General features: G+C 44.0%; 1 protein-coding gene across 2 annotated transcripts; it reads right to left on the reverse strand.

Annotated features, from left to right (window-relative positions):
- Positions 1-5,522: 5,522 nt before the first annotated feature.
- LOC138472724 (pulmonary surfactant-associated protein D-like) lies at positions 5,523-73,086 on the reverse strand. Of its 2 annotated transcripts, none has more exons than XM_069611043.1 (5): positions 72,980-73,086; positions 22,948-23,167; positions 15,540-16,286; positions 12,095-12,178; positions 5,523-7,555 (listed from the first exon to the last, which is right to left on the reverse strand). In XM_069611043.1, the coding sequence occupies exons 2-5, from the start codon at positions 23,144-23,146 to the stop codon at positions 7,179-7,181; spliced, it is 1,407 nt and encodes a 468-aa protein (XP_069467144.1). In that variant the 5' UTR covers positions 23,147-23,167; positions 72,980-73,086; the 3' UTR covers positions 5,523-7,178. The 2 variants fall into 2 exon arrangements, with proteins under 2 accessions (XP_069467144.1, XP_069467143.1); XM_069611042.1 differs by lacking the exon at positions 72,980-73,086 and adding an exon at positions 31,057-31,166.
- Positions 73,087-144,179: the final 71,093 nt, after the last annotated feature.

The raw sequence follows: 144,179 nt of genomic DNA on the forward strand, positions 1-144,179 counted from the left end.
ATCCCCCTCTGGACCCTGTTCCGTTTCTGTGTACCCTCCACCCCCCCTCTGGTCCCTCTTCTGTTTTTGTCTGCCCCCCACCCCCTATGGTCCCCCGTTCCGTTTATGTGTACCCTGACCCCCCTCTGGCCCCTTGTTCTATTTTTGTGTACCCCCCACCATTCCCCTGTTCCGTTTATGTGTACCTCCCACCCCCCTCTGGTCCCTCATTCCGTTTTTGTCTGCCCCCACCCCCCTCTGGTCCCTTGTTCCGTTTTTGTGTACCCCCCACACCCCTCTGTTCCTCTGTTCCATTTCTGTGTAACCCACCCCCCCCGATCCCCGTTCCGTTTTTGAGTTCTCCCCTTCCCCCCTCTATCCCCATTTCCTTTTCTGTCTGCCCGCCACCCCCGTCTGGTCCCTCTGTCTGTTTTTGTGTACCCCCCATACCCCCACTGGTCCCCCGTTCCATTTATGTATACCCTACCCCATCTGGTCCCCTGTTCTGTTTCTGTGTACCCCCAAACCCCCTCTGGTCCCCCGTTCTGTTTATGTGTACCCCCTCTGGTCCCCCATTCCCTTTCTGTCTTCCCCCCACACCCCTCTTGTCCCTCGTTCAGTTTTTGTGTACCTCCACACCCCTCTGATCCCCTGTTCAGTTTCTGTGAACCCCCACCCCTCCCTGGTCCCCAGTTCCATTTTTGTGTACCCCAACCCCCTCTGTTCCCCCATTCAATTTCTGTCTGCCCCCACGCCCCTCTGGTCCCTTGTTCCGTTTTTGTGATCCCCCAACCCCCTCTGTGCCCCTGTTCCATGTATGTGTACTCCCCACCCCCCTCTGGTCCCCTGTTCCATGTCTGTGTACTACCCACCCCCCTCTGGTTCCCATCCCGTGTATGTGTACCCCCCACACCCCTATGGTACCCCATTCCATTTCTGTCTGCCCCCACCCTACTCTGGTCCCTCGTTCCATTGTTTTGTACCCCCCACCCCCGTCTGGTCCCTCGTTCTGTTTCTGTGTACCCCCTCCCCCCTCTGGTCCCCCATTCTGTTTCTTTGTACCCTCCACCCCCCTCTGATTTCCTGTTCCATTTTTGAGTACCCCAACCCCCCTCTGGTCCCCTGTTCCGTTTCTGTCTGCTCCTGACTCCCCTCTGGTCCCTCATTCTGTTTTCGTGTAACCCCTACCCCCTCTGGTCCCTGTTCCGTTTCGGTGTACCCCCCAGCACCCTCTGGTCCTCTGTTCCGTTTATGTGTACCCTCCACCCCCCACTGGCCCCCATTCAGTTTCTGTCTGTCCCCCATCCCCCACTGTTGCCCTGTTCCATTTCTGTGTACCCCCACCCCTCTGGTCCCCCATTTCCGTATATGTGTACCCAATCTGTTTCTGTCTGCCCCTCACCCCCCTCTGGTACATCGTTCTGTTTTTGTGACCCCCCCACCCCCTCTGCTCCCCTGGTCCATGTATGTGTACTCCCCACCCTCTCTGGTCCTCTGTTCTGTTTCTGTGTACTACCCACCCCCCTCTGGTTCCCCTCCGGTGTATGTGTGCCCCCCACACACCTATGGTCCCCCATTCCATTTCTGTCTGCCCCCACCTCACTCTGGTCCCTCGGTCTGTTTTTGTGTACCCCCCACTTCCCCTCTGGTCCCCCGTTCCATTTATGTGTACCCCAACCCATCTGGTCCCCTGTTCTGTTTCTGTGTACCCTCAAACTCCCGCTGGTCCCCCGTTCTGTTTATGTGTACCCCCACCCCCCTCTGGTCCCCCATTCCATTTCTGTCTGCCCCCCACCCCCTCTGGTCCCTCGTTCAGTTTTTGTGTACCTCCACCCCTCTCTGATACCCTGTTCAGTTTCTGTGAACCCCCACCCCTCTCTGGTCCCCAGTTCCATTTTTGTGTACACCAACCCCCTCTGTCCCCCCATTCAATTTCTGTCTGCCCCCAAGCCCCTCTGGTCGCTTGTTCCATTTTTGTGATCCCCCCACCTCCCTCTGTGCCCCTGTTCCATGTCTGTGTACTACCCACCCCCCTCTGGTTCCCCTCCCGTGTATGTGTACCCCCCACACCCCTATGGTCCCCCATTCCATTTCTGTCTGCCTCCACCCTACTCTGGTCCCTCGTTCCATTGTTTTGTACCTCCCACCCCCCTCTGGTCCCTCGTTCTGTTTCTGTGTACCACCTCCCCCCTCTGGTCCCCCATTCTGTTTCTTTGTACCCTCCACCCCCTCTGATTTCCTGTTCCATTTTTGTGTACCCCAACCCCCCCTCTGGTCCCCCGTTCCATTTCTGTCTGCTCCTGACTCCCCTCTGGTCCCTCATTCTGTTTTTGTGTAACTCCTACCCCCTCTGGTCCCTGTTCCGTTTCGGTGTACCCCCCAGCCCCCTCTGGTCCTCTGTTCCGTTTATGTGTACCCTCCACCCCCCACTGGCCCCCGTTCAGTTTCTGTCTGTCCCCCATCCCCCTCTGGTCCCCTGTTCCATTTCTGTGTACCCCCACCCCCTCTGGTCCCCCATTTCCGTATATGTGTACCCAATCTGTTTCTGTCTGCCCCTCACCCCCCTCTGGTCCATCATTCCGTTTTTGTGGCCCCCCACCCCCCTCTGTTCCCCTGTTCCATGTATGTGTACTCCCCACCCTCTCTGGTCCTCTGTTCTGTTTCTGCGTACTACCCACCCCCCTCTGGTTCCCCTCCGGTGTATGTGTGCCCCCCACACACCTATGGCCCCCCATTCCATTTCTGTCTGCCCCCACCCCACTCTGGTCCCTCATTCCATTTTTGTGTACACCCACTCCCCTCTGGTTCCTCGTTCTGTTTCTATGTACCCCCCTCCCCCCTTTGGTCCCCGTTCTGTTTCTGTGTTACCCCCACTCCCTCTGGTCCCCGTTCCGTCTCTGTGTTTCCTCCACCCCCCTTTGTTCCCCTGTTCCGTGTATGTGTACCCTTCACCCCCCTCTGGTCTTCCGTTCAGTTTCTGGCTGTCCCCCACTCCCCTCTGGTCCCCTGTTCCATTTCGGTGTACCCTCCACCCTCTCTGGTCCCCCATTTCCGTTTATGTGTACCCAATATGTTTCTGTCTGCCCCTCACACCCCTCTGGTCCATCGTTCCATTTTTGTGCACCCCCCACCCCTCTCTGGTACCCCGTTCGGTTCTGTGTACCCCCCCATCGCCCTCCTGTCCCCCGTTCCATTTCTGTGTGCCCCCAACCCCCTCTGGTCCCTTGTTCTGTTTCTGTCTGCCACCCAACCACCTCTGGCCCCCCGTTTTGTTTATGTGTGCCGCCCACCCTCCTCTGGTCTCCCGTTTCATTTCAATGTGTGCCCTCACCCCCCTTCTGGTCCCCCACTTCTTGCCGCCCTTAATGTACTTCTCCCCCCCTCTGCTTTCCCCGATCTCTTCTCCCGCCTTCCACCCTTATCCCTTCTTCCACCCCCCCATTAATTGCAGGAGTTGTCATGATTCACTAAGGGTTCACCATCAATTACTTTTCCCAACGCTTGGATTTGATTTTTGACACTTTGAATCTTGGTGCTTCACCCCCTCAACTCTCATGCTGGACCTCCCCTGGATCTCATTCTCAGGTTTGCCCTGAATCATGCTGTGCCCATCGTCACTGTGAATCCTTGCCCTCATTTTCTGTTCCCTTCCAACATTATGTGTTTTAATGACCTCTGCAATTGCATTCGCTCTCCCCTCTGCTTCTCTGCTCTTTTTCACTGTTTTATTCTCTGTTCTTTTCTCCTCTCACTTTCCCCTCTCTACTCCCCCGTTCCTTACTTTTTCTATGCACTTACTCTATCAGAATTGTTCCTGGACCTAGTATGATAGTAACAAATGTTTGTCCCCCCCCTTTCTTGTCATTCCCCACCTCCAGCACTATCTGAAATGTCATCAGGCCTAGTACTATAGTCGCTTGTTTTGTTCCTCTCCCTCCTTTCTCCTCCCCTCTCCCTCACCTCTCATAATTCTCCGGTTCTACCAGAATTGTCGTCAGACCTAGTACGGTAGTCGCCTGTCTTTTTCCCATTTCCTTCCTATCTGTGTTTTAGCACTTGCACTTTGTGAAATGTCGCCAGGCGGCAGGGGAGTTGCTAGGTCTGGAAAAGACCCGGGGCTAAACTGATGTTGGTACTGTTGGGACTGGGGGCTAGCTAGTCTTTCGGCTGTAGCTCCTGAGATTCTATCCGGGGCTACAACCAAAAGATCAGGGGCTATAGCCCCATTAGCCCCCCCCCCTAGCAACGCCCCTGCCAGGCGGACTATGATAGTTAATTTCACATTCTTTTTGTTCATGGCCTGTAGAATGTTTTGTATTTTCCCTTGTCATGAAGCACTTTGAAACACATTGTGTATAGGCGCTATATAAATAAAATATCATATCATATATCATGCTGCAGCTCAAAGTTGTCACACAAAATGATAATGATCTCTTAATAGAAAGGAGATCAAGAAGCTGCCACATACAAGTAACTGATAACATTGCCAGGCGTGTTCGTTTTTTTTTTCTCTATCCTATTGCATCCTTGAAAATATTTTTTAGTTCAGATGCACAGGTCCAATGAAAGACCGTCTCCAAACCATGGATACGATGAATGTTAGGGATTATGATGCTAATTAGCAAGTTCCAATACCAGCAATAAGAGCAATTTACATGTAGTACAGCACGCATGTGGGTAACAGAACAACGTTCTAACCTGCCATTGAACTGAAACGAAGAAGATGCTCAAAGCAACATTGGAAAGTTCTTCCCCCAACTTACTGACATGAAGGCCCCGGTGGCCGGCCCAGCGAGGGTGTTGCTTTGACTCTGGGGGATTGGGGAAGCCACCACTGTGCAATGCACTCTGCAGAGGTGCTAAAAAGAGACCCCGTCCCTGATAACTCGCGTGGCCTGTTTGAGCAGAAACAAAACCCTGTGCAGATCTGAAGTCAGAGTATATGCCACCCCTTGTGCACTTATCAGCAATTTCACAACCTACTGGTGTTCCACTCACTCTTTACACTGCACATTTACCTAAACTGTATACACATCGCAGTGTGCCTTTCCCTCTTGACACTGCACACGAACCCACTGTTGCGAACTAATCGCATTGTATCCCACACTAGCTGTACTCTTTTTATGTTCATTGTGGGTATTCGCAAACTGGAATACTTACATAACTGTATACACGTCTCATTACATTCAGAAACACGCCCAGAGATGTACAAATCATTGCACAGAAAAATAATCAAATCCACATTTTTAAAGTTCACGGTACCTCAGTTAACTAGGCGTTATGCAAAAATAAAAAGCATGGGCAAAAGCAATAGTTTTGATTTTTTGCATATGGAACAGGAATACTGCACCCGATTCATCAACGAGGCAGCCTGCCAAGCCAAAGGATAGTCTCATGCAAAAGCCAAAATTGATGGCTTTGTCAGTGGTTTGTCTTTTGTGTCAAAACAGTTCTGTTTCTGGAACTATATGTGTTTAATTTTGCACTGCAATTTATGCTCACAAGAATCCGCTCTAAATGATACAAAGTAAAGTAGGTCAGCCTTAGAAAGAACAATTATTTATTAGTATATAAATAAATACTATACATAAAGTAATCGGCAAAATATGTTCATGTCACATAACTTTCATTTATTTGCTCCCGTTCCCGTTACAGGACTTGTTCGGTTATAGGACCGCATTTGGGGTTTTCGCATTAGGGCATTGGTAAGTTAGATTTCCAGGATACATTTTGATAGGGAAAGTTTGGGTTAAATGTTGCGAGATGGCAGATACGTTTGAGTAGTGGTTGCCATGGAGTAGTTAGGGATACTAGAAGGGTTTCATTTGGAGTTGAGAGGTAATGCAAAATAAGCATATTTGCCATTAACCTCTGATTTTGCCATCTGCCTAATTTAGAGTTTGGTGAAATACCACAAATGGCATTCTAGGGTGACTTTCTCCTGAAAATCCACCTATTTTTACATCACTGAGGTGGAGGTAAAAATTCCAAATTGGCCCCAAAAGTGAGTCCCTTCAAAACCTAAACAAGTTTTGTTTTTTAAAGTGGGCCATGATTTAGGGGTAATAAGATGGCATCTCTAATTCCCTCTCTCACCACGATTCTCAGGTACTGCCTAAAAGGGTCAAAATTAACTCTTTTCGGCATTGACAAAAGGTACAACAGTGGTATGAGCCACTACCGTGCACAACCCATTTCCACCTTAACAACGACGTTGGGAATGAATGTGTAAAAAAGTAAATCACCTTTTAGGTTACTATTGGAAATGGTGCTTTTTCTGGAATTCCTTTGGCGGTATTCCAGAAATACCACCTTCACCCCTGGCAAGCTCTGCATAGTGGAAACTTCAAATGGGTGTATTTTGTTTTCAAAATCCCCCCAACTTTAAATGAGGCCCTTGGTGAAGAATTTGAAAGTCAGGTGACCTGAAAGATGAAGATGGTCTTGAGGGCTCTCAGGCACCTGGAAATCGGGTTGCCTGTAGTACACCTGAATGATGAGGAGAGGGGACATTAAGGGGATGAGGTGGAGCATGAGGCTATTGAGGTAAACGTTAAGAGACGTTATGTTGCAATTTTATTATAGTCAATGGGCCTCACTACGAGTATGGAGGCAGCCATGGAGCTATTAGCTCCATGGCTGCCTCCGTACCGGACTCCATTACCGGGTTCCTGCAATGGGGACTTATCGGGTTACTCCGACATAGGAGGACCCGGTAAGTCCTCCTTGCAGTAACCCATCCCCATTTCCATTTGATCCCCCATAGGGCTCAATGGGAATGGGGAGGGAGGGAATAACGGGCAGATTACATCTGGCCAGTTATTACCTCCCTCTTCCCCTCGCGGGACCCGGAATGGACGCCTGGTTTTACGAGGCGTCTGATCCGGGGCCTGCAAAGGGAAGCTCGTAATCGGCGCTGCCGTAATAAAGGGGGCCGGTCCCGTACCGGCCCCCTCCATTACGGGAGCGCCAGCCTTATAATGAGGCCCAATGAGTATTGAGTAGGACACTTAGGTATGGGAAAGATGAAAAATTATGCTTTGTGTAATTGGACTTGCCTCAAAATATAGGGCTTTTTAAGGATCAATGCTATGTATTCAACCCTTTCGCTCAATCTGAATGAACAAGTTATTTTGTCAGCAGAGCAATGGTATTATTGTCCTCCAGGAAGATGACTCCAAAATCAAAAACAATGGAATTTAAAATTCACAGACAGTTAAACGCTTATCCGTGCAAGGCATGTCATTCCATCGCCCATCTGAAAGCATGTGCGCGCAGTCCTCGATCCCTTTGTTGTTATTCGGCTCTCCTCGCAGCCAGTTGGTGTAACCGACTTTCTCTCCGGTGAGGTACTTGAAGGTGCCTTCCACCTGAATGTCGTTTATGCCGAGGAAGGCTGACTTCCCTGTCGTGACTAGAATTTCCTGGATGGCGGCATTCTCTGCCGCATTCTTTGGTGTGGCCATTTGACCTCCCGCTTTCACACACGCCACCCTCGCGGCCTCATAGTTCACTTCCAGGTAATTGGTCACAAAGAGTTTGTCGCCAACGCTCCTGGCGTTCTGAAGGATGGAAGCTGAAACAACGAAGATGAGAGTCACATAAATACTCTACTGCTTAATAATGGAACCAGACTTCTTTGAGAGTCTTGAACAAGAAATGTGTGGACATTCTAGAAAGAGAGACATTATTATGCATGCTCACCTAAAAAAAAAAAACAACAGATGGGCAAAAAACTGGTGAATCATGCACAATGAAAAACACAAATAAGGGAACATAAGTTAATATTGAACTGGCACAATGCCTGCGAATCGTTGGAAAATGTGATATCATTATTCCATCAATTCCCAGTTTGTTTTGGACTCTGACAGGGCTAAACATCTATTCCAAATCTGCCCTTTTAGGACATAAAGCAATGTATTTTTAGTCACATATCCTTTGCTAATCCTTTGCTAAACCTTTGCTTATCCTTTTGCTAATCATTCAGGCGATACCCCCAGCAAATCTGACTACACCCTAATGTCTCAGGAAGTATCCCCTAGACCAGTTCCGAACTGCCCTTGCCCTACAGCTACCAGGAATATCAGACTGGGCACTAGACTACGCAAATCTTATACTATACCACCTGGTCTACCCTCCACTAGTAACCTACCACAGGGGCAAACTAAAACTCCCCCCAAAACTCACAAATCCTGCACCAAAGTAAAACCACTAATCCCCACCATTGTCATCAAGGACCTGAACAAGACCCGTGCATCCATCAGTGGGGCACTAATCAAGCCAGATCCTTGGTTGCTCAAGCAGCAGACATTGCCAACCTAATTATTGACAAGAAATTAGATTTGATAGCAATAACGGTGTGGCTGCACACTGCTGCAAGTCCTGCTCTCCTTATTGCTACTCCTGACAACTACACAGTCATAAGATCCGACAGAGAATCTCTAAAGGCGGCGGAATTGCAATTATCGCCAAATCGAAATTAGGACTACAAATAATCCCACACTCGCCCACTATCTCATGTGAAATGATGTCAGTGAAACTTCCCCTCACTAACTCGTGTACTATAACAATGCTCTTGATCGACAGAGCCCCTGGACCCAGAGGCTCCTTTGAAGAAGACATCATCACTCTACTCTCCACCAACACCAAACCCCCCTCACAAATCATAATATTAGGTGATTTCAACCTAGGTCTTAATGACCCTAACAACCAACCCACCATGTCTCTGGCTAACTCCTTGACCAAGCTAGACTTCACACAAAAAGTGCTCCACCCCACGCATGAAAAAGGAAGAACCTTAGATTGTGTCTCTGACCTTAATTGTGCAACCTCCATTACCTCTTTTGAACCATACCTGTGGACTGACCACTCACTACTTACCTTTACTATCCTAGACTACACATCTATGATCATACAAAACCTTATCGCCCCGCCTATCCAGACCCACAATAAAAGAAATATCACAGTGGACAATGTCGTACCTCTCATCCAACCAATGCATAATCCATTACCTGCGTCATCTGATCCAGCAGAACTTGTGGATCTCTACAACAACACTATCACCTCTGCTCTAGAGAAAATAGCACCTCTTAAACTGCGGAATGTCAAACCTAAATCACATTTAAATACCTGGTTTACACCCAAACTCAAATCTATATGTAATGAAAAAAAACATGTGAAACTTCATGGAAAAACAACTCCACTCCAGCCAATAAAGATAAACTTCTCAAAATCACAGCCAACTACAAAACTGAAATGCTCTCAGCTAATTGAGTTGCCCATCGCTCCTATAGATAACTGCATCAAAGAGAAAACCTGGTGCACCAAGATCCAAGATGCATTACCTAATAAGATCACCTAACTCCAAAACAAAATAGCCGCCAAAAAAACTAACCTCCTACCTCAAGAAACTCAAAATAACACCTCGAAACCCTGCCTTCACCTCCCCAAACCCTTAAAACGATTCAAATTCACCCAAGTGTCCACCCTAGAAGTGGAAAACATCATAGCCTCACTAAAACCTTCTAATTGCCAGGGAGACTCATGCCCGGCTTCTACTATTAAAGAAGCCACCAGCGAACTAGCTCCATTTGTCACCACACTGATTAACTCCTCCTTCCGCAGCTGCACTGTCCCCACTAATCTAAAAAACTCATGGGCTCCCGCTTTTAAAGAAACCTACTCTAGACTCAAGTATCCCCACCAATTTTAGACCAATAACCACAGTCTGCTTTCTGTTAAAAATCATCGATAAAGAAGCCTATATCCAGATTCAATCTTATTTAAAATCTAACAATCTATTAGGACTCCGACAATCTAGCTTCAGACCCCAACATGGCACCAAAACAGCTTTGATTGACCTGAAGATCCAGATCGATGACTTGAAAGACAAAGGAAAACCTGCCCTCTTGCTTCTGCTGGATTTTTCAGCCGCTCTTGACTTAGTCGACCACAAGGAGCTCTGCAAACATTTATCATCAGCGGACCATTTCCAAGTTGAAGCAACAGCATGGATCCAATCTTTCCTAAGTAACAGACTGATGAGAGTTTTCTCATCTGCGGCAGCAGCTGATCCTATCCCCATAACCTGTGGAGTCCCGCAAGGATCTTGTGTTTCACCCACCATGTATAATGTATTCACCAAACCATTGTTTGATGACCTAGACTATCTTGGTTTCACCTACACTAACAACGCAGATGACACCCAGCTACTCATACCTCTGACTGGTGACTATGAGAAGGACTTAGCTTTGGTCAACAAAATCTATCTCATCATCCAGGCTTGTCTGAATGATGAGAAGACCAAACTGCTACTCCTAGTCTCTCCTTCCAACATAAGAAACTGGGCAACCAATACCTCTCTTTCAACATTGATGGCAATGACATCAGGGTGGCTAAAAAGGTAAAGACCCTGTATTTCTATTTAGACTCCTCCATGAGCTTGCGCAAACACGTTAGCGCCATGTCCTCGGCAAGAGCTTACACCTGTAAGCTGATCCACACATGCAAACCATTTCTCTCGGTAGAAAGTGGCACTATGATGGCTAGAGCCCTAATTCTCTCTAAAATCGACTACTGCAATGCATTGTACATAGGAGCCAAGAAATATATCATCAATAAACTCCAGATTCTTCAAAGCAACGCACTCAGAACTGCCCATAGCATATCTAGAAGACAGCACATCTCAATGATCAGATGAGACAACCATAGGTTATCCATCAAGGACAAAATCCAACTCAAAACAGCCTCCCTTACGTACAAATGCCTCAATAATGCAGCCTGTCAGTAGCTTACCGAAAAATTCATCAGGGATAATCCCTCTCAAACCACTAGATCTTCTAACTCAGGCTGCCTTAGAATCCCTAGGTTCAGAATGAAGAAAGCAAGTGGTAGTAGCTTCCCTGTCATGGCTGTCCAACTTTGGAACTCCCTACCCACCTCCTTAAGTCCGACCAATCCTTGCACAAATTTAGGAAAAACCTCAAACTCTGGCTCTCTTCCAAAGACCTCCCATCCTGCTGGTCATCCACAACCAGAATTTATTCCAGCACCTCCGTTGTATCTCAGCATACTATTGAATCCCTATTATTAACACTCACTTAATCCTGCCATACACCCTACTGTACTGTACTATAATCCTGCATATATCTGTACTATGTCGTATTGTATATTATCCCTTATTCCTGTATATTTGTGTACTATACTGTATTGTGTCATATATTGTAATCCTTTGTGTTGCAACTAAGAAACCGCATATTCTTGTAATACCCCCAGATACATACGGGTGGGGAGCGCTTTCTAAATAAATAAATAAACAAACAAGCAAACAAACAAATATATCCGTCCGTCAGTTGCCCAACTATGGAGGTTGCATATTGAGTCTTTATAACTCTGGCCCAAACAATCTTACATCCTAGAACGCACTACCTTCTTGTACGAGCAATATCCTATGACTAATACGGAACTCACATAAATTGGAGCAGAAGTGGATAAAACCCGGCCCTCCTTCATTGCTCCTCAAGCAAATTCGCAGTCTCCTCTGGATAGAGGGAAATCAATTAAGTTGGGTCCCAATCAACCATTTCGATTTGTTCAAGACACGAAAGATCCCAGGGGATTTTTTAAAAAAAGGCAAAGATCCACCCTTTCTGAAATAAATGGAGCATTGAGGAGTAGAAGGGCACTTCTCTTGTACATCATCCTCAGGCTGCTATGGAGTTGGTGACTTTCAAACTCCCATCACAGTGATTCTTAGAAAGACGTGCATTTTGTCAAACAAAGCTGATTTCACAATGTCCTGTGAAGTCAAAATTCAGAACAACTGTGAACTATTTCCTGTAGGACTCTGTAGTGTTGGAACTAGGAAACCACATGATACAAGGTTCACTATCCCAGTGGTCCCACAGCCTTAGCAGGCAGTCTGTGGTGATCTAAATGGGAAAGACTGGCAAACTCTTCTCTTGCACATTGGTTGGGCACAGGATGGGGAAGATGAATTGCAAGGACTGTGCAGAAGTGGTAAACATGTTCAATACACAGAAAATGTGTGACTGCAGGAGATTCCAGATACAATCTTCATATGCATGATCCGCATGCATAGTCCATAACTCTTTACCTTTCCTTTGCTTGCTTGAAGCAGCCTGCAGCGTCTTCAGCTGAAGATCCAAAGCACTCATCTGCCTCTTGAGAAGCTCAAGTTCTAAGGAAAGAAAGAAGCCTTATGGTCACTGGCATGTTCTTTGTGTTCCTTATATTGGCAAAAACCCAGTCAGTGGTTTATCCATTGATGGTTTAGGAAAATATGCTTTTATCTGGTGAGTGTTTCATCTCAAGTTTAGAATCCTGAGGCTCTGTATTCTTGCCCCTATAGCCCAAACCTGCTTTGTTAGAGGCTTCTGAAAATGGAAACATCTACTACTGGACACTGAAGTTATCGCATTTGGCTGCACTTCTTCAGGACCTCAAATTTCAGAAACAGACACTTCCAGACTCAGAAACCAGGCACATTTAAGGTTTACTGAAAAAAACATTACTGTCAATCTGAACGTCCCTACTGGCTCACAATCTGGAAAAATGTATCCACTTAACCTTTTTAAGGATACACTGTCACTCACATACAAAAAACTCAAATCAAGAGAGTCCAGGCAACATAGCTATTGAAAAAGGCTTACAATGCTTAGGCAGAAATCATTACGTACTTCAATATCCCAGAATCTGCCAACACTCAGCAAAGTCAATGCTTTACCACTCAGGTGATAAAGAGCTGAATGAAAGTCCTAGATAACATGGGGACCCAAGCTGTTCCTGTACCAAATGAACATGTGTCATTCTGCCATCAGTGAACAGCTTCACCACATGTTCAGCTGAGCTGGAACCCTATGGGTTACATTTTCCAGCCAATATATGCACGGTTTGCAGAGTCATACATAACGTTTACTATGTTTGGATCCAAAACTGTCTACTGTCATTTACCAGATCTCCAAAAGCCTATTCTTTTTTTTATGTATTATTAATGTGTCTTAGTTCTTACAAACTTTTCAGATCCATGCAATAATCAATACATCCTTAAAAACATATATTTCCCATCTCCAATATAATTCCTATGATTCCAAAGCATACACTCCTTTGCAATTTATAAATAAATAATACACATTTTAACTACAATCACATATTAAATATTAAACATCAAATATTTCCAATTTCTTAATAAAATTCATACCTTAAACACATTTTTAGAATCAAATAATTAGGAATATGGAATTACCCTACCATACTTAATCAATGTACAAGGTTTAGATCACAGATAATAATTCACAAATGCATCATAATTTATAATTTAAAAGACTCTCCAACAGCTACCATATCCTATCAAGTGCAACCTGCCCTATAACCGGTCTGAGAAGGCTCCAACAAGCGAGATGTCTCCACTCAATGAAGCTCCCTTAGAGAAAAAGGGTCGCAAAATTCTTGCCTGCCTAATTAGATGGCTGTGAACATAACTACAGATTGTCTCCACGTATCAGGTATGTCTCCTTCAATTCATACCTTTTTAAACAGGGTCCTCAATATAGTGGCCCAATACGCAGGATCTTTCTTCAACACCACCTTTGCAGGGCTGTCAGGGCCAGGGACCCTTGATCATTTAAGCTTTATAATCAACCCCTGGATGTTTTCCCTTTCAATATCCAGCTCAGTGGTTTTTTTTTGTTTATAGTTTACACAATAATTGTGCTTCCTCTCAGAACTAAAATTATCCACTACATACGTTCTCCAATCAGCCTCGCCAACAGTCTTATTTCCTCTAACAGCCTGTAGCACTTGCCACATATATTTAGTCTTACCGTCAGTTATCCCTGCTATCATTTTTTGCCGCCGCCCATTTTTGTGGGAATGTCTCCACCACTTTACCCAATTTGTGTACCTATTTTTGATTCTACGGGTAATCCTTACTAGCTTTTATTAAAAGCTAAACCCCATATTTGTACTTTTGTGTTACTTTTCTAACTGCTCTTGTTGCCTCTTGTGTTTCCTTGTCAAATATCTTTCCCTGCTTCCTTCCCTCTTTCGGAGCATTCACACCACCTAGAACAGCAACTTGTTCAGTAAACTGCTTATCCACCCCTCAATTTTAGCTGCCATCATCTTTTCCAAAAATAGAACCCATTTTGTTTCCACATCCTCTAAATACTTACTAGCGTTGGACAAATTCCTCTAAGCCCAGCAAATCCTATTCCCACCTTGGTTAACATTTACAATCCCTATTATTGTAAATGCAGCAGAATGTCTGTCACTGCCCTCTTGATCTCATTTGGTTATATTAAATTAAACACCCCCAAATTTGACAATTGAAGATAGAAATCATGTTAGTATAAGTTTGATGATCCAACGTATTTCATATGTATTTTTTAAGTCTTTTTCGACCGTTTTTTTGTTGATACATTGGTTAAACTTCTTACCATGAGTTGAGGTTCTCTCATGCTGCTCTTTGTCTGATCTATTTTCTTGCAATTGCTTTCCTTTCCTTAGTTAGACAGATTTGCCTTGTACTCCAGCCCTAGCCCCAATCCTGGAACCCCAAGCTTCCTTTATGTCCTTGATTTCCTTCTCTTCTCTTCCCCTATACCCTACACTACAACTCACCAGCCTAATCCTTCCTTCATTTTATATTACATTCATGTTCCTTTTATTTCCTCCGTGCACATCAAATTCGTCAAAATATTTTTCTTTAATGAAGGTTGGAATTTATAATTATTTTATCAAGGAAACAGGAGACAGATCCTGTCCTAACCTGTTCACATACACAGTCCAAGTCTCCCATCCAATAACTACAGGACATCAATGATTTTGTTCATACAGTCAATCTATGAGAGTCGTTTTCTACAGCTAAAGCCTGTTCATGGATTGTTACCAGTCATCCTTGAAAGGAACTTCCATGCAGATGATTTTAATTCAAAATGCACTGTATCTCTGCATCATGTCAGATATCGGTTATCAAAAATTGGTAGAGGTTATATCTTTAAGCCATACAGGCATCCAATTTATACAGTAGATATTATTAGCTCATTGTAATTTGAAGGTCTTTGCATAGACCCACTGCATACATCAACTACATGCAATGGAACATTTTACAAATTATTTTCCAATTGGACAACCATGTCTTTACTCCTCAAACATAAAGACAACTACCCGCACTCTCCTAGAGAAAGAAATCTAACCCTAAGTGTTCGAAAAGTAATCACAGGACCTTTCCTACCAAAACAAAATTACCCTGGACAATAGTTAGCTGCTGAAACTCCTGCCTCTCGAAGCGTCTTGTAAAACAAATAGTCTTCTCCCCGTGGACATTGTTGTGCTAAGAAGAATCTTCACTGGAAATCTCATGGATTCAAATGCAATTTTGCTGGGAATCTGGTTCCATTAAAACACAAACATATTTGAAATCTTAACAAAGCCTGTTGATAGACTTCCACTGAAACATACACATCGACATTGAACTTCTCTTAGAGAAATACAACTATCGGCATGCCATTTTTCCACGAAACCATAAAACTGCTACTTACCAGAACCCCCACTTTCTCCTTTCTGTCCCTTTTGGCCCAGCTGTCCTTGGTCTCCTTTTGGGCCTGGTGAGCCATTACCGCCTTTTGGGCCTGTTGGTCCAGCTGGTCCTGTTGCTCCTGTTGACCCTTTAGGACCCACGGATCCCAGTGGCCCTGGAGGCCCTGCTGTGCCCTTTGGACCAGCTGCTCCCGTTGGTCCTATTGAGCCTTTCGGTCCTGCTGCCCCTGTTGGTCCTGGAGGTCCTGCTGAACCTTTTGGTCCTGTTGGCCCTGCAGGCCCTGCTGCACCCTTAGGACCTGCTATTCCTGTAGCTCCATTTGGTCCTGTTGGTCCTGGGGCACCTGTTGAGCCTTTTGGGCCTGCTGGCCCTGTTGATCCTGCTGATCCCTTTGCTCCTGCAGGGCCCACTGGGCCTGCTGCTCCTATTGGTCCATTTGAACCTGGTGGTCCAGTTGATCCTTTTGCACCTGCAGCTCCTGTTGGTCCTGCTGGTCCCATTTGGCCAATTGATCCTTTTGGGCCCATAGGTCCTGTTGTTCCAGGTGGCCCAGATGAACCTTTTGCCCCCATTGGTCCAATTGGCCCCGTTGGTCCTGCTGGCCCAGCGGGGCCTGGTGGCCCAATTGATCCTTTTGGTCCAATCAATCCCTGTGCTCCTTTAAGACCAGTTGGTCCTGTTGAACCAGTTGCTCCAATAGGTCCTGCCTTTCCTGGTGGTCCTTGCAGTCCCCTTAGTCCTTGTAATCCTGGAAATAAATCAAGCACACAGAACACATCAATATGTATTGCTGCCTCTCCTCACTTACATTATCATTTCTTCAGCTCTTCTCTTGTTTGCTTTGTAAATGTAGGCATGCACAATTGTATAATACAAAAATAATCAGGATGGAGAGATCCAACAAGAAACAAAGTGATTCTGTGTACGTATATTTATTTTGCATTAACACAGAAGGTTTTGGATGACTTGACAATTTACTTTACAATCCTTTCGATAAGCACGAAAGTTTAGGAAGTACAAACGGACAAGGCTGGTTGTGGATAGTGGTAACACGGATGAGTGTCGACCTCTGGGGTTATTGAGGTCAAAACTTCATTAAAATGCACATTTCCCAAAATGGATGAGGTAGGAAAACCCTATGTGCAGGGAAATATGCGCCTGAGACTTAAACTGGTCCAAAGCATGGTTTACACATGGTGCACACAACATATAACATACACGAGGGGGGATGGTACAGTTGTGTCATGGGGATCAAATGCTTAATCTAATGTTTGGACACCCCTCAGTTCAATGATGCTCAACTGTGTGGTCAGAAACATGTTTTTTTTCAGTGAGTTTTATAATGCATAACAGTATTATCCTATCATTGGCTGCCCTACAATTTGCATATATGTTCAGCATAATATAAAATGTATGACCACCTATTCATTAAATCATGTATCTTTTCTAAGACATAAGCGACTGCAACAACACAGTAAAAACTTAAATATAATATGTCCTTTATTATGCTCAAGACAGCAACAGGTTGCAGCATTGTTCAAAGGTTGGCTTTACATGTAATGAAGTTAATGCCAATTTAAGCATTCGTTGTTACATATCCAGATCTTAAAAGGATCCACATTGTATAGTGTACAGGTGGCATTGAGTTTGTAGGACAGGAGAAAGGCATGTGTTTTGCTGTATTTGATGGAAGGAAACAATGTACGCTTGTGTATGGGAGTAACAAAGAAGCAGTGACAAAGTCAATGGATGTGACTTGATTTTGTGCTACTTGCCGTCTGCAAGTGTCAGTCTCAGATCCCACGCCAAGGTTATAAGGCCAGACATATCCTCACATGCATAAGGATAAGCACTGCCATTGAATACCAGGTAAGCTTCACCGGGAGACCTCATCAACCTCGAATCTCAATGCGCAAACTGGAAGATTCTGATTACCCAGGCCAAAGCGGCTTACTACTGCACCACCATTGTGGCAGCCTCTAACAGGAGCAAATCCCTCTTTGAGGTACTAAAGCATTGTACCAAACACTCACCCGAGCCCTAGACACCAGCAACTAAAATGCAACATAATCAACACATTTCTTTATAAAAAATAGAGAAAATCCGAGAGACCGTTGAATCAACCTCTCACAGAGTTAGTGCCTTCTGCACCATGGCACACATACTGCCACTCTGGACCCCATGTATGTCTTACTCTGATGATGTAATCTCAACCTCCATCATTAAACGATTGACAGGCCCAGCACTCAATGCGCTCCTCAGCATTATTAATACCTCCCTAACAAAACGGTAATTCCTGGAAACCCGCAAAACTAGTCTCATACAACCTCTTTTGAAAAAAACAAACCAGGATCTTGATGGCCTAGCCAACTACTGGCCCATTACAAACCTCCCAATCTTCAAAAAGGTAGTTTGTACACAACTACTCATCAGAATCAAACAACTCCACCTACTGAATGACTATCAGTCAAGTTTCTTCCCCAAGTGTCGCATTGAGACAACCACCATCCACATGCTGGATGATGCCCTCTAAATAATGGATAAGGTTGACGCATGCATCCTGGCCATCCTTGACCTCTCGGTTGACCACCACATCCTTCTCCCCCTCCTTGCTGACAGGATCGGAGTCTCTGGCACTGTCCTGAATTGGCTTACCACCTACCTCTCAGGCAGTCACCAGGCATCCAAATGAACTTGTTGCATTCTAGCCAACTCCAGGTCTCCTGAAGAGTCCCCCAAAGCTCCATCCTCTCACCAATACTTTTTCACCTTTATATAGAGCCTCTGGGCACACTCCTCAAAGACCCCAATATAGCCATTCACCAATACAGGGATGATTCTCAGTTGTGCATGAGAGTAAATAGCATGCAGGATATCATTTTTCTCTGTGATTGACTATCATCCAGTCCTGGATGTCGACTGCCTACCTCAAACTAAAACCATCCAAGACTAATTTCATCCTCATTGCTCCGTACACTAAAAAACAACACATCCAACAATGGCTCAATTAGAAGCGCCTAGAAGATTTGATCCACAACTCTCAGACTCAGCAGAATATGTAGGCTTCACCATTGACAGCAGCCTGTCTTTCCTGAAACACATAGCCTAGAAGGCCCAAACAGCCTGGCTCTGAATCTCTACCCTTTGAAAAATAAAACCATTCATTCTGCGAGACTTCCACACTGTAGTGCAGGTCCTTGTGGTCTTCCACACTGATGTGTAAATGCTCTTCTGACAGGGCTCCCAGCTGCTCACTTGGCTCCCCTAAAACCAATCCACCATGCTGCAGCACATCTTATTACGGGAGCATGGAAATTCGACCGATTAACTCAATCCTACGCAAACTACATGGGCTTCCTTTCCAGGCCAAGTTACCTTTTAAGACTACATATATCATCTACAAAGCAGTCACGAGTCGCAGACAAGCGTACCTGGTGGCTAAACTCCACATATCTGGTGTCACACGCTACTCGTGCAGTAAATTGACCAACAGGCTTCAATCATAACTCTCCCGTAAAGAGGGAATCGGCAAACAAACCTTCTCTTGTCATGCACCCACCCTCTGGAACTCAATGCCAGTGTTGGCTTGGAATGCCTCCACAATTCTCCAATTTCGCAAATCTCTCAAAACATGGCTCTTCAACAACACCTGACAAAGGACTAATTCCAATGGACACACATACTGACGCAAAGACCACAGCTCACAGCACTGTGCTACTGTCAAAAGGTGCCAACCCAAATTCTGGCTACCCACACTCTACTGCGGTCCGCTGCACTCAAGCTAGGACCATGCTTTAAACAATAAAGTGCATTAAAAAAAATACAACCTCATATGTATGTCCAGGGACTGCAGCCGGAATTATCTTGTTTAGGGTACTGCTAAGACTCTAAACCGGCTATTGACAAGTGTTCTGTTTTGATTCATTGTCCCTGTAATCCATGCAATATTCACTCTAGTGTAGGAGTGAGTTAGTGTGATTGTTTATATAGCATGCGCTGTGGCATGCCCGCTTCTTGGCATTGCTGGGCACAAACTGGAGGATAGAAAGAGATAATATATGCTGAAAAGATGGGTTTTATGGTGTTTGTAAATGACTGGCAGTTAGGTTCAGCTCTAAGGAAGAGCAGCAGTTTTCTTCCCTTTGGTTGATTCTCCAATACTGAACAGTCCGTGTGACGGGATGCCATCTAAGAGGATGTAAAAGCCAGGAGTCATAATTTCAAGTTGCAAGCTACTATCCAGACATATAAAGTCACTTTCTACCTTTAATTCTCCATACACACAGCACCCTAGATCTTACTCCACAAGAGTCAATTACAATTAGCCTATGGCTAGTGCAGATTTTGAGCCCTAAGCTTTTTTAGAATTTTAGCAATAATAATTATGCAGGAAATTTCATCTATGAAAGCCAGCTCCACTAATCCAACTCTTTCATAAATGCTCTGTGCCAAAAAGCATAGGGTGATGTGTGCTGTAACTGTCTGTTAACATCTCCTAGCAGCGTCTCTGCAGTAGCAGCAGGGCAGGTACAAAGGCCACACGGATGTTCCTGAACACAACTGTTGGAACTCAAGGTTTGACCAGGCGGAGGTGGCTTATTAACTGGAAGCACCCCTGATTAAAAATATAAAAGTGTACCCCTAGGCAGTCTGGTGACAGGAGATTCATAATTAAATCTATGCCACATCTGGTTTGACATTGTGCCTTCGCTCCAACAGGAGAGTTGTAGCCCCTCAGCAGGCTTTCGGCTACCCCTGTCGCTGGCTGTCTGGTCTCATGTTCTCTCTGGATTGCCAACCTGACTGTTCCATTTCCTGCCTTCCTCTGAACTTTTGAATACACTCTAAACTTGTTGGCTCAACTAAATTCTCTGCATTGTTCTCTCATTGCCTACGCATTGTCTCTGAAATGGGTGTTTCTTTCCTCTCTCTGTTGATTCTTTTCCCTTCATCCAGAAACTCTGGTGTTGTGCCTCAGTTGTGTCCTCTGTCTTATTTGATTAATCAACTTTCAATTACAGTGTTCACCGTGTATTAAGAAGCCTGGTCTGCCATCTCCTAACACATGATGATGGTGATGATGATGGTATTTATTGAGTGCAGACCCAGCTCTGGGAAGCAAAGGAGCGCTTTACAAACATATGGTGGGGAACAAGGTTAGGGAGCAGAGAAACAAGGGAGTGGAGATCTAACAGGTGAGGGAGGGCAATTAGTCTACAAGCGACCAGGGAAAGTCGCAGAGGGGATCAGATCACTGACTCTCAGGTATGTATTTATTTATTTAGAATTCTTATAAAGCACTACATGCCCACAGGCCTCAGAGCGCTACAAAGGAAACAACAATTACAAACGACAACTTACATAAATATCAAAAAAATACACAAGAAGGAGAAGACAAGGGAGCAGATCAGTCTGGGGTAATGATAAAAACAAAAACATCAATGTAACATTTCCAAATAAAGATTAGGTGTCAAACTACTAGTCCTAAATTAGAGGAGCCCTTAGGGAGATATTTACACAAGTTTAGACAGTGGGGCAGGTTACTGTTTCCACACCCCACGAGCACGCAGTCCCTATTCCTCTGAGAACACCAATCATCAAGTTCTATTCTGCTCAGGAACTTTAGATCAGAGCATCAAACTACCCCAGGCCCAGATCTTGCGCGAAGCCAAGCAAGTACTTTATTACGTAAGGCTTCTCGTGGTTCTCTCCATAAGGTAGGGGCAACAGTTGTTCAGCCCAGATACTGAGATAAAATGGCAAATGTGGTCATCATATGGTTAGATATCCACAGTCTGAACAGGACTACATTTGCTGGAAACCACTCTGCTCATTTCAGAGAAGAATTTAAAACCTACCTTTTGTATCACTCAGAACTGATTTTGAGTAAAGACAACATGTCCCAGCATGCATTATGTTCCACTCATTACTCATGCCACCGGAGCCATTCATTCTGACTCCTTCTCACATGGGTGCCTGGAGCCAGGGAAACATTAGTGTTGGAATGTATGGAAAGGAGCTGGCCAGTGCATTTGGGCTGCTGTGTCACCTTTGAGAATAAAGTACCCTGAGTCATTTGAACACTATTGCAAATGAATAAAGTGCATCCTATACACTTTTTTGGTTTGCATTACATTTTGCTAAGGGCAGAATATGATACCCGGATATATTGGGCACAGATATTAAGCACCCGCATGTAGCTCACACAATAGAATCTGTGCACCAGACATTAACAGAATGTAAGTTTAAATCCTACATCATTGGGCAATATTTGACCTCTACTATACTTCTGAAAAGCTATACTAATGACGTAAACATTCTGAATCACTCTTGCCCAGATTATTGCAGAGTAGCTGATATATGGCCTAAGGTATTTACCTGGGCTTGCTTGGCATGTGAGTCTAGCATCTGCTGAGAGCAGCAGACCATCCTTCCTGGATTATGATAAAGATGGAGGGGAACCTGAAGGCCTGCTTCCTGCCTCCCTGGCTCTTGCTGAACTATTAATGTGCAGTGGGTAGAAAGAGGTCATTCACCTGAATCCTCAGTGCATTGAAAAGAGAACTGTTGGAAAAATATGTACAAGGAATAAAAAACGGCTCCAATAGTCTGGACAAGAGTGCACCTTTCACAAAATGGAGGGACAATCACATTGGCACGCCTCAGAGCTCTGAACTGCTTGTTGGTCTGATGGACACTTTCTTACAAATTCCAATGTAATGTTTTGGATTCCAAAAAGGTTTCTGTCATTACTAGGTCACTCTTTCTACCTTTTCACCATTTTGACTGCTGACTGATTAATGTGTGCATCTGGGATCCAACCTATACACAAAATGTGGGTGCCTGACCAGTGACTAGTGGTCACCTCTGCCATGAAACATTGTGGCGTGGCTCTAAGAGGGAACTCATTGGTGGAGTTTAGGATATTGCATGGGTGGGCACGCCTTTGGCTTTTCCTAGCAAGTGGTAGGGAGAGGTAGTTAGTTGTAAGTCAGATACAGGGGTTTGAGATGAGTCTCTGCCTTCAGTGGGAATAGTTGAAGTTGATACTTTTTTGTTTTGATGCCTGAAGTGTTCTGGATTTTTCTGGACGCAGTCCCGCTCAAACTGTGATAGACCTGCGCGGTGGGAATAGGCATGGTCCATGACTCAATATGGCCGCAAAAATATGGCGATATTTTTATATCACAATATTTTCGCGGGGATATTAGCACATGGAACCATTTAGTGGCTGAAGAAAGCGAGGAATCCTCAACACTAACACCAGGCCTTCAGTACAAAGCCTTGCACCATCTGTGGAATCAAATGGTTTGCATTACCACTTCATTGCAGATGCAGTAAATAAATAAATATACCCGAGAGTCTACCAAGACCAGCATGGAAAAGGCTTAACGAATCTGGGACTGTACCTGGATCTCCTTTCTCTCCTTTTGGCCCTTCTTTTCCGTCCCGCCCATCTCTGCCGTTCAGGCCATTGTTCCCTGGGACACCACATGTAACCACTGGACAGGTGTTGGGGGTCTGCATGTCCTTTTTTGGTTCGACACTGGCTGCCACCGCCAACGAAGTTCCCAAGATGAAGACACTAACATATCGAAGAAGGTCCATGATGTATGCACTCAATTAGTCCTGCAAAGAATCACAGATATCTTACTTGACATAAACGTCTGTTTCAAGTGTGTCTTCATGACATTCGCATTGGCATGGCAACGGAAAGGGAAGAAGACACAAGACAACATTACAGATTTCACATGTGGGACCTGTGTGCACATCCAACCCTCCAAATGACCTAATATATATACATGCACCTACTCTAGCCATCTGTCCAGTTGAGCTGCCACCCACTCACACAAACAATTCATGCCCCTAACCCATTCACCATCTCACCCACTCAATCAATTAACTCTTCACATTCCTATCCAAGCTCTTAAACATCCGACTACCAACATGGAACATTTGATGGACTGATATTCCTCAGTTGTATGACTGATACATAAAGGCTTAAATGGTCAGGCTTTGTTTTTTTAATTTTTTTATTTTTTGTATTTAATTGATAGACAATTTTTACAAAAGAAGAAAAGGAAAACTTGATCCTTTCAATCGCTCATTTTGATCAATTCATTACTAGTCCAAGTCCACTGTCAATACCTATCCCTTGAACCTGAGCTTACGGCCAGTTCCCTAAGTCTCTCTTTGCTGTATGGCCATTGTTTTTGCCTAGTCTGGCTCTTGATAATGTAGGTGTGTCCTGCAGGTTTAATTGTTCGTTCTCTGTTTTACTTTACTTCCCGTGAATAGTAATCCTCAGTCCCGAGGGGGCCTATGATCTAGGCCTAATGATTTAGGCCTAGAGGCTTAAATGGTCAGGCTTTATGGTTCTGCTATCTGGTATTTATAACGTGGTATTCATTTCTTATCAACGGCTGGAGTAGTCAAAGCCGGCCACCTCTGAATGTTGCTACGCCCACTCAGAAGAGAACAGCTACAAAACGTCACTTCCAGGAACACAATGTAATCGCCGCTGTCTGAAGAGTAAGCCAGACTCTGGGCCCATTATGACAAGGACGTAGAAGCACTCCAAGACTCCAAGCGGGTGGATCAAACTTCCCCGTCCTAGCTTCCAAGCTTTGGAATTCCCTCCCCTTCACCATCAGATCTGAAGAATGCTTTAGTGCCTTTAAGTCCAAAACGAAATCCTGGCTATTCAACAAGCCTTGAAACTCGGATTTCTTAGGTACCTGGGAGCCATGTCCCAGTAAAACGCCTGCCCTAATCTCTACTCGGTAAATGATGTATATCTCTGTATGCTCTGAATACTTTGCATGGTATCTAAATTTGAATATATGTATGCTTGTTATGTAACCATGTCCTAAATTGCGCCCTGATGCCTCCGGGCCTGACGGTGCAAGTTACAAATAAAACAAATACAAATACAAATCTTAATGCCAGGACTCACTACACAAGAAGGTGTGCATAAAAAAGATATGTGTCTGAATCAATACAACTTTAACATATTGATTCAGCCATCCATGCGCCCAGACTAGACCATCAATCCATGCATTCAGTCATCACAAATAACCATCCAAGCTAACTCTCAATAAATATACTCCTGTTTATGCATCAAAACAACTAATTGGCAAATCAGCTATGAGCTTGCACATGCTGACAATGGACCCACTAGCGCACTCATATATTTATCCTAAGGGATCTCAAAGGGTTAATCATTAACCTTTGATTGACTTAAAGAAATTAAACATTCTGTGGGAGGAGGCCAGCAGGTGCTTGCAACATCACTTAATACACGTGTCGCGTTAGGAGTTATTAACCATACTTTATAAACAAAGTGGGCTTGGAGTGACATCAAGTTATAGAATAAGAATCAAAAGGGGCATGTTCGTCCCTCTCAGAATTAGGCTGGACTAGAATCAAGTCAAGCATATGGCAGGTGCTACTGACACTGCCTTTAGTCCTTCTATGTCAATGCATCATACTATAAAATAAAAGGCCAGAAGCATGTTTTCCCGAGCCACTCAGTTGTCTGCTAGAGGGAGGTGTTGCTTATGCATACAATAAGAAGACTTCAAGTTCAACTTCCAGGAAAACAAAATGTATATTCTACCACTAGACGGAGCTATTGCCTTACCCATACAATAATGAGACTTCAAGCTCATTTTCCAGGCGGACAAAATGTGTGTTTCAACAACAGAAAGTGCATTTCAATGTGCATTCCAACAACAATGTGTATTTCAACAATGATAACATACAATTAGCTGCAAAATCAAGCCCAAGACAGGGATACCACTTTAAGAAGCATACTTCAAGTTGCATGGAGAGTTTCATGCTGCATGTGAATTGTATTACTCCCACATCCGTCAACATTATGTATTTAAGTCCAGAACCCGTAAGTGGAATACAAGACAATGAGGAGCAGATACAATGATTGGCCATCTGTTATGTTGAACTTTCAATGTATTCTGAGAGATTTGGTTTGCGGTTACTACTTCTACAGGTAAAAGGAGCAAGATATTTTACAATTTTTTTTCTATTAACATACATTATGTGAAATTACACCTCATAATATAGTTGCACTCTGAAAATATCTTCCTTTACGCACATTAGCCTGTGTAGACAGGCTTTTCCACTAGTACGATTATAATTGAGGTGGGGTCTGTCATGGGCCTGACTCTGCCTTTCATCCACCTGGTTAGTAAAATGAGCATCATCGTAAATCATTATTTTACGCAGGTGTGGGGTGGTCATGACAGCCTATAGTCATGGCAGTCGATTAAGTCTCGAGCAGTCATGTGCTTGACTTGACCTGTCACCCTTCTGGGGAAGATGAGTACAACTGAGGTGAGAAATGTGTAATGTGGAGATGGAAAGGCATTCGAAAGTAGGGGTATTCCTTGAATACATGTTGGGCTCCTTGCTGTATCTCTACAGGTAGCCCGCCAGGCTACTCTGCATTTCGAAATAATACGATTTTGCTTGTAGTGAGCTTAATGCTTGAGGGTATATTAACCTTCTCTTTTTCCTCTGACCACTTGTGAGAGCATGTGCCCAGAGGTCTGCTGGGCAGCTGGCTCTGTCCCTGGGATAATCATCTGTGCTGCATGAAAAAGTGTATGCCAGTAGCTACTAGGGCACATCTTTATGCTCAAAACACAGCAATGTTATCCCTATTGACTTTTTCCCTACCTGTTGAGAAAATGAGCTGATCTTAATGTGCTGGTCAGTTTGCTCTTTTTGCTCCCTTTTAAATTGGCATTTTAGTGCAAAAAAGTACAGTGCTGACCATTCACATTGTATGAACCTGCATTTATGGAAGGAGGGGGGCCTTGCACTTCGGGTTTGTTTTCGGTGAAGGCCTGTGGGTAGTGTGTCTGGGGACAGGTCACCTTTGCCACTGTTCTATGTGGGCATAAAGGAACCTGGAGTTAATGTCCCAATTGGGCGTAAAGGAATCTTACAATGCTATGTTAACTGGTCATAAAGGATGCTGCTACATTTTTCTAACGGGTACCTGCCACTACTGTGGTGACTGGGGATAGTGGACATTCTTGACCACAGTGTGAGTGCCTCCTCATGAAATGGTAGCAGTGCTGACACCCGGCATAACCAGATCAATACCTGGCGATGGTTGTAGTAACTGGGATTTTGATAATAAAAACTTGAAAAAAGTGTGAGAACCCAGGCTTTTGTGTGCAATATCTGGCACATGATTGCAATACCTGGCTCATTTATTTATGTGTTCATTTATTGGTGATGTGCAAGGTGCCTTGTGTAAGAATGTGTTCAGCTGCATTTTTCAAAGCGTTAGGAAAAAGGTGGATGAAAAGAAGACACACATCAATGGCGTTTGAAAAAATGCCTAAAGTTCTATCCGGTTTCAGGCTATTATTCTCAAATATTATCATTAGTTATTAGGATTGCTGCTTAAAAGAGAGTGAATGATTTATTGGAACTGTCCATAAGAATGTAATTCAAATAAATGTCCAGCAGAGGGCAGTGGAACACAATATTACTTACATGTGCAGCTCCTACCATACGGCCAGTGAAAGTTCTTCACATAAGACGAACTTTGGTTAAACATCTGTATGGACAGTCAAGTACGAACTGAACCATTGGGGAAATATAGTTCACGTAACTGATAAACCATTGATCGAGTGTCAGAGAAGTCTAAAATCGGAGTGAATCCGTCCAAGCCCTGCATGCCTTGCAGACAGAGCCGTCTTTATGGGAGGGCAAAAGGACCTTGTGTCGTGGTCCCCACTTTGGGGGGAGAGGGGCACATGGCTGCCTGATTCAAAGAAGTCAGTGCCCATTATTTACAAAAGATGGTGCGCAGAAAAACAAAGAAACCTGCTGCCTGAATGTTCTTCACAGCTATATTCTGTTCAGACCAATGTATCCTGTAAACCTTGCTGCGTCCACTGTAGAACACACAGTGGGACGGATTCTCAGACTTTTTATTTTGCACAAGTGAGGAAATGTGTTAAGCCATTTTATGATTTGGGCCCAAAAAAAGTGCACCCAAATTCACAGAGGGCCTACGAATGTGCGTATCATAGATGCGCACATTCAGATGCTCTTTTTCACTCCCTTTGCTCATTTGCACAAATAAGGGGGCATTTTTGCAAATTTCAATGAGCATGCCGAATCCACAAATGGGATACGCTTGCAAATCACAATAATACAAGACCTTTCCCTGTGCCTGTTTGGGCTAGGTGCAGGCGAAGCAGAATGCACAGTATATTAATTTCGGAACCTTTTATGCATTTTCTTTAAAGTGTGAGAGCAGCGGCATTAACCGCCAGTCTCCCACTTGCATTACTGTCTTCCAAACAAGGACATGAATACATTTTTATTTTTTACTGCATTTAACAGTGGCATACCCTTTAAATACGCTCCAGGTACGCGAGTGGGTGTAGGGAGCCTGTGATACATTAGGGTCCAGAGAACACTACCAACATTAATGTCTTTAAGGAGGCTGGGTAGCACATTACTGTTCTACTGTGCAGCCACCCCTGAAATGTGCAGGTCACCATTAAGAAAAAGGGTAACTGTGCATCTCTGAAATGAGAACAAATGTAAAAAGTGCAAGCCCTGCGCTTTTTTCATTTGCACTAAATTATGGGAATCTGCATCAGTTTGTCTGTTCACTATAACACTATAACACAACTCCTGTTGCATTCTCAGCCTTCTATGGGGAATATATTGATTATGTGTAATCCTGAACGTTGAAATGCATATGGATATATTTGAGTGCCACACACTTTTAGAAGATATGAGGAAAATGCTCCTTACTGAGATTTGCATTCTTATGCAGATCACAGTACCAAATTCTAGCAAGGTAGACTTAGGGCCTCATTACACGGATGGCGGTAAAATACCGGTACCGGTAAATCCTTACCGCCTTACTACGAGGTCCCTTTGCGGGTTGGGGGATTTAACGCCTGCTATTGCAGGCGTTAAAAACCAACCCGCAAAGGGACCCAGGGAGCTCATTACGGTACCGCAATTTGCGGTACCGTAATTAGCGCCTTCCCCATTCCCATTGAGCCCTATGGGTCAAAAATGGGAATGGGGAAGGGCAATGGTGGAAGGGGGAATTACCGCACAGCCAACCTTGGAATGGGGAGGTAATTCCCCTTTCCGCCAAGGCGGTGCCGGTATTTTACATCCGTGTAATGAGGCCCTTAGTCTTTTTCAATGTCTCAGATTGGTAAACGTGTGTGTGCACATACCTGTGTGATAATGCTACTGCACTACAAAACAATGTACCTCACCAGACAGCTCAAGCTATCAAAATTAACATACCATCACTGTGATGCGGGACTCATGCTTCATTGGCCCAAACAAGGGTTGTAAAATTTAGCAGCCACCCCAATAAAAAACATAAAGTGTTAGTTGGGAGAAGTGATTCGGTAGTCAAATTCAAGAGTGTTTAACAACAGTGTTGAGGCTTGCACCGTGACTTTGCCAGCGGATGATACAGTGTTCCTGGACAAATCCTATTATCTCACCCGAAGGTACTCTGCTGCTTCCATGAGAAGGCTTACCTTCTGTCATAGTGGTGCCATTGTTTAGTCATTGCCTGATCTTTCTTTTTATGTAGGCCATTGAGTGAAGGGGGCACAGATATAAGAGAGCTGACCGTATTTCACAGACCGCTGGCTAGAATATTTTCAAGTTTGCTTATTTAGTAAACAAATTGAGTTGCTTTTTTTATACAATTTCAAATGTAAATCTGCACATCATACAAAATAGTCAACAAGTCAGTGTTTCAGGTGTATGTTAAGCTTTAAAATACAATAGAAAACCCAAGATTACATTGTTTAAGTTCACACCAATTGATATTCTTAAACTTGTATACTTGCCTCAATGATGGAGATCATAAAGCCAGAATCATGTGTCTTTTTCACATTAAGTTAAAATAAAGTTTTGTTTTTAAATATTGTCAATTTGGGTCATTATGTGATTTGTGTGCTTTGCAAGTCAGCTCTACATAGTTCATGAAAGTCAAACATAAACAAATAATTGTACCTTACTCTATGATAAGAACTGGGAAACAATGTGTCAAGTGCATAAATTGCAGATTGGCTCACATTTCTGCTTTCTCCCTTAACCAATTTGGGTGATCCTGGGCAATTTATTTAATCTTGTGGTGCCTAAGCTGTCGAATATGCCATTCTCTAAACATTCAAGTTGTCAGTCAGGGTAAACTCTTCAAATATGCTTCACTCAAGGAGATTTAACTAGCTATGGCATTGCTTCATGTATAATACTAGTGGCATGATATATTGCACAGCACAAAGTCATTTGTTTTTTAACGGACTATTATCAATACTGTTGGAAAACCACAGTTATTTTCTAATCTCAGTCTTTGTTAGCATGCATGCACCTTTCTGGTAGATTATAAAGCATACCCACTATCTCTTCTATGCAATGATATGTGATCCATTCTCATTGGTTCCAGTCTGTCTCCATGCTTGAGCACATGGGATGTAAGGAGGTGCACACATCCTCTGGGTGTTGCTTGGTCACTTACCCACCCATTAATTGCCCTTAGCCATGCTAATCTGTATGCTCATTCCCACCCACTACTGGCCCTTCACCAGTCAGAACACATCCTCATAGGATTTATTTGAGCAATCTTTAACAAGCAGTAGCATCAAATATTGGCCTGGCAGTGGTCTTTTTAAACAGCCTTCTCATAGTTAATGGCTTAATTGTATTTGTAAATGTGCTACTGGTGCAAAAAGCATGTCTTAACAAGTGGGCTTTCAGATACTTCATTTATAAGCAGTACACATAGACAATAGAAATAACACATTTTAGATAGAACAAACATTAGTAAAGCCAATTGTTTTGGCATTTGTGTAAGCAGGGGAATGGCATGTGCCAGGCACTGTCATAATGTTCATAACGGCACAACCTGGCTGTAAAATGGCAGTGTCTGGAAAATGGCATGAGTGCCTGGCAAATGAGCATCTAATACATGCCAAAACAGTGGCTTTGCCCATGCAAGCTTGTACATACCGCTTATAAATGAAGTGGCACACGGTACACTTAATTAAGACATTTTTATTGCAGAAGTAGGCATTTACTGTTGAAAGCGTGCCATTAACTCTAAAAACAAGGCTTTGGAAAACAAAAGGCATGCCCTGTACAGCACAATCGTTGATGTTACTGTTTGATAGAGCTAGCTCAAAGAGATCCTAGAAGGGGATGGTTTGAGCAGCGAGGAGCAGGTTATTGGTCATAATGGCCTTGGGCACTCACATGGCCATCGACAGTCAATGGGTGGATACATAATCAAACAACACTCATGAGCTGTGTGTCTGTCCTCACATCCCATCTTACTCCGAGGTGAACTGCAATGGAATAGCTTTGTTTATATGTAACACCTAAGCACCGACTTACAGCGAAAAGTAAAGGGTTACCTGCCCTGCACGTTATGCCACATGTAGCCCATCACAAAGCGACATATTGGATGTAAGAATGAAGTCACTTACTGCGTCTGCTGCTTCAGCCGGCAGGATGCTTCAATCACCCAGCAGCATCGACTAGTAAGGACCCTAGGCGCTGTTTATATAATGCATGTCTTGCCCTATCAGTGAATGACACTGCCTGCTTGATTTCGCTATAGGTGTTCTCTGGGAATTGCCAAGATTGCTTATTTTCAGCCCATTGAGGTCAACCCTTGAGAAAGTCTGATAAGAGAATGTGTGCACATTGCATTGCCAGGAAACATGGGAAAGTCCCAGCTCGCCCTGCTGCTTCTGCTTTTACAAATGTTGCAAGAACAGAAATATTAGAAAAGCACAAACTGGTAAAATTGCAGCTTTAAACATTTGATATTTGATATTTGCCTAATGCTGGGGCTATGTGCGTCTGTGCTTTGCACTTGTTTGGGATACATAACCACATGTATTTTGATAATTAAGTATATGATTTAGAAATGGTGTCCTTGTTTTTTAAATGTCTTTAACTTCACAATTTCGCCCCAGTTCTTTTCCCCAACAATCCTACATGTATTTAGCCAGCAGGTATGGTATCCCAGGCACATCAAGATAGCACACTTTCTAAGGTGTCCCGAAGCACTATTCTACAGGCTGTCTTGCTGAACGCTTGCACTTATTCACAAAACAAGCAGACACAGGATGTCTACAGGGGGCCCCATGCAAGCTATGGGAGATGTTTCACTGCAACCCAGTCACCTTTTAAATGACAGCACGCAGAATGTGATAGTAGTGTGCGATGGAATGAGGTGTGATCATATCTATTCTTTGGTCCAGAAGCACAACTTTTCCAGGCACGTATCTTCCAGTCATTGATGCTGAAGTGACAGGAATGGCTGTGGCATCTAACCCAGCATACTGGTCTCCTTGAACATGTAAGGTAAGTGTGCCAAGAGCGCTGGTTACGTCTGGGGATGTCTAGATGGTAGCCAGAGAGCAGGGTGTGGTTGTGCTCACATACCCCCCGACCCCTGGAAAAAAAATCACATCTATTTCCACTTTTTATTGTTGGCTATTAGGTGACACGTTAGCGCCCCCAATAAGCCGAATCTATTGCATTACAGTGCAGCTAGGCAGAAGTGGCAGATGAGTAGGGATACAAAGATTGCAGGCGGTGTTTGGTTGTCTATCCACTCATTGACTGCCAGTGGCCAAGTTAATCTCTATGGCCATGCCCACCCACTTCCTGACCCTGACCTCCCAAAACACATCCTTCTAGGATCTCTTTGACCTAGTTTGATCAAACTGTATGATCCAACCTTGAGCTATAAGTGCCTGCCGGTGTTTTCTTTTCTAAGCAGTCTACTGAAAGTTAATGACTTAATCAGAGCTGTACAAGCTCTATCAGTGTAATAACAATATCTTAACAATGTCTGCCTTCAGCCACTCAATTTATAAGAACAATTTTTTCATGTATCATATTTTTTATTTCATTTATAAAGCGCACTGAACCTGCGGGCATCAAGATGCTGTTTTCACAGGTTGCAACCACGTAAGAAGCAATATAATAGTTCATTATCAAGTGGCAGTTTCATTGGGAACAAAATACTGCGAGCGGACTGTAGGATAGATCATCTACAAATAAGACTTTCATTGAGGTAGGAGTCCCGCCAATGTCTAAGGTGATTATGGCAGACCCAATAAGATTGTTCCGCTCTTAATACCGGCAGTAAGGCATTCCAGTTCCTAGTGACTACGACTGGGAAGCTGAACTCCCCCTCATCCCCCAATCGTTTCAGTCTAAATCTGGGGTTGATGAGGCAATCAGTGTTCATGGATCAGGTAGGTCTTGTTGAGTTTGATTTTCTGAACTTTTGCAATAGATATCTTGGGGAGGCATTCAAGGGGCATTTATGTGTAATCGCTAATGTTTTAAACATAATGCACTCGCAAACTGGTAGCCAATGCACATTTCTTCTAGCGGCAGAGCTATGCTCTCATCTGTGGATACTCAGGACCGCCCTTTGTGCATTGTCCTGGATCACTTGCAACTTACTGACATGTTGAGAGGAAGTCCCAGCAAATGAGGTGCTGCAGTATTCCAGTCTAGAGTGTGCAGGCAATGGTGAGGCAATAGCGAGGTAGCTGTCTATGGAATGTGTGTCCTTCACTGAAGTCCTGTTAAAAACAAGCATTGGCAAAGCCAAACATGTTGGCTTGTATATATGTATTAGACATTTGCGAGACACTGCTTTTATATGCACGGTTGCTCGTATCATTTTGGGAAAGGTTGATTAAGGAGTGACATCAATTCAAAGACAAAATAAATTCGAATATTGGTTATTATTAATAACATAACTCCTTCCCAATGAACACAGGTGTGTTGATTGTATTGTGACCCCAGCATCCACCAACAAACGCATCTATGCATTTGTTATCCAACTGTCAACTGGCACGTGACAGAATTCAAATAAGTCATTCAATGACGTCACGCACCATCACAAGTTACACCATATGCTCCTTCTCTACTTGATGCAATTACAATACACATATTTAGTGCACATCTAGGAAATGAGTACAAGAAATGAACTAACGCAACATAACTGTAATGGAAAGAACTTATGGAATGAGTGCATTTGAGTACCCTAATACATTATATAGTCATGGAATATCACTGGTGTTTTGGTTGCTCGACCCCAATCTTGTGACTTATTCTCATCACCCTGATCACATATCTGTTCATTGGGAACAACCTCTTCCCCAACTCAAACTTTATCCGTTGTATTGTTTGGAGTGTCTTGGTATGCTACCATTCCTGCACAATTTGTTTCCACTCCATTACATTTGCATGTTGAATCTGTTTGGAATCTTTAAGTATTCTGTTTATCCTTTCTATTAATCTATTTGCCTTTGGATTGTATGATGCCATTCTGCTATTCACCATCTCATGCTCCTTCAAATATCTTTGTATTTCATGCAACACCAATTGCACACCATTGTCTGATATAATTGTCTTGGGATATCCCGCTCTCCCAAAGTCACCCTCCATTAGCTCAATCACTTGCTGTAGATTTGTTGTTCAGGAAACTCCCTTCAAACCATACTGATGCATAATCCACTCATATATTAGCAAACCAACCTAATATTCCTATTGGCCCCAAACAATGTATTGATAATTTTTCCCACACTATCTCAGAAACCTACACCCTCACAGCCTCTTCCATTTGCACCTTCAATGATGTATTGCTCAGTTTACATGGTACATACCCTCCGACCTCCTCTTCCATCACTGTGTCCATTCAGGGCTACCAGCATCTTGCCTGCAATCTCCCTTTGTTTAAACGTTTGCTCAAATGTTCGTTATGAGCTCTATGGTGACCAAGAAGAAGGAAGCAAACTAAATAAAAAGAAAAAATGCCTATCTAACCCTATTGCTATCAGGGATTTTGCTGCCTAGCAAACAAATATAAGGGTGCTCATCAAATGTCCAAATTAATATAGTCCTCTTTTCACAACTTACTTGCTATCTGGTCATACCACTTAGAAAAACCTTGAAAAAAATAGAGCACAGCAATAGCCTCTCACCTCAGGCTTGGCTTGACCAAACTCCTTGGGTTTCCTCCCAAAGAAGGAGTTTTCAAATGGTCAAAGTTCACACTACCATTCTCCAGCCTCATTTCAGGGTTGTGATGGTAAGACTTCACAGACATCTTAGTGCAATCCCACCATTTTGTATCTTTTATTTAATAGTGTCCTTGTTAAGGGTTTGAGCAATGGAACCCTCCAGGTTCTATATGGTCTCAGTCTTTTGCCCCGTCAATTGCAGTTCTAGGGCTCCCCGAATCCCTGTTGCCTTTGATTTGCTTACTTCAGCAGGGTCTTGATTGGGCATCTGCCCGTGTTTAGCTTACAGGTTTCTCGGGCTCCCGTTAACCTTTTGGCTTCCCCATTGCATAGGTCAAAGTCACTTAGTTATCTAAAGCTCCACAAAGCCCTCTGGCATTGTGATCTGCTTAATGCAGCTTGACATCTGTTGGACGTCTGCCAGTTTTCAGCATTGTGGTTTCTTCGGCTCATGTAACCCTTTTGGCTTCTCCAGCCCTGAAAGTAAGTAGCACTTAGTTCACTAGGGCTTCCCAAAGCACTCTCGCCCTCTGACATATTTAATGTACAGGTCCTCAGTTTGGGCGTCTGCCCATGTTCAGCATTCAGGTTTTCCAGGCTCCCGTAACCATCTTGGTTCTCGAACAATTGGGGACTCAGTCGCTCACCCTTCTCCCCGGTCTTACCTTCTCCGGAGAGTCGGTTTCCTTTTTTCTGCCAAGTTCAGCAGTTAGCACACTCCTCATATGGAGGTCGGTGATCCAATCTCTCTGCGGTGGTCTGGTCTCAGTGGCAGTTAATGGGCCCCAGGACCAGCACAGCTCACGTGTGTTTGTGCCACCAGGCAAGACGGTCTCTCTACCGCCTCCTTATCTTTCTCGGCTTAGGCCTCAATGCCGTTCAGTATGCCAGCCTTGCAGTGTCTAGCTAGTGATCGTCTCGCTCTCCATGCTACCGCTGGCTCCACGGTCAAGCATGGCTCTGCCCCTACTGGACGTCTTGCCATCAGAGGATTGCCTCTGCATAGGATTCTCTTGCCTTCATTCAAGGCACCTTGTCTTTTTCTGTTTGTTACCAATAATGAAAGGGGTGTGTCGTTCCTCTTTGACTGTTGGGTTTGCAGTGAATCTAGCATTAACTGAAGCCAATGAGTCTTTTTGATTACAATATATGCAGACAGTGTATTCTTGCTAGGGATTTCCTCACTGGAATGGGAGTCCTTGTACCATAGAGAGGAGTCACTCTTAGGGAGGATCTTTCTTAGCCGGCTCACCTCCCTAGCCTGATTTTTGGTGATTGGAATGTCTCTGGTAAAGATTTTGTAATTATTTTTTGCATTTTGGAACTGTTATTAACTGGTAGTATATCTCTACTAGTGCCGAAGATTACTACCCAGATTACCTCACAGCGTGCAGTGCAGTTCTTGCAACGGTACATGGATGTGGGTTTGTTTCCATAGCTATACCACAAGATATGCTGTGCAAGGTAGCAGTTAAATGAATGCACAATGACATAACACATGGAGCATTCCTAGATAGTAGCAGGAATGCTCACATGGGGGATAACGCAGACGAATTGATTAGAGAAGGATTCAGTCATGTGAGTAAGGAGATATGTGAAGTTTCTTTACTTAGAGACCTAGGTGATGAGCCATTACCTATAAAGAATGGGATAGATATAATGCTTGATTAAAATGGTAATACAGTGAACAAGTTAGATGCTGAGAGGAACCTGGAATGTGCAGTAGTAAACAAATGATCGCTATCAAAGGTTGTCGTTGAAGTTGCTGAATATATTCAAGAGCAGATTATTGACATGCTCGCCATCAAAGAAACATGGCTGGACAAGGCAACTGTTTCATTATTGTCCTTGTCTGTACCTATGGGATTTCAAAAATGTTCGTATGGATAGACAGTAAGGGAGAGGGGAGGTGTAGCCCTAATTTCTAGATCAAATTTAGATATTTGGAAGATGGACATTTTTGCACCTCTTGTGTGTGATGTCTCATTTGAAGGGGTGTACCAAATAGTAGATGAGTATTTGGCCGAATACCAAATAGTTGTACAAGTATTTGGCCGAGGCCGAATATGCAGCCGAATAGTTACCTTTTTAATAAATAGAATTATATAGACAAAAAAAAACTTTGTAAATTAAAAACAAACTTTAAAATATGTGCATCAATTCTCTTCTTTGTTGTGTACAGAAGATGTTTGTGTAAACCATGAAAGGAAGACATTATCAGAAATGAGCACACTGAGCGGGGGAGCCAGCCAATCAGGTGGCTAGGAACACAGGATTGAACCGCTGATGCAAGCCCTCATTGCAGCCAGACTGATGGTCGGCTCGCCCCACCGCCATTTCCCCTCAGCAGCCCTTCTTCCTGGCTCCAGCTGGCCACCATGGAAAGGGAAGAGTGGCCCCATTCTAAGTGCTGGAATGGGGGTTAACAATCCAGAGCCCTCATTACCAGCCCTTGCTTCGGTCGGGCCGATATCTTGGGCAGCCGGGCCATTAACCCCCATTTCAGCCCTTGGAACGGGGGCATAATGCCATAATAAACAGTTCTATAACAGCGCAGTTTGGCTTTTGTGCATTTATAGGTGGTGCTTGTTGGGCAAGACACAAGTAAGTAACACTAGCCCAAAAGTATAACATGTATGTATGAAATAACTTTGAGCGGAGACTGTGATGTGTACACATATACTTTCAAATGTTCCTTTTGGGCTTGCCTATCTTTAGCCATCTGGCTCCAGCAAGGCACTGAAACACAAAAGGAGTGAATACATCACTTAGCTGACTGCTGAAGTGCTACTGAAAACAAACCTTTGGGATGCTAAAGCAATGCTTTATGCCTGGGGTACTGATAGGAGATGAAAGATATTTTAATTAATGAATAGTATTAGATAGTATTTTTCTTTGTTTTTCAGGTGGGGTATCCTTGTGATGTTTTGAGGCAGGGTAAAAGACAACAGCTGAAAATATATAGGGAATGCTGACTCCTCAAAGGTTCTCGGCTAACCCTATCAGGAAGGGACAGTTCTGATTTTCAGATCTTTAATTTTCCTTATTTGCTTTACTTGTACATCCATTTGATTCAATGTTTCTAATTTTAAACCTGTATCTCCTCATCTTTATTACACAAATATGCCTCTTTTTTAATTTTCTAATGGTGGGAGGAATATCTCTTCTGCATGTAAACTGGGGCATTTTGGTTAAACATTCTTTTTGTAAAACGCCAAGTCTATTGGATAGCCACATCATTCTTTAGTAACATCTGTCACGTTTACCCATTTCAAAGGGACTCATTTTGACAACATGAGAAAGTTGCAGGTCAGCAATTGTAACACATGTTTCAATAAATACTGCAAGCACATCTCTGCACAGGCACATTTCCCAGTGAGCCATTTTACTTGCTCTGTTGAGACTTTTGCTTTAACTCACCCCCCTCCCCAGCACACCACCAGAAGGTCTGCCTGTCCAGCACATAAAACTTTGTTTGCACTTTCACACCTCTGCTCTGTCCGTACTCAATCAAAAAAGTGACTGCAGCATTTGTTTAATGTTCCTGAGTGATTCCAGGAACAATCAAAGTAGTGCTTAATATATTTGAAGGGGAAACTATTTGGCCTCGTCTGAAAATTAATTAAGTATTTAGCCAAATATGTCATTTTCAGCCGGAATTCGGGCGAATACTTACTTGAAGCCGAATATTCAGTACACCCCTACTTATTTGTGAAATGAACAGTGGATTTTAATAACACATTTGGCTGGATAATATTATATCACCCGCCTACTGGAATGTTCGAATTCCTAACACACATTTTAGATATGCTGCTTCCGCTGCTTAAGCAGAACATCAAAATGCTGATCTGTGGGTATTTTAACTTATGGAAAAATAACGTGAAATACCATAATGCTACTGCAGTGGAAGTCTTGTTGCAGAATATGGGCTTCCCCCATCATGTTTCTGAGCCGACACATGTGAAAGGGAACAGCTTAGACTGACTAGATAGCTTAAATGTACAAGTAACAGAAGTAGGTATATATCCTTGTTCGTGGTCAGACCACTACAACATTGACTTTCTCATGAAGTTGCCTGGAGGGCACAAGAAGAACAAAAATCAGAAATGATGGTAATCCTCTCTATGAATATACATAAACTGTCATTAGAAGCCTTGAATCCATAACTCACTCCCTTAACAGAGCATTTAGATAAGTGGGAGTCAGCAAAGGACATAGGCCAAACATATAGGACTCACTGGCAAGAGCAGTAGATACTATTGCTCGGTGTCGGATATATATTGGGGTTATACCTATCTTTGTGTTATATTTTATTATGGTGGCAAAGAGTGGTAGTTTATAGTGATAGTATCTGTTGTGGTAACTCGTTGGGGTATTTCTTTTTTTTTTACAGTGGTGAGACTAACTTCAGAATATTGCCTAGCAATATTTTTTACCATGGTCACTCACTGCAGCAAGGTACTGGACTTGATACACTCAGAATAAATCACTTATGCTGTCATGATCTCTGCTTCCAAAAGATCAGGACTTGCCCAACTCCCTTGGAAGCAGACCCATAACCCCGGTTCCGAGTGCCAGCCAGTCCCGATTGGGACCTTTTGGACCCTGTCCTGGCGCCAGTGGCACCAGGCTCATAAAGATGCCCAGTCCCAGCGCTGGAAGCGCCGGGCTCATAATGCTTGGGTGGACTTACCTGCAGCAGACCATGCTGCTTACTTACCTGCCAGTTGAGCCCCTGATCCTCTTCTGTTTGGGACTACTTTTCCTGTTGGGTGGGGCAGGAGCCACTCCCTAGGTTCAGAACACTGGAACTCTTCTGGAAGGCAGGAACTCTTTTCTTACCTAGGCGAGGCTGTGGAAGGAGACACCTAAGCACTACAGGAGGCTATTTAAACCACACCCGATGGATGAATCCTGCTTTGCGTTATTCTGCATTCTCTGCAGCAGAACGCTCATCGTGTCTTCAGCTTCTGATCCTGGGCCTAAGGGAACAAAGGCTTATCATCCTGGAATCCAGTCTTCAGCAGCACCTGTAAAGACAAAGAAAGAACAGGTTAGCACTACGGTCTTCAGTGGCAGCGCATCTCTTACCTGGTCCATCGGCTGTAACCAACGCCTCGCGCTGCATTCCGGCATCTGAAAGACAAAGGCTTACCTACTCTTCGCATGCTCCGGAGGTCTTCGCACTGCATTCCGGCATCTGAAAGACAAAGGCTTACCTACTCTTCGCATGCTCCGGAGGTCTTCGCACTGCATTCCGGCATCTGAAAGACAAAAGCTTACCAGCTCTTCGCACGCTCCGGAGGTCTTCGGCGCTGCATCCCGCATCTGAAAGACAAAGGAAGGTGCGTTTAAAGACATTGGGCAACTTTATTACTCATGTGCCATTACTCCTTCCCACGCCGAATCCAGTGGGTATTCCAGCACTCTTCAGCTTCTCTAAAGCTCCGAACTTGTACCTGCAAGATAAAAGGGACAGTTAATGCGCATCGTGAAGCAGGCTACAAGCGCTTACTTACGTGCTTCCAGGCGCTTCTATTCCTCACGCGGGTTCGATCCTCAATTCTCTTCAGCCCACCATCCGCCATCGCCGGAACCCTGCAAAACAAGAGATATCATTACAAAAGACTTTTAAGACATTTGAAGGGCCCAGAACTTACCGTTCGTGCAGTTAACGACGGACAGCAGTCCTCTGAAGTCAAGAGGCCTGCACCCTTATCCAATGAAGAAACTGGTTACGGCACCCTGCCCCGAGGCAGATGGAGAGCTCGGCGTTCACTTACCTAAGACATCTTACTCTTCGAGTCAGACATACAGTGCACAGAGGTCCAGCCCAAAGAGCCAACCGCGTGTTACACATCACCTTTGAAGATACGGCATTCACCCAGTCAAGACCGGCGCCTCTGCGGGAATCAGGTGAGCGTTACAGAACGCAAAGCCGACCGTAAAACTCCCACCCAGGCGCTATGGAAACCTCGGATACCGACCAGCTAGCCCAGTTACTTGGGGAACTAAGAGCAGAAGTGCATGCAGCCCGTCAGGAAACGAATGCTCTAAGAAGGGACTGATTATTTCCAAGGAGCGAACAGACGATCTCGCTAGACAATTGCTACAGCCACAAGCCGGACAAACTCCGTTACCCGCATCAGGGGCAAATCTTCCTTCAACATCCTCTACGAACCCAGTGCAGATCAACCTACCTGGGAATGTACCTCTGGCTCCGCCCGAACGATTTTCTGGTGACCCAAAGAGGTTTGCAGTATTTATTAATCAGTGCCGGTTGCACTTCTTATGCCGGCCAGCAGCCTTTCCAACTGATCAAGCTAAGGTAGCTTTCGTGCTTTCGTACCTTAGTGGCAATGCGGCAGACTGGTCGATCCCTCTAGTTAATCAAGATGATCCTGTTCTCCATGATTTTCAAGCTTTTCAGTTCAGTATGGAAAAACTGTTTGCAAGACATTCACAGGGGCATGCCTTGGACAATGAGCTCCTTTCATTGCGACAGGGTAATCAAGACCTTTTGGCTTATATTGCGTCTTTCAACAGACTGATAGTGGAAACTCGATGGCCTGAGGACAAAAGGATTACGCTGTTTTATAGAGGTGTACGTGGAGAGCTCAAAGATGTGTTAGCCCAAGTAGTGAATCCCCCGCAAGACTGTTCGGACTATATTGACTTAGTCATTCAAATTGACCACAGACTGCAGAACAGGAAGGCCGATCGTTCCAAGTTTGATGCTCGAGTATTTTCCAAATCACCAACTCCTACCAAAGGAGTAGACTCCAGGGAACCCATGCAAATAGGGGGCCTGAAAGGACCACTAACACAAAAGGAGCGGGAAAGAAGAAAACAGCTGCAATTATGCCTCTATTGCGGAAACTCGGGGCACTTTCTTCGAGACTGTCCGGTGAAACCAGCCAAGAAGGCAGTAGGAGCTGCAGTTACCAGGGTCACAAACTCTGAGCAGGGAAACGACCTCGCCCGACAAGAATAGAGGTCCTCTTGCCGAGCGTTAAAACCAGTTCCGTGACCTCGCATTTCGTGATACCTATGGTCCTCATTAGCCCTGAACATCCGGATCGATTACATGCGATTGAAGCTTACGTAGACAGCGGTGCCATCGGCAATTATGTGGATCATGAAATGGTTTTGAGGATGAATCTGACTCTTTGTCCAAAGGCTGTAAAGGACATCATTACTACGGTGGATGGTACGGAGATAGCCTCCAGACCAGTAACGCATACCACCCAAGAAGTGACGCTAATAAGTCAAGATGGACACCATGAGAAGATCGTGTTCGATGTGATCAAGGCCCCTCAGTTCCAGATTATTCTAGGAATTCCTTGGTTAGAAAAGCACAATCCTCAGATCGATTGGCGAGCAAGAACGGTTCAGTTTCCAGAATGTGTCTCTACTTGTCACCCTCGACCTGGTGTTGCACTGGCAGCAATTTCCTCGGAGGCTCCCCAGTTACCTCCTGAATACCTAGAATTCCAAGATGTTTTCTGGAAGGATCAGGCTAACTCTCTACCTCCTCATAGGTGTTATGACTGCCAGATAGACCTGATACCTGGATCTACTCCTCCTTGTAGTAGAATTTATGCCCTCACCGAGCCTGAGAATCTTCACCTCCGACAATACCTGGATCAATACCTAGCGAATGGGTTTATTCGTCCTTCCAAGTCCCCTGCTTCCTCAGCTTTGTTCTTCGTTCCAAAAAAAGAAGGGGACCTTAGAACTTGTATAGATTATCGCGCCCTGAACCAGATCACCGTTAAGAATAGATATCCGTTACCTTTGATCCCTGAACTCCTGGACCAAGTCAGAAAAGCATGCATATATACAAAGCTGGATCTTAGAGGAGCCTACCACTTGGTACGAGTAAAAGAGGGCGATGAATGGAAGACGGCCTTCCGCACCAAGTATGGGCTATTTGAATATCAGGTCATGCCCTTCGGACTTTCCAATGCCCCGGCCGCCTTTCAATATTTTATGAACGATGTCCTCAGAGAGCTCATAGATGTGTGTGTTGTTGTTTACATTGACGACATCCTCATTTATTCTTCATCGGAAACTGAACATCGGAAACACGTGAAAATGGTCCTCGAGAGATTGCGTCAACACAAACTTTTCGCTAAGTTGGAAAAATGTGTTTTCAACGTGACTGAAGTTGAATTCTTGGGATTCATATTATCACCTAGCGGAGTGCGTATGGATTCAAAGAAGGTCGATGCAATTCTCAAATGGCCATCGCCATCCTCCGTAAAAGGTGTTCAAAGCATGTTAGGCTTCGCTAACTTTTACCGCAGGTTTATCCCTGAATTCTCTCGAATAGTCCAGCCCATCACCGCCTTGTTAAAGAAAAACAAACGTTTTGAATGGTCTACTGAGGCGGAACAAGCTTTCCAGAATTTGAAGACTAGATTTATCTCTGCACCGATCTTAAAACATCCTCGCCCAGAACTCCCCTACATCGTTGAAACTGATGCTTCGAGCCTTGCCATGGGGGCAGTTCTATCACAAAAGGACCCAGTAACCAATCAGTTGCATCCCGTGGCATTTTGGTCCCGCAAATTCTCGCCTCCTGAAATCAATTACACTATTACTGATAAGGAACTTCTAGCTATCAAGTCCGCCTTTAAGGCTTGGCGGCATTATCTTCCGGGGGCCCGACACACCGTTACTGTGATTACAGATCACCGAAACCTGCAATATTTGAAAACCGCAAAAGCTCAATCCTCTAGGCAACTCCGTTGGGCACTATTCTTTGCCGAGTTTGACTTCATAATCACCTATCGACCTGGTACAAAAAACGGTAAAGCTGATGCCCTTTCTCGGATGGGAGTGGAAGAACATTTGATCAATCCTAAACCTGTACCTATCATTCCCGAACAAAGAATTCTGGGTGTAATCGCCACACAATCCATAGAGGACGTTAAGGATAAAGCCAGGCTACTGGTAACTCCAGCAGACATACAGAATTGGCATCTGCAGGGAAAGGACTTTACGGTGAAGGACAACCTATTATATTTCCAAGAACGGTTATACCTGCCCAGCACAGATTTACAGAAAAAGGTAATCTCTTGTTATCACGATTCTTTAATGGAAGGACATCCCGGTATAGCCAAAACCTCGGAAAAGATCAAGCGCTACTTCTGGTGGCCGTCTTGGAAAAAAGATATCAGAGACTTTATAATGTCCTGTGGAGTATGCGCCCAAAACAAGAGTCAAAAGGAAAAACCAGCCGGCCTCTTACGCCCTCTTGACATCCCACCTCGCCCTTGGCATATGCTTTCTATGGACTTCATCACCGATTTACCTCCATGCTCCGGATACAATACGATCCTAGTAATCGTGGACCTATTCTCCAAGATGGCGCATTTCATTCCACTCAAAGGCTTACCAACAGCAGTAACTCTGGCCCGAGAATTTCTCGAAAACATCGTCCGACTGCATGGTTTTCCTTCAGTTCTAATTTCAGATCGAGGGAGTCAATTTATTTCTCATTTTTGGCGAAATTGCTGTCGGTCGGCTCAAATTGATGTGAGAATTTCGACCAGCCACCACCCTCAAACCGACAGACAAACTGAGAGGACCAATCAAACTCTGGAACAGTATTTGCGCTGCATGCTACAACAAACTGAAAAAACTTGGAAGGATATCCTTTGGATAGCCGAATATGCCTACAATAATTCTGTCCACTCGGGAACTGGGAAGACCCCGTTTTTTCTTTTATACGGTAGTCACCCTCGAACCTCGGAGTTGGATCCACTCCAAGATCTTGGAACACCAGCAGTAGACCACCTGCATTCTACAATCACCCAAGCCTTTAAGGAAGCCGTTTCTCACCTTCAAAGGGCTAAAGAACAATACAAGAAAGGAGCAGACCAACATCGGAAGGAAGACCCCCAGTATCAAGTAGGAGATCACGTCTGGTTATCCACCAAATATCTACCTCTAAAAGGACCACGCACATTCAACCCAAGATACCTTGGTCCCTATTCCATCACTACCATAGTAAATCCAGTATCGGTCAAGTTGGACTTGCCCCCTCACATGAAGATACATCCGGTTTTCCACGTCTCTCTATTAAAACCCGTGCAACCTCAAACCCGACTAACTAAATCTCCAAAACCTATTCTAGTTGACGGAGAACTCGAGTTTGAAGTCAAAAGCATCCTGGATTCCAAGATCTCCAAATCTAAACTATTTTACCTGATTGACTGGAAAGGCTACGGTCCCCAAGAAAGATCCTGGGAACCTGCAGAATATGTCCACGCGCCTCGTCTAATCAAAAGATTTCATCGAACATTTCCTAACAAGCCAAAACCCCCGGAGAAGCCCGGTTTGGGAGGGGCCTTGAGGGGGGGTGCTGTCATGATCTCTGCTTCCAAAAGATCAGGACTTGCCCAACTCCCTTGGAAGCAGACCCATAACCCCGGTTCCGAGTGCCAGCCAGTCCCGATTGGGACCTTTTGGACCCTGTCCTGGCGCCAGTGGCACCAGGCTCATAAAGATGCCCAGTCCCAGCGCTGGAAGCGCCGGGCTCATAATGCTTGGGTGGACTTACCTGCAGCAGACCATGCTGCTTACTTACCTGCCAGTTGAGCCCCTGATCCTCTTCTGTTTGGGACTACTTTTCCTGTTGGGTGGGGCAGGAGCCACTCTCTAGGTTCAGAACACTGGAACTCTTCTGGAAGGCAGGAACTCCTTTCTTACCTAGGCGAGGCTGTGGAAGGAGACACCTAAGCACTACAGGAGGCTATTTAAACCACACCCGATGGATGAATCCTGCTTTGCGTTATTCTGCATTCTCTGCAGCAGAACGCTCATCGTGTCTTCAGCTTCTGATCCTGGGCCTAAGGGAACAAAGGCTTATCATCCTGGAATCCAGTCTTCAGCAGCACCTGTAAAGACAAAGAAAGAACAGGTTAGCACTACGGTCTTCAGTGGCAGCGCATCTCTTACCTGGTCCATCGGCTGTAACCAACGCCTCGCGCTGCATTCCGGCATCTGAAAGACAAAGGCTTACCTACTCTTCGCATGCTCCGGAGGTCTTCGCACTGCATTCCGGCATCTGAAAGACAAAGGCTTACCTACTCTTCGCATGCTCCGGAGGTCTTCGCACTGCATTCCGGCATCTGAAAGACAAAAGCTTACCAGCTCTTCGCACGCTCCGGAGGTCTTCGGTGCTGCATCCCGCATCTGAAAGACAAAGGAAGGTGCTTTATTTATTACTCACGTGCCATTACTCCTTCCCACGCCGAATCCAGTGGGTATTCCAGCACCCTTCAGCTTCTCTAAAGCTCCGAACTTGTACCTGCAAGATAAAAGGGACAGTTAATGCGCATCGTGAAGCAGGCTACAAGCGCTTACTTACGTGCTTCCAGGCGCTTCTATTCCTCACGCGGGTTCGATCCTCAATTCTCTTCAGCCCGCCATCCGCCATCGCCGGAACCCTGCAAAACAAGAGATATCATTACAAAAGACTTTTAAGACATTTGAAGTGCCCAGAACTTACCGTTCGTGCAGTTAACGACGGACAGCAGTCCTCTGAAGTCAAGAGGCCTGCGCCCTTATCCAGTGAAGAAACTGGTTACGGCACCCTGCCCCGAGGCAGATGGAGAGCTCGGCGTTAACTTACCTAAGACATCTTACTCTTCGAGTCAGACATACAGTGCACAGAGGTCCAGCCCAAAGAGCCAACCGCGTGTTACACATCACCTTTGAAGATACGGCATTCACCCAGTCAAGACCGGCGCCTCTGCGGGAATCAGGTGAGCGTTACATATGCCCCCTGCATGCAGTAGTTTATGTACAATATCGCAGTATGCTCTTGTGGCTGAATTGCAAAATCACAAACAATAAATTGAAACACTGCACATGCCCTCACTTTCTAGCTAGACAGTTCAGCACAGTTATTTCCCTCTGGGATATTTCTAGTCGCACAAAATGTACCAGAATACAATTGACTTTGTAATGTGTTATGTGCATGTCAGGTTTCACAGTGTGCATGTATTACAATGAGCAATGGCACTTTTCAAAAATAGAACAAGCTGTGCCCAATCTTACCACTTTGTACTTGGAACAATAGAATTTGGCAAAATAATCAAAGAATATAGCAATGGCAACCGTTAATTTCGAAATTGCATGCACATTTAACATCGACAACACTAATCATGCAATGATTTAGACAAAGGGTGAGAGCTCCAGGAATATGTAGCTACTGCACCAAACTCATCCTTGGATATGTGTGTTGTTAAAGCAGCTGGCTGCAGGAATCCGTTGGGGCAGTGCTCCTGTGCCCCAAATAAGGAATAGGTGGGTGAATGTCAGATTCCTATGATATTGGCACCAACCTATTACACTGACTAACTCAGAGACAGGCAATCAAACCCCATCACTTTACATATATTTACCTAGAAGTTGGTGATATTTCTGGCTCAGCTGAATGTAGGAATCCGCTCAGCGTCGGCCACTTCAGATAAGAACTGCTATGACACCAGGCAAGTGGCCAGCACTGAACTCTGTCCTCCAGTCAGCCCACTGCAAATCACTGTTCCTCTCAGCACAGTGTCCCAGGATGTCTGCCTTGACTACACCCACTCAAGTCCATTTTATGACCTCTTCCTGCCAATCAAAAGAAATCCTTCCCCTCGACCAGTTCATACCACTGACCACATGGTTCCATTGTTAGAGAGCAAGAAGATAGATCTCTTCCTGCTTTTTCTGTTCACACAATAACTTGTCTTTAGTAAAATGGATCTTCGCATATTTCAGTTTACCCAGCGCACATCCAGCCTGCACGCTTTAAATTCCTATTTAAAAGAGCATCATGCATTTTCAAAAATAAAATTCAGTTAATTTTGACATAAAGTAATTTGCACAAACTGTCATTAAAGGCATGTTACATGTCACTGAGGTTATATTAGTATGTTAATATGCTAGTATTAGTTTTAATGTAAATCAGTCAATGGAAATACTATCCTATCCTGAAATAATAAACACTTTTAAGCATGTGCTCTGCATTTCAGTGTTCTGTGCCCTTTCCATTATGCGCTTTATGCATTGGCCATCACTTGCCTTGTGCATTTTTGCATTTCTATATATCTGTGCTTCTGTCAAAGACCCACACCACAGCTATATGTACGTGCTAAACTAATACACTCCAATTAGACAGAACCCCCAGCAATTCAGAGCCCATTTCCTACAATCCCTCCTTTTTTAATGCTTTTTTTCCTGCAGTGATTTCAGGATACAACCCGAAATCACTGCAGGAAAAAACGAAAACCAAATGCTCTAAAATGTATGTGTCCCAATTGAATTTTCTATGATTGAAAATAAATAATTAATACATTGAAATTGAGGTATTAGAACATTATGTACATAAGTCCAGTCTTGAGTAAAATAATTATGACTCTTAATCACAATAACAAACAACAATATCTTTGAAAAGGAACAAAACAAACATAATTGTAGTTTTTATTTATATTTTTAATCTATTTTTAAATCTTTTTTATCACTTGATCACATTTATTTTGATCTCTTATCTTTTTTTATTTATTGGTGATCTTTTTTATCTTTTGAATTATTTTGTTTGTTTTTTTTTTAAAATTATTTTCAAACTTTATTTTTAATGAGATCTTATCTCTTTTTAATCATCAGATCATCCTTTAAGTCTTTTGTTCATTTAATTGGTGATCCCAAAACCTTTTTTCCTTTTTGTTTTTTAAGAAAAAATTAAATCATTAACACTTTTAGAAAACATTTGAAAACGTACATTTGTGTCATTCAATCCAATGCACAGTACAAAAACAACAAACATAAAAAGAACTAAAATCAGTTTGTGGACAAATAAGAGTTTTTTGTAGAACCACACAGAAGACTGTTGTTGGCGGAAATCCTCCACTCCCGGACTCCATGGGACCTCCTTCAGGGTCATCATATGCATGTCTTTTGGAGTCCTTTAAAATCTCACAATAAGTTGAACAAAATGTATAAAACATGTTAATTGCTGGAGATCCATAAATTAAAAGGGATAATGCAAAGAGCTTATGATAAACGGCAAAAAAAAAACTACTCGAGAATAGAGATGACATTGCTTGAGTGTCTAAAAATCATGAACTGGCTTTTCTGGAGGCAAAAATATCAGAATATGAAACCTGGATCGGTAAGGCTGAGAAAAAAACACAAAGGAACTGTTTAATGTAATGTTTTTAGAGAACTGGAGAAGCCTTGTGTAGTAGAAGATAATACCACAAAGGATCAAACCTGGTGTACCTTGGTACAAAAGATTATGATTGGTAAATTCCATAAAATTAGAGAAGACATCAGTAATAAACAGGAAATGAAAGGAAACAACATTATATCCTGTTTGGGTAGAGATGCGCTGAGGGACTCAGGAGCAGATAAGATAGAAGAGCCATTTACCTTTAGACCAGACTCAGAACAGGAAGTGGAAGATATTGAAGAATGCTTAAAACCAAATTCCTGTAACTTCAGTGGTTAACCTATGAGCACCAGCTCTTATTGCTGCCATCACAAAATGTATTAATAAGTCATTTGTCAAACATGCGCTGCCAGATAGTGTGAAACAAGCCTGGGTGATCCCACTACTAAAAATAACTATGTTTGACCCTTCAAATATGGCTGACTACTGACCAATTATGAATATGCCATTCAACTCAAGATCATGGACAGAACAGCATATTTGCAGGGTCAGGAATTCCTGACCACAAATAAGATCTTCAGTAATCATCAATGGGGTTTCATCTCGATCCATGGCACAGAAACAACTCTCTTAGATCTGAAGGACAATATTTTGGATCTCATGGATAAAGGAAAAATGGCATTGTTGATGTTACTTGATATATCTGCCGCCTTTGACCTTGTGGATCATAATATTCTGTTCCAAAGGCTGGTATACTCATGACATTTTTCAGAGTGGGCAGAAGCATGGGTAAAGTCCTTTCAGACTAACCAAACATCGAAAGTTTACACTAACAGTGCTCATGCAGGTGTTATAGAGGTCCCTTATGGAGTGCCTCAGGGTTCGTGCTTGTCCCCTTCTCTTTATCACATTTATACGTTGTCATTTTTTGAACGTCTGGACTCAAGACGAATAATTCACACAAATGATGCAAACGATACTTAGGGCCTCATTACACGGTATGCGGTAACCATGGCGCTATTAGCACCATGGTTGCCGTCGGTATTTTACCATGTCCGCCTTGGTGGATGGTGGAATTACCGCCCTACTCCAAGGTGAGTGGGGGCAGTAATTCCCCATTCCCCAAGGCACTTCCCCATTCCCATTTTTGCCCCCATAGGGCTCAATGGGAATGGGGAAGGAGCTAATTACGGTACCGCAAATTGTGGTACCGTAATTAGCACCAAGGTCCCTTTGCGGGCCCGTTCCTTAACAACTGCTAAAACCAGCTGTTGAGGTCGGGTCCGGCAAAGGGACCTCGTAGTAAGGCGGTAAGGGTTTACCGGTACCGGTGCCCTTACCAGTACCGGTAAACCCTTACCATGTTCCGTGTAATGAGGCCCTTAGTGTTAAATCACTTTGATGGAGGGATTATAAAAATGATACTGAGGTTGTCAATGAAGTTTATGCCATTTTTCAAGATTGGATGTTGAGGAATGGCCTGGCAATGAACAACTCCAAAACAGAACTGATGAATACAGGGACGGATGCCAGATTGAAAAAACATAGCAAGGAGTATGATAACTTAAACATTGCAGGCTGTGTTATATACACAATACATGAAGTAAAAAAAACTGGGTGTGCACTTTGATAAAACTATGATTCCTAAATTATGGAATTCCCTGGCTCCGGATCTGCAACAGAGTAAATCACTGGAACGGTTTAATAAATCCTTGAAGACGCATCTGTTTGCTTGAAATACCCGCTAGTTTAAGAGATGTTGGATTACGGTTTCCTGATCTACCATTTCCTGATTCACGCCCTGATGCCTGAGGGCTTGTTATTGGTGCTATATAAATAAAAATAAAATAAATACATAAAACAATAAAAAAGATCCACTTCTGGGGAGAATGGAGGAATATTCCAGATTTGTCACAGCTAGCTTAATCCACTCTTTTCTGAATATTCTTGGAGGAACATGTCTTTCACCTCTCGCTACACCAAACTCTGAGCTACCCAATTCTTCTCTTAACTTATAGTACACTGATTTTTTAGCTTCCTTACTCCCCTAGCTCTCTCTTATGTTCAACATTACCTCTTCTATTTCCTGATCTGATGCCACTTTTCTCAACCAGACTGATCATTTAAGAATTTTTGCCACTTTTAACTCTATTTGAGCAATCCACTCCTCACACAAATCTACCAGATTGCTAACCTCTCTGCAAGGTGATCCGGACAGAGAATCCATCTCTGGATTTCACTTTCCCGGGTAAAAGTTCTACTGTACTCTTACATAGCTGCCAACCAGCTTGAAATGCGAGACATTTCCAATCCCAATCCCTTCGTAGTAAATAAATGTTGCAAAGGTTTACTATCACCCCTCATTATGTGTGTTACACCCCAAGAGTATGTCTGAAAATATTTTGAGGCCTAATAACAAGCTAGAGCCTCCCTTTAAATTGTGGAATATTTCATCTCATCCTCATTCAATGCTCTGGATGCAAAAGCTATCATCACATTTATGCCCCCTGGAGCCTGATTTAATACTGCTCCCAACCCTTGCTTACACTCATCTATGGTCTTATCCTTCGGACAAATATATCTAACATTGGTGTGTTTGCTACCACCATGTTCAATTCTGTGCACGCCTTCTCCCCGTCACTCCACTTAAATTCCCTTCTTTGTTTCAATAACTCACGAAGGGGAGATGCCTTAGCCACAAAATTCTCTATAAATGTGGCATAATACTCCATTAATCCTAAAAAATAATTTTAATTCATCTTTGTTCATAGGACCTTTTAATCCCCGAATTGCCTCCACCATTTCCGGATGTACCTCTCCTGGAGAGCATATGCCCCAAGTAAGATACCTGTTCCACTTGGAACCGGTACTTTTCCTTCTTAACGGAAAGGCCTGCTACCTCAAGTTTGCATAGCACCTCCTGCACTTTGTTCCCATGCTTCTCCTCTGACATTGTCCCAATAAAATATCATCTTTAATGCAGTTAACCCCCAGAATTTGCTCGAACAAATCATCTATTAATCTTAGAAATACTGCCAATGTGGATGCTAAATCAAACAGCATATTGTGGTATTGATATGCAACCCCAGGAAACACTCACCATACTTTGCCACATATATCTTTCCCTTTACTGTTTTTCTGTCATATCCTATAGTGTTTCTCACAAATCCGACTATGTCGATTCCTACTCCAGCATATGCCTTTGGTCGTATGTCACTATTGTGCATACTATGCTTCAGCCCTTTCTGAATTTCTGAGTATTTCTCCTCAGATATTATAGTATATAGTGAACCCGGATCTGCTAACACCCGCACCAGTGACCTCAGATATTGCACCTGGTGCATGTAATATGCCCCTGGATACTTCTCATCAGATATTAACAGCCTGTCAGTAGACCGCATTAGTCTTCCAAGTAATATTTCATACGGTGAGTAAGCCGTGGATGAGTGTGTCCTTGACCTGAGACGGTGTAAAATATAAGGTGGGTATATGTCCTACGCTCTCCCGTCCATGGCCACATGTTTGTTAAGTTCCTTTTTGATTTCCTGGTTCAGACTTTCAATCATCCCGGCTGATTTAGGACAATGAAACCTTTGTTTTATTTTTAGTTTCTCACAAATTTTCTGCATGAGTTAATTCTTGAAGTGAGCACCGTTATCTGTCATTATCTTCATTGGTATTCCGTTTTGTGAAACAACTAATTCAATCAATGACTTTGCTGTTGATTCTGCTGTACAACTATGGAGGGGCATAACTTCTGGCCATCTGCTGAATGCGTCAATTATCAACAAAATGTATTGACTCCCCCGTGGTGTCCTTTTCAAGGGACCAACAAAGTCTAATTGAACCATCTCCCAGGGCATGTGTGGCCAAGGTGCATGGTGTTTCCTTTCGAACATCCAGCATGCCGGACACTCATTGACAAAGTGTTTCCAATCTTGTAACATTGTCGGCCACCATGCTAAATGTTGTGTTCGTTGAACTCCCTGGGGACCCTTGTCATGACACCAGAATCCATGCACCCACTGCAAGATGTCATTCTTCATTAGTTTTGGTATGTAGATGCATTCCCTGTGGTGCAGGTCCCCTTCTTTCTCCTGTATCTCCATGTGATGGTCTTTAGCATATTGTAATAATGCTTGGTCCGCTTGTTGCAGGGCTCACGGGGTGATCTGGTGTTGTTGGTTTTTGCTCACCTTTCGTATTGTACATTTGAGGGGTTGTGAATGCTTCGGTGTCATGAATATTTGCTCTCTCCATGGTCAGTTCATCCACAGTCCTTTCCGCAGGCACCAGCACGGCGATCTTGAGTTTCACATCCTGTTCCATAGGCGCATTGCGCAATGCCTCTTTTGCTGCGCAGTCTGCGAGGGCGTTACCTTTCTGCCACTTGCTCTATTTTGCAGTGTGATTTCATTTTCAGTATACATATCCGATTATGATTATGCACCATTCTCCGGATGTTTTCCCATATATTTCTGTGTTTCAGCTCAGTCCTACCCGATGGCTTATAGACTTGGTTGATCCACCATTGAAGGTTTAGTGGTGTGGCCATGATCAGGTCATTTGAGTCTGTCACAATTAACAAGGGCCTCTCCCTCCCCTGTATGTTGTGCTTGCATAAACACTAATTCCAATGCCTTTATATCTGCACACTGGCCCTCTTGCAACCCCAGGTTCTTATAGTTGTCGCCTGACCCTCCTCGCCTGGTTGCACCACGGCAGATGGCGCCTTCTTTTATCCTTTCACATAGGCTACACTGCCATAGATATACATGCAGTGGGCCATCAGGGGCGCTCTATTCTGTGGGTCTTCACAGAAAATCAGATGTTTAGGGGCTGGTTCATGGAATTTTTGCGCCGAAAAACAGGGATTTGTGAGCCATTCTGGTCACAAATCCCCATTTGTTAAACTGGGATTTGCGGGCAGAATGGCGCACAAATCCCTGTTTTTTGGTGCAAATAATTCCATGAATCAGCCCCTTAGTGTTTTGTTATTATGTCTTGCATTCTTTTGTGTACCCACGGGTCTCCCTGCTAATGGGGTTTCTGATCGTTGTATTGCTTCTGTGTTAATGTCAATTGTTGTGAGATGTGCCTGCCATGTTGCTATTCTGTGGTTAGTCCCTCTTCCTAAATGCAGTGTGGACAACAACAATATTGTCAATGGCTCATATAATGCTTTTATGGTGATGGGTGCCCATCCTATTTTATACATTAACTTATGAGTTGCTCAATATGTTGTTAACAGAACCCTTTCACACAGCGTGTATTTTCGTTCAAGCTGTGTAAGGTTTCACTATAGACATAATATCACACTCGGATTCGAGTTACATTAATTCTGTTATTGCTTGTCTTTTGGGTTTTACTCCACCTGAGTTTTGCCTTCAGGGTTCCACACAATTTGGGGTTTATTTTCAACGTTGTTTTCCAAATAAACAATTACTTTTTTATTTGCGTTTTTTGGATTTTGCAACTGATTAATTAAAGTTATAGAGTGTTAAACCTCGACTGTAGCTAGTCAGAGATGGCTGGTAGTCAAAGGTAAATCCTATTTGCTTGGAGGGGATTTTGGAGATCTGCTTTTTTTCTTTATATACGTGAGCTCCGTTCCCCTGTCAGTAAAAGTCAAAGATCCCTTCTTGGTGTCGGGATCAAAAAAGGGGATCTGGTGTAGGGATCTTCCTGATCCGTATTGGTCTACTCAGATCACACGGAAAGCCGGCCAGTTTCAGTGGTATAGCAGTAAGTGTCAGCACTTTCTTCAGGGCTGGAGACTCGCACTATATGTGTGCGGTCAGATTTCTTCTGCTTTTAGAGGCTGAAACTGAAGTTTTCAGAAATAGGAGGACGCCCCAATAGAGCTGTGACAACTCCCATCTATCAGGGTTGTGGAGTCAAGCTGGTATTTTCCTGTCCCGAAACCAAACATATATCTTGTGTACCTCCCAGACGATGGTTACACCGCAGAGATCATTCCGCCTGAAGAAAGTGGTGACACTTACTGCTATACCACTGAAACCGGTCGGCTTTCTGTGTGATCTGAGTAGACACATACGGATCGGTAAGATCCCACAGTAATTCCAACAGTATATACGCATGTAGGGATTGATACATTATGGCGTGGAGGCAGGGGAAAAGGCATTATCAGATATCATCTCACATAAATAGCTTCTGAAAGGGGTCCATATATCTTTGGGACGGTTTGTTACAGGCATGGACAATACAAATTGTTCTTCATTTTCGTTCACAAATGTCAACTCTCGGAGGAAATCGTCAATTGGGGGTGCATATGCGGCCTCCCAGCTTTTCAGTATACATCTTTTAGCAACAGCACATGTCACATTGAAAAGTCTTCTTGTGGTTTAGGCCACCTTACCAATGTCTCCAAACAGATATTTCAGGGGAGTGAGAGAGAACAGGATTTGCGTTATTTTCTCAATAATCTCAGCAACACTGCGTCTGGGTCCCCATATTTCAAACATTCCCCAGAACAGTTCTCTGTAAACTTGGCCATTTTTACAGGGGTTTATTGCAATTGGTTGAGGATTTTGAACTGGATGAAGCGTAGGCCGGCATTCAGAGACACTGTTTTTGTCAGTTGGCAGCATTTGTGCCATTGTTCTTTACCTGTTGCCGTACCCAGATTTGACTCCCATGTCTTTTAATGGTGTTAAGGGATTGGGAATGCGATTGTATTAGGGCATACAGTTTGGAAATACCTATCCTCGCACCATCACCAGATGTTATAGACTTGTGTGAGACGGGTTCCTCTGGGAACATCAGCCATCTCCTGCCAAAAGCGTCCTTCATACAATGATATTGTAATAATTTTAGCTGCCTTCCCCGATGGTACCCACAAAATCGTCTAGACTTACATATCTGCCTTCCGGGTACATGTCCCGCATCTTCAACTGATTATCTGTGTCCCAGGTTCTCTGCAAGGCTTCATCAAAAGTGCGGGTGATTCCAGGGAAGCGCCAGAGCGGGGTGTCAGGGTCATATGTTACCTCTATGTTGATTCTTTAATATATCATGGACCAAGCATGGATAGTCAACGGGATCAAATCTACAGGAATCTTTATGGCATGTACTGAACATGAAAGAGCAGAGATAAGTGGGGGACGCTGCATATCTTTCTATCAGGATTTGCGTGGCGGTGTCATCTAGATTGTACCAGTGTTTGGCGAACTGGGCATGTGCCATTAAATAATAAAGCTCGTAATCAGGTGCAGCAATGAGATCGTTCGCGTATGGTTCCACCAGTTTATCCTGTTTCATCCTCGAGACGCCACTACTCCAAACAAACGAGATAGCCAAGGATTGGAGTTTCGCAAAACATACCCTGCCCAGCCAGAGGGGAACATTGCCAAAATAATATAAGAGTTTGGGAAGGACCACCATTTTCAGGAGCGCTATCCGAGCGTACAGGGAGATGGGAAGTCTGGCCCACAATTGGAGCTTCACAGCCAGCAGCTTTAGGAAAGTGTCATGGTTGTCAGGATACACTGTTTGCGATTCCCTTGACACGATAATGCCCAAATAGTGAACCCGGACAGGCGTCCATTTGAATCCACTAATATTTGGTGGGCTTTCGGTAGGAGGTGTGAGTGGGAATAATTCTTATTTAGAGTTATTGATTTTGTATCCTGAATACTGTGCACATTTCTGTATGTCTTTCATGATGGGTTCTAGATTTACTTCAGGGTCTCGTACATAGAGGAGGCTGTCGTCAGCATAAAGTGATAATATTTGAGGTGGGCTTGTCAATCTGATACCCCTGTGTCCATGGTTTTTATGCACAAATGCAGCCATTGGTTCGATTGTTAAGGCAAAAAGTATGGGAGAGAAGGGACAGCCCGGTCTGGTACCTCTACTAAGAAGAAATAGCGCAGATACGGTATGGTTCATGAGGACTCTTGCTCCTTGGTTGGTGTATAGGAGCCGAACACATTGTTTGAAGTATGAGCACAGTCCGAAGCTTTCAGGCACCAAGAATAGATATTCCCAGGATACAGAATTAAATGCCTTTCGGCGTCTATTGCAGCAACCGCTGCCTTTGCCTTCGGGCATATCTGCACCATTACCCCAAATAGCCAACAGAGATTGAGGGCAGTGGACCTCATAGCAATGTAGCCAGATTGGTCCAGGTGTACCAATTTGGGCATATTGGGGAGAAGCCTAGACGTGAGGATTTTAGCGAAAATCTTCGCAACTGTTTTCATTGAGGAAAAGGGTCTATATCAGGACATGTCATGACGGGGATGACGTGGTTTCAGTAATACAGTTATTATGGCTTCTCGCATCGAGTCAGAGAGTATGCCCCAGTCAATAGCTTCTTCCCACACATTTAGCAAGATAGGGGCTAGTTCTCAGTGGCATTCTTTATACAATTCAATACACAGGCCAGTGCCTTAATGGTGTCTACTATTTCTTCCTGAGTAATTGGTAAATCCAGCAAGGATTTAACCTTGGCCAGGAGCACAGGGAGCCCTGTCTACTTGGGTATTCAGAAGTCTCCTCCACTGTCCTCTCATCTTGATTTGAGTATATCTCCACGTAGAACTGTGTGAATTCATTGTTTATTTCCTCCCCTCGAGTCACCACCATGCTGATAATGGTGATGGGGCTGCGGTAATGTTCTGCTTTCAACATGTTAGACAGGGATCTCCCCGCTCTGTCCCCCTCTCCGTATCTCTGCGCTCTCGCTGGGGCGGCCATGTATTGGACCTCCCTGTCAGCCAATTTGTGAAAGTCACTTAACAGTTTATTAATGTCTGCCAGGGTATCCCTGATATGTGTAATACAGTAGCTCTTCTCATGTTCTTGTAGCTGGGATTCCACCTGGTTCAATTCCTTACTAACTGTTTTCAGTAAACCAGTGGTTTTGGCCAAGAGACTACCCCGGACCTAGACCTTGAAGGTGTTAACAGAGCTTTTGTTGATGTCGAAGAACTCTGCAATTTCTGTATGTAGGGATTCAGATACATTAGGATCTCTGAGGATAGTAGAAGGCATCCTGTAATGCTTAGTGTGTGGAGGAACATCGCATAGTTTGAGACACAGAGACCCCGGGGAATGATCAGAGAGTGTGCACGGATGGATATCACACCTCAGAACAGTGTTCGATAGTGAGCTAGTCAGGAGCCAATAGTCGATCCGAGATTCAGAGTCATGTACCGTGGAGTAATATGTGTATTGTTTATCTTGCGGGTGGAGTGTTCTGTATGCATCTACCAAACGTAATATCTGATGTAGAGTATTAGCAGCTTTCGTGAGCATCCGGGGGGCATCAGATGACCGGTCCAAAGCTGTGTCGAGAATTGTGTTAAAATCCCCTACCCAAAACACCAATGTCTCGTTCAATGGGATGAGCATATTTAGTATGGCCTGGTATAATTCCGGGTCATCCATATTGGGCCCATAAGTATTCACCAGAACCACTGAGTGACCAGCTATTTCACCCCACACCAGCACATATCGCCCCAATTGATCTATTTTACTTTCTGTGTATCGGAAGCCTAGTGATGGGTGGATAAGTGTAAGGACTCCCCTGGCCTGTGAGCAATATTCAATATAGTACCAGAGTGGACCCCAACTGGTAATAAAACCAGCATTCACTTTCTTTAAGGCATGGGTTTCTTGGAGCATCAGTATCTGTGGGTTGTGTCGTGTCACGTACGCACCCACATTTTTAGCTTTCCCCAGGTTATTGAGGCACCTTACATTCCAAGTTAATAGCTTAATTTTCAGCCCTTTGCCTGTATGTGTATTGTGCGCCATTCGTGATTACCATATTTGCCGCTACCTTTACTTGCACTCAAAAGTCTCGTACTGTTCATAGCGACATGACCATTGATTTTAAAACTTTTAACTCCTCCAACTCGGTCTGCCTCCCTCACCCGTACCTCCCTCCCTTTAGGCGCATCAGGGATTTACAATTGCATACCCCTCCCTTCCCCCCACCCACACCATCAACCCCAACACAATGATGTTTCCCCCTTAACTTCTGGTACCTTCCTGAGGTGCGTATGCTGCAGCTTCATGGCTGCCACAATCAGACACCCTTGATCTGGCATTAACTCACATTTTGGATCGGTGACACCCATTAACATTGCTCCCCAACACATCTAAAGGATATTACAGTCTAGAACGTTCAGTCTGCTTGATCTCTCCTCTCATCATTGGGTCGCAAGCTCATGTTCTGGTCTGCTCCATGATCGTGGGGGGTGGTAGTGGAATCGAAGCTTCAATGTAGTCCATTGCCGCTGAAGGGTTCTCAAAGAAATGCACTCTGCCTCTATGCTGTATCCACATTTTAGCCGGGAAAATCAGGGCATATGGGATTCAACACAGTCGGAGTTGCCGCTTCACTTGTTCGTAGGATCTTCTTTGGGCCTGTACTCCTGTGTCAAAGTCAGGGTAAATATGTATGTTCTTTCCCTCAAAGTGTAGTGTCACCATCTCTCTGGCCATTCTGAGGATCAAATCTCTGTCCCTATAACTGAGCAGCCTGGTCAGTTATACACAGAGAGTTTTAGTTTCTGGAGGTGATCTCCCTGCCGTGGTGTGGTCTGGATGCATAGAGGATACAACATCCTATGGTACAGGGCGGAGCTCTGGGTGTAGGTATCAGGGCCAGGGTGCTGTGAGCTCTTTCCACCAGCAAATGATCAGAGAACGATGCTGTCTCGAAGAGGGACTTTAGGAGAGCATCAACATGCACCACCATAGGAAATTGGCCTGAGGATTCTGTGACTCCGACTATTTGGATATTGTTTCTTCTGGATCTGGACTCCAGATCATCGCACTTGCCTCGCATCTTTGAGAGTTCTCCTTTCAGTAGTGTAATGTCAAGACCGTGTTGGCCAATTGTACTTTCATTCGCACTTATCCTGGCCTCGGTTTCCATTACTCAGGCTCTTTATCAAATCTCGCCTTGAGCGACCCAATGTTGGCAACAATATCGTCCAATTTAACGTTTACGGATAGAAATCCATTATGCATATTGGCTAGTAGATGATCGTCTCTGGGTTTAGCTGTGGACGTTGTTGGGGTGTCTCCAGTCAACAACATCATTGTTGCTGCTGCCGGGGTCTCAGAGCTTGCAAACAAGTCCATAAAGCTCTTCTTCTAAGCACCAGCACCCTTCGTCATTACTGATGAGTTGTCGTGTAACAGCTGCCCTATGGATCGTGTGCTGTGAATCACAGAAAATATTTAGTGACGGTATAGTTTCCTAGAGCCAGCTGCCCTGTGCACAGGGAGCTATTCTTGTGCAGTTACACAATTGTAGTGTTCACTTAGCACAGAATCGTTGGAGGGCAGGAGCCTCCTGCATCCTCACCATCGCTACGCTCCAGAAGGAGCCTGAACAGGATTGAATCAAGCGACGCACAATACTTTGGACAAAAGTGCATACGACACCCAGCAGGGTTGCATGCTAGATCGCCAACATCTTCCAGCTGAATTTGCAACAACTAGCCTAATCGGCTGCTTCCTTCCCCACATACTGAATTGAGCAAAGAAATCGACTGCAAAATGGCCGTCGCCACTTTGTTATAGTGTTGCAAGGCAACAACTGAGCCAGCAGTGTGAGCCACGGATTGGCTCCTGCCTCATACTTCCCTACGGCCCCACAACCAGAAGGCATGAGCCGGGGTTCCTCAGCAGAAGGCGCGCAGCATAAGGCTCTTTGCCTGTCCTTGTCTGTGCCACTTAGCACAGAATCGCGGGAGGGCAGCAGCCCCCTGCATCCTCACCATCGCTGCACTCCTGGTGGAGCCTGACCAGGATTGAATCGAGCGACGCACAATACTTTGGACAAAAGTGCATCCGACACCCAGCAGGGTTGCACGCTAGATCGCTGACATCTTCCAGCTGAATTTGCAACAACAAGCCTAATCAGCTGCTTCCTTCCCCACATACCGCATGAAGCGAATAAATCGACCACAAAATGGCTGCCGCCACTTTGTTATAGTCTTGCTAGGCAACAACCGAGCCGGCAGTACAAGCCACTGATTGGTTCCTTCCTCATACTTCCCTATGGCCCCACAACGGGAAGGCGTGAGCTGGGGTCCTTGCCTGTCACTGCCTGGAATACTGGATATGGTCAGATGTCTATGCCCCTTGCATCCCTCCAGTCTCTACCAACCTCAGACAAACTACTGTCCAGTCCATAACACGTCTTACGTCACATTGATTGAACTGTCCTACACCCGCATCATAACCGTGGCCAGCTACACATAGCACAAACCTATGCTACTGATAGACTAAGGCGTCATCTATTGAACAAGGACCTTTCTGGCTGCTAACCTATGTTTCACCCGATCGCCCGACCTGCCTTTATTGTCTTATATATCCCCTGAATACCTCTCCGTGTTTACCTGTCCTGATTGTCCTCACTGTGAGTATATACCTACTGCCGCAACACGGCGCTACATGCTTTTACCTATCTCACTATGACGACATTCATATTGATTGCCTCACTGCTACCACATGCGTCTCCTGATTATATGCATAGATTTTGATGTGTTCATTTAGGCTAAAGCTGTAATAACCCATTACGGTATCCCATTCTAGCCGTATTGCTGCCCCAGTGCTAATACATGTTTGTCTGCCACTCCTGATTATTTGCATAGATTACTGATGTCTCCATTTAAGCTAAAGTTGTACTAGCCTGCCATAATATCCTGTTCTATCCTGCACTGTTAGGTACTGTTGACTCTCCCCACATATGCTATGCTGGACCAGCCTACCATGTCAATTGTACTTGCTTGCACTGTTAGAGTAGCCTACCACAGTATTTTGCTCTAGTTTGTACTACTTGGTTAGGCCTGCCAGTCGACCTATCTCTATCCACCCCAACGTTGGACTAGCTTACCCTGCCAAATACTAGTGATCCCACAGCCACAACCGACATTTCTATCACAACATGCGCACCCCAGTTCACATCACTGGTGCCTTTAGCACACTATTTACACTCAACCTCCTAGTGTGTTCCGCTAGGCTCTCTCTTCCTGACACACGAGCACCACTAAGTCGAACTTAAATGCTGACAGACGGCTCTCCCACCATTGGACTACACTTCACTGAGCCCTTTCTGAAGTAATCCCTGTACTTCAGATATGAGGAATTCCAGACTCCGCGCTGGATTATCTAAACTCTTCGAACCCCTCACCAGATCCCTGCCCATGGCACACAAAAATACTAACCTCCCTATCAGCCAGAGGGCCACCATTGCCAATCCCACAGTTAGCAAGCCATGCCCTCATGCCAGCAATAAGTACCACACCGTGCACAAACCAATGAAAGTAGATGCAACCACTATCCCTACCCTGGCCATAGACACAACCACTGCCCACCCCTTAAAGGAGCTCTAATAAACGCTAGGTCCCTGATTGCACAAGCTACAGACATTTCTGATCTGATACTGGCAGATAACCTGCTGGATTTTCTTGCCATCACCGAGTCATGGCTGCACGAACCTGCAGGACCCATGCTCTAGTTAGCAATCCCTGACGGCTATACTATACTTAGACAGGACAGAGATAAGGCACGAGGTGGAGGCATTGCTATTATCTCCAAATCTAGCCTCTCTATGAGACTTGCTCCCTCCCAAATTACCCAATCCTGTGAAGTCCTCACAGTTAAACCTCCATTAGTCAACTCCCAGACCCTAACTATTCACCTAATATACAGACCCCCTGGCCCAATTGGTATGTTTGAGGAGGACATTTACACTGTATTGTCACTACTTCCCAAATACTATACTACTTTTAGGTGATTTCAACCTGGGGTTCAATGACCCACTAGACAAACATGCCACAGCCACCGCTAACATCCTGTATGATCTTTGCCTATCCCAAAAATGTATTGAACCTACTCATAATAAAGGGAGAACCCTTGACTGGGTGGTGGATAACAACTGCTCTGCCAACATCACCTCCATCTCCCTGCAACCCTGGACGGACCACTTCCTTCTGTCCTTTGTTCTCTCTACTATTGGACCACTCCCTATAGTTTCCCCTATTGCCCCACCTTGCCTAACAAGGAATGAAAAGAACATCACACTGGACAAAGGGATCCTGCCATCCTCCCCACCCTTAACTCGCTTGCTGACAACCTAGTTTCAGGAACGCTTGTTAATGAGTACAACAAAATTATGCTAACCTCGCTTGACATCATTGCCCCAATGAAACTCAGACCTAGCAAGCCTAAAACTCACTTGAACAAACAGGACTTACGACAATTAAAGAGGAGTTGTGAAACTTCCTGGAGATTACTCCCATAAACAGCCAACAAAACCAAACTAACTGAAATTTCTTCCCAATACAAAAAAGAAATCTGCCTGGCCAAACGCAATTCCTACAATAAACATATTTCTAATGCTAACTCTAGCATGAGGGAATTATTCACCATCCTAAAGGAATTAGAGTCTCCTATCCCTACTCCTGACATCTGCATCAAAGATAAAACATGGTGTTCAGATATACAACAGGCACTTTCTAACAAAGTAACCACCCTACAAAAGAAAATTGCCTTAACAAAAGCCTCCCTTAATTCTATATCTCATCTGAACAAAACTATCCCTGACCCCCCTTAAGGAAACATTATCCGACTCCCTGCCCGATTCTACTTCACTAAAACATCCATTCTTGAGGTAGAAAAAGTTATTCTCTCACTCAAGCCCTCCAATTGCCAGGGCGACCTCTGCCCAGCCCAGCTCATAAAGGATGCTGCTAGAGATCTTGCCCCCTTTATCTCTAAACTCATCAATGCTTCATTTGCTTCCGGCATTATCCCCACCAAACCTCAAACAATCTTGGGTGCTCCCACTGCAAAAAAAAAACCTTGAACCACTCATACCTACCAACTACCGTCCCATTACGACAGTACCTTTTCTGTTAAAAATACTTGACAAGGTCGCCTACCTCCAAATCCAAAAATATTTGGAACTCCACAAACACCTAGGAGCATGACAATCAGCTTTCCACCACCTCCACGGAAAGGAGACCGCCCTTATTGACCTGAAGACGCATGTCGATGAGCTCAGAGACAAAGGGAAAACAGCCCTCCTCTTACTGCTTGACCTCTCGGCTGCATTCATTCTCTTAGACCACAAGGTCTTATGCAGTCACCTAGACTCAGCCGCCCACTTCTCCAAAGAAGCCATATTCTGGATTGAGTCATTCCTGAGTGATAGGACCATGAGCATCTTCTCCCCCTCAGCAGTGGCAGACCCCATCCCTAGCAAGTCCGGGGTACCCCAGGGCTCTTGTATCTCCCCTACATTGTACAATATATACACTAAGTCCCTTTTTGACGATCTGGACCTTCTGGGTATCACCTAGATCAACTATGCAGATGATACTCAGATTCTCCTCCCACTTTCTGTGGATTACATTGAGGATGTGCCCTTGGTGAATAGAGTGTATCTCATCCTCCAGGCATGGATGGCGACTCACTCACGGTCTATGCCTAAATGATGACAAAAGTGAGCTCATCATCCTGGGTACCCACACTAAGCTCAAGAAACTAGGTCAGGATTACTCATCCTTCACAATCGATGGCAACCTCATCTAGGTGGCCAGGGAGGTAAAGACCCTGGGTTTCTACCTTGATTCCACTCTTTCCTTCGCCAAACAAGTGAATTCTATGGCCTCTGCCACTGCCTACACTTGTAAGCTTCTCAGAACTGGCAAACCTTTTCTCTCTGATAACAATTGCATTATCCTGGCTAGAGCGCTCATACTATCAAGGCTAGACTATTGCAACACCCTTTACATCCGGGCCAACAAATCAATCATCCAGAGGATACAAATCCTGCAAGACAATGCCTTAAGAGCGGCACTTGGTGTGCCTAGAAGATCACATATATCTGCGATTAGGCGCCAAATTAATTGCCTCTCTACCCACAACAAAATCCAGCTACAAACTGCATCCCTTACAATAAAGCACTGAACAATACTGCCCCTAGCTATCTCACGGATAGATTCCATAGGAGAACATCCATCAGGCCCATGAGATTAATCAACACCAACTGCCTCAGTATCCCGAGATATAAGCTTTCAAACGTCGGTGGCTGCAGCTTCCCCGTCAAAGCATCCCAACTCTGGAACTCCCCGCCACACCCTATCAGAGAAGATCAACCCTATCTAAACTTCAGACTTAGCTACATCAACTGGCTCAAATCTACCGATCTCTAAGGCCTGCTTGTGGGCAATCTATATTTTTGCAATGTATTTTGTATTCTATTCTCAGTGCACTTATTGAATTATGCCTGTCTTGTATCTGTAGCACTCCGGTTCATACTCTGTAACCTTGTGACCTAAGCCTTGCATATTCATATCTGCTGCGCATTGATACCCCTGGGTCTGGTGCACATTACAAATAAATAAAACAAACAAACAAACTGTATTATACTGGGCTCAGCGTGCTTAGGGTGTGTATTCCTGTCAATGACCATGCTCTCCAGTGCAGCCCAACAAAGGATGTTGTATCCGCTATGCATCCGGACCACACCACGGCGGGGAGATCACCTCCACAAACTAAAACTCTCTGTGTTTGCCCAGTTCTGGGAGGATCAATAGCAGGGTTCATGCCGGTCCACAGCACTCATCAGTTTTCTGTTATCCTCTTATTCAAGTTATACTAAGCAGTACGCCCAATCAGAAGCTCCTGTCAAGTTCGACACAGCAATAGGCCCAATTCTAGTAGCTTTGTGGCGTGTAGGCAGGGGGGTCCATCCCAATATCTCCTGGGCAGATCCCACTAGCCCAAGTATGGCCTGTTGCGCACCGGTACTCAGAAACTGAATGGCAGTGTTCCAGCTAGCATAGGTTGCTCTGAGTATCCACACTACAGTGTCAGTGAGTGTTCTACATTCACTTTGCTCCACATAAAGGGATGGATCGTACTCTCCCACGTTATCAGGAGTTCTGGCTGTTATGGCAGATCAGCTGTTAAAATGTGCGTGGCATGTTATACTGTTGTGTCCATTATCTTGCCCACTGATTGTAGGACCCTGTAGATTTGTGAGGCTCTCCGCCATTCTGCACAACAATGGCCTCCTCCCCCAACTGGTAGGACCCATGCCAGGCCGTATATTCCAGGATGTATGCCTTAACCAGGATAAACGGCATCCTCTGTAAGCGCAGCGCAGGGCACACACAGGGGAGTTGGACGTTGCCCCTTCCTATTGCCGGATTTTGTGCCAAAGGTGTTTTGTGGCAAAGTCTATGCATGGAGCTCGAGGTGTAAGCAGGGGAGGGGCGTTACTCCTTACTCGCTGTGTTCTTAGCAGTATGTCAGATGGTGCTGGCAGCGGGTCTCACCTTGTGATTTTTCAGCCCGCTTCACGCCATCTGCCTTCTCCGAGCCTGGTGGCGCGACCCGAGGAGGCGGGTGTAGGAAAGTAGAATCTTCCGTTGGGTCCAGCCTGTACCGTTGCCAGCATCCACAGCAGCTTACACACTGCTCCAGTGCTTGTTGTGTCCGGTCACCGAGTCACACAGCAGTCAGATCTGTTTGTAGCAGGGCAGCTGATGTCATTCTCTGAGGCCTATGCAGGATATGGTATGCCTGTCTGTCCTCCGGATCAGATCCTCATGACTGCAGGCTGATGGGACCATGCAAGTCATGGGCGGTCGTGGTTTGGAGTGTCCGCTGGATAAATGTGTTGAGGGAGCCAGGCTTGCCCTCCGCCCAGGGGCCACAATAAAGTATTCAGCAGCCGTAGAGTCGCACAACCAAGGGAAACAGCTGGTGCTGTGTTACACAGCGGGCCAGTGCTCTCTGTTGGCTTCTCCTCCTGCACGGCCTTCGGAGCTGTGGCTTCAAGTATTTATCACATGGTTCTCGCAGACAGCTTACACACCACAGTGCACCCACTAATCAGGTCCGAGAGGAGATCTCAGCCGTTTTAAGTGAGATTTCCCTGATAATTGTGCCGGGTGTTCTCTGACCCTTCACGAGCAAGCGTTGCAGCAGACCTTGCTGGGTGGCTCCAAAACTGATTTAATTTGACTCAGGATATGGCCCGGATCAGAGCTCTGCAGTTAGACAGCCATTACGTGCATGCGCAACAGCGACCCCCGGTGTAAACATTCTACAAAGTCCCACTAAACCAAACACAGACTGCAGGTGTTGGTAAGCTCAGTATCAATTAGCTCCTGTTTGAATCAATCACTTTTCCTGCTGGAGCTAGTGACAAGTCCAAATATGTGACCTCTTGCTTCCAATGTGTGACCTCTTGCTTCCAATGTAAAGTTTTAGGGTTTATCTTAAGACTTCCCCTGTGGAGGTATGCTAACACACTATCCACTTGCACATTTTGCTCCTCTTTGGTGTTGTTCATGATCAATATGTCATCTACATATACCACTATGTTCTCCTGGTATGGGAGTGATAAACACATTTGTGCCATTACCCTATGGAAAATCGTCAGACTGTCTCTTAGACCCTGTGGCAATACTTTGTTTATTGGCAAATACGAATGTTGTTATATATTGACTGTCCTCATGAAATGTCACTTTACATCACCCCAGGAAGGAAAAAATCATGGCCATGAAGAGGAGCTGCTGCTGAGCCCTTGCTGTTTCTGCACTCTCACCCCTTCTCCCTCTCCCCATTTCCAACAAATACTGAGACGAGGAAGAGGAAACTAAGATCAGCAAAGATTACCCATAGGAATAACATGGGGAAAATAAGGGAAACCTACCCTAGAAGAACTCAAGTTACCCTACAAAGAACTCAAGTTGTCCCACTTATAGAGTCAGGCATTTAATAGTAACCATTCACACCTGACTCCACTTGACTGGAATTTCCACTATAAAAGGTGTGGTCTCACACAGATGGATGAGCGAGTAGGAGAGCAAGTAGATGAGTGAGGTGGGAGGAGAACCGAGATGCCAAAGCTGCCCAGGACCAGAGGCTGGAGACCGCAATGGCGATATGCTGATAAACTCCTGCTCGGAAGAGAAGCTTGGCAAGGGAGCCGTGTCTCCAGGGAGCCAAGACGAGTTGTGTATGGGAGCAGGGAGGCGTGCTGGTCCCCTGCAGAAACTGTGAAGAGAATGCTAGTTCCCCTTGGCCGGTGAGACAGCCCAGGAGTCTCCAAGGGGCAGGCAGTGAGACCACCTATCAAAGAGCCGTTGTAACCCCGAAGTACAGAAGTCAGCCCGGTGAGTCTGAAAGCATTGCAGAGCTGGGTTGTCAAGAGCTCAATACAAAGTAACACTAGAAGAACGTTAGTGTTTGATTGAAGTTAAAGTGAAGACTTCAATAATGGAAAGATACAAGTAACAGTGTAAGCGTGAAATTAGAGAGACGCACGTATGTAAAATAATAAATGGAATTAAACTGGACAATTAAATAATATGAGTAAAAAGAGGGCCAGAAGCCCGTGGGAAAGGTGCAATAGGCACGAAAGGAAAAGGAAAAGGTGCAAGAGGCACGAAAGGAAAGGAAAGTATAAAAATGGTGCGAGAAACCCAGAAACCAAGAAACTAGTGCAGGGGTGCACGGAAAAATGAAAGAAGCGTGCAAGCGGCACATCAAAGTGAAGGAATAAAGGATAGTGCAAGGGTGCACGACAAAGGGAAAGGTGTACATGAAATTGGTGCCGGAAGCACCTGAAGATGAAAAGTCCAAAGGAAAGTAAAAGTAAGAAAAAAAGAGAGGGGCAAAGATTGAGAGTGGTCATGGGGAGGAAAAGAAAAGGGCCTGGCATTTTCGAAAGCCTCTGATTCTACCCTATGAGAGGATGAGAGGATGATATGTAAGAAAGACTATGTATGAGAAAAAGGCACCTCTTGTTTTGTGTTGAAAGCTGGAAGAGGGCTGAGCTTGGGGAAGGGAACCCTGAGAGGCCTATTGAAGAAAGTAAAGTGTAAAAGTTGAAGCTTGAGAAAGGGAGCCCCAAGGAACTCAAAGACACTGAAGGTATTTGAAATCCATATTTATGACATTGACCGCATTGCACCTTGTGAGAATACCACCTGAAACCAACATTGCCATTTTTGTTGAACCACTATTTTTGCTTTTTCAAAAGATTTCCTCCCGCATTTTTGTAAAGCGTGAGGGCAATCGTAGGTTTAGACACAGACATTCTTTTATTTTGCACTATTAGTCAACAACGGCCATTAGGAACATCAGTTAAGGGAACAATCCCACTAGAGTTGGGGCCAGTCAGGCATTAAACCAACCCAGGAACCTTAGTAAATAAAGGTTTTAAAATGAATACTTTTGAGTCTCTGTCTCTCTTGATACCATGCCTGTCTCACACTACCCAGCATTGTAATACTCCACATCTTGTTGCTAAAGTTAATGATGTGCGTAATGTTGGACCTCATGGGCTGCACCACCGTAGTCTGCCAATTGGCTGTGGTCCAGGTCTTGTGATTCACGATCCGGCCCCCTCGAAGGGCCCACTTTAAAGGTCCTGTGAATCCCCTCTCTAGTCCTGTCTGGGAACTTCCAGCACCTCGTAGACCTCCCATCTCCATTGATCATTGGTTGTAGTCCGCTGTACCTACCCATCATTGTAGGACTCCACATGTTACTGCTGAATGTAATGATGTTCGCAATGCTGGACTGCATGGGCCACACTCCACCAGAGAAGGCTTTGTACACCCTTGCAGCCTGTCCACCTCCATGACCATCCGCTGACCCACCAGAGCTATTATCCCACCAGCATTAACCGCCTATAAACCTTTGTCTCAGCCTTACTTCCATCGATTAATGTGTCACTCGTACATCATTGTGATAACATGCATTGCTTAATACGTCTTATGCAAATATGTCATCCTCTTGCTGTTTACTGCTGTTCACTGTACACCACATCTGTTGCCCCCTGTATCATTAGGTACAGCCCTACCTGCTCAAGCTTTCACAGGCATCCTTCTCACCATTCCAGCCTGACCCCAACTACAGCCTCGACCCTTGAGGTGAGGCTTTCCCTATGTGTGCACCCATACTATTGTTGCTTTTTACCTACTTCTACCGGCACATCTGATGTAGCCCCAGCACCATAAGGTGAGGCTTTCCCAATCTGTGTGCCCATAATGGTGTTGCTTTTTACCTACTTCTACTGGCACATTTGATGTAGCCAGCCGTACCATGAGGTGAGGCTTTCCCTATTTGTGCTCCATACTGGTGTTACTTTTTTACCTTCCTGTACTTGCATTGTTGATGTAGCCCCGTACCCCGAGGTGAGGCTTTCACAAGTTGTGCACACACAATAATGTTGTTTTTTCACCTATTTGTAACCTATATGCGCCTTCTTTCACTTCGCTAATGTACCATGCACTTTCTGTAACTAGTGCCTAGATGCCTCTGGGTTTTGTGCTCTGAAATAAATGCAAAATAAATAAATGATGTGCTAAAGAATCCATTAGATATGTCGAGGACTGTACCACTTTGCTTCCTGTTTGCACTTATTCGTTTGATCTTTTAAGGCTGCCACCACACAGATGTTTGGTGTTAAATGCTTATGGACGAGGCGGAGGTCAATGGTCAATCGGTAGGAGCCATCTCAGGTTCTCACTGTCAAAACTGGACTGGCAAATAACACTTGTTTGCTCTCTGGTACTTGTTTGCATCCCTCTGTAGTACGTATGAACAATTAGCTGGATATGGGGTTTCGCCTGTGGATGCACCGGATACAGAGTCACTGTGGGTGGCTGCAATGGCAATTTCAATTGTGCACAGTCAACTGTCCTTCCAAAATCCAGGTCATCTCACACCCAAACATCAGTATATTTCCTCTGCCTTCCTCTAAAACTTCGCCATGTGATAGATCCTGATACCTTTCATTGTACCTATCACTAGTGCCATATCACTAGTTCTCATTGGGTGAGTACTGTTACAGCCACATGTCATGTGTCTGTTGGCCAGGTCTGTGATTCATCCTTGTTTAGTTATGACATCTGTGCCGAGGATACTGTCATTCCCTGTAATGGCCCCTGGCAATGTTTTTCTGTAATTGTCCAGTTGTATTCGTGTCTCACATATAGGTATTTCCTGGCGTGGCCCTAACAGACCTTTTACATGGGCAGAGTCAATTTGTGGCAGTGGTCAAGGCCAAATGTTAGGGCTCAGAGACATGGCCGCTCCACTGTCCAATAACATCTCAATATTCTTTGTGGCTCCGCTGACCGTCATCTTTAGTGAAACCTGTCCCTTCCCCCATCCATCCAATCGGAGGGGCATGTTCTGTACCTCATCCGGCAGCTTGCCCTGTCATAGTCGCACATCATTGGTGGTGGAGGGGCAGAAGGAAAGGTGAATTCACTCTCCAGTGCAGTCACCCGACTGAGATGTTGCTGTCTCAACGGTTCCCTTAGTAGTTCTGCTTGTGCAGTCATCTCTTTGTTCTCTTTTTCTAACTCATAAATACTCTCCCACGGTTTTCTCTCTTCTTGGGTGGTACAAAAAAAACCTCATCCATGTTCCTTTGTCCCATGACACTCATCCCTCTCTTCGTCTTCTTCATCCTGATGTCTTACCTCTCATACCACCCCGGGCTGCCCCCTTTTAGGTACAAATGCGTCACTTTATTTTGTCTTATCAAATGTGACGTTAAACATGGACTGTTCTCCTGTCGCCATCTCCTGTTCCAATAACCCACCAGGTGCTCTGTTTTGCATCTCTCTTATTGGGACTGCTTTACATTTTGTTTGCCATATTTCAAAAGCCATGTTAATTAATCTATCCCAACCGTTAACAATTGTAACATATCCTCTTTCCTCTCAATATCTTCTGTAATATAGGAGGACAAAAGGGACCACAAGACAGACTGTTGATCTAACAGGTCCTCTTCAACTATTCACACTCTACATATATAAATGAAATCAGTCAGGGACAGGCCCTTTTCCATTACCAAGGCCTCCAATATCACCAGTATGGCCCTTAGTTTAAAGTCTCTCTTCAGTGTATTCAGTAATATTTCTATCTTTAACCTGAATTTATCATCTGTGATTTTCTCTGTTGCATTGTCCATGTTGGGTATATGGTGATTAGCTGATTTTAGCGCTGTTTTTAATGGTATCCAGGCATTGTTTCGAATATATAGTTTCGAATGCCAAGGTTTTGAAAAAAATGCATCGAAAAAATGCATTTTTTTGTAGGTAATGTTTTTTTTTACAAAAAGGGGTGTTAAGGGTTAAAAAAAAGGTGGACGAGGGGGAACCCCTCCTCTTAAAAAAAATGCATTTTTCTGATGCATTTTTTTTCCCGAAACTTTGCCATTCGAAACTTTGGTGGCCGCTACATTTGCATTTAATATGTTCCCATCCATGATCCTGTACTTGTTGTGTGGGGTGGTTAACAGTTGTAAGAAAGACATTCTGTTAGACTTCAGCATTTCGTCCCTCAACTGCCTAATTTTGAGTACGTCAGTGGATGACTCCTCTTTTGTATCGTTTAGTTGTGCCATCTCTTCTAGTTTGTCGTGTATCTCTTGCACTGCAGACAATGGAACTTCATAATCACGTATGTGTCTTGTTGCCTCCCCCTGTGTTTTAGATTCATCTATTGTAATATTTACATGTCGCCCTGACTTGCTGTGGTGCTGTACCCCCCTTCCATTTCCCGCTGTGTCATTATTCTGATGTTTTCCTTCCCTACTTTGACCATCACTGGTCGCATAAGTATGTCATCTTTTAAAAATACTCCGAGGTCATTGATTTCTCGTTCTACTTCTGTTATTTCTTTCTTTAACTCATCGTTTTCTTTATGCATTGTTAGCATGGTGTTGGCGGTTTGCACACACGTCATGTTCACCTACGTCAACTGCTGCTTAAACACATCTCCCTCCATCCTATGGAGCGTCATGTCTCTCTCCCTCGGTTCCTTCTCATTCTCTTCCCGCCATAAAGCCCTGCACAGCGCCATCAGTTCAGTGGCTCTTCTGTTACCTATATTTCAGTGTCTGTGGAAGGTTGTTATTATTTCATCAATATACTCCTCACCAGTGTGTGGGGGTTTATCAATGTCCTTCCCTGTACATTATCCATTTTGTAAAGTATACCTGTTTTTTGTTCTTTAATTAATTGTTTTATCTCTTTAGTAGCCAAACCCTCTAGGGTCGTAACTGCATGCATTTGTGCAGTCGATGACCCTGTCCATGAGGCCGTTTGCCTCCTTCTCACTGACTAATAAGTTGTCCAAAAGAACACTTACCTCCAACTCCTTGGGACGCCTGCACTGGGACTGTCTCTCAGGGCGCAGTTTCCCAGCCAATGCCCCAAACGTCATGCACAGAATCGGAGACCAGAGCAGCAGGCAGCAGGAAGCAGAGTACTTTATTGACAGTCTTGGCGCATATATATACGGTTCCCAGTTTGCTGCCTCTGACTCATCGTCATGTGCTCATCAGCCTGAGGCAGCCTGAGGCAGCTGGCACCTGTTGATGGAATCAACCTAGGGCTATCTGTTTGCACAAACTTGTCAGGTTTCGCCTGACCCTGTAGGCTAGGCATTTGATAATTCCCCTTCAGTTTGTACCTACTTTTCATGTGCCGACAAAGGTCACAGAAGCCGGAAGCATTCAATGCAGGGTATAACACCCCCAAGAATCCATTGGCGACAGCACCACTTTCCCCCCCAGGGTAATGTCTACTTATGGCGGTACTTACGTTATGTTATGTTATTTGGTATTTATATAGCGCTCTATATATCATTGGTATGACCTCAAAGCGCTGGTAGGTTGAACGCCCTCTGGGATCGCAGTCCAGGTCAGTAGAGAGAGTAAGTGTTGTATGGTGCGTGGGTGCTTACTCACCATCTCCCTCCCCCTCATCACCACCTAACATGCGCACAGCTTTGTTACGCCAACCAACCGTCACTGCCCTCTCTTACACATTTTTTTCCCAAACTCCCCAGTTCTGTTTGTTTTCCACAATCTCCCGAAATGGCCCATTTTCCCACATTTCCGACACATTACTCTATTGCCAGGCACTTTTTTTTGCATTCATAGAGTGCTTCTCTAAACCACACCTTGTAAAGGGACTCTTTTTCATGTTCTCCTGTGGAGATATTGGTTTACTCTTCTCACGTCTTCTTTCCTTAATGCATATACCTTTCCTTCATCTATCACTACTTCCCTCTGGCTCGGTTCATCATTTACCTCTTGTATATTCTCCTTTACTGCTTTGGCATTGACTTCTTCAAGGCATCCATTAGTCAACACCATCCCCTTAACTAGCAGCAAAGCCTGCCACAATCGCTCTTGTATTTTGGGGTTCGAGGTATGCACCATTAGCTGATCTCTTATACATTTATCTCCCACCCCTGTACATTTACACAGCGGCAATGACCCTCTTAAATGTGCAATAAATACATCTACTGTTTCCCCAACATTTTGTTTATTAGTGAAGAAACACAACATTTGTCTGCCGGCCAAATTGTGCATCCATTATTTCATGACCTTATTATACAGACAACCCCCCAACCCCCCACCCCGCTCCCTTCCTCACCATCCTCATCCACGTCTGGAAGCTTCTTAATAATTCTAACGGCTTCCGCTCCTAAACAGCATATTAAAGTAGAACATTTTCTCTCATCGGAAAATATTTCTCCCCCAGATGCCACTAAGTAAAATGTCAATAAATCCGTCCAGTCTCCCCAAACCATTGGTTGTTCACCGGGTGTTGCCAAGAATGTTGGTAGGGGCTTCAGATGCTGCATTATGCTTCATCAACCAGACAATTATTATGATCCAGCTATTGTCTTGTGTACTGCAACTTATTACTGCCCCACCTTCATCAGTTTATATTCTAACACTTCCAGGCCTGCCTCCTCATATGCCGACTTCCCATACTCCTCTTTCAGGCCCACCTCCATGGACTTTGCCGAAGCTGCTCTTCTGGCTCACCACCCCTCCTCACGCTCACTGTCCTCCAGGCCAGCCTCCTTTTAGGCCAACATCCCGTACTCCTTATCCAGGCCCACCTCCATGCACATCCTGGGATCTCCTCTTGTGGACTTGACGCTGCCTTCCCACACACTCCAGGACCACCTCTGATATGCCGACCACCAAAATGGATGCCGAGCGCAAGTTCACTTACTGAATATGGTAGGCCGGTGTGGTCATATCCTGCTTAAGCACTTGCCCACTGGCACTCTCGCTTCCTCGCCACTGATGCCTGCAATTACTGCGCCTACCATCTGGAATAGGCAGAACCGGTTTGATCACTTCTTGCTAAAGCACTTGATATGCTCTCAGGCAACTTTGTTTCCTAGCCCTTGGTGCTGTGTATGTCAACGCAGCTAGGCTGACACTGACCGTCCCATTCACTGCTCCGTCACCTACGTTGGTCTCTGATTGGATCACTCCGTCTTTGGTCGTCGTCACATTAGCTGGTCGCCGATTCAATCACTTGGCCTTCGCAACACAGCACCTCCACTGGTCGCCGATTGGATCACTGAGGCCTTCGCTCACAGGAATTTTCTCTTCGCGGTGTGGGCTGTTGCGATATGTGCTGCTGGGATTGTTATGCCACCTATATTATAATTAATACCATACCTCCTTCCAGTTGAGCACAAGTGTGTTTATTGTATAGTAACCCCAGCTTCTTCCAGCACACGCATCGCCTTGTCACTTATCCAACTGTAAACTGACACGGGACAGCATTCGAATAAGTCATTCAATGACGGCACGCACCATAACAAGTTACTACAATATTGTTCCATTGTAGGTGTCAATATGCAGACAGAAGCAGGCGGGACATGTAGGCTACAAAACTCCTTGATGGGTGAACCACTGAGAAAGTATGCATTACAATCCTTCTTAGGTATGCAGTGATAAAATCACGGCAAAATGTTGGCTGTACAAAAAATTGCTGCAAAAATGCTGTGGTTTGACCCGGTAAAGGCGTACCCCATGAAACCATTTAAGGGGAGAGAGGGTTGTGGGGGTGTCTCCCGCTCCCCTTAAATTATATAATGGGTCAGAGGGTTGCAGTGTCGCCCGCATCCTTTACATGGATTGCAGCAGCAAAACCACTGCCTTTTGCTGCAATATTTTGTGTCAACTGCCATTTTTGCCGCGATTTGAGCACATGGAACCCTTCTTAATGCATATAGATCGCAAACACAGAAGACTGGTTGTGATGGAGGTAGGAATAATGATGACAATGTCAGCCATTATTCAACAACTAAATAGTAGTACATTGCAGAAGTCCTGTTTATATTGATGTTGATACGTATACTCAAATGACGGCCTCAGGAAGGTTGAAGGCCATCTGAGTGTATGTAGTTCTCTGCAGCTTGTGCACCAGCACAGTGACCTAAACACATTTGCAAACACTACTGCTAGTGTAATTGCTGATGTTTTAGAATTATAGTTATTTCCTTGTCATCATTATAGTCATCCTTTCAATGATAACACTGTCTGTTGATTGCACATCGGAACTATGTAGCCATGTAGGCCACAGTCCAAAATAGGTCAACACGAGTAAGGTAACACAGTCCGGCATTGGCCAGCTGGGCAAAGTCAGGGGATTTGAAGACAGGCTGTTGCCTTTGAAAGGCTTGTTCAAATTAATAAGTGTCAGTCACAAGTGCCTCCTTCAGGGATGCAGGGGGAAAGTCAACCACAAACTGTACTACAGGAAAGTAGTCGATGGATTAACTGAAGGTTTAGGCATGTCACTGACTTATTGCCTGCTGCCCCAGACCATCAGACTTCCAGAGGTACTGACCTACAAGCTAATCTCTTTACCAAGAACAAAGCATGTCGACAGAGTGTAAAGCAGACGAAATCAGTTCTCCTTACTTCTCACTCACTTTCACCTCTAAAGTGCACTGAGAAATATAAAGCTGGAGTCTCTGCTGCAGGAAACTGTAAATAACCATGGGGGTATGGGTTCCATTCCCTTCAATGATCAAACATATTGCTATGAACACACGTCAGGTAGTGATCACAGGCATCATTACACTGCTGAGAAGGTTAGGATTAATGAGAGCAAATGTAAAAAAGTGCAACCCCAGCGCTTTTTTCGTGTACACTAAATTATGTGATTCTGCACCAATGTGTCTGTTCACTATTACACGACTTCTGTAGCATTCCCGCCCTTCTGTGGGGAATATATTGGCCCTCATTACGACCCTGGCGGAAAGGGGTTTACGCCGGCGTAAAGCATGGCGTACCTTTCCGCCTGACTACGAGTTCCCGTAGCGCCATGGTGATTTTTACGCCTGCTTTTTGCAAGCGGAAAAATCCATGGCGCTACGGGACTTGTTGTTAATTACGCCACCGTAATTTACGGTGGCGTAATTAACGCCTTCCCCACTCCCATTATACCCTATGGGGCAAAAATGGGAATGGGGAAGGGTAAATGGGGATTGGGGACTTACCGCCCCGCCAACCTCGGAATGGGGCGGTAAGTCCGCCAACCCCCATGGCGGAGTTGGCAGCTTAGCGCCATGGACCATGGTGCAAATTGCACCATGGATCTCCGCCAGGGTCGTAATGAGGGCCATTGATTGCGTGCAACCCTGAAAGTTGAAATGCATATTGATCAATTTGAGTGCCACAAATGTTCCGAAGATAGCTCAGTGTGGTAAAGAACCATTGCAGAGATGTTCGTTCTCATATCAAACACTGTACCAAATTCCAGCAAGGTAGACTCAGCCTTTCCTATGTCTGAGGTTGATAAACTCATGTTTATGTATATTTTTGTGATAACACCTACTGCACAACAAAACAATGGCCCTCATTACGGGTCCCGCAGAAACCATGCCAGTAAAACCAGTAGGTAGCCACCGGACCCGTAATGATTTATCCCCGCCTGACTTGCCAGAATAACCGGGGGATTACAACCCCGGCTTTCGGGAAGTCAGACGGCGTAAATGTTAATCCCCATTCCCATTGAGTCTCATCGGACTCAATGGGAATGGGGATCATGGAAGCACCAGCACCGTTAATAACGTTGTCGGTGCTTCCGTGAAAGCCTGCAGCCAGGTGCCATTCCGCCTGCCAGGTCTGCCAGGACGCAATGCAGCTGGCCTTCGTCCCTATTCATTGCACCCATGCAGGATAGTTGATAGTTGAGACAGGAGTTTAGGAAGAGTGTTTGGGTGTACAGCGCCAACCTAAGTAAATTCTATTTTGATATTAACTAATACACTGTTTGCAGCAATCCATGAGGGGAAGCTGTGACACCTTAAACAGCCTGGGTAAACACAAAAGGGACCCTCCCTCCCCCAAACATGGTGCGCATAGTTATGTTCATGTCCAATAATAAAGAAAAACCAAAAATTATTTAGACCATATAGATTTTGTGAATGGTTAAATTAATTATACCTGACCAAAAGTGTCTAACACCATAGCACCTGTGCACTTATGCTTATGCCAACATTAACCCACTGGTGAACGTGCACATTTTTCGCCGGATTAAATGCTTTTCTCTAGTCTAAACAGAAAATTAATATTCTACGGTTTGGACATTATCCTTGCATTTGTAACATTTCTTATCCATTCATAGTACTCCTCTCCATATCATTTGTGTTGAGAGTTATGTGTACGTCACAGTCAATTAGTGCTGTTTAGACGCTACGCTCAGCGTGGGTCCAAGAATTCTCTCCTGAACACTTTACAATCTCAAATGTCCACTTTAATTCGAAAAACGTTTTGTAGGCCAAAGTAGCTGTTCCTCCTTGCCTCTTGGATGTACTTCAAGTCATATTCATAGGCATTCTCTGTGATTAGATAAGCCTGTATAAATCGATGCTATTGTTCATTCATCGTCTGTGTTTTGCCCAGAGCAGTGTTTCAGATATGAACCTGCAATTTCAGAATCCTTCTGTTTCATCAGGCGGTGGCTTTCCGCATACCGGAAAGCCACCATCAATTTAAAGAGGGTTATCTAATCACAGGTCAATATTCGAAGCATAACAAAGCCATCAATTATACTAGAAAACGGTGGGAAGATCCCTGCCAAGAACATTTCACTGTCACCAAGCCAAATGCCTCCCTGATGAATACTTGAGAGATCAGCTGAGGCGTCACACTGCAGATCCACATAATCAACCAATGTTATGGCAAGCTGAGGATCCAACCGTGGAGCAGGCAATAGAAATTGCAAGGACAATGGAGTTATGAAGCAAATGCATGGAGAGTGTCCAACAAGATTCCACTACTCAGGAAGTTAAAAAGATACAAAATGAAGAAGATAAAGACAGTGATGGTGCCACGGTGGCATTGGTCACGAGGACAACAATATCCGCATCAAAATGCAAGTCAACCACACATGTCAAAGTCAAGCAAGACAAGTCCATCAGCAGCAATGGACAGGGTGCACGCTCACATGCACCAGACATTTCAACGGGGAAAGCGAATGCCCAGCGATGGCCGCAGAGTGTTTTAAGTGTGATAATGTGGGACCTTATGGCAGTGCATGCAAAAGTACCAAAGAATAAGTGGGGAGCAACATCACCGCCTTAGAAGAAGTTGGTGGTTCAAGCAGCCTACTTACTGTATCGACCCATGATGATCAAAGCCCTATTTAAATTCTTACTGATGCACTCCTGGAAAGAATAGACCACTGGAGCGCTTGGCATTAAATGATATTCCATTCAATGTTATGATATCTAGAGAATCACCATGCATGATGGTGGATGTCCTTATGTATGAAAAGGATCTGAAAGAACATTTGGATGACCTGAGACCCACCGACGTCAGGCCTACGGACTATGGCAAGAGCCCTATTACGATTCTTGGATACAAGTCGGTACACCTCAAATTCCAGAACAGAGAAAAGTTCTGCAAATTATATGTGGCTTAAAAGGGATCGTCGTTGGTAGGATGGGGAGAGCAGATGGCCCTCCAGATTAAGATAAACCCAGGGGAAGAGTGCCCGAGCATATGTGTTGCAACTCGACACATCACTTCCTAGAAGGGGCTGGATAAGACGTTTCCACTCGTTTTCAACGATAAGAAAGGACTGCTCAAAGGTTTTAAACAATAAATTGTGCTGAAGTGAGGAGCCAAACTGGCCATTCAGAGGGTGAGAAATTCATCAATACAACTTTTACAAGAAAGTGTCCATCAGCATCCCCTACACATCACAGTGCTCAAAACTACATTAACACACCAGAATACTGAAATACCAAGATGCCCCACTCTCTCCAACAACAAGCGAAAATTATAGAAATAATAACTTTAGGACCAATGCAAAAACAGTGCATGGATGCCACCGACATAAACCAACCAGACATCCATGGAATGGTACCACCCAACAATGCAGTGAAAAACAAATTTCACTCCAGTGACAACAGAAATGTACTAACACCACCCTGGTGACCAAACCACATGGCCACACTACACATGAGGTAGGGATGTGCAAACAAACACACATCCCAACAGCCGCTATTAATAGTGCACCTAAGCCTCCAGACCTTCCAAAATACAAGGTCACCATCACCATGCAGGAAAGAATCCGAAGGTCACCACGTACACTCTCTGTGTAGGCAGATGGTAGAAAGGTGTTACACAGGGATAAGGATAATAGGTAACCAGCACCACCACCCAGGCAAGTCTTCTCTCAACCTTTCTCTCAGTAACTCTAACCGTCTGCCATGCAATGCTCACATGCAAAGAGCCACAGCATTCTACTCTTTAATACTTAGGACATCACACACCCAGCAGTAGCTGACCACTGCAACCTTCCCCTTATGCTAATCAAACATGACGGTAACACCCTATGCATACATAAATTAATATGTTTGTGAGTAGAACAGGTGATGCTGATAATAAGAGTAACATCTGAAGACAATCAACACAAAACAGTAAACACAATACCATAGTAATCTGATTCCTAGACATATGCTAATAAAATTCCTAATAAAACTTGAAAAAACTTTTCAAAGCTCTAACACATAACATTCACACTGCAAAGAGGGTGATTAAGAGTTGTAAAGGTTACTCCCTCTTTTGTTATTAACTTATATAGTAGCTTATATGGTGATTGAGTGTGACATGACGCTTTGAGCCAAGAGGGCTTACCTTGTGTTATATGGAAGAAGTTGATGGTGCGCTTTTTGGTGGCGGCATTTGGGGAGAGTATGGTGTGTATTTTCTTCATGCTCTGGAAGTCTGCTTAGAAGTGCCTTAGTTCACCTGTTGCCGGGGCATTATTGCAGTTGAGTTGGTGACCTGAGAGTACCGTTATGATGGTGACCATCGGGTTCATTGTTGCGTGGTGATCGTGCCCCTCAGGTTCCATTTATAATTGTGGCTGTTGGGATGTGTTTGTTTGCAGATCCCTTACATCATGTGAAGTGTGACCATGTGGTTTGGTCACCCTGGTGGTGTTGTTACATTTGTGTTGTGATTTGGCAGAAATTTGTTTTTACTGCATTGTTGGGTGGTACCATTAGAAATGCTTCTCCATTCATGTCTGTTGGCTTATGTTGGTGGCATCCATGCACTGTTTTTGTATTGGTACTGAAGTAATTACTTCTGTTATTTTTGGTTGTTGTTGGAGGGAGTGTGGTATCTTGGTATTAGTGCCTGCTGGGGACATTGTTTTATTAGTAGATTTACTTGGGCAATCAGTTCTCGCCCATCCGAGGCTGTAAGGAAATTGTTGTCACACTTGGAGGGCTAATTGGATGGTGTGTCTCAACATTATCATCATTATCATTATATTTATTTTTGTATTTGCTGTTGAAGGGAGTGAGTGGGGTGTTGATGTTACTGGACAGGCGCAAGTATGTTAACTTTACGTCTAGTTTTATGGTGATTAGTGATAGTTCTGAATTGGTTGTGAGCCTTTTGTGTAGGAGCTTTCTGTGTAAATGATATGAATGCAGTTAAATCATATGATAGATATGATATCATGAGATAGATGTTTGTGTTTTTTAAAGTTCTTTACGCACCATTGTCCACCTGTCTGCTCCCCTCCCCTACCACCTCCTGACCCAGCTTCCCCTTCCTCCCACCCCCTCTGCCGTGTGATTAGGCGTTGCAGCCCTCGAGGAGATGTAGCCAGGACCTCGACCCCTGCGTGTATCCACCCCAAGGCCCTTTGCCACCTGTGTGCCTTGGAGTTGAATTTGGCTGCCCCCGACCTGAGACCAAATTTTCGTTTTTTAAAGCATTTTCCGTGGCATTTCCCCACTGTCCGTTCCCCTCCCCTACCACCTCCTGACCCAGCTACACCCTCCTACCCTCCCGTCCTCTGCAATGTAATTGGGCATTGCAGCCCTCGAGGAGACACAGTGCCTGAGCCTTGACCCCTGCGTGCATCCACCCCAAGGCACTTTGCCACTTGTGTGTCTTGGAGGTGCGTTTTGCTGTGGACGAATTTCATTGGTTTTAGATAGATTTTCGTTTTTTTAAAGCACTTTCCATGCCATTTCCTCACTGTCCACTCCCCTCCCATACTACCTTCTGGCCCAGCTTTCCCCTTCTCTCATCCTGGCCTCTGCATTGCAGTCCTTGAGGAAACACAGAGCCAGGGCCTCAACCCCTGTGTGCATTCACCACAAGGCATTTTGCCACCTGAGTGCCTTAGAGGTAGGTTTGGCTGTCCCACGGCCTGCAACCACATTTTTGTTTGTTTTAGATAGATTTTCGTTTTTTAAAGCATCTTCCACAGCATTTTCCCTCTATCCGCTTCCCTCCCCTACCACCTCTCGACCCATCTTCCCCCTCCTCCCATCCCGCCCTATACCGTGTGATTGGGCATTGCAGCCCATTAAGTCAACCTCCCAAGGCAGTATATGCCAGGGCAGTCACTGGCTAAGGGCCACAAGGCAAGGGGTTACTCCCAAAGTAGCAGCTCCAGTCCCTATTTGCCTGTGTTCACCTGGACACCTGCCACAGTCAACCAGTAGCAACTGACAAGGTAAGTGTGGTGTGGTATGGGAAGGGAGTTCAGCCATTACTATATTCCAGTAAAACCCTACCACTCTTATTTCCTATTATCTAGCCTAATTGTGTAAGTTTACCCAGTCTTACTAAGTTAGCTATACTCTAGATGGAGCCTAAATTACGTACCGTAGCCATACTTCACATCCAAACTGTTGGTAGAGCCTTAATACTCCCATCCTGCGCTCTGAGTTATAACAGTGCTGTGCCCTATGGTTGGCTATTATGTTCCTCGCCATAGCTAGTTTGTGTTGAATGTTGACATGCCCTATAACAGCCTTCACGGGGCAATACAGGTGTGAAACACAACCATTGCTGAGCTCCAGAAGCCCAGCCATTCTTATACTACTACGCTATGCAAACAATGCTAACATAGTTAACCCCTGTGCTGAATTGTGCTACCCTCCATAGTCAGCCATTGTGATAAGCTTCGTGGTTAGCCATTGTACTGAATTGTGGAAGGAAATATGTTGCACTTAAATGTATACTAGGGAACAGACGTCATGCTGAACTTAGATGTATTTTGCAGGAAAGAAATATGTTACAATAGACATTTTAGGAAGATTAGCAATGCTTCAACTTAGAATTGGGAAGATTTGCCATGTTTCACATTTAGTTAGCAGTGTGAAAATTAGCCATGCGTCACATTTAGACAGAATTGTAAAGATTAACCATGCTTCACATTCAGATAGAATTGTGGAAGTTAGCCCTGTGTCACATTTAGATAGAATTGTGAAAATTAGCCATGTGTCACATTTAGATAGTATTGTGAAATTAGCCTGTGTCACATTCCAACAGAATTGTTAAGTTTAGCCATGCGTCACATTTAGACAGAATCGTGACGATTAGCCATGCATCACATTTAGATAGAACTGTGAAGATTAGCCACCTGGGATAACTTTGAGAGCACTAAAAGTATTAACCACCACTTTCCTGCTCCCCTCTTATGCACCTCCCTTGTAATATACACACCCATCAGCTAGCCAAACTAACCATACTTGATTTCTCAGAATCTTTTTTGTGTTCACTACCCCTCTATGCCCTTCATGAGCCAACATCACTAAGGTTTTCCTCAAACTCTTCGGCGCTATGAGTCTGCTCTCTCTTAGGAGTATCCCCTCTTTAGTTGCACACCGTTCACTGCTCATTTTCGCCAACTTCCTCAAATCCTTCATGTCTCCCTCTTCCAAACCCTTTAACTGGTCAATGCAATGCCATTTCCCTTTCCGTGTGAGTTTAACTGCTACGTTTATCATAGGATCAGTTTGACTTCTGTCCATGAATGTCTCCTTTGTTATTGCAATGGGTAACGCATTTAATGATACATACAACACATACTCTTCCACTTCCATCTGCATTTCGTGATCCACCATGTTCACTGGGTGTCTTGACAAATAATCGGCTGGATTTGCATCTTTCCCTGGCCTATGTAGGATTTTGTAATCATATTCCTGCAATCGCATACCCCATTGCTCAATTCTGGTGGGCATCTTGACTCTTGGATTCCCGAATAGTGAAATTAACGTGTGATGGTCTGTCACCAGTACGAACGGCTTTCCAATTATGAAGTGGTTGCATTTTTCACAGGCCACACAGCAGCGAGACTCTCCCTCTCCGCCTGTGAGTAGGCCTGCTCGATGTCGCTTAGGGCTCGACTAGCATAAGCAACAACATTCAGTTGTTTGTCTTCTGATGTCTCATTTGGATTTGTTTGTGTTAGAATCACACCTAATCCTACTGGGCTAGCATCCGCAATCACTTCAGTGTCCCATTTCGGATTAAAATATGCTAATTATCTATCATTTGCCAGCTCACTCTTTATGTTCTTGAAGCTCTCTTCACAGTCTTCATTCCACGTAAATGCCACGTCTTTCTTCAGTAATTGCCCCAAAGGATCAGTGAGTGTAGCATATTCTGGCAAATATCTTGCACAATATCCTACCATTCCGAGAAAAGATGTCAGTTCTGTTACATCTCTTGGAGGTTTCAAGTTCAATATCACACCCACTTCTCCAGATCCGCCTTCATGCCATCCTCTGAGAAAATGTGCCCAAAGAATTTTAGACTCCCTTTATTTATTTCACACTTCTGGGCATTCAGGGTCAGTCCACTCTCCTGTAACAATCTGCACACTTGTCTCAAAGCATCATCATGCTGAGTCTGGTCAGTCCCGTATACAAGAATATCATCGCTATAGTTAAACGCATTTTGTACTGGTGCTATAACTTTTCTGATGGCTTCCTGAAAAATTTCAGCTGCCGAAGAGACTCCAAAGCTAAGTCTCTTGTATCTGAACAAACCCTTATGAGTGCTGAAAGTAGTTATTGGTCGAGATTCCTGATCAATCACCAATTGATGGTAACCTTGGTTCAGATTCAATTTGCTGAATCTACTGGCTCTATTCAAACGAATGATCATGTCTTCTATATTTGGACCTGGATGTCTCTCCCTCGATATGGCCGTATTGGGTATCCTCATATCCACGCATAGTTGAAGCCGCCCATCAGTCTTGGGAACTACCACCAATGGAGAGACCCATGGAGTTGGGCCATTCTCAACCCTTTCAATGATGTCATTATCTCTCAATTGCTTCAGTTCCCGTGATACTCTTTTCTGTAAATGGAAACCTATGCGCCTCGGGTGTTGTGGGACCGGCTGAATTGATCTATCAATGTGCAAATGTACACTGTTGGTTTTTAATCTTCCAATTTCTTGAAATAATTTTGGGAATTCCACCTTCAGCTTTTCTATATCCACTTTTTCTTTGGACATGAAACTTATGGTCTGGGACTCTGAAGGAACACCTTGTATCTTTTCAGATTGATTGTATCTTACATCAATAAGTCCTAACTTTGTTGCGATTTTGCAACTGATGAGGCACCTGCCAATAACAGGGCTTTTAATGATGTGGATATTAGTTAGTATGCATTTTCCCATGTGGATCAAATTGCATCAAAATAGTCCTTTGTTCAGCAATGGCTGTTCAGCTCCCCATTGGAAGATTGCAGCTTTTGAGGCATGTAGAGGATATTGTCCAGCTATCTTTCTATACATTTCCTCACTCATGACATTGACTGTCGCTCCAATGTCCACTAGGAAAGGTATATCTTCTCCATTCAAATTTACTACCACTCTTATTGCATTCTTTCAGTTTTCCTTGTCTCCTATTAATCTTACATATTCTCTGCTGTACCGGTCATATTCATATTCTTGATGACTATCAATTGGTGGTATTTCCTCTTCATATGACGCAGGTGATATCGGTGGATTCTCATATGGGTCTTCATATCTTATTCCTTCTTGATTTTGGGATTCATTGTTTGTTTTTATTCTCTGTCTCAAGTCTTGTGTATTTTGATCAGTGCTCTCATTTTGTAGATCGTCCATGGCTCTAACAAACCCTAGTTGAGATGTTTGTGGATTCATTCTCGACCCGGGATAAGGTTTCATATCCCTTTCAGCGGGATTTCATCCTCCTACACTTCTTTGGTTATCTTATCTTCTGTTTGGTATCATTTGGGAGTTATGGGTATTAGGCGATGTGCTCATTCTTTCTCTGCACATTGTTTGGAAGTGGTTCTCCTGCCCACATCGCAGACATAGCTGACCCATCGCGGGGCAGGGCCCTTTGTGAGGAAACTCAAAGCCACACCTGTAGCATTGTCTCTCTCCCATGCCCCTGCGCATTAGATTTGGCGATCCCATGCCAGGATACCTCCTCTGCCATGGGATATTCTTATTCATATCAGCAATAGTGTCCATCTTCTTTGGGTTTTCTATGTTGGCCGCTTTTGCGCCTACCCTCTCATATACTCTGGCAAGTTCCAATACTTCCTTCATGGGTAGAGGTTTTTTTAACAGGTGTTTCCTAAATTGCGACGACAAGCATCCTTCAATAACTCTTAACCGTATTGCTTCATCATCATTGAAGTTGGTAAATTCACAAAATGTGATCTTCTTTTGCAATCTCAGTACGAATTGAGCTATTGTTTTGTGGGGGCTTTGTGTACATTGATTGAAAACATATCTTTCATTATCCCTGTTGAGTGGGATTATTATCTGTGCATTGACTGCAGCCATCAGTAGTGGGTAAGTCATTGTCTCTTGAGGTGGAATTATTTTGATAATGCTTTTAATCTCCTTCCCCATCAAATTTGTGAAAATGTCCATTTTATTTGGTGCATTTTGATCCCCAACGGCCCTCAGGAATTCCTCAAATTCTTCAATCCACTCTTGCCATCTTTGGCCTTGTGTCTCTTGCGGTTCCAGGGCAAAAGGATTTGGCCTTCGCAGGTAATTTAGTGGATTTGTTGACATTAGCGTGTTTGAAGACATCTGGGGCATGATTTGTTGTTCATTTGCATCACCCGCTGAATGTGTGCTTTCAATTGACATTTTCGTGTAATTACTTTAGGTAAGTTGTTTTAAGAAATACCTATAAATATATTCTTTTCCGCTCCTTGGCTTTACTGCTGAACTCACTCTCTTGCCAAGCTGTGTGTATGTGCTCTCACTCTATTTGTTATTATTTCACTTTTGTTTGGATGGCTTTTTTTTCAACTTTCTCTATAATTTATTTTCCCTTTTGAAAGTCTTTGAAATGCTGATTAGCATGTGTCACTTTCACCCTTCACTCGTTTTATTCTGAGTGTTTCTCGTATCAGTCCGCAATATTGTATCCCTCCAACATTTCTGCGTATTGAAATGCTTGTTTATTTATCTTTGAATTTTTCCGTGCCGACTCAATTTGCAATGGGAATAGTGTATTCTAAGATGGCGGCAGGTGTTCTCACACCCACGGGTCCTTTTTTCTTATTTCTCTGTTACTTTCTTATTACGGCACGCATGCCCACGCGCACAGGTCCATTCCTCTATGTTCACAGCGCTCACGTTCTGGCTCGCGCATTCAGGTACGTTGTTCGCTTAATCAAATGATGCCTTTTCAATTATATCATTCGCCATCCATCCATACAACATCTATATCTTCATAGTTTCACTACCGGAGGTTATATGTAATCCACTGTTAATCTTCCTACCTCAAGCCTCGATTGACTTCATAAATTACAGTTCATATGCACTTTCCGTTCTGTTTTGTTTTGCCTTTCTGCATCTCGACGTCCTTGTCTACGCATATTTAGGCCCCCTTCGTCCTTCTGGTGACTCTTTTACTTGAATTTGGTTTATCCTCGTCGCCATTATTATGTTAATACTTATTTGTATTATATGATAATCGATCACACCATGTCATGTGTCTTCATCTTTCTTTATTCATCTTGTAACTGAACTTGTTAGCCTCCACATTCCAGAACCTGTTCCTATCATTCTAACGCTCTATATTTTATCTATACTTTAACTAAGCTAATATATGTGATACTAGTACATAACAGCCTGAACATCCTCAAAATTTTATAACTACTATCTGTAATTCTAGCCCTTCATTCAAAGCAGGACAATATTCACAATGACATAAACCTTTGCTTTAAACATAAACTAGTAGATAAAAGTCCATGCTGCCTAGAGCAGCACTAATCCTGTAATGGCTTAATGTCAACTCACCTACACACTTTTGAATATTCACTCTGATGCAAACTCACATCGTGCCTCAGAAAGATATATAGAAGCACCCCAACAAACCACATTTTGTCACTTGATGATAATAGGGACTTGCTCACTAACTTATCAGCATTTCACAAGTTCTTATCTCCCTAGGTAACAGCATCCCAGCCTGCCGCCCAACATAGAGAAGGAACAGAGTCACTGGGTAACGTTGCTGCAGTAATCAACAAGAAATGCAGCTTCTGCCGATAGCTGTGCTAGCCGAAAAAGTGTGCATTCTAAAGTCCATGAAATTCAAATTATCTGCTAACGAGCAGCAGCGTCATACACAAAACGAATAGAGCACAAAACAAGATCAGAGAAAAACAAAAGTATAATGACAGTTCCAGTGTGCACATGGAATGGTTAACGTATACCTCTGCAAGGTTCCCATTCTTACTGCTGTAGACGTTGTGAAGAGAGAGAAGCCTCCCTACTTCATCCCACACTGGGCAAACGCACGGGCCACCTGACGAGTGGACGTTCAGCAGCAGACCGACATTTATATTTCCTCCTCAGGTAGGTCTGAAGGTACTTTCCTTAACTCCACGACAACTATTTCTTTTTGACACTTTGTTGGTAGAAAGTTCCTCAGTGAGTGGGTCCCCTCTGGGGGTCTGCCCCTTAACTGAGCTACCTACTTGAAACATCTTTAAAAAAAGGAACTTGTGTTAACATACCTGCTGCCTCCTAAACCTAACTTTGCAACAAATGTACCTCGCCAAACAGGGCTGGCTATAAAAAGTAATACAGCATCAGTCTCGCCACGTGATAATGTCATCGCAAATGGTGTTTCGTTGCTGTGATTTCATCACAAAACCAAGATTTCTTTAATCATTGTTAACAGGTGTGTGGTTGTTGAATACAGATTTACAAAAGATATTATCCATCACATCAAAAGAGTATCACAGCAACCTTGCAGGGTAGACTATACTTATTCACCTGTTATAGAAGATGTCCAGAGGCCTTCTGAAATGGCTAAATACATTACGAACACAGTGCTTGAGACCATGTTGATAGAGCCTTTTCTAGAGGTCCCGGCTCGATGCATTAAAGAGAAAATGGGGTATTCTGAAACACCTCAAAAGGAGGTTCCCACAGAGTGACCCCAATAACAATGCCTGCTATCACCTACCAAGAAGCAGAAGGTGCCCAAGTAAAGAGAGACTATGATTTAGACAGCGAAATGTCCTCTGTTTCTACTTTAAAGGAGTTCCATGACATTGTGGCTAAAGCCGTGAAGGTTTTGTAAATTGTGCCTAAGTGCAAACCAGATACTGTGGGAGTTTTTGGCAGGCTACCTTCCAAACACTCCAAGTCCTTGCTACTGATGGAGCTGTAATTATGTAATTATGCCAATTACATGTGTGGTTGTTGAATATAGATATACAAAAGTTATTGTCGATCACATCAACATAGTATCTCACATTAAGCCATATTGTGAGTACAGTTGTGATGGGAATATATTTAATAATGTGAGACACATTCTTTTGAATGACATCCTGGTGAATCAGGAGGGTATGTTTTACACAGATATGCAGGAACAGAAGATATATTGTTGATAGAATTTAAATATGGTCAGTATAACCAATGCTGCAATTCATTCACATCATTTAAGCCTTTGGGTACTAGTATGTCTAAAAATCAATTCATAAAGATTATCTTTGTGACAGTAGTTCCTAATAATGTGCCACTCTTTTTTGTTTAGGGACAACTTCCAAAATACACACCTGCCGCTGAGCAACATTATGGTTGAGTCCCACAAAGTGATGTGTGGGTGGAGATATATGGTTATTTTGTCTTATTGTGGAACGATGTTCATTCCATCATATCTTGTCTTTATAATTTGTTTTGCCAACGTAACATTTCCCACAGTGGCATCTAATGCCATAAATGACACGCTGTGAGTCACATCTACCAAAACTGTTTAAGAATACCTTTGTACAAGTTGATGGATTAAAGATAAATAGACCTTTTATGATAAAATTTCACTGTCCACATTGTAGGTAAGTGTAAGTACCTATATTATGTAGTGCTTAGAGTTCTTTGTGAGGTCCCATTACTGTGTTCACTAGCTCTTGTCAAAGATGTTGACTCCTTCTAAAAGAAAAAGTTGGAAGATTTGAAATAGATTATGTAGAGATGTATCTTCAGACATAATAGGCCAATGTTCTGTGTTGGTTTGTTGAATTTAGTCTGATTGGTTTGAAAATATGGAAACATGTATTAGATCGGGTGTCAAGTAAGGATTGTTTATCTTTAGAGAAAATTCGATTTTTTGTGAGTTCAATGAAACTTCTATCATCTCCCCAATCCAAAAATCTATTAGTCATAATATCAAGTTGTTAATACAGGTCACCCTCCTCTGAAATGATCTGTCCGAGTCTTAAAAATTGACTGGGTGGTAGATGATGTACAGTCCTAGCAGTTTGGAAACTGTCAGCTCTCAATAGACAATTTGGATCGGTAGGCTTATAGTAATTACTGGTAATGAAACATTAAATTCTGTAAGAGTAGGTCATATCGACGTCCAAAAAATGTTTATGAGGAGAAGCTACATTCCTAGTAAATTGTAGTCATGGGTCCATGTTGTTTAGATATTGATGAAAATTCCTCAGAGCCAAGCCCAATTCCTCAGAGCCAGGGCAAATTCCAAAAATGTTGTCAATATAACAATACCCTTTTACAATGTGGGAATTCCACACATTGTTGGATAGTACATAAGTGGTTTTGAAGAAATACATGAATATATTTGCATAAAGGGGGAACTGCTGCAGAGCCCATTGAGGTACCCAGAATCTATAGGTAAAAGAATGTAAAGGTTTAAAGTGTGACTTTCAATAGTTCCAATACAACTATCTTCTATGCCCTATTGAATCTTATTTTGTTATAAGAAACCATTCCATAGCATTTATCCCATCTTCATATGGGATAGAGGTATATAAACTGACTACATCGAATGTGAATAGTAGACAACTATCTTGCAGTTTGCCAGTTGATTCTAGAATTCATAAAAAAATGCCCAGTGTATTTTAAAAAGGGTGTTATGTTCTAGAGTAGAGGCAGTAAAATGATGCCAATGTATGTAGCCGGGGGCTTTAATAGACCTCCCATTCCTGCTACTATAGGGCGGAGCAGCGGATTGCTCGGGTCTTTATGTATATTTGGAAGGCCATAGAATATGGGCATTACGGGAAAGGTGTTTGTAAGAAATACCAGTGTTCTATCATTGTTCTACTCCATTTCATGGGCATTCTTACAGGTATTAAATACCAAATCTTTAATGGTCATTGTAGGGTCATTCTCTAGTCGTAGATATGTAGTCTCATCATTTAATTGAGCCAATATTGCTTTATCATATTGGTCGGTGTCCCTAAATACTGTGGAACCTCCTTTGTCCACCAGCTTGATAGTAAGGGACAATTTTTTGAGTGGGTTCTCAACCACTTTTCTCGCTTTTCGAGAAAAGTCAGTAGGCCTCATTACAAGCTACCGGCACCGTTGCCGGACCGGCAAACTACGAGTTCTGCTCGCGGGTGCCTTTTCGCCCAGGTCTGACCTGGCGGGCATACTGGCACCCGCGAGCAGAGCATGTCAGATGCACCGGCATGATTCACAAATGTTGCTGGTGCATCCACCTCCCCATTCCCATTGAGCCCTATGGGGCTCAAATGGGAATTGGGACTAATGATTACTGGCACCCGGCAATGGGGATGTACCGTGTCCGCCGGGGCTGGAATGCCCCAGTACATCCCCATTGCCAGGCGCCGGTAAAAAACGACTATGGCAATTAGGCCCATTATGTTTACGATCTTGCAGTTCAGAGATGTAAAATCCTTCAACATCAATGTTTCAAATATATCAATTGTTTTGTTGGGAATATTTGGACAAAACTTACTTTTAGGTTTAAGTTCTATATATTCCATTTCAGTAGAGGAATCTAGAGCTTCAGTTTTGTTCATATCATGAAAAACTCTTCATTGTTGTTTATAGATGAACTTGAAAAAAAATCGAATTTCTATCTGAATAGAGTGAATTATAGGTGTGTGTGTATGATAAAACTTTTCGTAATGTTTGGTGTTCAAAAGGTGTAAGGGTATATTTGGAGATATTAAACACTAAGGGCCTCATTTCAAGTTTGATGGTATTTTGAAGGTAATTCTGCCAAAATACCACCAAACGGGTTTACCCTTTTCGCCACTTGATCCGGTGAAATTACAGCCGGGTTACAAGTGGTGGTAAGTGGTGTTAGTCTCCATTTATTAGAGTCCATATGACTCCATCGGGATTTTGGAGGTATTACCGCCAGCAGTAATTCCAATGATTTTACTGTTTCTGGGTGGTAAGGTGGAGGAATTTCTTATAGCATTCTGCTGGAGGTTTTTCCTCCTCCTCACCTCCAAACCCATAGTTTGGCAGTGTGGTAATACGGCGGTAATGGAGTGTTAACTCTGTTACTACTGCATTACTACAGTTTGTGGGCACCCCGCCAAAGTCTTAATGAGGACATGGGCCTCATTATAAGGTTGCCAGTCCGGAAACTACGGTATCAGTAAGCTTGCTGGTACCGTAGTTCCCGGACCAGCAAACCACGAGTTGTGCTTGCGGGTGCCTTTCTGCCTGCCAGGTCTTACCTGGTGGGCAGAACGGTACCCGCGAGCACAGCATGCCAGATGCACTGGCACCATTTATAACAGTGCCGGTGCATCCGACTTCCCCACTCCCATTGAACCCTATGGGGCTCAAATGAGAATGGGGAAGAATAATTTACGGCACCCAGGATTGGGCAAATACCGTAATGACCCGGTTATTGCCCATTCCTGGGCACCGCCAGCCTCCTAATGAGGCCCCATGTTTCTTTTACTGGATCTGATTGGATCAACTTCTTGTATGATTGGTCACGTTCTGTGATGTCCGTCCCTTGGCTGTGATGTCTGTGGAGTTAGTATCAGGGTCAGATCCCTCCTCAGACGGGAGTTCACTACTACTTGCACTGCTTTTTGAATCACTTGTTTGTCTTTAAATGTTTGCTTAGAATTGAGTTTGAAGAGTTTAACACCATATACATATATGCATTAATGTTTAAAGCGGAATTAACAAACCTTGACTATTCAAAACAAGATGACCACACATTTAATAGCAGAATGATTAAGTGAAAACTACAACTATTGAATACCGAATTGAATTAAAACTTTGCGAACAACTTGAATCAATACCCTATGGAACCTAAAGAGGTAACGGGACCCCACATTCAAGCAAACAATTGTATGCTGAGTTGAAAAGTGAATTTTATTCTAAAGAGCAAGTAAACTACTGCATGTTGTGCTTCAAATTGAAAATAACTTTGAAGAATAAGCAAATAAAAACTGAAATCTGATTTATAATAGAATTTTAAACTTAAACAACAGAGGGAAATATCATGTGTGAACTTTTAACTTGTTTGACAGCTACAAGCTACCAGAACAAATATTTGAAATGGAAACAACAAAGCTGTGAAAATTAAAATAAAGAAAACAAGGATATTTTCTTTTGAACTGCGTTGTTTAACCAAATCATACGTTGGGGAAGGGAAGCCTTGAGAGCTGAGACATTTGATGAAGTGAGGACGGAGTCTCAAGGTTCCCTGAGTTTTGTGGCTTGGAACTTGGGTAAGGGAACCCTTGAGATCTGACACATTTGCTGAATTGAGGGTGAAGTCTCAAGGCTCCCTTGTGTTTTGTGACTTGGAACCTGGGGACGGGAACCCTGAATATTGATTAAAACTTTATTCTTGTGAATCCAAGGAAGGTAACTTTAAGACTTTTTGTGGAACTGCTTTACACTGGGGAAGGGGGGAGCTGAAAGGAAGCTGCGAGCTGGAACAAGCTCAGGCATTTGTATTGAACACAGTTTTCTTTTTGGTTACTGACATCCCCACACATTGTATAGATATAGTTGTGAGGGCAGGCATAGGTTTTGGACACAGACAGGTTCCTAAGTTCAACTCTTTGACACAGACATTCCTTAGTTTTATTTAGGTAGGGAAATCCCACCTTAGTATAGGGCAAGGTAGGTGTTCAACCCTCCTGATATTTAAATGAATAAAACTTTTTTGTTTGAACTTTGAATCTGTTGTCTGTGTCTTGCTTCATGATGCCTTCCCAGTCTCCATGACAACTTTTCACAATCTTCAGAATAAATTGTTCGAACATGCCAAATGATAGGTGTACTGATGCTTAACACGTTTCGGTTCTATAATCTTGATCAGAAGCATTACATTGCTGAGGAAAATAGAAAAAGAATAATATATTTTTGTAAATAGTAGGGCTCAATTTGAGGAAATCACTAGCACTCCCCTATATCCCAATTTACATTTTTGAAAAGATACCTGCATACATATGTTTCCATAATCAAAAGATTGCAACTTTATGCCACAAGTAGCCCTTCATCAACAGCGTCTGCTGCTTCAGCTGGCAGGAGGCTTCAAACACCCAGCAGCATTGACCAGTGTCCTGTGTGTTCTTAATATAATGTATGTGTTGTCCTATCACTGAGTGGTACTGCCTGCTTGATTTTGGTATAGGTGTTCCCTTGGAATTCCCAAGATTGCTGGTTTTCAGCCTCTTGAGGTGAACAGTTGAGAAGATTTGATAAGAGAATGTTTGCACATATCATTGCCAGGAAAAATGGGGAAGACCCAACTAGTCCTGCTGCTTTTACACATGTTGCGAGAACAGAAATATTAGAAGAGCACAAACTGGTAAAAAAAACATATAGCAGCTTAAAAAACTCAGTGAATTTGGTATTTGCCTAATGCTGGAGATATATGCTTGTGTGCTTTGCACTTGGTTAGTATACATAACCATATCCATTTTAATAATCAAGTAATTAATTTAGAAAATGTGTTCTTGTTCTGTTTTTTTTTTAATTTCTTTAACGTCAACATATCACCCCACCTCTTTCCCGAAACAATCATACAGCTATTTAGACAGCAGGTATGGATTCCATGACTGCATACCATCTAAGGTGTCCTGAAACACTATCCTACAGGCTCTCTTGCTGAATGCTTGCACTTATTCACAAAACAAGCATACATGTGACGCATCCAAAGATCCATGCAAGCTAAAGAAAATAATCTACTGCAACCCACTCACATTTGATGCGACAGTATTGTGACAAATCTGACTATTAATCCCTTCTCCCTAGAGCAGAGCAACTCCCTTTGAGGGTAGGGAGGTGAGACCGCTCAACAAGCCCTTCCCTAGGGGTCTGGGAAATTGAGACCTCACACAGAGTGACTACCCTATTGGGGAGAAGGAATCTAATTCTGACAAGGAACTCCCAGTCCAGTGTATGTTATCTGTCTACATGGGAATTGGAAAGACTGTTGTTACTTCTGTTTTGAATCCATCAAACAGTGACATTTCTTCAATCTCCTTGGCTTCAGGTAATGTTGGATCTCGCCTTAACTCTTCATTCAAAGAGCAACAACACACCCTTTTTATTGGTGATACTATTTTGGATTCAACGAATAGTGGCATCTACTTAAACTCTTTGGCTTCAAGTAATGCTGAATGTCACCTGTACTCCACAGTCAAATAGCGGCAACAGACCCCCAGATGATGTACATAAAACCACAAGGAACTTTGAATCAGAGAGAGAGAATCCTACGCAGAGGAGTGCCTCTGATGGGAAGATGTCCTGGGGGGACGGAGCCATTCTAGACCTGAAGGGAAGTTGTGTGCTAATAATTTCAACATATACTAATAGTGCAGCACATGCCATGTACTCTGTAGTGTATTACATAAGTTACTAACATCAAGTACTAACATGGATTACAAACAAGGGGGCTGGTTGTAGCAGTAGGAACTGAAATGGGGGGATTTTGAACCAAACAGCTGATGTAGGGGCTAGATTTGTGGACTGCAGCTAACATTGCGACAGTTGCATGAACAAATACACTGGCTGTGATTGCCACTTCATGGATTAAAGCAAAGAGTGAAAACTGCATTTGGAAGCAGGTTTCAGACCTAGTGCCATGAGGATGCAAGTAAAAGAGGCCTTGAAGATAGATACTCATTGTTCTGAGTGGAAAAGAGGAAGGAAGGAAGGAAGCAATATTTTGACATTAGCAGGTGATGTGCGAAATGCTGCCCAAATGTTGCTTGGAAAATTACATAAGATAAGTGCAGGAAGGGCTCGTAGATTCTCCAAGGCCCTGTTATGTGTTGAAGTTAGGATTGAAACAAGAAAGGGGCTGGAGTTTGAAAGAGGTAGCAGCTGTCATCACCAGATAGGTTTGTAAAAATGCTCAGAAACTATATGTGAGATACGATACTTGGCTGTATTCTGGAGAAGGATGTATATTAGGCTGTGAGCTGGAAGGAGGGGTATTTTGCCTCAGCTTTTGCTGCATGGCTTGTGGCCTGCTTTAGTCTGTGACGGAGTTAATGGCTGTGCTTTTCCTGGCCGAGACTTTAAAACTGGGCTGAGTTTTAACAAGCTCTGACTTCGAGCAAGTCCTGGGGCTGTAGGTTTCCCACTTTTCAAAGAAATCAGGGGCTTACCAGAAGGCCTTTGCGAGTCTTTGTTTGCATCGAGTGAGAAAGCCAAGCTGCCTCCTTTGGTAGCTGTCCTGCTCAAGCATAAGGCATAAGGCCAAATCTCGCTGGGACCTTAAACTGGGGTCTTTGAATGAAGACAATATCTGTGAGCAGCTTGCAGTGTGACATAGAGCAGCACACACGGGGATCCTGAGATGGAAGGTGGGGGCAGCTACCAAGTGGAGCTCAAACTGCAATCAGGCCAGAAGGGATGGGGTCACAAGAGTCTCAGGTGAAGTAAAATGAGTTCTAATAAGGACCCAAGTAACTGGAATTTCTTGTATGGATGATTTGGTCAGGTCAAACTGTCCCAAAAGGCATAACTCCCTCTATTCCTAAGGCACCCATCAATAGAGGTGGTTGCCTGTATCAAAATTGGTTATGGGGATTGTTCTGCTATGCAGGAAAGTCCATTACCTCTAATCTCATGCTAATCCGACCTTAACTAGGGAGCACAAGGTAAATGGAGTTGAAGCTGAACCTAAAATGCATTTGCTTTCATAACCAACTAAAGTGCTTACCAGGGTGTCTCCTAATTTCATCCCCAATCTATTGGTAGTAAAAGGGGGGAAAGCAACTAGGGATTTCATGCCGTGTCATATACATTGTCTATGAATGGCAGTTAGGGTTTTTTATAGAACCCAAAGAAAACTGCCAGTGGGGAATTGAATGTTTTGATTTCTTTCTCTCTAACACCATACACTGACCAAATTATGTTTTGCTCATTATTACACATCACAAATGCAGAAATCTGAAATGTGATTTATTTTCTACTTCATATAAAGTATAACATTGTGAGCCTGTGTACTGATTTGTTATTCTTTATTTTTTATTTTGTATTATTGTGCAACATTGGTTAAAATTAACCTTATACAGATGTATTAATAAATAACATTGTAAGATATCTAAAATACATACATGAATACAAAATATAAAATACTATACCTAATACAAGAAAAATGTATCTGATTGAATTAATTGCTGAAACTTATTACCAACAATCGTTATAACATGTTAAAACATACACTTATTGTAAACACAAACATTTGTAAAAACTCAAGGATCAAGATAGGTCACGATTTTGTGTTACCAAATTACCAGTTTCCCTTTTAGAATTTGATTTTATTACTTCTTGGGCCTTTATGCAGTTATTGACACATTTCCAAATATAAAACACAGCAACCATAATTACAACATATTTCGTGCCCATGATGGAGCTTCAGAATTGTTGTCCCTCTTTCTGCTGTGAATTTACAATAAACTGTGCATAGCCCTTGACATAACATTTGGACATCTTTTGACACTGTGTTAGTCCATGACGAGCGGTCTCAATTTCACTCCTGCACATACGACACAATCACTTTTCGCAGGGGATCTTTTTCCAACTGCTTGTATTCTCCAAAGTGGGTAATATGCTAAAATGTGGGTAGGTTATACATTTTCGGAGCAAACTGGGGCAATATTTTACCAGATAGCTGTTGACATGGATGCTCCTAAATGCTTTCTTGCAGTAGTCTGCACACATTGGTTTAGCTGCCAGGAAATCTAAGTTATTGCACACTGCTAGGCATTTGGTTCTCGTTTTTACTGTTGTTAACCAATTAGGGAGGTTCCTCAACTCTTCTGGTTGCAAACATATCAATGCCATGTGACCCATTGCAGATTGCCTCAACCCTTGTAGAAATGCGCTACTACAACCTAGGTCATCCAGCCGGGCTAAGTGGTAATAGAGAGAGTGTGGTGATTCAGCCGCTAACCGCATAGTGATATACAGTTGGCTCAGTTGTATTATCCAATACATTCTCAACGATTGAACACGCAACTCACATATTTACCGGAAGAATAGCCAGTCCATAAAATATGGCTGAACAATACTCTTACTATATAAAGTTACTTGGCCTTCCAAGTTATTCCCACCCTTTAACTGCATGATCTTTTTATATACAAGCCATTTTTTCATCGCCTTAGAGCTCACAATATTACAGTAGAAATCACTAGAGGGCAATTTACATATTTGGAAATCCAAATAGATCTATATGTCCATCACTTCCAGGAGACTTCCTTTCAGATACCATTTGGAGTTTTCTGATTTATGTTTGTTACCCAGTCATTATTTTGGTTTTTTCAATGTTAATCTTTAAATTGTTTAACTATGAATAGTTTGCAATGGCTAGAATTGAACATTGGAGACCAATAGCCATTTTGTCTAATAGAATTGTGTCATCTGCGAAGCTGAGCCATTGTACCCTTAGCTTGAGTGGGAAGCTTCTTTTAGTTGAAATCGCCTTCCCCATATCACTCACATATAGATTATAGAAAAGGGGTGCAATTGCACAACCTTGTCTAACACCGACATTTGTTTGAATGTGCGTGCTATCGCCCCCTAGTGATTCAAGCGAATATCCGCACTATTCTCTGTATATAGTAGAGCGATAAAAAAAGAAGAGAACTATTCACGCCCCAACCATCAAACTTTGCCCAAAGTTTCTGACGAGGGACCAATTCAAATGCTCTACAATGAAACATATGTATAATTTTTCTTTGCGTAATTTTTTGTTAATCTCTAAAATGATATATTGCAGGTTACTAATGTTATATAGAGTACTGAAGCCTTTTCTAAATCTGGATGGAAAGGGGGAAAGACGCTCCGCTTCTCTGGACCATTTGGTTGTGTTCTTCAATAATATACTAGCAAAAATCTTCTGAATACGGTCGAGCATCGCCAGAAGATGATAATTATCAGGGTCCGCTCATGTACCACTTTTAAAAACCAGTATTAGAACAGCACTCCTCCAAGACTGGAAATGTTGCCCTCACCCAAGAATTTACTGAATAATGGTTCTAATATATAAGCCCAGAAGAGCAGATTTGATTTAAATGGAATATTTGGCAACAAATCGGGTCCTGGCGCGTGTGTGTTTTTAGAGGACATAATAATTAATAAACTATTTTCCCACCCAAAATCCTCCTTGAATTGGGGGCAGGATAAATACTGACAATATATCTTATCCTGAGCTGATACATCATAGAACATATTCCTAATAGTCAAGTGCCACACTGACTCACCAATTGGGTATAGTTCAATCCTAGAGGAGTTATTTAAAAATATTTGAACCATTCCCCAAGAGTTTTTGTCATCCCCCATTTAATGAGCTTATAGAGGGCTAGCCAGTTTGCCAATTTAAATGATGATTTATGGCTTCTGTACACATTTTTATACCTCTTAGTCATCGTACTCTTAAACTGCTTCAAAGGCTTAAACGACTTAGGAAATATCTGAACTTGTGAACTGAGTCAGTTCATGAATAGTGACAGGACCAAATTATTATTCCAAAGCCAATTAACCCTAGATGCATTATTATTATTTGTGAAATCACTAATTTTAAGAATGCTCTTGTCATTCCATGAGATATGATTCCCTGTGGGATTTACATTCACCTGGCCATTGATTTTGTTAACCATATAAGGATTCGGCAGCGTAATGGTCCGTGTAAGGGTCCATGTCATTACAGCATGGTCACTCATGGTCACTCAGGGCAGTGGTGGAGATCACAAACTTTTAAGATACCTCTTGTGTACTCCTCTCAATAAAAACATTATCAAGACAAGACATACTAGTGCCATTAGACCAGGTTTGTAGTCTTGTGCCCCGACCCTGTGCAATCCTATTGAGACAGAAAAATTGTTCTCGAAGAACAACCTGTCCCAGGCACCACCCCTGCCTTTTATTATGGCTGGGGTTCACTTGCAAGATCCTCATTGACTAGGTCACATAAATCAATCAAACAAGGAGCATTTACATCACTTGCTACAATTACCCTCCTAGCAGGGTGTTTTTCATACCAGTTATTTAATATATTTTGCAATACAATAATGTACTTCATGTATCCCTACGTACCTGAAGCAGAGTAAATGTTAACAATCACTGTAAAAAGATATGATGACCTCAGGCCCACAGTAGCTGCTAATACTGATTTGGAGGCTAACTCTGGCATGAAAGGTTCTAAATCCATGTAGGTCCTTGTGCCAATACTGATCCCACCCAATGGACGCCCTTGTTTTCCACCAACTGCATGGGGCGATACGCTAGAATACCCATCAATGAAGAGATCGTCCAGCAGCCATTTCTCTTGTACCAAGAATATGTCACTAGTCTCGATGATATCAAATCCCTGGGGATGGTAAATAAAATACCTGTATCGTCTGGTGTTCCAACGGGTAAACGTGATCTCCTCAATATTATAAGAATATGAATAATGTTTTGTTATCCCCCCATAGCCACCACTCATACCTTGTGAGACATTGGAATTAGACAAACACGTATTATGTCTGGTGACATTTGGTCTCAGTCTGACCTTCTTTCCCATGCTCAAACAGACTGTCAATTTTAAATCCATTTCTGCCAAAGCATTCGCGCAAATATGTAGTAGTGATGCAATTGCCAGCGTTTTAAAATGTATGATATCCTATTTATCCCGGCTATCCCACCTTGGGAGTTCCACACTACAAATCTTACTCGAAGAAATCGATGCCCAGTCAGGAAAGGGCTGTCCTGCTTCAGGTGCAGTTCTTCAGTTTTAACCATGGGCTCTAATCCAGCAAATACGTGCCTCCTTTCCCTACTATCATTAATCCTATGAGTATGGATCACTCCTTGGTCAAGGGATTTATGTTTTGCCCCTGCTATAGCATGTTGCACTTTGATTATGAGCTTGCTTTGAATAACTCTCTGAGGGGATTTCCCTAGATGTTTCTGGCAGTTACATTTCCCAGCTTCTGCTACTATATTATGGTTCATATTAGGCATACTTTGGGCTTGCAGGGAATCCTCTAAGATGTGGGCCATCATTGTTGATTTTTTGCATATGGGATCCTTCTCGTTCTGAACCCATTTATCCAATGGGCCCCTCAATTTGACCTTTCTATGAATGCTATCCCTCAGATCGTTCGAAAATTAAACTGTTTGTGACCCCTTGGGTCTACTTAGGGTTTTAATAGGGCCAGGTTTCTTGTTCCCTTCAGGGCTAATAATGGCTTTTTCCTGATAGAGAGGAATTGTCGGGAGCTTAGCCGGCCTCAACCTTCAGTTTTTCTTCTCGATCTTCAGGGAGCTGGTAAGTAGAGCAATGTCATTGCATAGTGCCTCAAGTGCGTCGTCCTCATTTTCAGCCAGGATCCTCCAAAAATCATAGGTTGTGGAATTGACACAGGTTCTTGCATCAGTGAGAGGGTGTCTTTGATTTCCCCCGTATCTGGACCTTTGGGAGTAGTCGTCTTAAAAATAGGTGGCTTTACCCTACTTTGAGCAACCCTTTGCCAAGGTGCCCGTGTCATTTGACTGTGTAGCTATACTTATGGCTTAAGTTAGGCTGCAATTTTCTGCCATAGCATGAAAATTAGCTCTTTTTGAGACGTGCTTTATGACCAGCTCGTCGCTTGATATATTAGTACACAGGGCCATAAGCATGTCCACTATGATCACTTAGGAGGCCAATATCGATGGAAATTTGTGAGGTTGGTGGTGTTCTACTTCTATTTTCCACCTGCTCATTGTCACTTACTGTTCTCTCCAAGCATGATACCAATGCCTCCAAGTTAGGTGTGACCGATAGGTTAAGGCTTTTTTGCTTGTTATGCCAGAGTGGATAGGGGCCTAACAAGCTCCTTTTAATCTGGTTGAATATGTTCAACAATGATCCATTATTGTCTAGTGCTAACGAGTTATTAAAGTTAGACATGTCAATGTTGGTCACTTGTTCTACCTCTGATGTCAATGATAATGGAAGATCAATCATATTCTGGGCCAGAGTGGCTTCTCTCAAAATAATGGGGCATGCTGGGTTCACATTAGAGAAGAAGGGGATTTTAGGCTGATTCGTGCCGTTCTTGGGGGCACTGTGATCTCTTGCGATCTTTTTTGCTCGAGTGGCCCCCTTGATGGCGCCATTCCTTCTTGCTGGGCTTTTTTTCCCACCATCACAACTGCACTGCAAGACCGTTTGCCTTGTGCCCACGTCTTCAGAGTCTTGGTTCCTTGTCTTAACCGGACCACAATCAGGCAGGCCACCAGATGAGAAATGAATTTCCTCAGTGGATCACTCAGCAAGTAAAGGTGCAGGGAGGCCAGCAGGGAGTGGGAGTGAGCGAAAGAGGAGAGTGGAAATGAGAAACGGTTTGGTGTGGGGGGAAACATATAGAGAGGGTAAATAGGCAGGATTGGGTTATGAGGGTGAATGGAGTTTCTTCAGACCACTACCACCACCACTCCTGGATCAAACTCAACTAACATGTAGCCACTGCTCCCCCTCACCTTCCCACTTCCCCCAACAGCTCACCACTGACTCCTCACCCATTCGGATGGGTACAGATGCCTGCTGCGCCCGCCTGAGTCCCTGCATCAGCTGCCCCTGCCTGTGGAAGGTGGACGAAAAATACAATGGAAAAGTCCTCAATCCAACTTCCCAAGGCATTCCAATCAACAGTTTACTGCAGGGGGCAGTTACATTCACTGCAAGTTACAGGATGTCATGGGTCTGTGATTAGAACAATGAAGCATTAGCTGATTAATAAGAGGGTACAGGGGACTGAGGTGACCATATAGTGTTACCTGGCGACTGCACTACATTGCAATCCAAGCTAAACACAGGCAACTCCCCCACCTTAAGGCTCACGGGCAAGCTGGTACACTGGCACGTTGAGTGCGATGCTGGTGGTCTAAACTGGAGGTCTGGAGGACTTGTGCTCCAGGCAGCACTCAGGGTACAGGTGAGTGAGGTGACCATATGCCGTTAACTGGCCACTGCACTGCACTGCAGGGCAATCCAAGCTCAAACACAGGCACCTCCTCCACCTTCAGGCTCCTAGGCTTGCAGGCAGGCTGGGACACTGGCACGCCAAGCTCAATGCTGCTGGTCTAAGCTCGAAAGCTGGAGGGCTTGCGCTCTGGGCAGCACACCATGTATTTGCTGCACACTCTCCCTTCCCCTTCATTTTTCCTCTGCTCGCTGCTTCAGAGTTGCTCTAGGAAAGGACCTAGCAGCATTCTAGAAAGTGTCTGTCAAGCCGCTCCACAGAATAGCTGTTTCTGATAAACAAAAGTTAGGTGATTTGTTATTGTGTTGCCTGTTCAATTTATGATATACAGTGTTACAAGAATCTGGTGTGCCTGGCGCTGTAACAAGCCTTTCCGGTGTCTAGCCAAGCCGGCAAAATAAAGACAAAAGTTGGCAGGGAATATATCTTACAGACCTCACAGCCAGCGGTAGCGTGGCGAATGAGCTGATCTCGAGCGAGACTGGTGTCTGGCGCGGCAAAGAGGCAGCACTATCGAGAGAGCCGGAGATGATAGAGTGAGCGTCTCGTCTGGTGGCATGACTACACAGAAGCCATGGTTGGCCTGGGGCCCGTTAACTGATGCCGAGACCAGATTGCAGTAGAGAAATCAGATCCCTGATTTACACAAAAGAAGTGCAACAACTGCTGGACCGGGCAGAGTAAGGGAGGTGTCTGCTCCGGAAGAGGTAACAGCGCTGAGAGGTGAAAACAAGCGTTATGGGAGGCAAGAAATCCCAAAGGCTGGAAGAGGACAGAGGCCCAATCGAGGACCCACTCAAGAAAGACTAGCTGAGGGCAACAGGGCTTTTGAGAGCCTGAGACAATCAAGAGACTTTGAAAATAGAGGCTAGAGAAGTCACAAGGATTATGGGAACCAAGAAAACCCAAAGGCCTTAAAAGGGCAGAGGCCTAATCGAGGTCCACTAAAGCAAGACTAGACAAGTCCAATAGGCTTTGGAGAGCCCAGGAGAATCAAGAGACTTTTATAGTAGAGACTGGGAAAGCCAAGAATGTTACAAGAACCAAGTAAAACCAGATGCAGGAATAGGGCAGATGACCAATCGAGGCCCTGCTAAAAAAACAAATCTAGCTGGGGACTTTGGAGATCCCAGGAGAGTCAAGAGACATTGAAAATAAAATCCAATGCTGTAGAAGCAGAGAGGGTTATGGGAACCAGAGAAACTCAAACTTTCATGTGGGCAAGGGCCAAAGTAAGACCCTGCCAGAATAAACACTAAAAATGGCAAGAGGATTTTGGAGGAAGCTCTGGAATTACACACCTATGCAAGAACTATATTGAGACAAATTGAAGAACCATTAAAATCCTTCGTTTGGAAAGAGGTCCAGAACTAGATGAACTTGTGAATTCTTCTTTTTTGGAAAAGATCCAGGACTTGACAACCTTTTATGACCTTTTAAATCCTTCTGTTTGGAAAGAGATCCAAACCATTGGGCCTGACAACTGCCATGTACATAGGTCATTGCACTGGCCTGCTTCTTTTAGTTAACTTTTCCTAAGTGGTAGGGCCAGTTAGATATTAGGATTTGGACAAAGATCTATTTATTTTGCACTGTGATGAGCACCCTTACTTTTTATGTTATTAGGTAGGGAACCTACCTTGTAATGACAGGGCTAGATAGGCATTTTCTTTTCTTTTGAATAAACCCTCTTCAAACATGGGACTATGTAGTATGACTCTTCTTCTGGTTCGCCACATAAGGCGTCACAGTGGGATGACAGTGACCCAAGCAAGAGTCAGACCCTCACCAATAGAGTATGGGAAATCTCATTGACCACCTCCTACCCATAGTACAGTGGGGAATAAATACATCAATAGGGCCGACACTCAGGCATTCGCCGTGGAGTTATCTGGGCATACAGCCCTCTCCAACCAACTTCCTGCTGATTTTGAGGAAGAAGAAGACCTCGAGACCCTTCCCTCTGAATTTACACCAGAAGAAAACTTTGATCCCAGAGTCAATATATCATCGCTCAATGCCCACCTGAAGAAGTTGATTGACAATGAGGCCTAGGCCAAACAACACCAGCAGAAGAGACTTGACCAAATTGGGGAAAGACAAAGTCACTGCGTTCTCCATCATGGGATCCTACAACCCTACCATGAAGGAGACAACCATGGTGCTTTCTTTACCAACTTCAAAAGATTGGCAACACAGTTCCAGAGGGACATGGTTCAATAAATATGTTATTTGGCCCCTCTACTGATGGGAGACCTTCATCAAAAATCAACCCTCTAAGAACTACCTCCTTCGCAGAAATAAAACGGGTCCTATCAGAGTGGGTGGGACAAATTGAGGCCTACATTTCAGAACGTCCAGTTGCTTCCAAATAAAAGCCCCATAGAATCAGCCAGAAATGTTTAAAATATCCTTGGCCCATGGTTAGGGAAAACACTCTATCTGAGGTACTAGAGGCTATTGCGTTGGAGCAATTTATCCAGGTTTGATCTCCATCGTTCCAAAAAGCTGTGTTTCAACAGCCCCAGCTCTCCTTGGAGATGACTATTCAAATAGCCCAGGTCCACTCAGAGACATTTAAACACTTGAAAACTACAGGCAGGCAGTTAGTAACAAGAAGAGACATTAAACGATCTAATGAAGTGCCAGTATTTGAGATCCCTGGAAAACCTGATAAACCCTTCCCTAATAAACGCTACCCGAAGCATGAGACTGCCCTGAGGCCTCTATCTCTCCCTATATCTAAACTATAATCTGCCCTAGGAGAGAAAGCAGGACAGGGGAAACCTCGTGTTCCTACCTTACCCACAAGTTTCTCCTGCAGGGAAAGGGAACATGTTGCCCGCCTCTGTTCCAAAAACCAGACAGAAGAACCCAGTGAGATAGGATGGGTAATTGTAATTGGTTATTTATAATGCAATTATATCCCAGAGGTTTCTAAGCGCAGACCCCGGGATTGAACCTGTGTTGCTCTGCGTCGTCTTGTTTCCAAGGAGAGCACGTTGCCCCTGTTCTATCCTCCCAGCCATGGGTAGGGTGAACGAGTGAGAAGGAGAAGAGGAGGAGAGGGAGAAGAGCTGGGAAGAGGCAGATGTTTTCTACTGTAACACACAGCCTTTCCAAAGTCAAGAGATTGTCTGGGTTAATAACATCCAGTCTAAAGCCTAATTGATACAGGGAGCCAACAAACTGCTATACGGTCACTCTTAGTCTACACTGAAGAACTAAGAGGGGAAGGGGAGGTTAAAATCACCTGTGTGCATGGAGATACAGAGAAGTATCAAAAAATTCCCCTCACCCTAGAGGTTAGGGGTTGTCCCACTAAGATAGGAGCAGCCAGAGTACCCGGCCTGCCAGAGGAAGTGATCATAGGGACTGATTTTCCGACCTTCCCGACCTTCCCAGATGTCTTGCAGCATCCTCCTACAGAAAAACCCTCAAAATCTTCTCTCTCGTCCGCTTGGGAAATCTTACAGCAAAAGAACCACCCGTGTGGACCTGCGAAAACAACCAAAAATAAAGAGCAAAATACTGCAAGGGATAACCTCTCTGTACATCACGGAAAAATGCAAAAACAAATAAATGTGGATTTCATGAGCTATTCCCCTATTCCTAATAAAGAGGGAACATCTTGTTTAATGGGAGAGGTATGTGATGAAACTGGAATATTGTCCCTTTTTTATAGATGAGAGCCACCCCCTTTGAGGCAAGGGAGGTGTACCTGCTCAGCAAGACACTCCCTAGGGATATCGGGAAGCGGACCTCACTGGGAGTAACTCCCCTCTTGGGGACAAGGACTCCCATTCTGGTAAGGAACTCCCAGTCCAGCGTACATTATCTGCCTACATTGGAATTGGAAGGACTGTTGTTACCTCTGTTTTGACTCCGCCAAACAATGACATTTCTTCAACCTCTTTGACTTCACGCAATGTTGGATCTCACCTGATCTCCTGAGTCAAAGTGCAGCAAAACACCACTTTTATTTGTGATACTATTTTGGATTCACCGAATAATGACATCACCATAAACTCTTTGGCTTCAGGTAATGCTGAATGCAACCTCAACTCAACAGTTAAAGAGTGGCAATACACACCCTTTATTTCTACTGACGTACTTAACACCATGAGGAACTTTTAATCAGAGAAACAGAATCCTACGCAGAGAAGCCCCCCTAATGGGAAGACATCCTGGAGGGGCGGAACCATGGTAGACCGCTGAGGCTGAGCTATCGAGAGGGATGGAGATGGTAAAGAAAACATCTCGCCTGGCAGCGTGACTACATGGAAGCTGTGGTTGGCTTGCAACATGTGAACTGATGCAGAGACCAGAATGCAGTGGAGAGTCAGATCCCTGACCTGCACACGAGAAGTGCAACATTGGTGGCTGGGCAGATAAAGTTAAGAGGCCGCTCCCAATGAGGTAATGCGGCTGAGAGAGGCAAACAAGTGTTACTGGAGCCAAATGAAAATGAAGGATTGAAGAGGGCAGATGCCTAATTAAGGCCCTGCTCAAGCAAATCTAACTGCGGGCAAAAGGGCTTTGGAGAGCCCAAGATAATCGGGAGACTTTGATAATAGAGGCTGGAAAAGACAAAAGGATGAAGGGAGCCAAGAAAACCCAAAGACTGAAAGAGGGCATACTCCTAATCAAGGTCCTACTAAAGCAAGCCTAGACAATGACTGAAGGATTTTGGAGAGCCCAGAAGAATCAAGAGACTTTGATAGTAGAGGCTGGGAAATCCCAAAAGTTACAAGAGCCAAGTAAACCCGGATGCTGGAAAAGGGCAGGTGCCCAATCGAGGCACTGTTGAAGCAAGTTAGCTGTGGTCAAAAGGGCTTTGGATAACTGCCACAATCCTTGTTATTACAACTAGGACCTTACTTCATTTCTTGACATCATCTATTGTGTCAATGTGTCTCCTGCCCACTTCTATCACCTCAATGGGATCATACAATAGTGAGCATTCTTTGGTACTCTAAACGGTTTCTTCACTCTTACTATGTCTCCCACATGGTACTCAACCTCCACATTCTTCCTGTTCTCCTGATCCTCTTCAACCGCATGGTTCTTTTTACCATCCTCTTTGTTGTTCTCATCATGCATTCATCCAACCAACCAATGAGGTTGTAATGTGCGGAGTGTGTCTGGATGCTAATACCATTTCCTGCACAATTTCTTTCCACTCCATTCCATTTGCATGTGCCAACTGTATGGAATCTTGAATTATTATGTTTATCTGGTCAACGATCCCATGCTCCTTTGGATTGTGCATTGCCATTCTGAAATTCACCATCTCATGCACCTTCAAATACCTTTGCATTTCATACGACACCAATTGAACACCATTGGCTGATACAACTGTCTTGGAATATCCCTCTCTCCTAAATACATCCTCCATGAACTCAATCACTTTCACTGTATTTATGTTGCCATTGATACTCACCTCAAACCATTTTGAAGCATAATCCACTAATACTATCACAAACCAACTCTCTTGAACTAATATTCCTATCAGCCCCCTAAAATTGATTGCCACTTGTCCCCAGACTATCTCGGGAATCTCCACCCTCACTGCTCTTACATTTGCATCTTCAATGACTTATTGCTCATTGCACAAGGTACACATGCTCACACCACCTCTTCCACCATTGTGTCACATCCCGGCCACCAGAATCTCACCCGTAATTCCCTTTTGGTTAAACATTTGCCCAAATGTCCATTATGAGCTATCATAATCAATTATTTTCTGAATATTCTTAGAGGAACAAATATTTCACCTTGCGCTACACCAAACTCTGAGCTACTCAATTCTTCTCTTACCTTGTAGCTCACTGAATTCTTAGCTTCCTTACTCCCTAGCCCTCTCTTACGGACAACATTACCTCTTCTATTTCCTGATTTGTCACCACTTCTCTCAACCAGACTGATCATTCAATAATGTTCATCACTATCCACTCCTCAAACACATCTCCCAGATTGCTAACCTCTCTGCAAAGTGATCTGGACAGACAATCTACCACTGGATTGCACTTCCCCGGCATATGTTCCACGTTGAAATTGTACTCTTTCATAGCTGTCAACTACCTTACAATGTGAGACATTGCCAATCCTGATCCCCTCATAGGAAATAGATGTTTCAAATGTTCATGATCAATCCTCGTTACTTATGATATACCTAAGAAGTATGTCTGAAAATATTTTGAGGCAAAATAACAAGCTAAAGCCTCCCTTTCAAATTTTGAATATTTCATCTCACCCTAATTCAATGCTCTGGATGCAAAGGCTATCAGCACTTCTATGCCCTCTTGAACCTGACTTAATACTGCTCGCAACCCTTTCCTACATTCACCTACAATCAGTTTTGTCTTATCCTTGGGATCAAACCTATGTAACATGGGTGTGTTCGCAACATCTTCTTTCTATTCCCTGAACACCTTTTCCTCCACGTAACTCCACTTAAATTCCCGTCTTTATTTCAATAACTTTTGAAGGTTAGATGCCTTTTCTGCAAAATAATCTAAACATTTGGCATGAAACTGCATTATTCCTAAAAATGATCTCAATCCATCTTTGTTCATAAGCGCTTTTAACCACAAATTGCCTCCCTCATTTCAGGACGTGTTTTTATTTCTCTCCTGGAGAGCATATTCCATAGGAAGATACCTGTTCCACTTTGAATTGGTACTTTTTCTTCTTAACAGTAAGGCATACTACCTCTAGTATTCCTAGTACCTCATACACTTTGTTGTCATGTGCCTCCTCAGACTTGGCGGCCACCAAAATATCATCTTGAAAGCATTTAACCCCTGGAATTTGTTTGAACAAATCTTCCATAATTATTTGAAATACTGTTGGGGTAGTTGATAAGGGTCCCACAGGTAAAGAGAAGTTTGAATTGCATGCACCATATTGGTGGCTGAGGTGACAGTGATGTTGACATGATGTTGCAATTTAACATGAATCCAGTGTAGCTAATGGGAATGTGATACATGTTATCTTTGGTGTTGTTTTTGTTTTAGTTGAGACATTTTCGATTTGAATGTGCGCAGCAAGATAAATGCCAAAACTGTTGATACAATATAAGCGTAAAATAGGTGTGTCGTGCCACATAGCACCTAACAATTGGGCAGCGAGGATCTCTACATGTGTATGTGAGGTAGGAGATTTGCAATGAGAAAATCTGTGTGAGAGGATGCAGTTGTCTTGAGCATACATGTATAGATACAAATACATTGAGGTCTCTAAAGAAATAGGTTTTGGGCAGCATGACTATACAGATCTGTTTTGCGGCATAGTTCTCTGATAAGCTGGAAATTGTGGTGGATGAAAACCTGGGTTGGGCAATTGAACTCTGTGTGACCGAAAAACTAGTTTTACAAGGTTGGGAAAAAGCTGCAGCAGTTGCAATGATTATCAGATGGGCAGTTTTGATCAGGGCCCTTTATGGCCTGGTGCATTTCGAAGGGGAGATGCAATCTCTGTAAGTATATGGGAGTCTGTTATTGAATAACGGAGCAATTTCAGCCACCTGGTAGGGCTGGATTTTAGGACCGGACAATTAAACCTGATGCAAGGGATGGTTGCGGGGAAAGGAGCACTGATAGATTATGGATTTTCAATTGAGTTGTCAAGGTGTGGGTTGGCACCATGTGGGCTGGAATGGTAAGTCAAATAGTTTAGAATGAAATGTGGACACCAACAAGTTTGAGCGATAAAACCAGCAACAATTGATCAAAAGGAAGTGTGTTTGTTGCCCTCCTCTTCACATCAATGGAATTTCCATAGAATAGCTGTGTGTGTCACAAGTAGGGGTAAAGGTTTCCAACCAGATGATACCTGTGATAATTGAAATTGTTTGTTTGTAATTTGTATAAACTGTGTAATTAGGAGATGGGGCTGTTGCCAAACATGGAAGGGCCCCAGAGAGGGGTGTAGTGTAAATGTGAAACATGCAATTATCAGTTAAACGGGATGGTGCTTGGATGAATGTATCCAATAAGACGTGTGGGAACTGAAGGGAATCTGGTTACACTTTATAGGTTAAACAAATCTTTTTTTTTGTTGTTTTTTTTACATTTGTAGAGCGCACTGCAGCCCAAAGGCATTGAGGCGCTTTTTACAAGAAAGTGTACGTAGGCAGGATTACATTCAGACGGTAGTTACTTGGTTACAGCATATACACAAGGTTACAGAGTACAGTTAGGTGTGTTCATATTTGGTTACAGTAGAGTACAAAGTAAAAACTGAGAAGTTGACAAGGCAGTTAGGCAAATAGACTTGTTTCAATGGCTTTGCAGAATGCTAAGTGGGAGTCAATTCCCCTGATGTGCAGGTAGGGTGTTCCAATGGGTAGCCGCAATGGCTGGGAAGCTAGAGCCCCCTGCACGCACTCTGAGTGTTTTGGGCTTAGTGATCATGTTGGTATAGGCTAGTCTGGAATGCCTAGCAGATGTGGGAATGGCTACGCGCTGAGCCAGGTAGGGGGGTGCCAGATCATGGAGGCATTTTTTGGGTGAGGGAAAGGATTTTGAAAATGATTCTCTGTTGAACGGGATGCCAATGGACTTGTCTTCTCAGGTCTGATATGTGGTCCTTTTTTGCGAATCCTGTGGCAGCCCTGATGGCGTTGTTCTGGTCAAGTTGGAGTTTGGCAATGTTCTTGCATGATGTCCCTCCGAGGAGAGCATTGCAATAGTCCAGTCTCGAGCCGATGGTGGCCCGGGCAATGGTGAGGCAATTTTGTGTAGTTAGGAAGGGTCTTACTGCATTGAGCAGTTTAGCGTAATAGGCCGGTGAGGAGGCAATGGTGTTGACCTGCCTATTCATGGTGAGATTGGAGTCTAGGTATACTCCCAGGGTTTTGACTGTATTGGACACAGCTATGGGTGTATTGTCGATGGTGAAGGAGCAGTAGTTCTTGTCAAGGTTACCCAAGATGGTTGGTGATCCGATCAGCGGAAGCTCAGTTTTGTCACTGTTGAGACACAGCCAGTTTTCTGCCATCCAAGCTTGGATGGTGCTATAGATGGAATTAAGGGTGGACTTCATGTGTGGGGGGTTGACTTTGTAACACAACCTCTGGGAGTGTTTTAACTATTGCAAATTCTATAAAATGTGTGTTATTTGTGTGGTTCAGGGAGACAGGTTAGTTTCACTCTTTGATGTCACCTAACCCCTCCTGGCTGTTTGGACAATAAACTTGCTTTACAGACAAGCATGCACTTACTCTTTAAGGGTGGGCATGCTTTGGGTTACGGTGATCAAAGGCCCACTCCTACAATACTGCCAAAGTGGATGCTAAATCAAATGGCATATGTAAATTCTGATATACACCCATCGGGGTGTTGAGTGCTGTTAGGGGTTGTGAAGCATGGTGTTATTCCATCTGATGGTACGCAGATGACAAATCTAGAATGCTGTACCGCACAGCCTGATCCATTGTTGTTAACACCCCATTTACTGTTGATTATGGATAGCTATCTACCCATACGTTTTCTTTTTTTTAAAACTTTCTTTATTTGTCTTGACAACACACCAGAAACCAACAAAAGGCACCACATGGCACCAGCAATGAGCCAAAGAAACCAGCAACATACATAATGAGTAGCACATCACAAGTCAATTACAGTATACAGAGAGTGAGGCAGCAGACCGGTCATTAACAACTGTGTCAGGGGAAGAAATCGTTCATGGGGAGCCTTCAGGGGAGGACACGACAGAGTTTGTGGGTGAGGCCATGGCGGACATTTAGTCCCGGAATTTCTGCCAGATGTCTCTTGGCCTTGAGTGTGAGTTTTGCATTGCGTTCCAGGATTCCTCAGTATCATGAACCCATGTAATTGACCTGAGCCACTGTGCATAGGTAGGCGCCCTGGGGCGGAGCCAACACAACAATATACAGCGGACTGCCAACAGCATGCAGAGACCTGCTAGTTTCTTAGAGTCGCGGGGCAGCTGTGGGAGGTCATGGAACTGGCAGTGTAGTGGGGTGGGGGCAATAGTGTGTTCAAGGATATCCGATAGTGTGGAGCAGATATCTAACCAGAATTGCAGAACATGCGATGTAGCCTTACTGGTGTTTGATGGTATCTGTGTAGCACCTTGAATTGTATTAGTTTAAATTTAGTGTTATAGGATACTTTGTGGATGCGGGCACACATTCGGGACCATCTCTCGTCAGTGAGCTTGACTCCGAGATCCTCCTCCCATGCGCGTCTCAGCTTTGTAAAGGTGGGGGCCGCCCTATTCTGCAGTAAAGAGTAGAGTCTTGACACCTTGCCCCTAAAGGAGAGGTAGGAGCAAAGTTCCGCTACTATAGGCTCATCAGGGGGTAAGGTGGGGAAATTAGAGAATTTGGATTTGAGATTCTTCCGTAGTGAGGAGTATTGTAGCCACACTGAAGGCCGGCGTTTAAGGGATAGGGGAAGATCTAGCCACTCAATAAAGTTCTCCTGTTCGTAGGCATCGCGGAGTATCAGGAAGACAGCATCTGCCCTGCATCTGCGGGACATCGGCGAAAAAGTTCCATAGTGGCAGGTCTCCGTGGAATGGTTGAAGCGTGCCGACCATTGTCCAAAGTTTGGTCAATGTTAAGGATGTGGCAGCTACCGGGTCTGCGGAGTCTGGGTCAGGGGTGCTGGTTTGAGGATCAGGGAGCCTATCACGCGGTCAGAGACTGCCAGTTTTTCCAGCCGAACGTGTGGGGGGGGGGATCAGTGGTATTAAACCAATATGACGCAAACTGCGATTGGGCTACCACCCAGTATCTGATGAAATCTGGAGCGTTGAAAGCCAGACATGTCCCCAAAGCGAGCCACATCCACTAGTATGGGGGCGAGGTTAGAGTCGGGAGACCGGATGTACAGAAGAGCGTCATCTGCATATAGGGAAACTACATCGGATTGGCCAACTGTGCGCAGTCCCCTATGTGAATGTGATTGACGTACCATGTACGCAAAGGGTTCTATGGCTATAGCGAATATGAGGTGGGAGAAGGGGCAACCCTGCTGTGTGCCTCTGGATATCTGGAAGGGAGTGGAACATCTGTCCTCGGTACGAACTCTGGCCGACGGGGCAGTGTAGAGCAGCTTTACCGAGGCACAAAAGTTGGTGCCGAACTTGCACCTCTCAAGGACTCGGCATAGGTATCTCCACAAGACCAAGTCAAATGCCTTCTGCATATCTAGGGTGGCTGCAACTGCCTGTGTGGTCGGGCTGATTCTGCTGATTACATTGAAGAGCCTCCTCAAATTCAAGGATGTAGACCTGCCCTGGACAAATCCCGCCTGGTCGCAGCGGATGATGTGAGGCATGTATGGGGCTAGGCGGTTGGCCAGCAGTTTAGCGTATATTTAACATCGCTGTTAATCAATGACAGCGGTCTGAGTAGGGGGCTTACCCGGTTTGAGGAGCATAGTTATCAGTGCCTCCCGGAGAGATGGAGGGAGTATACCCCTTTCACACGAATCCTCCCACAGGGCCAATAGGTGCGGAAGCAGGATAGACATATCATTTATAAAAATCCATGGGGAGCCCGTCTGGGCCAGGAGCCTTCCCTGATGCCAACGACGCAATGGCCTCGTCAAGTTCCTCGGAGGTAAACGGTCTCTCTAGAAAAAAGCTGGCTTCAGTGGACAGTACTGATAGGGGAAGGCCCTCTAAGTAGGAGTCAATTTCCGGAACCTGGGCACCATCGGCTGCAGAGTACAAGGAGGTGTAGAACAGCTGAAACTGGGAGTTGATGTCCTGTGGGGAGGTGGCGAGTGAGCCGTCAGGTCTCACTATCGCCGGGATATGGGGCGCTCCGAACTCCCAGCGCAATAGCCTGGCGAGCATTCGACCGGGGCGTTCTCCCTCTCCGTATTTCCTCACCTCCTGAGGGGAGTCTAGAAATTTAAACTCTCGCTGGGCGAGGTCGCGAAACCTGTCCAGCTCGGAACCCAGTGCAGCCAGAGTGGTTGGGGAGTGGTTTTGGGCATATTGGGACTCAAGGATAGCCAGGGCCGATTCACTAGCAGCAATGTCAGAACGGATTCCTTTAAGGATGCCGCAGCACTTGGATATGGCCATCCTCCTCACATATGCTTTAAAGGATTCCCACAGGACATCGTGCAATGTTACTAAGTCTGTATTGATCTCGAAGAATTCCTCGATGGAGGATTCGAGTTCGGTTGCAAAGTGCCTGGTCCAGAAGCGCATAAGGTCCCAGCCTCCACTGCCTAGTTTTTCCGGCATCCTGACCCCAGTTCAGGGAAATGAGTACCGGTGAGTGGTCTGAAAGCGTCCTCGGAAGGATAGCCAAGTGAGACAAGTATCTGACCAGTGTGTCCATTATAAGCTATCTGTCTATCCTGGAATGGGAATCGTGAACCGACGAGTAAAATGAAAATGTGCAGGAATCGGGGTTCATTAGGTGCCATACATCCACAAGTGCCAGACGGGGAAGGGTTGTGAGTATAGTATAGGCTGCCTTGGAAAGTTGGCGAGGTCTGGTGCCTGATCTATCTAGGATGACATCCAGTATGGTATTGAAATTGCCCCCCCATAATATTGGGACTAGGGGGTAACTTTCGAGGAGAGCGGCTATGTGTAGGTAGAAATCAGGGTCGTCGATATTAGGACCATATATATTCAGGATGGCTACCTCTTGGTGGAGCAGTTTGCCCGTGATCAGTACGTATCTGCCCAGAGGGTCGATATGCGAGTGGTGGCATGTGAATTTCAGGCTCTTGTGTATTAGAGTAAGGGTGCAACGGCTTTGCGTAGAATAGTTGGTATAGTACCTCTGGGGCCCTCATTGCCTTGCAAACCGTTCACACTGCTCCGATCGAGCATGGGTTTCCTGTAGACATAGGATTTTCACCCCATGACGTTCAGCATGTAGCTGTACCTGTCGCATCTTTCTGTGATTGCCTAACCCCCGGATATTCCAGTTCATGAAGGTCAGGTCAGTGTTAGCCATACTCGCGTTGGTACTGCTTGTATTCCTGCCACGGGGGCACCAGCCACAGGGAGTTAGTGGATCCGGCAGTGTGTGGCACCCTGTCTGTGTACTCGAAACACATTGCCTCGGCGCATGGGGCGCCTCTAGTGGCCGTCAAGACTTTTTTAACCATAACGTCCCCTCCCCCTCCCCCTACCCACATCCCTCCGCCAATCAGAGGGACGAGACCCAAACTAACCCATATCAACCAAGAACCTCTAGGCATCAATGCCTGGGGGACAGTTAGCTGCGGGGCAGTGGCGCACCGGACTCGGGAGAGCGTGAGGAGATTATGCAATCCAATAGTATTAACCATAGTGTTCGAGGCATGTACAAGTAATAGAGGGGCCATGGCCAATGGGGAGGAAAGCAAGTGAAGCCGGACGGAAGCAGCCATGGGCCTTGATGTACCATCTGGGGAGCATAATGTGGACTCAGAGTGGTAAGGGCGGGACAGGGGTCCAGGGGCCCACCCTCGGGGGTCTAGTAGTGGTTATAGAATAGTTACCCGAGATGGGGTCTTGTCAGGGAGTAAAATGCCTCTGGATGCAATGAGTCAGCGTGGCACACAGGGCCACAATTGCAAAGGATAAAAGGAGCAACGTAAACAAACCAGCAACCAATAAACTTCATCAAAAAGGTGCCATCATAGGGGGAGACTCCAACAGGGGTCCCCAGCGTGTCTTAGGCACAGCAGTATGCAGAGTAGGTATACATCCCATCTAGACAGTAAGTAGTTCAGCCCGGGATGTGTTTGTCTATGAATTTGGAGGCCTCTTTGGGGATAGTGAAAAAGAATGTTTGGTTGGAGTGTTCGATTCTCAGCTTTGCAGGAAAAAGCATAGAGTATTTAACCCCTAAGTCTCGGAGTCTTCTTTTTACAGCTATAAAGGTTTTACGCTCCTGCTGCACAGCCACGGAGAAATCTGGATACAGGTGTATCCTTACCCCCCCAAGAAGCAGTTCCCCCTTTGCTCTGGCCTCTCATAAAAGAGCATCTCGATCATGAAAATTCAGGATCCTGGCTATGATGGGGCAGGGAGGTGCTCCAGGTCTGGGTTTTGCGGTCAGGGAGCGATGCGCCCTTTCCAACGCAAATTGTGCTGACAGCTTGGGGTGATCCAGAAGTGTTAAAAGGGTTATTTCCACGTATTCCTCGATGGGTTCCCTAATGTTGTCCTCGGGCACGCCGACAATGCAGAGGTTATTCCGTCTGGAGCGGGATTCGAGATCGTCATTTTTCTTCTCCACTGCCAGGACCCGACTGGAAAGAGTGGTGACCACAGCGCGGAGGGAACTCAGGTCATCCTCAGCAGTGCCAACCCTTGTTTCGATTTCAGCGACCCGGCTGTCTGTTCTCTCGATATGAACCTTTATCGACGAGATGGTACCATTCATATCGTCTAACTTAGTATGCAGCGTGGTGAAGCCTTCGTGCATGTATTCCAGCATTTTTCCGGGGCTGAGGATATCGAGGCGGTGGGCGATTCCTCTGGAGGCTCAGTCAGTGGCCTGGAAGGTATCTTAGCAAACATATTTAGTGAGGTTTGCTTTTTTCCGGCTCCCGCTCCCTTGGTCATGATGGCAAGTAGGGAATAATTCACCGGCGCCCTGAAGGTACCAGCTGCCAGGTGTGCCAAGTTTCCCTTTGGTAAATGCCTGAGAGGGTTAAAAAGGGGTGGGGGGAGTGATGATAGATGATGCTGGATGCAGCGCAGGATGATCTCCTCTGGACAGGTTAGGACCACCAGGTGCCCGGCGCAACCAGAGGAGGTCTGTGCTATGATAAAGCAAAAGGACCGCAGTTGTTCTATAATAGTGCGATAGGATATGGCCGGAGCAACAGTGGCAGTGGCCACGAGAAGCAGGCTAATAAGAGACAGGGTATGATCCTCTCAGTCACTGTGGGCCGATACGAGCAGGGTAATCCTGGTGGCAAGGGATGGCCCAACCCCAGCCAGGAGCATGTGGATCTATGAAACAGCGATGGGCAACCAGCGGGTTGCGAGGTTGGCCCACCAGGATTAGACAAGTGCTATGAGCAGGTGAGGTCCCACGAGTCTCCTCAGCTTTACCGAACCCTTACAAGTGATTCCGTGGGTGGTGAGGTCTAGTAATATAGCCCAGACTCAGCTCTGAGCTACTGCATGGTCGATGCAATCGGCTGTTGACACCACAGGGGGCGGAGACGTGAAGTAGGGAAGTTTTATGTGTGTGCCTCCCGGCCCAAATTTGAAATCCCCAGCAGGGCACGGATGGTTAGGATGCCAGTAGCAGGGAGCGATAATGGCGCTTACTATTGGCAAGGTCGAGTCTAGGAGCCCAAGGAACACAGGCAGGTAGTAGCAGCACTATGGATCCCCGCCCCAGGCGTTCAAACACTCGCTCGTGCAGTACAGGGTCGGCCGAGGGGCCGTAGTCCAACAGGGGAGGAGGGAGGTGAGCTGTGAGGCGCCCACGCGACAGCCAATGAAGAGGGCCAAGGCCCACTTGAGGCAGATGCACTCAACCCCCCGCACTCCCCTACCTGGCAGCAGGCCTGATCCGGAGCGCCTGTGGAGTGGTGGCAGGGGGGAGGCAGATGATGTGCGGGTAGGTGCTGAGCCGCGGTCGGCAGGCCAGCCGCGCTGGTAATCCCTCAGTGCGGGCGTCACTGGTGTCAACGGAGGTCGTAGATGCAGTAGTTGCGGCGGGCCAACAGGTCGAGGCAGCCCGTCGAGAGGGCAGGAGGAACAGAGTCCAGCTCTGCCGGCCGCAGCAGCGCGGCGGGCTCGGGGGACCTGACAGCCCTCCCCCACAGTAGGCCGCGCCTCCAAGTGGCTGGGAGAGCCGCAGTCCACGGAGCGGCAGACGGGGAGATCAGACAGAAGGAGTCCCAGCGGGGACCGGGGTGCACAGGTCTGTGCCGGGGGCGCGTTTCTCCACGAAACTTCCCAGGTGCACAGAGGATAGGGTTATAGGGATGCGCCGTTGATTTCAGGCGGATGCAATGGGGTTGCGGGCCTGAACGCGAAGCCTCTTTGCTCTCCCCGTCCGGAGCACAAAACCTAGGTGGCCATCTTGCTTCGGCGCAACAGCGCCCCCTCTACCCATATGTTTTGGTTAAGATCTCTGAGATCTACACACAGCTTTATACGACCATCAGGACATTGCGTAAGCACTATCAGAGACAACTACTCACTACATTCAACCGATTTGATTATACCAACCTGACATCACCCTTCCAATGCTTACACCCCCCAACGGCACTGGTATCTCCTTATGCACATATGCTACAGCATTTGCTCTCAATTTGATTTCATGGGCATATCCTTTTAATTTCCCAATCTTCTTCATGAAAACTCTTTTAAATCTCTGTACAATGGTCTTCACAAATTCCTCCAATTGGTTTTTACATGTCACCTTCGCCTGCTCCTTTTTCCAACAGGTACTGAGTCTGCCTTGATGGCTCCATCCGGCAAACACTCACCATTCTTTGCCACATATATCTTTCTCTTTACCATTTTTCTGTCATATTCTATAGTGTCTCTCATAAATCTGAATGTCAATTCTTCCTCCAGCATACTTCTTTAGTCGTATGTCACTATTGTGCGTACTTTGATACCACCCTTTACCCATTTCCCCACATTTACGACATGTTACACTCATTGCCAGATGCTCTTTTGCATTCATAGCGTGCTCCTCAAAACCCCATCTGGTAAATGTACCCTTTGTTATTTCTACTGTGGAGATATTGCTTTACTATTCTCACCATCTTTCCTTAATGCATATGCATTAGGTATATACCTTTCCTACATCTATCACTGCTTCCCTCTTGTGCCATTCATCATTTACTACTTATGGATTCTCCTTTGCTGCTTTAGTATTGACTTTTTTAAGGCAACTATTAGACAACTCTATCCACTTAGCTATTTTCAAAGCCTCTTGTAATGATGGATTTTTGGCCTGCCACAATCGTTCTTGTATTTTGGGGTTTGATATAAGCATCGTTAGCTGATCACTTATATATTCATCTTCCATTCCTTAGCAAGACACCAATAACCTTCTTAAATCTGCTATAAATACATCTACTGTTTCCCCCACATGTTGTTACTGTTACGCTCACCTTGCTCCCACAGGGGCGTCGATCTGAACTAGACTGCTGCAGTCTCCACCAATGTGACGCGTAGTGCCGGGATGACGGACTGGACTGGCCCACCCAGCTTCGTTTGCTTGGCCCGTAGGAATATTCTTCTGCAAATGGAGAAAGGGAATTAACCACCCGTGGAGTTGAGTGTTAACCCCCCCCCCACTTCCGCTGTTCTCCCCACTGATCACCTTTGGTGTCCCCTCTTATAGTCTCACCTGATGGTTTGGAAATATGAGCTCTCCATCCTGCATTGAGCGCAGGGGCACGTAGATAACCAGTTGCTTCACTGGCTCAAAGGAATTGGTGAGTTCCAGAACAATATTGACTCTGAGATTCCCGGCAAGACGCCGTAAGTATGTAGTTCATAAGAGTTCAAATGTCTGACTTTCACTCTTGTCCGATTCCTTGCAGGTTGCAGCTTGACCCTAGCGAAGAGTTCCTCGTGGCAACCGGTAATATTCAGGTAAGGATTTGTATTATCCAACACAGTTCGGTAAAATAATGTCAATATGTAACGTGTTGCTTTCTCCCTTATTCAGGTGCTGAGAGAAAGTATGAAGTCTCGGGGAATAATGCCTCTGGCGGTAAAATCAGGTAAGTCTATTGTGGTGAGGAGGTTCCCCCTTGTTTGTCCCTTTGTTTCACCTTGCTGTCCTTTTGTTTCCCCCTAGGGGCCGGGGTTCAGCGAGGATGCAGTGGAAGCTGCGCCGACCCGTGAAGAGGAATAGTACCCCCGGTGGTAAAATCAGGTAAGTCTATGGGTGGTAACTAATATTGCCTCTGTGTATTCCCTTGGCTCACCTTGCTGTTCTTGTCTTCCCCTTAGGTGCCGGAGTGCGGCGGGAGCATGCAGAAGGATGCGGTGGAATGTGAAGATGATGCGAAGGCCGGTGAGTTCAGTGCGGCGCTGCTGCAGGCGAGGCGACGCGCATAAAATAACTTCTTTCTTCCAGCTGAAAGGCGCGATGGATCGGGAATTCAGGTAAGGATCAAAGGTATTGCTTGCTCTAACCTTTTCTCCTTCTCTCCCCTTTTTCTAGGAGCTCCGGACTCGAGGCAGGCGTGGCAGAAGACTGGATGCAGACTTGCAGGCACGGTGAGCGTTACGCTGCTGGATGCAAAATAACGTGAAGCATGTGCTGCTCTTTGGGCGTGGTTTAAATAGCATCCAAAGTAGTCCCAGGTAAGTATTCCTCCCCAGCCCCACCCGAGTAAAAAATAGTCCCTTAGGTAAAGTAGTCCCTTCCAAGCCTCCTTTGGCTTGGAGCTCTTGCAGCATGGTCTGCATCAGGTGAGTTTGCAGCATGGTCTGCATCAGGTAAGTTTTAATCTATGAGCCTATGGCGCCAGGACTGACTCTCCATATAAGCCTGGCACCATAGGCGCCAGAACTGCACCCAAATATCCCCTAGCAGGGGTTGTTGGGTTTGCTTAGTATAACTTGATGCCTGCTTCCGGGGTTGCTGGACTTGGTCTGGGTCCCCGGGGGTAGGCATCATGACAGTGTCCTATTGAAATATGTATATCTCTCTGACACATTTGTCTGCCTGCTAAATCCTCATCCATGTTTTTCATGGCCTTATCATACAACCCACCACCCTCCCTTCCTCATGATCCTCAAACACAGTTGGAAGCTTATTTATAATTCCAGAAGCTTCTGCCCTTAAACAGCACATTAAAGTAGAAAATTACCACACATCAGAAAATCTTTCTCCCCCAGATGCCACAATGTAAAACGTAAATAAATCCTTACAGTCTTCCCAAACCACTTGAGGTTCAAAGGGTGTTGCCAAGAATGTTGGCACGGCTCTAGAGCTGCATTATGCTTAACCAACCAGACAATTATTATGATCCAACTACTGTCTTGTGTACTGTAGCTTAATACTGCCCCACCTTCATCTATAGTTTCTAGTTTATATATTAACAGTCCATACTCACAGTTTATAGCATGTCAACTATTGGTTCCATGCATTCTTCTTGGCTTCTTCGTCCTCTCGAACTTCACACTTCCAAGGCCACCTCCTTTTATGCTGACTTCCTTTACTCCTCTTCTAGGCCCACCTCCACGGACGTCATCAAAGCTTCTCTTCCGGCTCACTGCCATCCGCATTCACACTGTCCTTCACGCCCACCACATTTTATGCCAACATCCCGTACTCTTCCTCCAGGCCGACCTCTGCACACGCTCTTCCGGACTTCATGCTGTCTTCCCACACACTGTCCTCCAGGACCGATGCGACGACCAGCGAAATGGCAGGATTGACCGGTGCTGCTGCTGCACTGCGTACTGCGTACACAATTCCCTCACCGAATATGTTGAACCGGTATGGTCATATCGTACTTAAGTGCTTGCTCACCTCCATGCTTGCTCCCTCACCACTGCTGCCTGCCATTATGGAGCCTACCTGCCAGAATATTGTGAATCGTTATGATCACTTCCTGCTTAACAGCTTGATATGCTCCCACAAACCTTTGCTTCCTAGCCACTGCTGTGTATGTCCCGCCAACTGGGTTAACCCTCATCGCTGATTTCATTACCTGGCCTTCGCTTCCCAGCACATTCACTGGTCACAAATTCAATCACTCAGAATTGCCTCGCTGGCACTTTTTCCTGACAGTGTGGACCGTGATGATATGTGCTTCTGGGGTCACAAATCTCCTCCCCATCTCATATCTAACTACCAACTGGTGGTTGACAGCATTCAAATAAGTCCTTGATTGACATGAAACGAAATCACTAGTTACTACAATATTGTTCTATTATAGGTGTCAATATGCAGACAGAAACAGACGGGACATGCAGGCTGCAATACTCCTTAATGAATGAACCATTCAGAAAGCAGGTTTCCTTCTTAATGCAGAGAGATCACAAACACAGAAGACAGGTTGTCACAGTGGTAGAACAATGTGATGACAATAACAGTCATTGTTCAACAACTAAATAGTAGTACATTGCAGAAATCCTGTTGATACTGATGTTGATATTTATACTTAAATGAAGAACCTTGAGAAGAGTGAAACAATGTTGGCCCTGATGGTAGTTCTCTGTAGCATGTGCTCCAGTCCACTAAACTAGCACACTACTGCTACTGCTGAGGTTTTAGAATAATGGTTATCTCTTTGTCATCTTCATAATTTCCTTTCCAAGAACAACACTGTCTGTTGCTTGCGCATCTGAACTATATAGCTATGTAAGGCACTGTCCACAATAGGTCAACACAATGAAGTTAGTACATGTAGTACGGCAGTAGCCAGCTGGTGAAAGTCGGGGGATTTGAAGACAGATGGTTGCCTTTGATGGGCTCTTAGGACTTAATAAATGTCAGTCACATGTGCCTCCTATAGGCATGTTGGGGAAATGTGATGACAAGTTCACATGCTTGAAAGACAAGAGGGGCTGGAGAAAGTCAGTCACCCAACTGTACTCCAGGAAAGTAGCCGATGGATTATCTGACAGTCTTGGCATGTCACTGGCATATTCCCTGCTGCACCAGACCACCAGTGTTACTGACCCAAAAGCCAATCTCTTTACCAGGAACAGAGCATGTCCATGGAGTGCAAAAGCCAGGTGCACTCTGCTACCCCAGATAAGGGGATATGAACATCCAATCTCAAATCCAGTCAGACCGCTATCTCTGAAAGGAGGGTATTTGTGCATCAGAGATAGAGGTGTAAGAAAAAACTGGAATTAGAATTGTGATCTTGGCATGGGTCATAGAGAGCAGACACACATTGCAAGACATGCTTAGATATTGGAAGTGGGCTTACAGTGAAATCAGTGGAATGGTCAAAAAGATGGTCCTTCTGGATTATTTTTCATTTTGTTTTTGTTCAAAACATATTTCAGTTTAAATTTAAACATAATGAGGTTTTTGGGAGACTTTCCTCCTAAAACTTCTGGAATTTCTTGATAAACAATACGTGCCAATTAAAAGGTTTCTTTCATCATCAACATGCTATGATATTTTTGTGTTATTGTATCACCACTACACTTCATTACAATGTATAATAGTGGCAAGAAAATGTTTTGCCAAAAAGCGAAATTAAAGGACAGAATGATTTTATAAGAAAGCACCAACATTCAGCCAAACTTGCAGCTCTTCTTTATGCAGACTAACGCTAAAGAGGACCACAAAGTGATCCAGGAATAGTTGGATTTATATAAATAAGTAAATGTACACACCTCTGAGACTGCAAAAAAAAAATGTACACACCTCTGAGACTGCAAAAAAAAAAAATGGAAATGAGGCAACCATAAATGTAAAAAATACAACAACCCAAGAAATACAGTATGCGTTTTGGTTCTCGAGCTTCTGCCAGAGATTTTAAGTAGGAAGAAAAACAGATGCATATGTAATTAAATTATGCTTCTCCACTTGTACATCATGCTTCCTAGAATGGGCCCCTTGTGCAGAAATTACACTTTCAGCCTTGTTATGAGCAAAAATGCCATCTAATTATTGGTTGGGATTGTGTAGTATATATAATGCATGGGCTGCATAGAAAGAACTATGTGGGACAAATATAGCTTATTTATCCCATATTATAATGTCTAAGTACACTGTACCATAAATATCCAATGCATTCACAAATCATAATTAGGTAGTATCTTAAAACCTTTAGGTATTGAAAATATTACGTTTTTTCCACTATACTCACAATAAGGCTAATTATTGAACTGCGTATCAGCCCAGCATCAGCCCAAGTGAAAGATTAGTTTCAAAGAGTTTATTAAATAAAATGAAAAGTTAGGGTTTATATTGAAAAAGGATGGTTACAGAGCAGTGACAATGGTTGTAAAATGTAGTGGAAGTATAGACTGTAAAGTAGTGGAACTCTGTTCCCATCAGTTCCCACTCACATTTACAACTGATGTGCACTGAGAAATATAAGGCTAAAGTGTCTGTCTGCTGCAGGACACTGTACATAACCATCGGGGCAGGGGTTACATTTCCATCAATTATCAAACATATTTCTGAGAACAGCCGTCAGATAGTGGTCACATGCATAATGACATTGCTTAGAAACTTAGAGTTATTTAACACTCATTTTCATGTTTTACAAATTGTACATAATGGCCCTCATTACAACCCAGGCGTTAAGGGGTTAACGGCGCCGTAAAAGGTGTCAGCGCCGTTAAACCCTTAACGCCTGATTATGAGGTCCCTTTGCGGGTGGCACTTTAACGCCTGCTTTTAGCAGGCGTTAAAAAACCAACCCGCAAAGGGACCTGGGAGCTAATTACGGCACCGTAATTTACGGTGCCGTAATTAGCGCCTTCCCCAGTCCCATTGAGCCCTATGGGCCAAATATGGGAATGGGGAAGGGCCATGGCGGCATGGGGAATTACTGCCCCGCCAACCTTGGAATGGGGCGGTATTTCCCCATTCCACCATGGCGGACTCGTTACAACACCGGCACCAACCATGGTGCTAATAGCGCCATGGTTTAGCGCTGGGGTTTTAATGAGGGCCAATGTATGTAGGAAGGGTGGGTTGGTATGTGGAGGAGGCCCATTGGTGAAAGCAGTTTGAGTGTTCAGCCTAAAGCCATCTGACGCCAGACCAGGGCCCAAATCAAAATGTTTACTGGGGGAACCCCTACCTATGCTTGTGATCAAGTTTGCCGGCCAAGTACATGAGCATACTTTCCTTGAATGCATTGTCAATATCATTTATGTTGGTATGTTGATTTGGGTAATATCAATACCTTTTGTTGAAACATAAACAAAATGTTCATATTGGTTTGTGAACTAATTGCATAGTCAATGTTTTGCCTTTTATAATGCTAACCATATAGAGAACACAGGAGCCCCGGGTATGGACAGTGAGATGTATTTAATTGTATTTTATCAATAGTATTTAATTCTTCCATGTACCCTGGAAACCAACATATAAACAGTGAGATTCCTCTCTCAATAGAGTATCCGCATGTGCCGATGGCAGATGTAGGAAGAAAAGTGCAGTGGAGAGGGTAGGTGCAGGGAAGGGCCAGTAGGGCGGAAGGGCCTGTGGGAAAAAGCAAGTGCCAGGGGAGGCCAGGTGTACGGAGCCAGGGGAAAGCAGAGAGAGCAAGGGGAGGATGTCCATGAACTAAGTGTGAGATAAGGGGCTGGAAGGGCTATGTTGGTATACCAGAGCACAAGGTTATGTACTCTATGGGACTCGAGATACATGATGGATTTGGTGTTGGGAGTTTACTGAAATAGAGTCTGATTGCATAGATATTTTTGTATGTGTTTGTAGATGTAGGACCTCTCCTACGTGAATACGTTCTATACACACTTGGAAGAACCAATTGGACTTATTTATTAAGGTAAATGGTTTCCTACTTGAGTCTAAAACATTTAGTTTTATAGACATATCTAGCATTAATAGAGATCCTTTGGTTTTATGTAGATTGTTTTTATTTTTGAATCATTTATCAAACCGACACACTGTTGATATTGGAGGGGAACACAAAAGCTTTTAGAACACAGTCCGTTATCGAGCTTTTGTTGGCCCCTGATTAATGTTCTGCATTAACAGTCTTGGGAACAGAAACATGGCATGTAGGCAGAATTGCACTAATTGATAGGTGCTCAAATTATTTATTCAACCTAATGAATTGACAGAAGTGTACAACTTTGTGATTCGTATTTTTAATTGTGTCACTTGGCTCGGTATTACTCAAGCAAGAGTGTAAATTCATGTGTACCAGTTGCTCACGGGTGTGGATGACTGAATTAGGAAACCACATTCAGTGCTGAAGCAGAAACATGGTAATGCAGTTGTGGATGTTTCTCAAGTGTAGAAGCGATGTACATTGATGACATTTATTTTTAAATGTCTGAATAGTTACAAATACATTTTCCATTTTTTTTAAAGAAAACATCTGTGTTTGAAACTTGTTTTCACCCTAATTATTACAAGAGACCAAAGTGACACAGGCTAAGGTGTTTGATTTGCTTGCTTTTTATACTGACATAATTCACTTTACTTTTCTGTCAGGATAGGATCATGGTTCAAAAGGCAGTTGGCATGATTGAGATATGAAGCCAATTGGCTTGTGTTGTTAACTAGATAATTGGTCAATGCTACTATGACAAATAATCTATGCCAAATAATCTATGCAACCCCACTATATTCTACTGTTCTATTTCACCACTACATTGTACTATATTCTACTATTCTCTTGACCACTTTCTTCTCCTCCTCTCTTCCCTGCTAATCACAAAGTAGTGTAACCAATGTGCAGGGTCCTTATGCATCCTCAGGGCCCTGATCCCCCCACATCTCCAGCCGCTGTGTCTCTACTGCACTTACATAGGCTCACCTTCCCCACGGGAGATTGCACTACGTCTTCTCTTCTTAGCACTTCACCCTGTGCACTTCTCCTTGAATACCACAGCAACTATCCCTTGGCCGTGCCCTTTGCACTTGCACTTTCTGAACACTCACAAGGCATAGTACGTTTGTCTCCCCTCCATTTTATTCTCACTCATTGTTTGTACTATGAATTCATTTATTTATTTATCTTTGGTGCAATTCATTGTCTACATTCCCCTGTGCCCACCCTGTTGCCCCGTGGGCACTTTGAAAGAGTTTTGCTAATTGTATATGTGCCTAACAAATGACCAATACATACATAAATAACCACGTTTGAATGAGGATTTTTCTAGTGACTCATTGATAGGCAGTCACAATTTAGGATGTTAAGCAAAATTAAGCACTGTGAGATAATGATTTGCTCAGGATAACACAATTAGCTTATGTGGGCACGTCAGATTTCAGCTGTGCATGGAAGGAATAGGCACATACCCAAATGCCACAGCAGGCTCTGGGTCTTTCCACACACACCATCTCTCACCTATATTCACTTTCTATGTCAATAGCTTTGACTTAAAAGATGTACTTTTAGCAACACCTAATAGCCAAAAATAAAAAGGACATGTTTTACAATGAATAGCAAATGAATACCTGGGCTGCAGATATACACAACAATCACAGTCTTGTCTTCCTTCCCTCAGTCAACAGCTTCCAGGAGATTTGTGCTGAGAGGGTTCATTTCTGGTGCTTCACCTGCCCTCCTGAGAATAGAACTGTGCAATCATAGCTATGCAGGTGCTCTAACTTGTGTGGTGAAATAGCACTAAAATGCCATAACTGCAGGCCTGCAAATGAGTATGTTTAAAATGAGGCCTTTACCCAAACACAAAGGAGCCAATTTAGACATGTAAGCCTAGTGAGGCCTGGAAATGTTCCCTGCCACACATGAGGGAAGACCTCATGATCCTTTTGAGAAAGATCCGGAAAGGCTGGGACCATCTTGGCATAAACGGTAGCATCCAACGTGTACATTTGTGTGCAGATTTGCAGTGCAGAATGGAGTTTTGTACTTTGACCACAATCATTGCCTTCAAAAGTCGTTTTTCCTTTTCAGTTAAACATATGCTCCTGAAAAACAGGGCAAAAGTATAATCAATGAACTGTGCATTTGTGCATAATGAGCTCATCATGATAGGACACAATTTGCAAAATCCATGTGGAGTAATGTGAAATTTCCACAGAATGAAGGGTAACAGCGGAAACTTTCGGCAGCTAAATTGTAACTGTTTTTTTAAACACCAACACTTGAAATGTCCACATGTTCGATCAAAGTCATATAAAATACATTATGTTGCCTTTCTATAATGAGGGATTGCCGGCAACAACTGTGTGAAGGATTTTACATATTGTAATTGTGCCATTCTAATAGTTGATTTAACAAAATGTTTGCAGTGGGGGAAATGCTGGATTTCCACTTTCATTTCTGCTGTGGGCTCCTGAGGTGTGATCCTGGCTGTGCCCAAGCACCATTGCCAAGGAGAAGGGCTAAGGAATTCTCTGTGTTCCACAGTTTTATGACCAAAAGCACTTAAGGACATCATAAAATCTGCCGTGGCTGGCCATCAGCCCTTTGAAGCAGGAACTGCATCCCTCGTGACATCACAGCCCCACATGACAGAGGGTAGGGGCAATTTTATATAGGGGGGTGGTGTCCTATTGCACAAAATTGGGGATATGCTTTTCTTTGTGTAATATCCCCAATATTTATCTCAGAATATTCGTGTGCAGATTTCTGGAATGCTAACCGCAAGCTGCATCTGATCAACCGAAAATGATTTTGGGGACCCCAATGTAACAAGGGTTATAAGGGAAAAATGGATGATGATCTCTGCGTAAATATGATGATCATAACAATTTGAGAAAATGTGTCAAAGATGCTAGGTGTTCTGCCCATCGAATGCCTGAATTTCCAGTAATATGGTTTGGGTGAAAACAAGGGAAAACTGTGGCTTCACACCAGTAGGTCTCACAGTCATCAAACAAGGTTTAGGCGACTGCCTAAAAAATATATATTATCAGGAAATGCTGCCGTAGGTAACATAACATGATGAGAAAAGGTATTTATTAAAATGTGAGGTTTCCAGGTACAAAAGCCAGATCCAACCCCCTGCCTGTGTCATATGATTGATGGGGTACCCTCCCTGACTGCTCAAATCATGCCTACTTTTTTCTGAGCCTACTGGCTGCCAGAGGGGGAGGGAACCCTTAACCACTGCCCAATCAGTTGTGCGAGGAGGATGACACAGCAGTGATGTCATTTGGCTTATAAATAGGTCACTCCTCCTCAACTGAAGATTCTCTCTACAAAATTTGAGGTGTGCAGCAGACTGGAAATATGGAGCTATAATTTCAGAAATTGGGCCTAGTCCTGGAGTGAAGCAGGGACCTGGAGTAACTGGTTGGGAGGACAGAGGTAGGCCTTGATTGACCCCTTTGATGGTCCTGGCAGTGGAGCCCTGGCACTATTGATGACTATAGAATCCTTGTCTTCTGTAAGTATAGATCTCCACAGCCATAGATTAAACAAGTCCTATCTATTTAAGCACTACCCTTGAGTTTCCCCATCAGGAAAAATCCTCTATGCTATCATCAGTTTGTGAAATGTAGTCATTTTTCTATTGAAAAGTATTTTATTTGTCTGTGTAATTTGGTAACGCTCGCCTTGACAAATACTGTATTCCTCTGTGAATTTAAGTCATTTTTCCGATGGAACAAAATCATCTTTTGATTATAGTTATCTTTCCACTGAAAAGTCTGTTGTTTGCATAGTTAAGTAAGTTATTTCCCAAGTATTTTGCTTAGTAAATCAATTAATTCCCCATTGAAATTCATGGATCAAGATTGTTGCAATTTCGAAATCAACCATCTTGTGCCCAGTGTTGATATTTAATTGTTAAAGTCATTAAAGTGTTGTCCCAAAATAATTATTACCGGAATGAGCTAAAACCACATTTTTCCATGTGTTAAATTGTGTGTTTAAAAACAAATCCCCATTTACATCTGTCCTATTAAACCCAAATTGTTGTTCCCACTGTGAGAATCTCTTTGCCCAAAACATACCTGTGTGGAGGAGAGGAGCTGTATTGGAACACAGCAGTGGTGAACTGGAGTGGAAGGAGAAGAACATCAAAGGCTGGTGGTGAGAATTAGGAGGAGTGAAAAATCAGAGGGACAGAAGATTGGTGTGATGAGGAAGTAGGAGGGGGAGATAGGGAGAGTAGAAAGGAAGAGGTGAGTTTAGGCATGGGTGAATTAGCATGAATTCAATCTAGTAAGTGAAAGACTCTATCCCAATCTCCATCAAAATATTCACTCATGGACAAAGTAGGGACAGTTAGGAAGTACCTGTGTGAATCTAGTGAGCCCGCAAATAGGGAATAATCCATAGTATAAGACAGTGATTAGACAGTAGGGTTCAACAATCAGCAACACTAACCAGGAAATAGGGGAGGGAGGGATGGGTGGCCCCACACCCTACAAAAAAAAACATTCTAACCATTGAACTGTCTCTAAGACTCGGAATGATTTCCGTGCCACCTGTAACACCTGTTTGCCAAAGTTTGACACCAAGGCAACACAAAAAAAATAGAAGACAACTGCTCAACTTTTTGGAGCCCTGAAGAAACAATTTCGGTGTCTGGACAGTACTGGCGCTGCACATTTACAGTACACACCCAGCGAGGCCTGACAAGACCATCAGTTCTTTGTTGTATAGTGCACAATAAAGTCATCAGGGCCGGTGTGCCTATGCCTGATTAACAGGGGCAGGATGACAAACCTGGTGCGGGAGCAAACAGCCCCTGGACAACCAAGTGACAAAGTGAATTGGGGCGTGCTAATGGAGAAGGTGGTAAATAACTCCACCTGCTGAACATTATTTTCCATGTTGTATTCTTGTAATTAACACCCCCAAACAAAATGCAAAAAATAAAGTCTTCACAAAGAGCCACTTCTCCCCTTCCCTTAACTCAAACCTGAAAAGCAAAAGGCTGTACAATTTCCAGCTCCCAATCTTTCAAAAGCAAAAACACCCAATATAACATAGTATCTACAGACCTTCATACCCCACCTACCCCCTAACCCCTGACAACAAAAAACATTGTTACAGCTTCAATGGAGTTGGATGTTAAAAAAAAGAGTTATTCAGTGAGGGCTTGCAAAAAAAAGAAATCTCCAAAGGGGGTGTGGGAATGTTCCAAAACAAAAAATAATTTAAATAGGGAGGTAGGGTTTCCATTAACAAAATGAACACACATCGAGGCTAAATGAACAAAACGTACTTCAAATGAGGGGTGGTGGGGTTCTGCAACAAGATGTAATACGAATCCAAATGCCACTGGGTCGGTTTCAGCAACAAAAAACACTCCTAATGAGAGGTGGAATACAATAAAATACTGTAAATTGGGGTGGGCATTATCAAACAAACATTTGCCGCTTAAACCAAGGCCACTTCCCGAATGTATTGGCACTTGGTGGGGTGATGGGCTGCCCGCTTGACCTCTGTGCTTGCATCATGGGCATTGTGGGAGCATTCTGGGGATGGCTGTATGGTGGAGAGGGCATGAATAAGGAAGAGAAAACCGCTGCTGTGTAAAATGTGTAAGAAGAGATTCCAAATCAGAATGTTTTGTGCAGTTGTGCTAAGCAACGCCAATGTTGTAAGAAACGCAAAAAGTGCTCTATACAAGGTGGAGTCCAAAATGCCTTAGTGATGATCAATATAGGTATATCTGTACACACATAAATGCATCAGGAAACTAAAGGCTTCCTGAGCGACCACAAGAAATTGTGAAATCCCACAAGAATCCCTCGGATAAAAAAGCAGAAGTGGTAAAAGTAACTTCCTCTTTGTGGTCAACCACTTTGAAAATACATATTATTTAACTTAGGTCAGTGGGTGCAAATTTCATAAGAAACGTACAATACTTTCCTAAACATATTTCTCCATTGAAGCACATGATGCTCTTTACCATCCCACCCATCAGTCACAGTTCATAGTGCAATCCTTGGAAACAGTCCAAGAGAAGAGCAATTCTGGTAAGCCAACAAAATTAGTTTTAATTGTTCCACAGTGTTTGTCACTTTTTCTTGACAAGTGATGTCACTTTGCTGCACACCACAAAAGGGTGCCACCACAACCAACAGCAAACTATTTAAACCATGTCATCTAGTGAGGGCTTCAACGTAGACCGTGTTGATTCATGATAGTCATTGAGGCCAGACCAGCTTATTCTAGGAGCGTTGGTGTGAAACCTCTAGGTTTCCTGCTGTTACAATATGACAAGTTTTCATCTGTGTTTAAATGTAATGTAGCTGGAACACCTAATGATAGGGAAGTACGTTCAAGACGGCCAGCAATTTGGGAGCTCTACCATTCGAAGTCATTTCGATCTTCATGTCACTGATAGAGGCAATGTACTCCACTGTAAAATGTTGTCCTGGAAATGTACTAAGAGACCTCATGCATTTGCAGTCATGAAACTTTAGATTAGCCAATTACATATTTGCTACCATGCATGTAAGTCCCCCAGTCAATGATTCAATTGTATATTTCACACCTAGTCGATTATTTCATTATCGTTCAGGGACAGTTTCTGTAGTGAACTTGGAGTGAACTTGAAAACATTCATAGTGCTATTGGAAAATTATACATTAATAAATAATTACATCATAAAAACAAAAATAACCTCAACCAGCACCTGCTGTTTGGGGCTGTGCGTTCCGATGTGTCTATGATCCTTTGATCTATTTGTTTATTTCAATTTAGTCAGGCCTTTGTCCCTATGTCTGATAAAATTCTATGACCAGACAGTCGCTCTATGTTCCTCTTCTCATAAATGTCATTAGTCCACATGCTCTGTATGTGTTTCTTCACATGTTAATTTTCAGTGCCTTAATACACCAAAACTTTACAACCCCATTTCCTTGGCAATCAATTGTTCCAGACCTGTTTGAAAAATTGGCATTAGCCCAATGAGTTCCACAAACATTGTCAATTCACATTCTGATACATACCATTATTTCTTGATGTGTTATCCTAACAAATGTAGTCCTCCTTGATACGGTGAACAATATTTCATCCAGGCTATTGTTTTCCTGGTGACTAAAAAGGCAAATCCTGATAAGTAGATTGAATCTTTCGGTGCACTGCCATTTCAGCCTTATTTATTAGGTCTATAATAAGGTTAGTTAAGGTTAGTTAAAATTGACTATTGTTCAATTAAGGTTTTCTCTTCTCTTAATATGCTCTAAAGAATGGCATTCAGTAATTGTGAAGGATCAGTCCATAAATCCATGTACTGAGATGTTACCCTATGATTCAAAGTTCCCTTGAATTTATGGCATTCATGATCAAGCAACTAGTTGTATCCTCACTGAAGTGAAGCCAGCCTTAGAATTATAAGGGACAATACTGTTCTCCTTCAAAATATTTTGTGCTAAAGGTTCAACATACAAAGAAAATAATAAACAGATGGGGTGCCCATGATAAATTGCAAGAGTCACTGACAGATCGTGTGATGGCCAACCCTCAATTACTACAGCAGCCCACAGGCTTACATACATTAATTGTCATTAACATTTGTGATATCGGGAGACTCGCCTTGCACTATTGGTGTCATTGAGAAGCCTCCAACACATCAATTTCCTTTCCCCTAACATCAAGAACCCTAAATGCAACCTAACAGATCCTCTCCATGTTGTTGTTCTAGATACAAAAAGTGCTGTCCCTGCATAATGTTTTAGCTGTAGCCAACATGTTGCATAAGTGAATGTCTTGTGGAATGAGCACTCACGGCCATCTCCGAAAGGGTGATAAGCATGTAATCATGTCTTGTGTTGAACTTTAAGCTTATGTACGCTTGAATGTGCTTCATGTGCACATCAATGGTAGTGTAGGGGTTGAGCCAGTCAAGGCACCGGAGTGGGTGTGTGCCTAACCAGAGCTTCCAAGAGCTAGAACGGGCCCCAGACAAAAAGCTGTCTCCCCATGCCCAACATATCAGCAGCGCTGGATGTGTCTGTGAACAGAGGATAGCACAGGGGCAACAGGCTGGGCGTGGAAGCAAGACCACACAGAGCAACAGAGGTTCGACTTTAAGATTCCCACTTATAAACCAAACTCAGATACCTTCTTTTGGATTTCTGGCCCAGAAATGAAACAGATGGGAGTTGAACATAAGAGCCTTGACCAAGAAGTCTAATGAACATAAGAAGACCTAATGGTCACTACATGATAGACTGTTGTTACCCCTGAAGAATTTCCTGGAATTGTGAAAACCGATATAGGAAAGAAACATGTTGGGTAGTGTGGATTGTAGAATGAAAGGATGTATGAATGACATAAGCGTGAATGAATAGAACGCTGCATTGGGGAATTTAGTGTACCCAGTGAGGATAGGAGAGGACATAAAAAACTAATTATAAACTGAAAAGCTTGTCCTCCAATGATGAACTATTTAACTGCGAAGTTAGGTATTAGATAACAGAGTATTATGTAGGTTTTTCTGTGGTGAACAGTGCCAAAACTAGTGACAAAAGTACAATAACTGATATTAGACATAAGTGCAATATTTTGTATTAGAGATAAACTATGAATGCAATTTTAGTGATGTTTTTATTGAAAGTAAATAAATTGATATTTCTGATAACAAAAACTGTTTAGAAAGAGTATGTTGTAATTTAATGAGTTAAACAGCATGCATGACAGAGTCAGAATAAGGTACTGGAGACGCAAGGGACCCTCTAAGCATTAGTGTGGTATGTTTAGTCTTTTGACGCTTTGAGGGTTGTCTTAAAGAGGTCCAGATAAATATTCCCTCTACTCTCTCAAAGTTTTGTATATAGTGTAGTGGTGTGTTCACTCAATTTAAAATTAAAAAAGGGAAGAGCAATGGGGGGTGGGTTTGAACCTCAATTGAAACTGAATAGTAATAATAGTAATAATTGTAATAATAATATCATTTGTAGTATTATTATTATTATTATTATTATTATTAATATTATTAGTAGTAGTAGTAGTAGTATTAGTAGTAGTAGTAGTATTAGTAGTAGTAGTAGTATTAGTATTATTATTTTTATTATGTTATCAGGATGATTTTTCTGGGGCAGCCAACTATTTCCTTTGTAATTACTTGCCTCTTGCCTCACAATGGCCTAGAAATAAATCACACTGCTTTGTTGAAATGTGGGTTCTTTCTGTAGAGAAAATATTCAGGGACAACCTTGGGTCTCATTACGAGTCTGCTGGTAACCGTGCCTGTAACAAAGGCATGGCTGCCGCCGGACCCGTGATTTTTACTGACACCTGTGGATGGACAATTACTGGATCATGCCGAGGTCGGCAGACCCGGTAATTGCCCATTCGCGGGTGCCGGCAATAAGGGGCTCTCCATCGCCATTCGGCCCCATAGGGCTGAATGGGAATGGGGAGCTCGGATGCACCAGCACCGTTCATAACGGTGCCAGAGCATCCACGAGTTGTGCTCGCGGGTGCTGCACTGGTCGGACCTGGCAGGCAGAGCGAGACCCGCAAGCACAAATCATAGTATGGCAGTACGGTTGCAACGGTGCCGGTAGCGATACCCGTGCCATTGATGCCATACCGTCATACTTGCAAATCTTCAGGGACAAGGACTTTATCTCCATCTGAATATTTACATTTCCATCATGTGATTTATTATACCGTGAAATGAAAGGGGAAAGTGGTGTGACATAAAGTGAGAAAATATGTTTTGAAACAATGTCATTGGCCATCTATGGGGTCCCAAATTCATGAATATGATCCAGAAAATGATTAATTCAACAAAAAAAAAGTAGTTATGCTGTTCTTTTGGCTAATTTTTAGCAAATGGAACAGTCATGTCTGAATCCCTACAAGTGCAGTTGACACATTGATGCACACAAATAAACATATAACAAAAAGAGCACTATCACATTCAGATACAGCACTTTTGCCCCTCCCACACAGTAAGCATCAATCCGGCAAGCAAGAGTTTAGGGGGAGTTACTAAAGATAGATCCTGGTGCAAAGTTACAATACCCTGCTGATCTTTTTAACTTATTGCATTTTTTAAAGCGTGAACTAGGCACACATGTCGTAGAGCACTGTAAAATAAATATACACACTGTCCAACAAAATATACAAAACAATACGGAGCGGAGCAGAGGTGGAGAGCAGTCTACAGCAGTGAGCAGCCAGTCCACGTCCTTTTGCAGGAAGTTGTTCTATATCTGCCCAAACACACCGCGGAGCGGGGAGCAGAGGTGGAGAGCAGTCTGCAGCAGTGAGCAGCCAGTCCACGTCCTTTTGCAGGAGGTTGTTCTATATCTGCCCAAACACACTGCAGAGCGGTGAGCGGAGCAGGGAGCAGAGGCGGAGACCAGTCTGCAGTAGTCCGCTGCAGACACGTAGCAAAAGCATAATGGAGCCCGAAGTGCGTCCCAAATGGAAATCAGCCAGGAAACCTAGTGTGCCTACCATGCGAGCCAGCAAAATCAGCAAAACTAACAGAGTCAGAAGAGGTGAGCTCGACCATTGGCACCCCAATCAGCAAAAGAGCAGAGAGCTCCTTGAACTCTGAACCGAAAGGCTCACCTTTACAAAACTTTGGGACCCATAGCTGCACGCTGAATAAAACCCCTAAAGTAATACAAAGTGAATTCAAACTTTCTGCGGCTCCCGAGGGTTTCTCTCCAGTGGCAGTAACACCGGCCCCGCCCGCGACGCCGCTGCAGCAGGTTGCAAGCAGCTCCTGCACAGCGGGGCATGAACTGGAGGTTGGAGGGACCCCATGCGCCGCGGAGGGCGAGGACCGAGGCCGGAAGGGTCCTGGAGCGGAAAATGGAGAGGCGAACGAGAAGCCCCCCTTTTCCCCACCCACGGCCATGAGCAGCCCGCTGTCCGCCAGTATGGCGAGTGTCTCCAGCACGGGAGCTGTCGGAGGACGGCTCCAGCTTGGAGCAAAGCGGAACGCTGGTGGCAGGGAGGGGCTATGTCGTGAAGAGGAAGAGTCTGCAGCCGTGAACTTGGAAGACGGGCTGCGCCCGGAGACGCGGGCAGACGAGTGTATGTCATCTATGCCAACAGCAAATGGGGAAAAAGCCCCGTGTACCGGACTCCCCTTTCCTGAAGTCTTCGTAGTGGGGGCCAAAAGCTTCGATGCTCAAAGGCATGTGGTGGCAAGCACATGTGAAAAAAGGAAAGAAGCAATGATGACACTGGCTCTGGAGTCAACTAACGTGGAGCAGTTACAAAAGTGTATTATAACAAAGACAATGATGCATCAGCCGGACAAGCCTAATGAGGCAATCTTATTGTCTATAAAACATCTGGCCACCGTGAACCACCCAAGAAGAGATTCAGAGATATGCACAAACGACCTGGTTAATAACCTGGACAATAAATGTGTGATTGATAGTCCCTCTATGGATGGTATCATAAATTTAGAGATAGTCAATGAACTGGAAAATTCAACTAAAGACTCAGAGGGAGAACTTTCAAAACTAACACAAAGAGTACCAAAGAAAAAAAAATGAAAACGAAAAAAGACCAAAAATTGAAAAAACTAAAAAAGACTATAGCCAAAATATGAGTGGGAAAGGAGCCAAAAGAATTAAAAGCTTTACCGAAAGAGATCGAAGTTGTAAAAGTGATCAAAAGGAGAAGGACTTCTACCAAAATCCTACCCAATCCACTCTTATCATGCCCCCTTAAGGCATTTTTCACACAACAGTACAAAATAAATTTGTGGCGTTCGAAGTTTCAGACGCAGAGATGGTGAAATAGTACACAACCATCCCCCAGGATCAAAGCAGAGAAGAATGGATTCAATCTGGTGCCAAGTACCAAAAACAACCACGGCAGACGTAGACCCCCAGACAAACTTGAATAATAGCATTATGGACCAAACCATAAATAAAAGTGAGACAAGGGGGGACAGTCAAAAGGCCCAGTGTCAATCACAAAATAACATCGCATTGGAGATCGAAGAACCAAATGATAATTCCAAAAAAACGAAATCGACACTCCCGGCGCAGCCAGCACTGGAAAAGTTAGGTGAGGAAGAGTTAACAAGGGAAGCCCTCATTCCAACTCAACATCCACACAATGTTCAAGGCCGAAGCTCCTCTTTGGGTGAAAAAGAGTGGAGGTATGCTTGGACCAAGCCCCATCTGGCGACAGGCATACTCAAAATGCCGTCAGGGTCGATCTCGGATGGAGAGGGGCGTCTGCGCGGCTTCGAAGTATCAAAACAAAGATTCTCAAATGGCCGAATAATTATAGATCAAGAACAAAGCGTGCTGATAGAACATTCAGCTCCTGATTCCCCAGCACCACAAAGAAGATCTGAAAAAAGCTACACCTCCCCAAAAAAACACTGTCTCAGCGATATAGCAGCAGGAATGCAGAAAGTTTCTCCAAATAAGAAGCCGGATCTGATCGCAATTATGTCGGCAATGACAGTCGTACTTGCACCATTCTGCAAATTGTACGAAGCTATAAAAGAAGAAATCCAAGACAATACGGCAATTTTGACAAACATGATTATGAACATTTCTCATGTGGAAAGTTATATAACGGTGGTAGAAGACCTGAAAAATGCGCAGCATAAAACTCGGAACACAAGAATTGAAGAACTGGAAAAAAAGATTGAAGACCTGAAGCGAAGGCAGGGCGTTCCCACCCTGGCACAGTCTGGGCCGCAAATGACACATCACGAAGACGGATGCTCGATAGTGAAAATGAATACAACTCGCCCGGAATCGGCGTCCAAAGTAAAGCAGTTAAAATCGGCCCAAAGTAAACCCAGAGATCAGCAAAAGACAAAAATGGTACAATCGGTCCTTATACTTAAGAAGCCGGCTCCCCCGTCAGAAGAGACGATAGCCTCAGTGGAGGCCCAAACGGAAGAAATCATCATAATAAGATCTCCAAGAACAATGGAGGAGTTCATGCTAGACCCAGTTCTAATGAACTTATCTCAACATGGGGAACATAACGACTCAAACAGTAACAAGGATGACATCACACCATTGAGCAAGAGCGCAAAGGGAGGATCAAGACAGATGATCTCAATAAAGCTATGACAGAGAATGATCAGCCCGAAAGAGCCTGGGGCACAGGCCAAGAAAGGCAACATGAAACCTTGCACCAGAAAAAAGAACGATGTCAAAAAGAGGAACAAGATACAATATCACCGCCAAAGACCAGATGGAGAGTTTCAACAACAAAAAACAAAGGAAGAGACCCGTCTATTTAAGTTAGGACAACAGGATGGGAAAAAAGACGTCCTTATACTGAATCGACCGACTGTCGTCAAGATAATGAAGAAAACAAAATCCTTAAGAAAATTCAGAAGTGAAGATCTGAAGTTAGTTGAACCGTACCACAGTGGGAAAACAGCCAAGGCATACTTACACGTAAAAGTAGAAGGTATCGACCATATTGAACAATCAGCCTTCAAAGAAATTGGGCAGATGGGCTTCCTTTTAACTGAAATAAAAAAACAGGCCAGAAGGGAAAAATTAAGTGAAAAAAACATCATGAGAATGCAAGAAAAGAATCACCAACGATCAGTAAAGGAACTGCACGGTAAAGATGATACTCCTGGGTATCAAAAGAAGTATATGGAGTCAACTCAACGACATGAATGGCTTGAGGCCAAACATAAAGACGTACTGAGAAGATCTAAAAAGCAGCCCGAGGAAACAGAGACAACTAACTGAGCGGGTGGAAGACAAAAATACAGGGAAAGTTCGGATCCGTGTTTTCAAGTTAGAACAACTGGATCCAAAGAAAGATCACGTGCCACTAAATCGGCCCACAATACTCCAGATAATGAAGAGATCTAAATTTCTAAGTCACCTAAGATCCGAAGACATTAAGTTAGTAGAACCTTACCATAGCAACAAAAGAGCTAAAGCCTATATGCACATAGAAACAGAGGGAAGGAAGGAAATTGAACAGCAGGCTTTCAAAGAACTGGATCAGATGAGCCTCCATTTGACAGAAATAAGAAAATATGGGAAAGGAACGAAGATGACAACTTCATTGATACTGCAAGAACACAGGAAACCCACCCCAATTGTTTCGAGCAGGGATTCCGTCAAGCAAGAAACCCGAGTACGGAAGAGTACCATCGCTGTACACGAAATGAACCATCTCAGAACTCCGATGAGCTTAAAAACATAGAAAAGTCGTCTGAACGTGGTGAACCAAAAGGCCCCTGGAATTGGCTAAAATCGACGTGGAACAAGCAAAGCCACAAATAGCAGCGATCTGGGCCGGCCCTCGAAAATTACACCGAGACAATCACCGGTGAGGAACGGCCCGCAAAGGAGCTTTTCTGTTTGGGATCCTGGAACACTCGAGGCCACTCGCACTTAACGATGGCTGGAGATGTGAACCTAGGCAGATTTGATATCTTATGATTACAAGAGACGTGGCTGATGGCCAAACCAGTACTTGATGGCTTCTCGGTAGAAATCTCTGCAGCTGAGAAAGGCCTGTTGGGAAGACCGTCAGCAGGCTTACTAATAGCAATTAAAACAGGATTGGGCCTGGCAGAACCGCGAAAGTGGAAAGAAGCAGATGAAATGCTAGTGATTGTGACTTGGTCCCAACGCGTCACAAAAAATGGAGGAGGCCCCGGAAACCTGCTAGCTATAATCAACTGCTATTGGAACCCTCAGCGCATGTCAACCAAATTATTTTGTTCCAACATGAGTAGCACGATTGACCAGCTATACCCAGAGTTCGAAAACATCGAAATTATTATCTGCGGAGATCTCAACGCAAACTGTGATAACCTGATACGGGCATATCCAACTAGCAACCAACAGCGTGTAACATCGGACCAAACCAGGGAGAGAGGGAAAGCATGGAAGGACTTAATCGCCACAAGAAACATCCAAAATATTGACACACTGTTACCAAATCAAATAAACATCCCAACTTGGGAACATGGGACATCAAATGCAACATTAGACTATATTTGCATCTCATCAGGTCTAATTGAATATATGGAGAGTTTCTGAGTTGAAAGAACTATCAATAGCGATCACAATTTGTTGACATGCGCATGGCAAGGATAGAGACCAGTAAAATTGGGATACGTTCCAGAAACGGAAACAAACAATCAAAGAACACGGCTAAGGCTAACGGAAGCTGACACCTCGAAAATCAATAACGCATGGGACAAGAAAGTCTTGTCCAACAAAATGAATAACATAGATGAAAGACCGGACTACATACCGCTACTACTCCCTTATAAAAAACCACTGAAGGGAAAAGGTCCAAATCCCATCCACCAGAAACATGCTTTCAATAAAGCGATGGTTGAGCAAAGAAAAATGGGACGCCGCTTGAAAAAAAGGGCAAAAAAGACAAATACCAACGAGGACTGGGCGAAATGGCATCAAGAAACAAAAAGGTATTGCAACTGGCGGAAACAACAAAGGGCAACCAAATATCAACATGACGCTGAGGACATGATGAAAAGATTAGCATAAAAAAAATCTAGTGAATTCTGGTCACTGATAAAATAGACATCTTCGGCACAGAATACGCCCCTGAGCAGCGCAGTTGTAGAGGATAAATGGATACACTATCTAATGACGGAATTCAAAGAGTCATAGGAATTTCCGTCGGTGAAGGTGTGTAACCCCAAATCCGCCTGGGTGAATCTGTCGAATCCTGAAGATATTGAAGTCAAAATTAAGAAGCTAAAAATATCTAGAGCTCCAGGTCCTGACGGTCTGACAAACGTGACACTCAAACAATTTCCCAACGAGTGGTCGATGGTGATCAGCAAGTTTTTTGCCGAATGCGAGACTAAAAAACAAATCCCATAGTCTTGGCAGAAAGCAGTGATCGTGCCGATTTACAAAAAGGGGAGCCGCGATGACCCGGAAAACTACAGGCCAATCGTGTTGCTCGATATCATAGGCAAAATCTATGCAACCCTCCTCTTGGACCACTTTAGAGAGTGGGAAAAAAGCGGACCGTCGAAAGATAACCTCCAAACGGGTTCCCAAAAAAACAGAAGCACTTCAATTAACCTCATGATTATTAACATCTTAAAAGCTAAGGTGAAGGAAGGGGCCCCAAAGGTCCACCTAGCGTTTATTGATCTATCAAAAGCGTTCGCCAAAATTGATCAAAATATGTTGTGGTCCAAATTACACTCGTGGAAATGCCCCCAATCTGTGCTCGATCCAATCAAAGCGCTTCATTCACAAAATACCATAAGAGTGAAACTAAGCCAGGAAGGAACATTATCTGAGGAAATCAAGGTTAACAGAGGGGTGAAACAGGGCTGCCCTCTGGCACCAGCCCTATTCATTGCTTTCCTGGGCGACTTTCAACATTCTGAAACCGAAGTTAGGAGCTTCCCGCCAAAAATGGGCAAAACCACTATACCAAGACTCTTATACGCAGATGATATTATCTTAATCGATCAGACTAAAGTTGGATTACAACAAAAATTTACTAATCTGGTGAAATACATTAGTGAAAACTGTCTTGAAATCAACAAAAACCAAACTAAAGTCCTGACGATCGAGAAAGCACCTAACAAAAAACCAAACAGGTGTCCTGGTTCCTTGATAACGTCAAAATTTAATCAGTAAAAAATATCAGATACCTGGGTGTCGAAATTTACAGTTCTGGAACAGACATGTCTATGCAAAACACTCTTTGGGATAAAGCCAAAAGGTTAACAGCGCAAATGAAAGTCATTGATAACAAATTTGGAAAGTTCTCACTATCTCCCGCTATAAATTTCTACAAGGGGAAGGTGGTTCCAGCACTGGTATATGGAATGGAAGTCTCCCTTTTCACCCCTACAATGATCTGGAGTAGACTGGAGGGGCTGGTCTGGAGGACAGTCCTAGGAGTCCGCAAATCGACATATGTGGCGGCTATTAGAAGAGAGCTGGGCTTAGTATCCCTCGCATCCATGGTAGACCAAAGTGCCTTGAGTTTTTTCAGGAAAACAATTCTGGCTGAGACGCTGCCGGCCTTTAACATCATTAAGG

This window comes from Ambystoma mexicanum, chromosome 8 (genome assembly GCF_040938575.1).
Source record: "Ambystoma mexicanum isolate Mex_15411 chromosome 8, UKY_AmexF1_1, whole genome shotgun sequence".
Taxonomy (NCBI): Eukaryota; Metazoa; Chordata; class Amphibia; order Caudata; family Ambystomatidae; genus Ambystoma; species Ambystoma mexicanum.

Bases quoted from the DNA above. Each gene is read 5' to 3' on its own strand.
- LOC138472724 (XM_069611043.1), bottom strand. From the start codon at position 23,146: ATGGACCTTCTTCGATATGTTAGTGTCTTCATCTTGGGAACTTCGTTG. The intron at 16,287-22,947 runs GTACAGTCCCAG...ATTTATTTCCAG, and splicing joins AGGAGAGAAAGGAGATCCAG to GATTACAAGGACTAAGGGGA. The intron at 12,179-15,539 runs GTAAGTAGCAGT...TTCTTTCCTTAG, and splicing joins AGGAGAAAGTGGGGGTTCTG to AACTTGAGCTTCTCAAGAGG.